At 42.7% G+C, this 143133-nt stretch overlaps 7 protein-coding genes across 31 annotated transcripts in view; 1 reads left to right on the top strand and 6 right to left on the bottom strand.

Annotated features, from left to right (window-relative positions):
* Positions 1 to 938, top strand: part of sox5 (SRY-box transcription factor 5) — a 225593-nt gene extending 224655 nt beyond the window's left edge. For 22 of the 23 annotated variants that reach the window (XM_056424351.1, XM_056424349.1, XM_056424355.1 and 19 more), the window contains one exon: positions 1 to 938. This exon is cut by the window's left edge and continues 42 nt beyond it. In XM_056424351.1, the coding sequence (XP_056280326.1) occupies positions 1 to 271 (271 nt within the window). In that variant the 3' untranslated portion in view covers positions 272 to 938. The other variant, XM_056424363.1, reaches the window with a different exon arrangement.
* Positions 939 to 43700: 42762 nt separating this feature from the next.
* On the bottom strand, positions 43701 to 58417 carry etnk1 (ethanolamine kinase 1). Its single transcript, XM_056424577.1, has 8 exons — positions 58110 to 58417; positions 56307 to 56566; positions 55736 to 55876; positions 52964 to 53106; positions 48542 to 48625; positions 48298 to 48458; positions 47111 to 47184; positions 43701 to 46879 (listed from the first exon to the last, which is right to left on the bottom strand). The coding sequence occupies exons 1-8, from the start codon at positions 58254 to 58256 to the stop codon at positions 46807 to 46809; spliced, it is 1083 nt and encodes a 360-aa protein (XP_056280552.1). The 5' UTR covers positions 58257 to 58417; the 3' UTR covers positions 43701 to 46806.
* Positions 58418 to 60187: 1770 nt separating this feature from the next.
* Positions 60188 to 68112, bottom strand: pyroxd1 (pyridine nucleotide-disulphide oxidoreductase domain 1). Its single transcript, XM_056425395.1, has 13 exons — positions 67815 to 68112; positions 67617 to 67697; positions 67236 to 67355; positions 65485 to 65613; positions 65070 to 65143; positions 64193 to 64389; positions 63980 to 64077; positions 63712 to 63814; positions 63500 to 63615; positions 63065 to 63187; positions 61334 to 61471; positions 61081 to 61170; positions 60188 to 60511 (listed from the first exon to the last, which is right to left on the bottom strand). The coding sequence occupies exons 1-13, from the start codon at positions 67890 to 67892 to the stop codon at positions 60353 to 60355; spliced, it is 1506 nt and encodes a 501-aa protein (XP_056281370.1). The 5' UTR covers positions 67893 to 68112; the 3' UTR covers positions 60188 to 60352.
* Positions 68113 to 76220: 8108 nt separating this feature from the next.
* LOC130200802 (calcitonin gene-related peptide 1) lies at positions 76221 to 78638 on the bottom strand. The gene is made up of 4 exons (XM_056425344.1): positions 78528 to 78638; positions 77363 to 77458; positions 76803 to 76943; positions 76221 to 76646 (listed from the first exon to the last, which is right to left on the bottom strand). The coding sequence occupies exons 2-4, from the start codon at positions 77440 to 77442 to the stop codon at positions 76472 to 76474; spliced, it is 396 nt and encodes a 131-aa protein (XP_056281319.1). The 5' UTR covers positions 77443 to 77458; positions 78528 to 78638; the 3' UTR covers positions 76221 to 76471.
* A 3877-nt stretch (positions 78639 to 82515) lies between these two features.
* On the bottom strand, positions 82516 to 93880 carry LOC130200300 (solute carrier organic anion transporter family member 1C1-like). 3 transcript variants are annotated; one of them, XM_056424459.1, is made up of 16 exons: positions 93346 to 93880; positions 91869 to 92050; positions 90798 to 90939; positions 90541 to 90673; positions 90345 to 90460; positions 88428 to 88574; positions 87590 to 87688; positions 86886 to 87122; positions 86550 to 86714; positions 85461 to 85521; positions 85326 to 85381; positions 85057 to 85211; positions 84237 to 84421; positions 83757 to 83821; positions 83501 to 83618; positions 82516 to 83380 (listed from the first exon to the last, which is right to left on the bottom strand). In XM_056424459.1, exons 2-16 carry the CDS (start codon positions 91968 to 91970, stop codon positions 82879 to 82881), a joined length of 2283 nt encoding a protein of 760 aa, XP_056280434.1. In that variant the 5' UTR covers positions 91971 to 92050; positions 93346 to 93880; the 3' UTR covers positions 82516 to 82878. The 3 variants fall into 3 exon arrangements, with proteins under 3 accessions (XP_056280434.1, XP_056280432.1, XP_056280433.1); XM_056424457.1 differs by having other exon boundaries at positions 85046 to 85211; positions 85326 to 85521; positions 93346 to 93878; XM_056424458.1 differs by having other exon boundaries at positions 85046 to 85211; positions 85326 to 85521; positions 91869 to 92028; positions 93346 to 93878.
* A 3712-nt stretch (positions 93881 to 97592) lies between these two features.
* Positions 97593 to 116794, bottom strand: LOC130200301 (solute carrier organic anion transporter family member 1C1-like). The gene is made up of 15 exons (XM_056424460.1): positions 116579 to 116794; positions 116117 to 116232; positions 113499 to 113640; positions 113121 to 113253; positions 105918 to 106036; positions 105668 to 105814; positions 105341 to 105439; positions 103812 to 104066; positions 102685 to 102849; positions 100262 to 100457; positions 99910 to 100075; positions 99500 to 99684; positions 99259 to 99323; positions 99009 to 99126; positions 97593 to 98354 (listed from the first exon to the last, which is right to left on the bottom strand). The coding sequence occupies exons 2-15, from the start codon at positions 116165 to 116167 to the stop codon at positions 98147 to 98149; spliced, it is 2049 nt and encodes a 682-aa protein (XP_056280435.1). The 5' UTR covers positions 116168 to 116232; positions 116579 to 116794; the 3' UTR covers positions 97593 to 98146.
* A 1012-nt stretch (positions 116795 to 117806) lies between these two features.
* Positions 117807 to 142459, bottom strand: LOC130200789 (mucin-2-like). Its single transcript, XM_056425325.1, has 44 exons — positions 142411 to 142459; positions 141684 to 141728; positions 140847 to 141072; positions 139811 to 139940; positions 139373 to 139436; positions 138921 to 139003; positions 137569 to 137764; positions 137355 to 137480; positions 137149 to 137269; positions 136700 to 136835; positions 135954 to 136031; positions 135766 to 135835; positions 135478 to 135615; positions 134546 to 134695; positions 133643 to 133737; positions 133425 to 133557; positions 132264 to 132507; positions 129118 to 129158; positions 128826 to 128914; positions 128393 to 128547; positions 128175 to 128313; positions 127946 to 128050; positions 127003 to 127197; positions 126570 to 126642; positions 126313 to 126479; positions 125963 to 126119; positions 125063 to 125173; positions 124725 to 124866; positions 124441 to 124469; positions 123110 to 124279; positions 122826 to 123026; positions 122059 to 122300; positions 121756 to 121942; positions 121240 to 121462; positions 120336 to 120502; positions 119924 to 119993; positions 119719 to 119828; positions 119593 to 119624; positions 119357 to 119510; positions 119206 to 119243; positions 118952 to 119059; positions 118724 to 118763; positions 118409 to 118517; positions 117807 to 118155 (listed from the first exon to the last, which is right to left on the bottom strand). The coding sequence occupies exons 1-44, from the start codon at positions 142457 to 142459 to the stop codon at positions 117987 to 117989; spliced, it is 6507 nt and encodes a 2168-aa protein (XP_056281300.1). The 3' UTR covers positions 117807 to 117986.
* Positions 142460 to 143133: the final 674 nt, after the last annotated feature.

Here is a 143133-nt window from a genome sequence, read left to right as displayed (position 1 = left end):
CCCAGGTGCCCTCTCCATGGCCCGAATGCCCTCACCCCAAATGCCCTCAGAGCACTCCAGCATGTCCAGCAGCCCCGAGCCCAACGCCAACCACCACCACCACCACCACCACCAGAACCCCCACATGGCTGGCCTGAAGGGGGAGGAGCCGCGAATCAAGCAGGAGGAGCTGCGGCTGGACGACAGCAACGGCGACGCGTACAACGACTTCGAATACGAGGAAGAGGAAGCGGAGTACGCCAGCGACAACGAGAACAACATCGCCCAATAGGGCGGCGCCGGCAGACGCCTAATTAGAAAAGCCAATCACCGCTGAATACCCCCCCGCACCCCCCCCCCCTCCCCCTTCCCGCACGCCGTCCCGCCGAACCCACCAATCAGGAAGAAAAACCTTTTTATTTTTTTGCCAATCACCTTCCGTCCCGATCTCACAACCCCGACTAACGTGGACTCTTCTAACAGAGCCAAGACCCTCCCACTGGAGTCCTGATACCAGCATCTGATCAATCAACGGAAGCACAGGACCTGTCACTCACACTGACTGTTACACCAACTGGAGTCTGGGTGGACGAGACGACCGAGCCCGCCTCCGGCGCTTGCTGAGGAATATTCAAATACTACTGCGAGATTATTTTTTTTTGGAGTGTAATGCCACGAATGAGGAGAAATCAAAATCACACTCAAAGAGCAAAACCTTGTAGACCCCGTTTGTAGAAATGGAGACATTTAAAAAAAAAAAAAAGACTGATCAGCGGACCTGTCAGAGGCTTAACAGATGACACTTTAAGATGGCGGACCTGTTTATTATCAAGAGACACTTTTTTGTTCTTTGGTTCTATAATATTCTCACTCAGGTACACGGTGCCAATAAGTGGCTTGTGAATGTGATTTGTTGTTTTTTGTGCTACAAGTTTGAATAATAGAAAAAAGAGACTTTCCTTTTTCCCCCCCTTTTTTGTTGTAAAGCACCTGACAGATTATCAGACATGTTTATTTTTAACGGAAACATATCTTCGACCTCTCAGTGTGCTGTCGGCTGTCAGACCCTTTATTATTCTCCGTGTTGTTGTGACCGTCGCCCCCCCCCGACTGGGTCGGTCCAACGTGGGCTGACCAGTGCAGCGTGGACTCTCCCACTTTGAGGAGACGGGGGGGGGGGGGGGGGGGGAGTCTCTGGCGCCCCGGAGAGGAAACGAAAAGCACTCTCGCCGACTCGCTCCGTCCCTCCATCTCGAGAAAACATCAGTGCGACACACTCGAGTGTGTCGGCGTGTGCGTAGATTCTCATTCTCAGTGCGAGAAGAAGGCTCAAAACACAGAGACGGAAAGACAGGCTTACACTGCTGCTGTTTATTAATTATTACAAATACACACACACACACACACACACACACACAAACACACACAGCTGTTGTTCTGTCCCTCAGTGTGGTCCTGCTCCCGCCAATCAACATCTTCTCGCTGCCCCCAGTGGGCGGAGCTACAGCAGCCAGTCAGTGTTTCTGTTCGTATTTTGAATACTGTATTTTATTTTCTCTTCAAACTGCCTCTAGTCTAATAATATTATTAACAATAATTATAAAGATGGTCAGCGGTTCCTAAGTTTAGTAAGTTATGTACAGTATAATTTATATTTTCCTCTTTATTGGGTTTTTATGACCATATGAAACTATGACAGTCAATGAAACATTATTCTATTTAGCTGGTAGGTATTTAGATCTAAACATTGTCATTTTACGTTGCTTTGTTTTGCATTTGTTGGTTCCCTTTTCTTTTCTTTTTTTTCGACGCGTTCGTTTTGTATTAATCCTGCGGACGGCGGGGCGGGCGGGGTCAGGCCAGCGAGCCGGACTGGCTCCGCCCCCTCTGAGCTGAAGACGTAACCCCTTCATGTCCAAACCCATTTCTAAAAAGCACTCAGACTCTGAGAAAAAGAAGAACATGATTTTTTTTTGTGATTATAATTTTATTTGTAACGGTTATTATAATGTACAATGTGAAGTTTCCTCTCATTTTATTTTGCCTTTTTATTTTTTTTTAGTTTTTTTCCCCTTGGAAATCAGTTCTATCACTCTGTCCTCTGTGAACAAAGAGTCCCGTCCCCGTTTACGAGTCCCGGCCGCCTCACCGAGACACAGTGGAACACCTTCGGCTTGGATACACTCACATACATGCACAAACACACACACACACACACAAATGAAGAGATTATCATGACAACCAAACGAATCCTATGCTGACCTTTTTTTCTGTTTTATGAAATCTAGTATTTTAGATTTAAAATCCTGTACAAATGCTTTTTTTTGTTGGTGTTTTCTGTTGTTGTTTTTTTTAAATCATAGGAAAGCAGTGTTTACCGTGATCCACCACGGTGTTCCTCCCTGTGTTGTGTGTGTGAGGCGGCCTGGCGTATATATATACAATATCTTTAAAGTCACTTCTCATCAGGAGCCCTTTGCTTTGTTTGAGTTCCACGCGGCGGGGGCCACGACTGCTGTTCAGGTGTGCCGTCACTCCGGGACCCCCACAATCATTCTCGCTGTAGATGAGCCTCCGGGTCTTTCTGCTGTATCGTCACCCCTGTTATCACGCCATGGTTCAACCCGATGCTGGAGAGAGGAGGAGGGGGTGGGGGGGGGGGGGGGGCCAAGTGGATCAATCCACTCTTTTAGGGTATCAGGTGGGTGGGTGGGTGGGGCATTAAGACGTCAATCATCCCTGCTGGCAAGGTCTGACCCCATATCAGGACAATGAAGATGATGATGATGATGATGATGATGATGATATTATTTAAGACAATCAAAGTCATGAGTGGAGCTCAAAACAAAGTGAGAGTTATTACAAGTAAAAAAATTAAATATCTTACCATCTCAACTTGAAAAAAATCAAGAAAGATAATTATGTAAATATAACATAGAGTTATAGATTTATATTTTGTTCATAACACAGTGTAATATAAGTTGTATATTTCTTTTTTTCTCTCCCTACTGTCTCTTTTATTGATGTTATCCATGCCACAGAAAAGCAGGAGTCGCAGTACTCTCACACACAAAAAAATGAAGAAAAATATCAAAGAAATAAAGAAAAACGGGAAAGGAGAAAAAAAAACAAAAAAAAGCCGTGGGCTGCCACCATGCACCATCTGTTCTAAGTTCACTTTTTTTTCAGTATTACTGCCAGACAAGGCTCTAATAAAGACAGCAATGTGTTCGGTAAAACTTCTGCTGGTCCTGGTCACTTCTTTCCTCCACACATACATTCACACAATGGTTTTACAGTTCCAACATATTCACATAAACATACAAATATACACTGCCACGACCTTATTATGCAGAAACGCTAACGGTGGAGAGGACAACGCGTGCACCCGCTCTCGTTTTCATGATATTAATGAGACGAAGAGAGAAAAGAAAAGAGAAATAGAAGAGTAGATGTTCACTTGATGATTTTACTGAGTTTAACAGTCAAATTAATTTGATTAAAATCATAACAGGAGTGTTATCAAGACATTTCAGGAAAGGTTTAAATCCAATTGTGATGGTTTCCACCTGTTTTTTTTCGTCTTTCATACTTGTCCGCGTGCCGGCGAACAATTCAATCATCTCCATAACAACGTGCTAATTATGCTAAGTCCACCTTCTTGCCCCTCCAATCAGAGGGCCAGCTGGGAGGCGTGGAGCCGAATCACGGGCCGCTAGCGACCTGATAACCTAATTAAGCAACAAGGGACTTGATGGGGGGGGGGGGGGGGGTCAGAGTGATGAAATGTTAGTGTATGCATATGTCCCACAAACAACAAACCAAAAAAAGGAGAGAATTCGGGCTCTGACCGTCTTTAAACCGCGGCGGACGCCTGTGCTGCCGTCGGCCATTTAAAAGCAAATCTTTAATTGATGCTTAAGGATGCTGAGGATGTTCGCGGCTCCACTTTCAAGGGTTAAAAACACAGAACCCCACTCAGCGAGCGCCATTAACACGCCGTCTCCCCATCTGTGTCCATATGCTCATCAGCCCCCACAGCCCCGTCCAACGCGCTGTGCATAAAAACAGTTAAATGCACTCAGAGGAGGTGATTTTACGTGGTTTGCTAATTACCACGGCTTCACACACACACACACACACACACTCCAAAAAGCCCCTTTGATGCATTAAAGAGGCCCGGCTGGGGCAGATCCACAACTCCTCCGGTAAGTGAAGGACTTAGTTGTTCTCTGGGCGTTGTGAATCTTTCAGAGACGCCTGGAGGTAAAACCCTCAGAAAAGGTTTATGTGTGAATACTTGAGGAGCAAGAAAAGAGGGATTCAGGTTTTTCTCTTTCCTGTATTGTCAGCAGAACACGAGATGTTGGAGGAAGCAAACGTTGGCTAGACCCACAGATTAAATCTCTCTCACACACACGCACACACACACACACACACCCTAAGGTGAACTGTAGGAGTCGGCTCAGCTTAAACCACAATCATCCACCGGCTGTTTCCGTCACTATCGCCGAGACAAAAGAGTGAAAACTACGTGTGAATAAATGTCTTTTCGTATATTTTGGCTGAGCATATTGTCATATGATTCAATTTGCCGAAAACTTTTTTGGGGTGTAAATCCTGTAGAGCTCAAGAGACACACGTATATGTCTAAACACACCTTGCTGCACATGCGTCTAGTCGACCGTGTGACTTTGAGGATGTCTCTCTCTCTCTCTCTCTCCCTCTTTCGGTGAAATATTCAGTTTTTCAAACCGTGGGTGTTTGGAAATTGAGTGAAAACGATGTCACATTAATGATTTAAAGTAGGTAATAGGATGTGCTGAGCCGCCAGCTAAAATGAGTTTAAGGCCCCGGCGTTAATGTATTCATGAGGAGGGGGATTACAGAGACAAGAGCAGCCAGAGAGCTGAGTGCACAGAGCAGCCGGGGCCAACGGGGCCCGCCAGATATTATATATATGACTGCATTTACACTGCGGGAGCAAACATCCCACAATGCGCTGAACACACAGAACATCACACACGTACAGAATATTGTGGAGATGCGGAGTGGAATTTAAATGAAAGGATGTGATATTAGAATGAAATCAGACTGTCTTGCAATATTATTGTTATTTGTTGTGTATTAATAAAGAGAAAGCTTTGTAAATGAATTATAAAATGACATTAAGATGCAGATGTAATACACGAGACGATAGAGTTCAAACAAGACCAGCTCGACATTATTAAACCGACATTAATCAACAATCCTGATGTGCAAACAATCCACAGAAAACCAAGTTTGAATAAGGTTTTATTTAAATTCAATCAAATCTTTCGAGCTAAATTCGTCCATTTTGAAAGTACATTATTGTCTGATAACGTAACCCAGTAACAAAAGAATAGAATATAAAAAGAGCTGATAATTTGACATCAATTCAAGCCAAAAAAGCTCATATTATTACGAATGTGTGTTTATCAGGTAGCTCCATCCCGGCAGCGCGGCTAATCTCCCGTCTCTCACGCTAATATATACTCACACTGCAGCATCATTAAAACAGAAAAAAGGTGATCGTAAAAGTCTCATAAAGATGATTTCAGCGCAGTGCTTAAGCCGAACAAATGTTCCAATATTTCATCCTTCGGTCTAAATGACGCTGAACAAAAGTGAGAAGAGGCTCCGTCCCGGGTCCATTATTATGAGGTGGCTGATACATTAAGAGTCCATAAAATAATCCCATATCAGAAAGTGCCTGCACTCAAACCATAAAAAAATAAAGTAACACGATGTTGAGATGCAAAATAAAATTGAGATATGCAAGCATATGGTATATTATATATATATATATATAATTTTTGGCAGATGGCCACCCTGTTACTTTATTTTCCGTGTTTTAAGTGCGAGTAGTTTTACACATTTAGGATTAATGTGTGACAGTTCACATGTAGCACAAACCACGTTCTCACATGACAGCACTGCTCCGTCCTGGTGTCTTAAATACAAACATGGCAGATTACGCCGCTATCTGGCATCTGTTGTTTCCGGAGGGGAGAAGGGTCGACTCCACGCCGCCCTCCACGAGATTGGGCCCAACGACCGAGCAGCCATTCGCCTCGTTCCCGGGTGTGACTCCCGAGACGTCACGCGCTTCCTTCAGTCGCGTTTCAATGGGGAAAGTAATCAGCGCGACACGAGACCGACAATCACAGAGCGCCGTCGGTGTTTGAGCGACGGCCCTAATGTGACACATCTGAGAGCGGCGCCGTGTGTGAGGGACAGGCGTGGCACGCGGCGGGACAGCGAAGGCCCCCCCGGCGGCCTGATCCCGTATCGAGACCGGGGGGGAAACTGGCTCGACTCCCCCCGACACGTCGCCGCTCAGCCGCCGCTCAGCCGCCGCTCCTCACGTGAACCGCTCACCGGCTTCAGCTGGCCTACTTTCACCGCTCTCCACCGGGACGTCTCCGTCTACAATGTAGGCTATGGATTTGTTTATTCCCTTCACGTCTCTGCGCGGCCATGACGGTTCTCTTTACTGTCACTTCCTCTCGATGTGACGCACGCACACTTTCTGCTTTCATCCGGGAGCCCTCTTGTCTGTTTCAGCCCCTTTTGTACATTTTCTTCAACTTTGACCTCAGTCATAATGTTGTTGGCAACGTCACGCAACAATGACATGACTTTACATTATTACATTATACATTTAGCTGAAGCTTTTATCCAAAGAGACTTAAGTTCATCAACAAGGAGTATGAACTCAGAACAACAAGAATCAAGAAAGCAACATTTCTTCAAGAAAGCCAAACTACAAAAATACCACAAGTAATACTAAGAGTAATACCATGAGTAATACCATGAGTAATACCATGAGAAATACCATAAGTAATACCATGAGTAATACCATGAGTAATACCATGAGAAATACCATAAGTAATACCATGAGTAATACCATGAACCATGAGTAATACCATGAGTAATACCATGAACCATGAGTAATACCATAAGTAATACCATGAGTAATACCATGAGTAATACCATGAGAAATATCATGAGAAATACCATGAGAAATACTATGAGTAATACCATGAGTAATACTTAAGTAATACCATGAGTAATACCAGAAGTAATACCATAAGTAATACTATGAGTGATACCATGAGTAAAACAATGAGTAATACTATAAGTAATACTATAAGTAATACCATGAGTAATACCATAAGTAATACCATGAGTAATACTATAAGTAACACCATGAGTAATACCATAAGTAATACCATGAGTAATACTTTGAGTAATACCATAAGTAATACTATAAGTAATACCATGAGTAATACCATAAGTAATACCATGAGTAATACCATAAGTAATACCATGAGTAATACCATGATAAATACAATAAGTAATACCATGAGTAATACCATAAGTAATACTATAAGTAATACCATGAGTGATACCATGAGTAATACTATAAGTAATACTATAAGTAATACCATGAGTAATACCATGAGTAATACTATAAGTAACACCATGAGTAATACCATGAGTAATACTTTGAGTAATACCATAAGTAATACTATAAGTAATACCATGAGTGATACCATGAGTAATACCATAAGTAATACCATGAGTAATACTTTGAGTAATACCATGAGTAATACCATAAGTAATACTATAAGTAACACCATGAGTAATACCATGAGTAATACCATGAGTAATACCATAAGTAATACTATAAGTAATACCATGAGTAATACCATGAGTAATACTATAAGTAACACCATGAGTAATACCATGAGTAATACTTTGAGTAATACCATAAGTAATACTATAAGTAATACCATGAGTGATACCATGAGTAATACCATAAGTAATACCATGAGTAATACTTTGAGTAATACCATGAGTAATACCATAAGTAATACTATAAGTAACACCATGAGTAACACCATGAGTAATACCATGAGTACTCCTCCTCTCTACCTCCATCTGCCTGATGGATCATGGAGGTCTGGATCGTGGTCCATGCCGACTACCAACTATCATTCACTCAGTCATACTCATTGAATGTGTTGTTACTCTGTAATGATTCCTTCTGGTCACATGACGTCTATTGTTCTGTCCATCCTGGAGAGGGGTCCTCCTCTGTTGCTCTCCTGAAGGGTTCTTCACTTTTTTCCCTGTGAAAGGTTTTTTTTCAGGGAGTTTTTCCTGATCCGATGTGAGGTCAAAGGTCAGGGATGTCTATGTCTACAGATTGTAAAGCCCTCTGAGGCAAATTTGTAATTTGTGATAATGAGCGATATAAAATAAACCGAATTGAATTGAATGAGTAAGTACCAATCAAATGCAACTGAAGTGCTAATCTGCATTTGCTAAAACTTGTTGTGATCTGGATAAATGTCTCCGCACAGTTTCCATCCTTAAATATGTTGTAAAAATCAGTAAAGTGGGTAAAAATAAAAAAAGAACGTACACGTATCTCACAGTTGAATCCGGTTAGCTGATCACACGTCAGCGTGTAGGTGGGCCAGTCACTCAAGAGACACACAACTTTGTTCACAGCGAACTCGAGAACACGATGTTGTTGGCTGTATCAAAGCCAGATAAAGAAGCCTGTGGGCGCTGTACCGTCACCCCGCGACAGGAAGAAAGAGGAGAGAAAACCGCAAAAACTGTTATTTTCTCTCCCCATCAACACCATAATGCACACATGCAAATATTATGCTAATGATATGCTAATTGGTGGAATAGCTGCAAAGCAGCCCTGCTGTTCAAATGACTGGTGAGAAAATAGGTGGGGTCAGTCGCAAGCTGTAAAAGCAGCTCCAACACAAATAAACAAAACCCTCGGGGATTAACGGAACAAGGGCCAGTTATAAACGGATGAGAGGAGAGACGGGGAACACAACAGGCTGGAGGAGAGGGGGCCGGGGAATCGGCTCGGGGACTTGGAGAGACGGAGGGGAAGAGGAATAAGAGGGGGAAGAGGGGGAGACACTGGGATTAAAGGGGGAATTGGCAACGACAATAAGAAACAGGACACAGGTAGGACAGATACGTATAGGGGGACGTTAAAGTACAAGGATTTAAATATATAAGGGATCAAGCAATGTGGAAGGAGTATCAGAAGAAAGATAAGAGGACACTGAGCATGTAGAAGGGGAACAAAGTAAAGTGGCTCAAGCAACTTTTCAAGAGTAAAAGGAAAAAAGACATCGTCATCGTAGATAATAAATGTATTTCAGTGGTACGAGCTGCCATGAAGGAGAGCATCGACCTCTGAGGCCTCGAAGGAGGAGCCGGGGGTCGGACTACTACAAGTGTCTCCTGTTTGAAATCTGGGTTTTATGAGTGAAAGTGAACCTGGAAGCCATTCACCGCCACTCTGCCTTTTCCCTTTTTAGGAAGAGTGAGTGGGTGCAGGGCTCGAGGGCCCCGTCTACACCTGGTGTGAACGTGCGATCTGGACCTGGATCAAGTGGCAAAAAAATGACTTTGAGTGGCAGGTGCCCATAAAGTATGTGGTCCTTCATGCTACTGCTAGCCCCGGGCCCCTAAACGCAATACTGGTCCAATTAAAAAGTACACACCAAAAAAAACTCTCTCACATTTAAAGAGCGTAAATAATATAATTAATAAAGTAAATTGGCAACGGGCGAGAGACACATAGCTGCAAGTTCTGCCTCCATCGGTCTGCCGAAATAATTCGGACACGCTAATCTTTTTTTTGGTGTATCCTGAGGCTTCCCAGATGCTGCTTCAGTTGTCTTCCATACGGAGCTGTTCACAGGATAAAAGGATCGTTTGTCGAGCCCGATGTTTATTCCCCCGTCTGTCGGACCATTAGCAGCCGAGATGAGGCCGCGGTACGAATATCGTATCGAGAGAATCCGGTTCTCTCTCGGGAATTATACTCTTATATTCTCCTGTGTTGTACGGACGCCTCGATGAACCAGGCGCCCGATCGTTGCCTTTTGGATCCGTGGCGCCCCCCCTGGTCTTATCCTGTGTGTAGCGCAATGTGTAAGAGCTCAGCGGGCCCTTGGCAGGAAACCGCCGCTATTTGGAAACTGCCAGTGTCCGCTTCATGCCAACCAGCCACGAGATACGCCCCCCCCCCCCCCTCCTGAAAGAAAACATCCCCTCTGGAGCCCCGATGGCTTCCAGTTCCTCCGACGGCCCACCGCTGACCCCTTCAGGCCAGGAAACTGTCGTTCGGCCAAGGAGCCAAAGAGCCCAAGGGCCTCGAAACCCCCACCACCCCCCCTAACGCAGACTCTAAGATGGCTGTGTTGGCTGCTTATTCAAGCACCGAGAAAAAGAAAGGCAGAGAGAGAGAGAGAGAGACATAGAGATAGAGGGAGGAAGGGGGAGAAAGAAAGAGAGCGCTCAAGTTTTCATTTTTAATTCGACGGCCTCGTCACTTTCAAGATTCAAGATTCAAGATGTTTTATTTGTCACATACACACACAGGGTGTGCAGTGAAATGAAAGTGGCAATGCTCAGCAGGAATGTGCAAGGGCAACAAGTACACACTATTTACAAATAAAAAACAACACAATATTTACAGTAAGTGTGTGTGTGTGTGTGTGTGTGCCTAAGAGGGGCAGTTGTGTGGGTCTATTCATTTCGCTCCAAGATTAAAAAGCTCACTTCCTCCTCTCTTTGCTTTGGACTCTTTTTTAATATGATGAGGATTTCCCCGGCATGCGCGCTCTCCAGACGGCACCGCAGAGACCGCGAGCCACGCAGCCGACCGCCGTGTGTCCCGACGGTTGACTTTGAATCAGACGCGGGACTCACTCGATTTCGAGGGCTTTGCTTTTTTCCCCGTTTATTTTTATTCATTTTGGAGTGAAAGACACGCCGCCCCCTCTCTCGGGTTTGTCGTCCCATGCCTGTCCTCCTCTTTCTCTTGTGTCCCCTCGCATCAGAGCCAAATATGACCAGTTGCGCCCCCCCCCCCCCCCCCGGGGGCCCTATGTGGAATTGTTATTGAGGTTTTTTTTGCGATTGGGACAAATCAGGACAATCCAGTGTGGCGAGGAAGAGGAGGAGGAGAAAATAAAACGGGGAGGGATTGTGGGTTTAAAGTTTATTCTCGGGACAGCTGCTGTGTCGTGAGTGCAAGAGGGATTTCCTGGACGGAGGTGTCCTAATGGCTCGGTGTTAATGGGAATTCATAGACGACCCATTAGCGCCCTTCGCTAACCCACCTCCTCCTCCTCTTCCTCTTCTTCCTCCGTAATGGCCCTGGCTCTGGCCGCTAGTCTGCATGTAGCGGATATAGCCTGGATTTATTCTGATGTTCCCAGGGATTACACCCTCAGTGAGCTGTGTATTATGAGTGGATTTAGGCCCATAAATCCTGAAGATAAGGGGGGATTGGGGCGATTGTTTAAACGGCATGTGTTAGCCATCATCGCCGGGACACGAGGCCGGGCCCTGTGTGTGTGTGTGTGTGTGTGTGTGTGTTTGTGTGTGTATATGAGAGAAAGACTCAGGGAAATAAACTATTCGGAGCATCGGTGTTCATTAAAATTCCGATCCGATCTCAGTCGCTATTCTGAGATGCTTTAAATGAATTCAAATGAATCCTTTATGTCACTGAAATGCTTTTTGGATAATGAAAAGCTTTCGGTCGCATTAATCAAAAGGGAAATTCCAACGATTATGCACAATTATGCCGGAATTTATTTTCACATCGTCGGAGAGGAGTTTTGTTTTCCGACCACTTTACAAAAGAGGAAATGATTGCAAAATAATAGGACAATAAAAAAATGGAAATTATGGTTACAAAATAAGCCGTTTGAAGGATTAATAATGCTTTGCAATCCGTGTGTTTGAGTCACAGAGTCCCATCCGGCCGGCCGCAGGAGACGCGTAACGACTGTTTTTGAGCCAGAGACCACAGCAGACCCCAAAGAGAGGCCATCCCGGTGTCCCGTCGGGCCCCCGGACATAAATCTGGAGCCTCGACGGGCTGCTGCTCGACACATGTGTGAGATCTGGTATTGTGGTGGTGGGGGGGCGCAGTGCGGCCCCGCGGTGAGGCTCTTTACAGGGCCTCGGGGACCAGGGAGAGACCACACCGACCACAAAACACAGCTCCGTAAACACTGCCGGAGAGCTGGCCCTCAGCGGAGGACTGGAGGTCTGCGGGATGACTCCAGTGTCAGTGACGGAGCTGTCATTGGTTGAAAATGTTCAACTGCTCTGGGACTCGGTGAGTGCTCTTTAAATGTGTTGAGTTATGGTGTGCGATTGAATGGTTTCACCATTTGTGTTGAGACACGTGTGTGCGGTCTCCTATGAATAAAGTTTTAGTTTGAATATGACATTTTGTATCACTGAACATCAGCTGAGTTTTTGTTTTTGTTTTAAATGATATTCTTAAAGATCTCGTATGTAGGATGTGGCTTTAGCCGTTTAAAGCAATTGAAACGAGTGAATTACATTTATTTACATTTAATTCATTATTATTACAGGATGCAGGGAATCTCTTTAAATGTGGCTTATAAATCCACTTGAACTCAAGGATGAATTGATCAGATTTTGGAGGTCAAAGGTCACAGTGACAGTTTTGACCTTCCGGAAGATCTTCTAAGCATCCAAACCAATCTTACATTAACTGCAAATGGATGAATTGGAGAGACGGGTTTATGGATATGACTGATCCAAAGAAAAAAGGTAAATTGTTGTTATTGTTTTTTTTTAGGTTTTTTCTTAGGTTCCAATAACAACAATTTAATTGTAATTACATGTGGCCAGCCAAAACATGTTATGCATTTATATGGCATGTTTAACGCGAACCAATTTAGTTATATTCTTACGAAATAATCTGAAAACCCCTTGATTGTTAAAAAATGAGAAACACATGACCCTTTTAGCAATGAATTGCTCCTATTTATAATTTGAGATTTGATGCATTATTAGAATATATATATATGACTATATGTTTATATATATATTTATATACATTTGTATATATTTATATATACATATACAAAATATATAAATGTATATATATAAATGTATATATATATATACTTCTATTGAATAACATCAGAATCAGATGGACAGTTTTCTTCCTTGCCAATCACTCAGTCTTGAGATGAAGCAGCGGTCCGCTGAGCTTTTCCCCTCCGTGTTGTGCCAAGCTGTCACTTCACTCACAGAAGTATGCCGACTCCAAAATGTTCCAATAAATAAACATTACTGTGCAAGAGGACAGCTCTTTCTGTGTGTGTGTGTGTGTGTGTGTGTGTGTGTGTGTGTGTCTTGCCAGATCTACAGCCTCCACCCAGAGAGCGACAGATAGACATTATGTAGCTGTGACACAGAGAGAGAGAGAGAGAACGAACATCTCTACTTGTTATTAAGCTTATGGATTATGTTCTGTTTAAATGACATCTCTTCAACTCTGCAAAAACAACTTTTAAAGCCCCCATTTTTAAAATTATTATCATGTAACATATTTCATCAAAGTTATTCCAAAAGTAAACGCGGTCACAATGATCACGCTGCAGAAACTGAGCTGGCAGGAGACCAACCAGGAAGTCGACTCATCCTCTTGAGCCCGAGGTCCGAGGCCGACTTCCTGTTGACGTAGAAAAATGGCGAGTGAAAAGTATCATTGTCTCATCATTTTTTGTTTGTGTTTTCATCTGACAATTGTTTGCTTTCAACTCCCCCCCCCCCCCCTCCGCCGCCTCCATTCGCACACTCACATAGACGCCCCAGACGGGTGTAATTGGTGTGCAGGGGGACGGTTTGCTGCAAATAACTGTAATTACCAGAAACCACTTGTTTCATGAAAACAGTCGCATGTGTCGTTTCCCGTGTGCGTGCGGGGGGGGGGGGGGTCAGGTGTCTGCGCAACTTTGGGTTGCAGCACTTTGCAACTCATTTCTAACACATTTAAAGCTCATTGTTTTCAGCCACGCTGAACTCTTCCCACGCTGGTGTGCAATGAACTTCTGAGTGTTTTTCTATCGCTGCAAAGCTGCTAGAAAGAGGGGTCAGCAGCCCCCCCCCCCCCTCTTGATGATGATTATGCATAACGCACGCCAGCATACGGATAAACATAACGAGCGGGCGGGCGGGCGCGTGGAGGACAACAGGCGTGCGTGCGGAGCACTCGTCAACAGAGGCGCAAACACACAAACACACACACACACACACACACACAGTTACAGTCGTGCCCTTTGAAGTCCTCACATATCATGAAGCATTTACAATCTAATTATGTGCCGTTTCTTCTTCATTTTTTTTCACCACCACTCTTTTATTCCCTCTGTCACCCCCCCCCCCCCCCCCCCCCCCCATAACAGCTGTGAATTGAGATGGAGAGAAAAAACACACACAACAAAAAACAACAGGAAAGAGAGAAGGCATGAAGATGAGACCACATGGAGAGACACAAACAGAGAGGGATGCGCGTTTGTGGGGGGTTGACAGTCGGTATGTCCGCCACTGTTTTCCCCCCCCCTCCCCCTCCCCCTCGCCCTCCCGGGACGTTAATCTACTAGCTGCAGGGGAGCCTGAACCAGGTCCAGGACTCATCCCCCAGACCTAACCCCACCAGGGTGAGAGCTTCTCGGGTAGGCAGGCCTCCGAGCGCCCCTCGGAGCTCCAGGACCGGGGGGCGGTTTCGTCCGTGTTTAATTCAACGATGGGCATTTCTAAAAAAGAAGCCCCGAGGCTTCGAGGCCTCCGCGGCCACGTCTGACTTTTTTCCGCGGTAAACAACCCGACGTCTTCTCACCAAGAGCCATAAAGAAAAATTAAATCAAAGACAAACTCTCACTCGGCGGGAACAAATTAGTAAAAGGCAATCTGGGGAACGAGCTGTAAGTGTTGTGTGTGTGTTAGGACAACTGCTCCTGTGTGTGAACGCGTGTGTCTGCTGTTGCTGCTCAAACAGTTTGAAGTGATACCGTTTTATTTGCGACGGTACGTGTGTGTGTCGGTATAACAAGAACATAATCCATAGGAGGGTGCAAGGTGTGTGTCTGTGTATGTGGGCGGGCGACGGCTTGTGCCTCGAGTTTATGTTTGTGTGTGTTTTTTTCTTCCTTCCTGCAAATGCTAAGAAGGGAAAGAAAAAAAAATTAAGGAATACGTGTGTGTGTGTCGGGAAAAGATCATGCGTCCCCGTTTCTTCCCGGTTTCCACCCTCCGCAAACCTCTGCAGCGGCGGCGGCGTCAGCGGCGACATTCGGGAGCAATGTTTAAGTGCGCCTGCAAAGGTTGTCAAGGAGGGATTAATCTCATCTCACGCTGGGGCGCGGGGAAAAAACAACCTCTTCCTCCAAGAATTAAACACAATTTACCCATCAAGACAAGTCTTTCAGGACGGGAGACAAGCATAAATAATATCTCCGCGGTCCAGATTCGCTAATTTACAAGCTTAGCATCTCCAAATGTTATTAGCGGGGAATGACGAGGTTACCAGAAGGCGCTGTAGGGAATGATTTGTTATCCAGGGCGAGCAGCAGCTGCAGCGAATGGCGCATGTTGAGAGTGCTGGGAGAGAAAGACAGACATACCTGACACCCACACACACACACACACACACACACACACACACACACACACACGCACTGCCACTACGACACTCGGGACTGCACACACACCTCAGGCTGGCAGATAGTGAACTTGGCATCTCTCAAGCTAATGTTCTTTTCCACTCCTCTCATCCTCATTTGCTTTCAGTCTACCCCTTTTCTCTCCCTCTATCGCTCTCTCTCTTATTGCCATTTATTTTCTCTGTTTTCCCCATCGGTTTCTCTCCCCTCTGTATCACTCTTTGTCTCCCACTTGCTCTCGAGGCTTGAAACATCAAATGGAACATTTGGGCAGCAGTTGTCATCTTGGCAAGTGTTGAAGTAGCTCTCTCGTCTGCGAGAACACAAAAAAAGAAAAAGAAGAGAGGAGGAAGTTAGTTTTCTTAATTTATTTTTTAGATATTCAGACGCTCTCAACGTATCAGTCAAAGGGAATACAGATGTCTCTATGCCTCGTCCAAAAATATGTTGGTTTCTTCTGAAGATCTATGCCGCCATCTTTGCTCGGGCGCCGTCAATCACGGGCCCGCCGGAGTTCTCTGGCCAAGTTTAGCAGAATTTTCCGCGATTAACTTTGTAAATAACCAGGTGCCGGCTGAATTTGGAATGCTGCACCTTTTCTAAGCTGACAAGGAGCTAACACCCCAAATCTGACGTTGGCGTTGTGCGAGATGTATCGCTCGCGTGCCTTTGTGCACGCAGGTAGGTGAGCGTGTGTGTGTCTCTGTGTGTGTGTGTGTGTGTGTGTGTGTGTTTAAAGGAGAGTATTTTGATCTGCGCTGGCTGTTTATCTTGCTGAAACAGGAGTCTCCCGTCACTCCAGACCCTTTCTGATCCTGACAGATGAGTTCAACCCCAGCCTGCAGCCTCGGAGGGGAAGAGAGGAGAGGAGAGAAAAGGAAAGGAAAGGAAAGGGGGGGGGGGGGTGTTCAGAGAAAGAAACAGATGCATGTAGGTAACCGAAATAGGAGAGAAAGTGATGAAAGAAAGAAAAACACACATAGAGGATGGAGAAAGAGAAGAAGTCAGACAGAAAGGAGAGAGGACGCGGAGGAGAAGAGAGACGGCGCTTAGCTTCACCTGCCAGTCTGTGTTAGCGGGGATGAGCCAGAGTTCTGCTTCTGGGGGCTTAGTGTCAAAGGTGGGACTGCAGGGCTCTGTCTGACATGCATGTGTGTGTGCGTGTGTGTGTTTGTGTGTGGACATGTGTCTTCGTGCCCAGTAGGAGTTCTCCTGCCACGTTCCCACTTCTCGCCTCTCCTGCCATCACTCGGGCTGTGTGTGTGTGGGGGGGGGGGGAGGCATCTCCTCAGACAACCAGACCCTGATACCCGTCAGGCTAATTGGATGATACATCTGGATCTCACATGATTAATAATTCACCGGGGATTAGTCGTCACTCTCACCAGTCTGGTGCTCAGACGTGTTGCTCATCATCACATGCCACATCCGCAGCTCACATGGTCAACATGATGGAGTTGGTCAGATGTCCAAAGGCATCGTGTTTGTCACGTTGGTTACAAAGAAAAACAGTTATAATGTGACAGAAAATACAGATTTATGTTCAATAAAACAAGAGAATTAAACGTAAAAGGATGAAATATACTAAATCCATTTTAAAATTATTTACACTGCCTTGTCACGGACTACACGGACCTGATCATCTCTAACAGAAAATGTTGTTGAGACGGACTGCAAAGCCCACGCTGGTCTAATATTAGAGAATCTGCCTTTCGAGCCTCATTCGGCCTCCATCAATAAGGCGGAGAAGCCTGCGAGGTGAAACCCGGGTCACAGGAACCCTCACGCCACCGCTGCTCCTCTTCATCCAGCTCGTTGCTCTGAGTGCACCATAATAACTGAAGGACACTCCGAGGAGCAAGTCAACATTTGCATTCACTCAGATCCTCTGTGGTGGACATTAAGAGGACACACTTGAGAGAGAGAGAGAGAGAGAGAGAGAGCCGAGTCAGAGTCAACCTGCAACTACAAAGGGAACATGTGGAAAAAAGGCTTTTGAAAAGTGAAGGGAACGCCCCCTCGCTATTGTTAAAAATACAAAGAAATATTCATTTCGGCTGCTTCCAAGGATTTTCCGGTAAAATCAAGTCCAATTAATAAACCGTTTTTATATTCTATTCTTTTCCCGCTCGGAGACGCGATGAAACGTTTAATCCGTTGTTACCGTGTCCTTCGCTTTTCTCCTCTTCGCTTTTTCCCGCCACTCTCGACTTGCTCCTCCATTTAAGTGTGCGGCGGCGTGAGTCAACCGGTGGGTTTCAACCAGAAAGAGGTTCACCTGGCACTCAACAATGGACCCTGAACATCCAGCTGCTCTTCTATGCAGGCGAGCAGGTTTCCCCCCCCCGAGTCGCCGGCCCATTAGGCTCCACTGAGCTCCGTCTCCTCTGGCTTAAGTTGCAATCTCTTTTATACCTTTTTTAATTACTGTCTTTTCTGCTGGATATTGGAGCCCTATTATTGTCGCCTTATTAGTTGGCCTATTATCCACCACTCCCGCCTCGTGTGCATGTATTCAGTTCACCCAGAAACACCAAATAAATCTCAGTTGGTGGAAGTGAAATGAAGTTCCCTCCTGTTGGTCCCTCCGGTGTTTCAATGTGCTTAGTTCCCTTTTAAACCTTACACCACACAATTTTTAACTTCCTAATTTTTCTAATTTTCTTATAAATCAAATGCCATTCGTGCATCTAGTTGATGAAGAGTTGATCTTCACCCCGTTCAGTTGTCTTCTGTAACTCATCTTCCAACAGATTCACCACCATGTGATCTTTTTTGTTTTTCCTAGCCGTACACGTTGTTTTCTAATTTGTTTTGGTGTCTTATCAAGCATGTGACAATTTTGCATGAACACAAAACATATTAAATAGAAACAGCTTTAAAAACAAAAAAAGTGTTATTCTTTGTGTGATTTGTGTTTTTACTTAATCTGGAAGTCCATTCCCGAACTGATGATTTCTGATTAATAAACGTATTGAGCCCGTAGGTTACAGGTTTACTTCGTTTGAGCCACATGAATAAACCTGAATGTGTTGTGCCTTTGCTTTTGCCTCTCACCCCCATTACACCACTCCCTTACCCTTGCCACAGCTCCCGGACGCGTAACCGAACCACGACACCACCTCCTCCACCCTCACCTGCCCCGCCGACGGGACACCTCCATCACCTCTCCTAATTATTTCGTACCTCTGATGGTTCCCGCCCACGCCGTCCTCATCCTTGCTCGCTTCCCTCTGCCAAGTCACTGGAGGCCGATGCCCAAGGCTCCACTGTGCTCTATCTCCCTCACACACACACACACACACACACACACCCCGGCCTCCGCCGCCACCTCTGCAGCGCCGGGCCATCTGTAGAGTCTCGACATGCTGGTGCGGCTGGACGAGTCACCTTGATGCTGCCGCGCTGCTATACTTTTACAACTTTTCACACGGGCTCCGCATGCACACCTTCAATTGCACCGGCGGCAACAATGTCCGCCTTTGTGCGGAGGCGGGAGGCTTTCTCGCCACATGTGTGTAGGTGTGGAGGTGTGTGCGTTTTCGAAGGGGATATTGTAGAGTGCAAACACAGAGGGGGCCAATGTGATTCCAGCCCGGCTATTGAACTGGTGTAATTGGGAGCACGACCGACAGTGCAGTAACTGGGAGGCTATAGGTCAGAGCGACTGCTTTTACTGGCGTTTCTCCTTCTCTTTCTCCCTCCCTTAACACACACACACACACATGCACTCTCACCTCCCAACCCCCCCTGCATCCACGTGTCTCCCCTGAATGGGAAGCTCATTCTTCTGACAGCCCGACATCTTCGCCGGAGACTCATCCGAGAGGCCTTGGAGGATACGCGTTCGCCCTCTCGCCCCCGACCCCGGAACTGGGACAAACAGCAGGTCTTTGTGACGGCTTGTGAGCGGGATCTGAAGCGTCTCCCACTCGGCGACGCGGAGGAACCTTGACTCTGACCCCTCGTTGTATCCCATAATGGGGAGCCGCGAATGCAGAATACCTTTTTCATTGAAAAGGACGCGGCGGAGGAAGATGTTGATCTTCAAATCGGCCAAATTGTCTGAAAACACCCCTCCTACAAGATGTTTGTTTGCATTCTCACATTCTGTTATTTTATCAGAGTGCTCGCTTTTGTGAAAAGTGCCAATAATGCTACAGGCCTGGAGAAAAAAACGAGACCTTTCGGAGCGGTGGCTCAGCGATGCTTACCACCTAATCCACTTAGATACCCTGCCCCCGAGTCGTTCTCCCTTCTTTCTTTTCTTCTTTCTTGTTTACCTTAAATGCCTCTCTCTCTCTCTCTCTAACTCAAATCTGCCTTCGATTTAAAAAAATAAAAAAAAGATTTCCTCTCTCTCTTTGTGTATCTCTTTCTCTCCGTTCCACGACGGAGAGAGAGAGAGGACCACGGGGGTCGCGGAGCGGGGGCTGTGAAAATCTCACCACACTTTTAATGACTTTTAATGAGATTCATAAAACATGGAAAAACTTGCAGAGAGAGAGGGGGGCGGGGGGGGGGGAGAGAGGGAGAAAGAAAACGGAGGGAGGGACTGGGAGCGAGAGACAGAGGGAGAGGAAGCGGCACCGCCCGCCACCAAGCTGACAGCGAGCAGGCTTGACATTTGGCCTCTCGTAATTAGGGAAGTGCCAGATTCCATCCCACTAAATCTCAGCTCAAAATCATTATTCTCGACGTTGTCGACTCCGCGATGTCCGACCCGCTTAAGCCCCCCTCACTGCTTATTTGTCCCCCCTCCTCCCTCCTATTCGTCCCCCTCCTCCCCGTAAATATTGTAGCCAAAATTACATTACAGTTTTGCGCTTGCCTCCCCCTTAATTGCTTGCCCTCCAAACACAATCTGCTTTGGCAATACATAAGATGGTATGTGAGTTAACAGCGACAGTGAGTTGGCAGCGAGGCGGCTGAGCGGCGGTCTGTGAAGAAAAAAAAGGGAGCACTAAGACGAGGAGGATAAAGTGTGGAGGAGAGCTGGAGAGGAGCTGATCACACACAGACAAGCTGGGGAGCAGCAGACAGATGCCACGAGAGCACGGCTGTCATCCGCACAGCCAGGATGGAGGGAGGAGAGGACGGGGATGGAGAGAGAGAGAGAGTGGAAGGGATGGGAAAAAGGAGTCGAGAAAAGGAGTTTGAAAGCAGCAGCAGAGGAGGAGGCTACTGCGATGGTGCGAAAGGGAGGAAATCTGATGTGGGTTGAGAGAACGTGATGAAGGGAAGGAGAGGAAGGGATGAACAGACGGGAGGAAAGTTGAAGGGGTTTTTTCTTCTTTTTTTAATGTGTGGGGAAGTAACTTTGTCAAAGTGTCTCTTTCTCTCGTCCTCTAATGGAGAGAGAGTGTTGGATGACGCTCTACATTTAAACGTTGTGACACTTTAGACCAGGGCTATTCAACTTCAGTAGCAAGTGGGCCGAATAAGAAAATCACGGGGGGTGTGAGGGCCCGCACAGAATATTGATCAAATCAGCACCCGATGCTCACCTGTGCGAGAAGGATTGTTGACGGGGTGCTAGTGAGAGTCGCGCGAGCCGAGAAGGATTGTTGACGGGGGGACGGGAGGGGGGGGGGGGGGGTTTGGTTGAGGCAACAGTGAAACTCGATGGCTCTGGGTTAGATGTCTCAATGTATAAAAGAGGCGTGTCCGTCAGTTCTATTTTTTCGAACCAAGCTATAGTGATTTGCAGGCAGTCTTGCGGGCCAGAGTTAAACTCAAATGGGCCGCATCCGGCCCGCGGGCCGCTAGTTGAATAGGCCTGCTTTAGACTGACGTGAGATGAAGAAAGGACCAAATAAAGAGAACAGAATCGATTGCGCGGGGGCCAAATATGAGAGAGAAAAGACACGGGGAGTTGGGGGGGGTCACGCTTTTCTGTTTTATGGACTGACCACTTGTTCATATTCATGGTTTCTAGTCATCATTTGAGTCTTTTATGTGGCGGACAAAGTATTAATGAACCTGAAATTTTTTACTAATTACTAATTAATATGTGATAAAAGGCACAAGAGCACAGTGTGTGTCATAACAAATATTAAATATGATATATCCCCCATTCCATATATAGGTTGTTTCCATCAATATTCTCGGGTTGCATTACCTTCTCTGTACATTACAAAGTTATCCAACACAATTAGGGAATTCTGTTATCGTTATTCTAATAGTAGAAGCTAATAAATGCAATACCACGAATCACTAAATAAGATAATAATCAGCACGTGGACATTATTGAGCTGTTTGACATCTGGAGACACTTTGTTCCGGAGCGGAGCGTATAAAACCTGGATTAGATACTGTATAGTCCAGCTGCTGTGGGGAAGAATGTGCTTATCATTTATGTTACTTCTCAAACCATCAGGATCTTCTCTGGGACCGAAGACACACAAAAAAGAAAGACGGTGAATTATTATCGGTGATAATGTTTCATAGAAAGAGGAGCATAGCTCGGCTATAACACTGGTCGTATTTACTCTTTATCTGAACTGTAACTCTTGTATAATATTTTCCAGCCAGCCCATTAATATAAGAAGTTTTTTTTAATTAAGCCTGAGTTGTTACCAACATACACTTCATTTTCAAAATGTTATATATGCATTTGTTTAATTTTCTTTATCCACGTCTTAGCTCACCAGTCAGTGTCATCTTTTTAAAGAGAAGAAAAAAAGTACCGTGATTTGTGTTAAGCCTTTGCAGTCAATCATTGTGTATTAACAAAAATAAAATAATACATAACCATACATTAATACCCCCCCCCCCCCCCACACACACACACACACACAGAGAGAGAGAGAGACCATCACAAAGCGCCGGCTAATCTGGGAGATGGCAGAGAGGGGACACGGGTGTGACAGCGGCTCGCTTACTTCTTAAACCTGCCATTAACATTAATCCGTATGGGTGACGAGCAGAGAGGAGGGGCAGCGGCGAGGAGGGCCGGGGAAGACAGCTCGTAAATATCAATAAGAAATAAGGAGATGTGGTGGTCTCGGCCCCCTCCCCACCGCCACCACAACCTCATCCCAGCCCAGTTTGGCCCCCACGTCCTCGCCCTTTATCTAGCAGGGATTGGGCTGAAGTTAATCTCTCCAGCCGCTATGACAGTCAATTAGCAGAGAAGAATGTAGCTTGACTCGAGATGCTCGACAGAGTGTGTGTGTGTGTGTTTCTGTGTGTGTGTGTCTGTGGAGAGATGTTCCACAATGACAACTATCTCTCTGTCCGCCCCCCTGGAGAGCAGATGGGATATGAGCCTGCCAATGAGACAAGAAGAAAGAGTTGTGTGTGTGTGTGCACGTAAGTGTGTGTGTGTGTGTGTGTGTGTGTGTGTGTGTGTGTGTGTGTGTGTGTGTGTGTGTGCAAGTGTGTGTCAGTCATGCGTATGCACGCACACATGCACAAGGGGCGCTTGTGCGTGGCTGCTTGTCGGTGCCTTCGATGCAACAGTTGCACTGAGTTGACGAGAGTACATTTAGTGGAACGGCTGCCTCGTTATAATTTGACGCCTCTGAACGTGACTCACAGGAACACACATCTAATTCATTGGAAATCATAATAATAATTTAATATATTATATTTCAAAATATACTTTTATTTGCCTCGTTCTGCTTTGACATCAATCCATTCTACTTCTTTTTTTTGATGTTCGGTTCATCGATCAGTTGAGATCAATAGGCCGATGGAGATGGATCAATGCTTTTTATAATCTCATTAAATGCTTAATTATTTAAAGTGCAGGTTCACTTTGGTCATGTTTTATGGAAGGAGTCATGTCTCCATCCACTGGCAGGTAATCTAGCTGACTGCAGCACTCCAGACTCTCTTTAAAAAGTAAAAATGTACTCCTTAAAATGTATTAATTAGTTTTTTAATATTAAAGTTAATAAAAACTAATTTAGCAGTGAATTTAAGATCGGTAGGTTGTAGTTTATCTTTTACATTTTTGAGGTAATATTACGATCAATAGCAGTAGAGTGAACGATCATATGAGTGATTTGGTGTTCTCATTAATTATGTGGACATTTTTTTATATTTTTTTATTTAATATGTATTATTCCTGTATGAAAATGTTCTGTTGAGAGCGAAGCAAATTAATTAAGTCTTGCAACTAACAATATTTGTTATTACCTATTATTCTTCGGATTATTTTCTTTCTATAAGAATCGTTCTTATACAATATCATAAATTAGTGGCACATAATTCTCAAAGATCTACTCATGTTTCGTATTCACTGACCAACAGTCAGAGATTATCATGAATCACAACAAAACTCATATTTAAAAAGCTAAATCCAGATTCTAGAAAAAAACTAAAATGATTTATCAATTATTAAAATAGTTGCAGATACATTTTTCCGTTGATTAAATGAGTTAATTTATTCACTTGTAAACAACCTAACGGCAGCAATTGCTGCACGTCACTCAGCTGAAATAGAGAGAATCACTTGGAGGAGAGAAACATTGACATCTATCAACTTAAATCTCTCATCATCTAAATCAAAATTCATAAAACAACCATATCTGGGAAAAGAGCTGGAAGCTTGTTTATCTTCTTTTTTTCGGATGCTGGGGGAGTTGGGCCTCCACCCAGGTGCCCTGAACCAGAAAGAGAGGCTAAACTGGCCCCTCGGATGCCCCTCCCAGAGCCCAGAGGATCCAGAGGTCCTAAACTGATCCCGGGTCAGCCCAGGGGACCAGGACAATAGCCAAGAATGTGTTCATATCTGGTGATGCAATCAACATCAAACCTATAGAACAGATTCTGTTTTGTTTATTTATAAAGTTATGAAGGCGCATACACCCTCATGCCCATAAACCCTGCTGAACTGTGCGTAAACATTGCCGTACACACCCATATAAGCAGGCTTCGCCACACACACACACACACACACACACACATGATAAACACACACAGGAGCAGCAGCAGAAGCAGCTGCACAAGTCTTTGGGTGAGAGCACATCTGTTAGACTGGCTTAGCGCAGTGAAACTGGCTGACAGCAAATGTTTCACTGAAGCCTCATTGTGAGTTACTGTGTGTGAGGCTGCCGTGCAGGAAAAGGACAAACTCATTCATGCTCTCTCTCTCTCTCTCTGTCACTGTCGTTCTCCGTCTCTCGTGCAAACTCTTCCAGCCTCCCTCGGCATCTCCTTTCATCCGCTGCCCGCTTGAGGCGCACTGGTCAGCAAGTTAAATCAATTATACCTCCTAGCAGTTGATATATTTGCGGCCATTTGAAGTAAATGCTTTGCCCAGGTATCTCTTTTAAAAAAAGACCCTCATTTTCCAGAGGGGGGTGGGGGGGGGGCAGGTCGAGGCCACATAACTCCACACAATCTGTCATCTGCCACCCGGGGCCCGGCCGTAATGGCCTCTCTTCCTCCTCATCTCTGAGTGAATGGTGCGCAGTGATAGAAAGGCATGTTTTTATGTGCCTAAGATGTGGATTGTTGTGATTGTATGATTGATCTGAGACTCGTGTGTTCTTCCCCTCACAGTGTTTGTGTGGAGGCAGCAAATGAAAAAATACCAGCGCGGCGTGATTGGAACAAAACGATCTGACCCTCAACCTCCCGATCTTTATACGCTCCATTCAGAGGCTTTCAATGCGCCGGCATTCAGTGGTGTGATTACTCAGATGCTGCGCGTGTGTTTGTGTGTGTGAGTGTGTGTGTGTGGGGGTGGGGGTGGGTGTGTGGGCATGTATGTGTGTGTGTGTGTGTGTGTAGGTGGGTGTGTGGGCATGTTTGTGGGCATGTACTGTATGTGTGTATGCATGTGTGTTTGCATGTATGTATATGTGTGTGTGTGTGTGTGTGTATAGGTGTATGTGCGTGTGTGTGTTTGCGTGTGTGTGTGTGTGTGCATGTGTATATATATGTGTGTAGGTGTGTGTGCATGTGTGTGTAGGTGTATGTGCGTGTGTGTGCTGATGTAGGTGTGTGCGTGTGTGTGTATGCGTGTGTGTGTGCATGAGTGTGTGTGCGTGTGTGTGCATGTGTGTGTGCATGTGTGTGTGGGCATGTGTGTGTGCGTGTGTGCATTAGTGTGTGTGTGCATGCATGTGTGTATGCGTGTGTGCATGTGCATGTATGTATGTGTGTGTGTATGTGTATGTAGGTGTGTTTGTGTGTATGTGTGCGTGTGTATGCATGAGTGTGTGTGTGTGTGTGTGTGTGCATGTGCATGTATGTATGTGAGGTTGTGGGTGTGTGTGCCTGTGTGTTTGTATGTGTGTGTGCCTCTGTGTCTGCGTGTGTGTGTGTGTAGGTGTGTACGTCTGATGCACGGTTGCGTGTGCTAATCACCTGTCGGCTGCTGGTTGGGGGGTGTTTGTGTTGAGGGCACAAAACAGGCCTTCAGAGTGAGGTTGAGTGAGCAGCAGAGTCACACACACACACACACACACACACGCACACACACACACACACGCACACACACACACACACACACACGCCCACATGGCAGCCAAGTCCAAACCCGAGCCGAGCCAAGACTCTGTGTTTAGAACAAGAAAAACACTTTGTTTACGCTTTAGGCTCCTTCACTCCTCAACCAGCGAAAAAAGGGAAATCAACTCATCCCCGGTTCCCTCGCCACCGCCGCCGCCGCGCCGCCAACAGATGAAGTCAGCAGCACCTCGCACCCAACAGATGGGGCGCAGCGAACAGCAGCCCGCTTCACCAAACAGACTTCTCCTTTTCCCCGTTTGCCCAATCTACCAATCAGCGCTCGTCGTCTGGGAGACGGAGCTGCAGGAAGTCGCTGGGAGAAAAAAAGTGTGTGTGTGTGTGTGTGTGTTAACGCGAGGAAAAACCATAAATAAAAAATCTATCATTTATTGTTCAAAGGGAAAATGTCTTTTCTTGGAACTAATCCTGCGGCGTGGTGGAAGTGCATCTGCTTTAATATCAGATGCTGCTTATTTTAAATTGTCTTGCTGTGGTGAGATCAGAGCATCCGGATGATAAGGACACGCCCACCTGAACGCCCTCAATCAGATGAACAAACAACTCTGGCTCCAGAGGAATAAACACACACACACACACAAACACAATCTATTTATTTATTTTTTATCATTTATCCTTTAAGTCGTCTGGTTTTTTTGTCCGTATAATTCCTTTATTTTTCACACCCAAATCAAGTGCCTCTGTGCGCCGCAGATAAATAGGAATTTCAAACTCCAATGGTTCATTTGTCATGGTGTGAATTCCAAGAGTGGAATCTAGAAATAGCTCGAGTGTTCGAGCGCGCTTGTTGCCTGGGGCTCGGTGGCATGTAGGAGGCTTTAGTGATATTTGCTTTTTGCATATTTTCGACTTGGGGGCTTTTTTTTGGGAAGGCAGATAGATATGCACTTCTCCCATTGCAAACATTGCACAAAAAAATGTAAAAAAACGCAGTGAAAAGATTTTTTGTGTGTGTGTGTGTTCTGAGCTGCACGTTGTCAGAGGCTCTCTGCCCATTATTTTGCTATGACATTACAGTTTTAATTGAATTGAATGCAATTTATTCTTAAGAAAACTTTTAATTAAGTGCCATATGGACAGATTGTGGAGTAGTGGCCTCCGTCGTCTTCCCTCGGGGACACTCGCTGCATAATTAAGAATATGAACTGTAATGACACAGTGAGATTTAATGGAAACTTGCAGTCTAAATAGGCGACGTTAGAAAGCCATTATTACCCAGCCAGAGAGGGCTTAGTCGGGTTCTCGAGGGACGACGGGCTCTCCAGAGTGGAACCCTGGGAATAGAAAAAAAACCCTAGAGAACAAGTCAGAAGGAAAGAAGGAAGGGAGGGAGGAAGTGAGGACATCTTTTTCTCAAGTGTGCTCTTATCTTGAAATTTAAGGATAGTTTTTGACAATAGATGTAACTGGCAGTGGTGTCTATACATGGTCATCAGCTGAGGCTGGTTATGTACAATCCCCCACACACACACACATTTGCGAGTTTGTGCTCAAGACAACTTTTCTCGACTTCGAGTCGCCCGTTCACTCTTAACACGAGTTCAGTTTATTTTGTATAGCTCAATATCACAAATTACGAATTCCTCTCAGCGGGCTTTACAATCTGTACACACAATATCCTTTGACCTTTGACTTCACATCGGATCAGAAAAAAACTCCAAAGAAATAGAAAAAAGTGAAGAAACCTTCAGGAGAGCAACAGAGGAGAATCCCTCTCCAGAATAATAGATGTCATGTGACCAGAAGGAATCATTACAGAGTTACATAAAACACATTCAATGACTACGACAAAGTGTATGAATAGTTGGTAGTAGGCATGGACCACGATTAGTGTTACAAGTAAGTTGTTATGTCTTCCACGTTGACCAAATAAATACATATTTACATTTGTCTTCATATTCATATTTTTAACTTAGAATCGTGGACTAAGAACAACTTGTAGAGCTGAGTCCATCTCAACTGCACTCATTTGTCTTCAATGTATCCTAACCGCCATCACTGGGCCCAACGCGGGCCACGGGCCGATGTCTGACTATTTCCAGGCTTCATCTCTTACCTTGTTTGATTCATGGACTCGTGCAGATTCAATTAAATTCAATTCAGTTTATTTGTTATAGCCCAATTTCACAAATTACAAATTTGTCTCGGAGTGCTTTACAATCTGTACACATAAACATCCCTGTCCCAAAACCTCACATCGGATCAGGAAAAACTCCCAAATAACCCTTCAGGGGAAAAAAAAGGGAAGAAACCTTCAGGAGAGCAACAGAGGAGGATCCCTCTCCAGGATGGACAGATGCAATAGATGTAATGTGTACAGAAGGACAGATTTAGAGTTTAAATACATTCAATGAATATGACAGAGTGTATGAATAGTTGGTAGTAGGCATATTCCAGATGGAGACCTCCATGATCCATCAGGCAGATGGAGGTAGAGAGGAGGAGTGGGCGGAGTCTCAACAGGGCAGTGGCGTGGTCGGTAGCAGGAATTCCACGACCCAGACCTCGATGATCCATCAGGCAGATAGGATCTATGCCGTCTCATAGGGTCCGATGACCCCATGAGACGTGAAGTCAAAAGGACTCCGGGGAGAAAGCAGAGTTAGTAACGTGTGATTGAGAGATGAAAATTCATCCCTAAGGAGAGAAAGAAGAGGAGATAGGTGCTCAGTGCATCCTAAAACGTCCCCCAGTAGCTATAAGCCTATAGCAGCATATCAAGGGGCTGGACCAGGGCAAACCTGATTCAGCCCTAACTATAAGCTCTGTCAAAGGGGAAAGTCTTAAGTCTACTCTTAAACGAGGTGACTGTGTCTGCCTCCCGGACTGAAGGTGGAAGCTGGTTCCATAGAAGAGGAGCTTGATAACTAAAGGCTCTGGCTCCCATTCTACTTTTTAAGACTCTAGGAACTACAAGTAGTCCCGCATTTACTGAGCGCAGCTCTCTAGTGGGGCAATATGGTACTACAAGCTCCTTAAGATATGATGGTGCATCACCAATCAAGGCTTTGTACGTTAAGAGAAGAATTTTAAAAGTGATTCTTGATTTTACGGGGAGCCAGTGCAGAGCAGCTAGTGCAGGAGTGATGTGATCTCTTATCTTAGTTTTAGTGAGAACACGAGCTGCAGCATTCTGGATCAACTGGAGGGACCTAAGAGACTTATTAGAGCAGCCTGATAATAAGGAGTTGCAGTAATCCAGTCTCGAAGTAACGAACGCGTGAACCAAATTTTCTGCATCTTTTTGAGACAAGATGTGCCTGATTTTTGAAATATTACGTAGATGAAAGAATGCAGTCCTTGAGATTTGCTTTACGTGGGAGATAAAGGACAAGTCCCGATCAAAGATAACGCCAAGATTCTTTACAGTGGTGTTGGATGCTAGGGCAATGCCGTCTACAGAAACCACATCACCAGATAATTGATCTCTGAGGTGCTCAGGGCCGAGTAAAATTACTTCGGTTTTATCTGAGTTGAACATCAAGAAGTTGCAGGTCATCCATGTTTTTATGTCTTTAAGACATGCTTGAATTTTACTGAGTTGGTTGTTCTCCTCTGGTTTTATCGATAGGGATGAGTATCATCTGCATAGCAATGAAAGTTTATGGAGTGTTTCCTGATAATATTGCCCAAAGGAAGCATGTATAATGTAAATAAAATTGGTCCAAGCACAGAACCTTGTGGAACTCCGTGACTAACGTTGGTGGTTATCGAGGCTTCATCCTTTACAAATACAAACTGAGATCGATCTGATAAATAGGATTTAAACCAACTTAGTGCCGTGCCTGAAATGCCAATCGACTGCTCCAGTCTCTGAAATAGGATGTTAGATCAATTCAATTTGTACATCTGCACTCTTTGCAACTTGCTCTCCAGAGTTTACTTTATTTATTTGGAGGATTTAAAGAGCTTCGATGCACTGAAGCCGTCACGGAAACACAGCAGTTAGTCTGTAAGTGTAAATGTAAATGTCGTGTTTGGTTTCTCAATACTGAGTATATATGTGTGATGGATCGGCAAAGGAAAGATGATGGAAAAGAGATATTTAAATGCTCGTTGATGTCCTTTTGGACTTCATTCATACCTCAATGGCTCAACTCATCAGTGTCTCATGTAAGTCTTCAATTGTTGTGGAGAATGTCTAAGAGTTGGAAGAGATTACACGAGAATCTCTAGAAAAAAACGATTGTTTGTGGACAACGCATTGCAGAGTGAAGAATTCCTGTGATTTTCTTGTATAGTGAGCAAACAAAACAAAGAAAGGGAACATCGAGGAAAGCAAAGATAAGTTTTAAAAAAGCCCGACGCAACGAGGAATGTGGAACTGAGAGGAAAGGGAGAAAGAAAAGAAGGATCGGAAGGAGGAAAAGTCAAAGAGAGGTCGTCGAGAGAGCCGATGAGAGGGTAAATATGGAGGCCAGACAGTGGGGGGAAACAAAGGCAAAAAAATCACCAAAAAAAGTGTTTGAAAAGTGCAGAGAAATGAAAGGAAAGAAAGACACGGGAGAAGAACAGAACAAACTCATTTACAGAGCAGTGGCAGACTTGAAAACAATTATCCTCCATCTCCGTTGCCTGTGTGGAAGAGGAGCCTGTTTTGTGCGGGCTCTTTGTTTTTCTCAAGGACATATTCATTATTTCAGATGAGACCCATTTGAGTCTAAATAAAGACTTTCTCTGCTCTCTGACAGACTCGCTGGTGCTGTGATGTTGCGTCTGAGGGGATGTGAAAACACGGTTGAAAAGGAGCCTGATGAAAGCACTTCTATGCCACTAATGCATGTTCATTAAGTTCAAATTATCTTTTTTTATTATTTCCACCTCCCTTTTTTTTTTACATTTGAGTCTGGGTGCTAATATTTGTGGGGGGTTTTCAGTTCTGGAGAAAAAAATTAAGAAGAAAATGTCCGATTGAGTCATCGGTGACATCTTATTTTCCTCTCCGCCCACGGCCCAATGGTCCTCAGTCCAAGCGGAGCCTTTTTTTAAAAAGCAGGCCTCGTCTTCTTCGGTGCATGTGTGGATGAGGAAGAAGGCTGGCTCTCATTGCATCCAGACAAAAGACACCTCAGAAACAAGGAGCCAGAAGTCTTTTATGACTCACACAGTTACACACAAAGTGTTATTCCTCTCCGGATGAGAAGATTTTGACATCGCAGGAAAATATTTTAGTGTGTATCTCTCTCTCTCCGTTTCCTCTTCAGGTCACGACGACAAACACAGATGGAATGAAACTGAATAACTGAGCGGGGGGGGGGCTTCCGGGTCACGTCTTACCTGCTCGGGAGGTTGTCTTGTCTTTGCTGAGAGACCTCTGCGTGTGTGGAAATGAAAGAAGGAGGGTATGGAGACAAACAAACACAACACACACACACACACACACGTGCATACAAACATAACACACTTCAAATGTACTTCGAGAGTGCTGCATTCCACATTTAATTGGAAGCGGAGGGAGAAAAAAAAATCCAGCATACAGCACCCTCCAAAGTAAACTTCTCACAGTGGCGAGCCAGCCAATCACACGGGGAGGCCAGGTCTCCGGGGCCCCGCCCTCCAGAAATAGGCACAGATAACCTATTGTTGGACCTCAAACAGTGGTCTCACACGCACACACGCACACACACAGATGACCTCACACATCAAAACACATATTCTATGAGTATATTTGTTCTGAAGACAGCTGCAAACATGTTTTGGGTGTGAGAGAGCAGCGGCGAGTGTTTCCACAAATATTTAATCCCACAAATTGTCCACCCGATGAGAAACTAATGGAAACTAATGGATCAGAGTAGAAAGCAGAGCTCAGGCACGGTGGGCCTTCCAGGCTGTGAGGGGGTACAAATAAAAAGGTGTCCTTGGGTAACTACTTTCACAAATGTAATTTCATATCCACTAAGCTGTATTTTCTCCTCTCACTCACACGTTTAATGTGGGGGGGGGGGATGTTGAGGGATAAATCTGCCTTCTTTAAATCACACGTATTAATGTGACGTCGGAAACGACAGCAGGTCTGTGAGCCCGTGTGGGAAATGTGACGACTTTGATCTCGTATAATTGCAACCCCTGTCGAGACGAGGAGAGGGCAAAGAAATCTCTATTTTTTTTATTTTTCTCACTGGAATTGTTTCAAATGTGTAAACAGATTTTATAATTTCTTTTTTATTTTATTTAAAAGCCGTGCGACATTTAGTGTCCAGAAAGAAATGAATCGAATTAGATGTTGCTGTTTCAATTATTCTCCCATATTCCACATGATTTGGGGCATTTGTTTCTTTTTTCTTTCTTTCTTCTTCTCCTTTTTTTTAATTTAAATGCACGATTTTAAACTCTCACGCTCTGAAATAAATAAATGTGTCTGAATCCAATCTGGATTAAAACATTATAATTGCGAGCATTTATCCCTGAAATTCCACAGCTGAATTTTTAAGAGGATGTGAGCACTAGTTTTTATTTAACACAAACACACACTGGGGTGGGGGACATCTGTGCTGAACGCTGACCAAATCTGCGGCGACTTTACTCACAATACAATTTTGTTGGAAGTGTTAGAATTTGTTTCAAATTGCTGGCACAGCCTCCATTTTGAGTTGACTTTGATATCATTCTGCAAACAGTGAAATGTCTGGATAAGTGTTGCGTTTAGGCCAGCCATCTGTACCATCTCCAACTCCAGAGCACTTCCATGCAGAGCGCCCTGACGCGCGCGCGCGCTCTAAATGGCTCACTGCTGGCATCTAGTGGCCGAACGGAGAAGCTCACCCTCTGCTCCACTTCTCCAAGCGGATGATTAAATCCACAGATGAGGCGGCTCCTCCGATCCCAGCACACATACTGTGAATAACTGACGTTTATATAAATAAATTAAGTTAAATGTATAAATTTATAAGCGAGAGGCACAGTTCTTAATCATAAATAGTTTTCCCAAAAGTGACAGCTTTACTGATGAGTGCTGCCATCAGCAACAATATCAAACAGTGTGAGATGAGTCAGTGTGCATCTCAACTCGTCTCCTGCTCAGTGTAATGTACATAACATCCGTGAGATTTCTGGAGAAAAAAATTCCATCTTTAATTATCTAATCTATCTCAATCTATATCTGATCAACATTTATTTCACACACTGTGGGGTTTGAGTTTCAGGGAAGTTTAAAGTGTTGTTTTTAAATTAGAGATCCATTTATAGGTTATAGGATAACATTTTTGGTTGCAAAATTCCTACTAATTGCACACAAAATTACAGATTACTTTGCACTGGTAATAATAATTATAGAAATCCGCATATTTAAAATAAATTTCTTATGAAATTACCATATTTCACTTTTTTTTCACCTCATTAAATCTAAATTTATTATGATTAGGGAGAATGCATTCGAGATGGAGTGATGATGAAGGATAAATTGGATTGGAAGATAAAAACTAAACATGTGTAACTGGCCAAATGTTTTTTTTATTTTTGGAGTGTAGTACAGTCTCCCAAATTCTCAATATATGTATTTAATAACTCATCGTCCCAGAGATTTAAAATAATGCAAAATATCTGTAAATACCTGCAAAAAATAACTGTAAATACCTGCACATACGTGTGTTTACGGCACTGTGTGTGCCGGTGTGTACCGGTGTGTGCGCACATACTACTTAATGTGTGTTTACCACAGACTGCAGTAAACGCCTCTCGCCTTAGCGTGTGCATGACAGCGTGATGTGATGAAAGTGCAGCAGGGAAAAAAACATCCAGGCTGTAAATAATAACAGGTTTGAACTGTCATGTCGGACAAATAATGTTTTACTGTTCAGAAAAGTCCAAGCGTATAAAAATAGAAAAGTAATTGAGGATTTAAAAAAAAGAAAGTTACATTCCTGACGCAGGAGAGGCATATCAGTGAGGAGAGGAGCGATGGAAAACATCTCTCGTGTGAAGGATAACGGGGATTTAGCCGAGCACAATTCTCATCTAATTCTTGTAATTGTTGCCTCATAATATGACACATTCATATCAGCAAACGCATTCAGCTCCAGCTTGTTTTGGGATTGAGTTAGAGAGTTCATCCATTACAATAAAGAACAAAGCGGCCCCCTATCTGTTTCAGACATTTCTCTCTTCGTGATGCCGAGTACGGCTCGGAGCTCGTCAGAGAATTCGGGGAGAACAATGCATCGCTTTGAGTTGTAGCGAGAGCTCCACAATAAGATCCTGTGTTGTTGATAATTTTTGAAAAGGACGGGAGAGAGAGGGGGGGAAGAGGAGGCGGAGGAGGGGGAGGAGGGGGAGCGGAGGGATAAACTGAGACGGAGACAAACTCCAGACAAAAGGGATTGTCTTGGCTATTTGTCCGTCAGCGATGTCAGGAGCGACGATGGCTCGGAGGATAGCGGTGATTGAGATTAGGCCCCGCTGAGCGAGAGAAAGGAAAAAGAGAGGGAAGAAGAGTGCAGAATAGACGTGACTAGACTAGAAGAGAGAGAGAGCTCTGTGATAACCGGCAACCAACCGCCTGTTTGATCCAGAGGGATGGCAGAGGGATGTAAGGCGTTTGAAGCTGACAATCCCTTTGTGATGATAACACGTTTCTCAGTGTGCGCTGATCCTCCCTCTCCTATTGTATTATGGGCAGCAGGCGGCGGCTACCTTTAGGCCCGGCGCGGCGACGAGCAGCTGTCGGCATTGTGGGGAAGTGCCGCTAATCTGCTTCGGTATCTTTAGCCCCTCGTTTAGCTCTTTGATCCTCTCCCATTATGCCTCCCTTTCCCATTACGCAGCCAGGGAGCGAGCGAGCTCGGTGAAGCTGCGCAGGAATGTCGGGGGAGATAGCGGGGGAAAGGGGGAGGAGGGGATGAAAACGCCGGTCGGATAACGGATGTTTTGCGGTCCGTGTATGTCTCGCCGAGATGTCTTTGCACCTGCCGGTCAGCTGCAGTGAGATGGGCCGAGGTAGAAAGCTGCCACATCAAACCTTCACCTGTTCCCCCAACACACGATCCAGGCCAAGAGGTCAAGGGTCAACTTCGAGGCTCAGTGGGTTACGTCGGCCCGACTTCTGGTGAAGGTCGCGACCTTTGCCGCCTCCTTCAAAGACACCGACCCATGAAGGTTTTCAGATTAAACACCATCTCAAAACATTCAATTCAATTCAGTTTATTTTCTATAGCCCATTCTCACAAATTACACATTTGCCTCAGAGGGCTTTACAATCTGTACATATAGACATCCCTGACCTTTGACCTCACATCGGATCAGGAACAACTCCCAAACAACCCTTTCACTGGGAAAAAAGTGAAGAAACCTTCAGGAGAGCAACAGAGGAGGACTGGCATTTGGTTGATTTGTATATTCTGTTTTCTGCTTTTTATCTTCTCTGTTCATTTTTTTATTTTATTGCCTCATCTTTTACTGTGGATTGTACTTTTGCATTTTAAACTGTTGAAATGTTTCGGCCCCTGTTATTGCCAAATTGTTTTTATCGACTACTGTAACTGCACTTTGTGACACTTTGTCTGTGATAAGTGCAAAATAAATAAACCGTACTTACTTACTTACTTACTTACTTACAGGCAGGCGGACGGCACCAGGGCGTGGTGGGATGCCACGAGCGTGTCATGGTTTCACAGCACGCCCGTCGCCCCGATGAGACATGGGGGAGGAGTTACGGTGCTGATGGGTGTAGTGGAGGCGGGGCTTGATCAGGAGTTATCCCATCGCCTCGTCTTCTGCTCCTTTTACGTTAATTACAACAGGAGAGATACTTCCTGTCTGTGTGCAGGAAGTAGAGAATCGCCACGACGCAGTGCACCTTCAATTAGAGATAAATGTGCTTCCTGTGTGTCTTCTCATTAAATCTAAATTGCTTTATTTAAGGCTTTTTCTTCCCAGCAGGAAACTTCCCAGGGGTTCAAGAAGTGCATAACGTTTCTAACTAACGATACACAATCAGCACCATTGTACTGAAAGAAGTCTTCAGTTCCTGGAAATAAAAGTTTGTTCAAAAATTAGAAGAAGAAAAAAATGATCTATTTTGAAGTCAAAGATATATCAGCCACTGTTTTTCTCCCAAAAAATGAAAATCAAGCCAGAATGTGGAAAATTGGCAGGTAAATTCTCACAACTTCACTGTTTTGAAGACGTTTCCAGCTTCCTCAAAGACTCCCCCGTGCTGCCAGAAGAAATATTCAGTCCAGTGCAAAAAAAAAATGGCAACCAGAGGTGACACACATTTATTTTCTTCTTCTTCTCCTTCTTCTTCTTCTTCTTCTTAAGTTCTCATCTACATCTATCTTGTATTATATGAAGTGTTTGTGAATAATAAAGTGTTTTATATGTCGGGTGTTGAGGCACAAGAAAGGCACAAAAAAAAGCTAATATCGAAAATATTAAAAACCTCCCTGCTTCATTATTGAATATTCACATCCCACGGTGCCTCTCCTTCAACTTCAGTACAGAAACAAGAAACAAAATGTAAGAAAAGGGGTTCCCACCTCCTGCAACGTGAAAATTGTGGACAAGAAAGCCAAAGATAATTGGCTAATTATGACTAAGAAGCAAACGGCGGGCTTTTAGCAGCAGTCGGTCGTAGCAGAGAGCATCATGGGACGGGGCAGGTGTGGCGGAGGTAAGTCTGTTTGTGTGTCATCGCGCGTGTCAAACCAGCCGCAGCGAGCGGAGACGACACAATTAACAGAAACAGAAATATCTGGCTGTGCTTAAGCAAGCCATTAATCAGATGTAAATAGAGCGGAGGAGCCCTTTGTGATTAACGAGGTGAGACTCGCTGCTAATTACTGTTTCCCTCTCCTCTGGTAATTAGGTTGCCGCGTTGAATGGGGGAGAACAAGACTACCCTATAACCCCCCCCCCCAACACACACACACACACACACAACCCGTAATTGTTCTGTTTTTCTGTTCTGCTCTCTCAGCTCCTCTGTGTGTGTGTGTGTGTGTGTGTGTGTGTGTGTGTGTGTGTGTGTGTGTGTGTGTGTGTGTGTGTGTGTGTGTGTGTGTGTGTGTGTGCACCCAGGTGAGACACAGCCCTTCTTCTGCTGATCCGACATCACGTGAGAGGAAGTCCAGCTTTGATATGCAAGCGTCCAATCAGATGGCCCCCATGGCCACCCTCTGGACCCGGCCCTGTTTATAGAACATGGAACTATTTTTATATACTGTAGTTACAAATAAAAACACAGCGTTATCGAGAAGATGGGAACAGAACGCTTCTATAAACACAGGAGGGTTAGGCGTTAGTCAGGGTGCCATGACTAGAAAACTTTAAACAAGAGTTTTTGTAATAATTAACAAATTATTGAAAGCAGAGCTGGTTGAATACAATTTTCATTCTTAGTTGATGTTTGGATTTTATGGACAAATCAGCATTCATTTTAATGCCAGTAGAAGAATTGATTCATCCTTAGAATATAACTGCAGTCCACTCATTGAATCACAATAAATTATTATGTTTGGTATTTGCCTTATTACGATAAAGCTATTAAGTTGGCAAACTATAACCAATTCATCTATAATATTTATTTATTATTTTTCTTTCATGTATTTAACCAGGAAATGTCTCATTGCGATTACAAATCTCCTTTACAAGAGTGTCCTGGCCAAGACAGCAGCAGTAGCACATTACACACAGTTTCAGACAATACAACATAAAACAATGACAAACTTTTTTTATTTTTAAGAAAGATACTTTTTTCTAGATCACAGCAAGAATAAAAACCAAAACTAAGACTCAAGTCATCATAACCCAGTTCACCTATATGAACCTCCGTTTGTATAATTTCAAATACTGTCTGACATTCAATTCATTTAAATTCAGTTTATTTGTATAATTTCACAAATTACAAATTTGTCTCGGAGTGCTTTACAATCTGTACACATAGACATCCCTGCCCCAAAACCTCACATCGGATCAGGAAAAACTCCCAGGGGGAAAAAAGGGAAGAAACCTTCAGGAGAGCAACAGAGGAGGATCCCTCTCCAGGATGGACAGGTGCAATAGATGTAATGTGTACAGAAGGACAGATTTAGAGTTAAAATACATTCAATGAATATGACAGAGTGTATGAATAGTTCGTAGTAGGCATATTCCATATATATAGTATATATAGATATAGTGGCAGAAGTTTGATATACGGCTCATAACATACACATTTGAATAAGATTCCCTTCCTTTCACTTCTTCTATACATGTGTAACCAGGGCACGGTGCGGTGCCACTTGTTTACTGGTTTCATAAGATGATTAAACCCGAAGAGGATCCAGACTCTGAAGCTCTGATTGTTCTGCCTGCAGAGGAATGAGACCGATGAGATGTGTGTTGCTCTGATCCACGGGGACTTTGCCTTATGAGTTTGGTGAAATGGCAACTGTGATGGATGTGCATCACAGCTGTGTCAGCACTTCTCCCGGCCTCAGCCGCTGACTACCAACCGGCTTACTTCTCCCAAAACACACACACACACACACTCTGAGCTCTGGTGATATACAAGTGTAATCCATTACTACACACTTACACCAATTGTCTTCACTTGGAAGGGGCTGCTGTGACCTTCTTTATTTTATTTATAGGAAATGAAAATAAGTGGAGGCGCAGAACAGCCGATATTGGATTCTGCTGTTAATTAATGTGTGTATTATCCGGGTGGATGAAGCCGGCGGGAAGGAAGTTAATTGAATTACAGTCGGCGAGTTGGATAATGCACTGTTGTAATTGTTGGACTGTGTAAGACAGTGCTCACATGAGGGAGACGGGAGGCAGGCCGGATCTGCTTCTGGAGAACAGTAAGAAATGACTTGTTTGGTTTTGGGGGCTGAGGCATGACTGAGTCTCTAATGTAACCCTCGGGATGGAAAACTGCAAACATGTCACTGCTTTTTTACTTACAACACTTTTGCAGCACAAACTTACACACAGTGAACTATCTGCTGCGTATAGTTTTCACAGATTAATAAGCCAAACAAATAATGTCCTGACTGACATCAGGCTTGAGCTCCCGAGAGCGCAGCGCTCACTTTTTAATTCATTCTATGTTGATGTTATTGAGACGACATATTTCTTACATTTGTAAAACCAAATGTGGTTCTCCACGAAGACTGATTTTTATTAGAGTAAATTCTGTATTTTTTAAATTTGTTTTCAATTGAGAGGTTCAATACAAGGCGTATATAAATGAGCTTCCTTTATTTTTACATTTATAAATGTGTTGGTAAGCATTAACATCACAAATGTTGAAAAGCATTTAGGTTCAGTGGCCTGCGCGTACACACATTTCTTTCTACAGCATGTGCTGCCATCTAGGGGCCATCTCTGGTACTTCCACACTCATGCTCTCATCGTCCTGCTGGTTCTGGTGGGATGATTGGAGAGGCCTGGGAATCTCGTTCAATGTGTGTTTTGGGCTCCACCCGTTGGGAGGGGCCCGGGGACCAGGTTGGACTGTTAAGGAATCTCGTTCAATAAATTCGTCACCTTGGCGAGCGCCACCGCTGCCCGAGGGCAGACGACGACACCCACCTCAGCATCGAGGCATTTGTGTCTCTCAAGATACAGAGCGACTTTATAGCAACGTTCTGATGACGTCACATGTTTTGAACTGTCATTTTGCACTCATACCATGTCTAAAACTGGTATGAGATTTTTACTTCAATTCATCTGTAAATCCATATAACTGCAGTCTAGTCTCCAAATAAAAAACAGGATATTAGACGTATGGCTACAGAAAGCTTATAATATTATCATGAAATGATAGTGATGCCTACATCACGTTAATGTTGCGCCTCATTACTAAACTAGATGACCATCTCAGAATGCACCTGTCCTTTATGAACCTGCTTCATTCATCATGCAGGAAACTTACGCATGCACAAAAATATACGACACAATTACGTAAAATCGAGGACAACATTAAACACATTGCATTGTGGGTAGAGCCGCCATGTTTCATCCTAAAATAAGCAACAACCAAACAAATAGAAAGGAAATTAATTGAAAGACTATTTATCAGTGGACTTGTTATTTCCTACGTCAATGTGTACGTGTATGTATGTGTGTGTGCGTGCATGTGTATATGTGTGTATATGTGTGTGTGTCTGTGTGTGTGTGTAAGTGTGTGTGTGTGTGTGTGTGTGTGTGTGTGTGTAAGTGTAGGGGTGTGTTTGTGTCTGTGTGTGTGTGTGTGTTTGTGTGTGTGTCTCTGTCTCTTTCTTTGGGTTTTTTGTGATCGTTCTTTGGGAGTTTCTGGAAAACCACAATTGCATTGTGGGTAGAGCCGCCATGTTTTATCCTAAATTAAGCGACAAAATGAATAGACAGGAAATTAATTGAAAGATAATTTTAGAAGTGAACTTTTTATTTCCTACGTCAATATTGGTTTGAATGCAACTCAAAATGGTGATGACTTTATGTTGTGTTTCATCTCTTTGAACTATGTAATATCAGTGTTGGGCAAGTTACTGAAAATTAGTAATTAGTTATAGTTACTAGTTACTTCTTTTAAAAGTAATTGAATTACTTTACTAGTTACTGTATATCCAAAGTAATTAGTTACTAGGGAAAGTAACTTTTAAGTTACTTTTATGTCTGCTTTTTTAATGTCATGAACAGTCAAACACAATAAACATATGTTGTAGACCTATTTATTGCAATCAACAGGGCAACAGGCCTTCAAATCAAGCAGGAGTACAAAAGTCCCTTTTTTAGTTAACTTAATACAAAATAACTGTCTCAGTGATTTAACAGTGTTTTTTTACCACATTAGGCCCAATGAAATAAAAGTGATTGGCCTACAGTATTAACACTAATTAAGAGAAAACAAAGGTGCCTTGAGGTGCTGCATATAATTGAGGGGGGGTGCTAGTGAGGCGTGTACGTGCTGATCTGGAGTCAGTTTGGTAGGATTTGGGTATAAATAAATTATTTCATTTAAAATATGGATTTTTATTTAAAGATATTCATGTAATTTGCATGCAAAATAGGTCTACCTGAACCAGCGGACACAAAATTCAACCAGCGGCAAAAACCGCGGACCTGGCAACACTGGAAGTGGCTGTCAATCACAGTGTGGCACCGTGCGTGCTGGTCGAGGGGGCGTGCCTGTGATTGGCGGAGTAGAGGGGAGGCGTGCCTGTGATTGGCGGAGTAGAGGGAGGCGGGGTTAACCTGTCGGAAAACGGAAGTTACGGGTGGTTGACGGGAACCGTTGTTGTTGATGTTCGCGCTGCTGAGCTGAGAGGAGCACGCTGTCTGTGTTGGTGAATGCCCAATAAAGGAGGAGTAATAACGTCGTCCCGTCTCCGTGTCATCAGTCCATAACGTCCGAGACGTTACAATATCATTGCGCCACCAAGGTCCTGCGATGTCAGATCAGAAGCAGCTAAAGTAGCCTAGCTTGTCTTCTTGTCTGCAAGTGTTCATTTTTCACAAAAGAGAGTAACGCGAGTAACGAACTCATTTAAATTTCAGTAACTGTAACTGCGTTAGTTGATTTAAAAAAATACTTCGTTACACTCTCGTTACCGCTAAAAGTAGTGGAATTACAGTAACGCGTTACTCCCAACACTGTGTAATATGCAATTCTCCACTTGTGTCTTCTCCTGCTTACCACAGTGCCCCTTGTAGGTAGATACCGCCCCCTAGCGGCAGAGAGTGTGTATAGAGCAGGACCTTGTTCACGTTGGTCTGTAAACACACTTTCCAATGTCAATTCAACTAGAAATATAACGAGACGTTTTATTAAAGTGTATTATTGTCTTGTGACATGCGGCCTCAGAGGATGACCTCCGGCCAGAAGAGGAACGACTACTCCTGTGACTCAGCGGTTGGATAGTTGTCCTCATCACCAGCTGCGTTCTGTTCAAAGTAGTTTGATATTGAAACCATAAAACACACTTTGATTTTAGGCATTAATTATTCAGTGTGATAAGCAAACAGGGAGTGGCAGATAGTGGTGTGCATGGTGGTCCAACACGGTGTCTCAGTGTCCTGGTGCTACAACTCCAATACAACCAATATGACGTTAACCGCTCATCAATCGAGCCAATAAGTCAAAATGTTGACCTGATGCACAAGTCACATCCATCATGGAGCACAAAACAGTCAGTTCAATTCAATTTATTTTGTATAAATGACAAATTTGCCTCCAAGGGTTACAATCTGTACACATATATGACATCCTCTGTCCCGGGACCTCCCATCGGATCAAGGAAAAGTCCCCCGAAAAACAAAGAGAACCTGTTGCTGGGAAAAGAAAGGAAGAAACTTGAACAACGTAACAGATTTACAACACGTTCAATGATCGACTGACATGATAATGAGTCGTAGTCAGTCCCCAGTAAGTCTAAGTGTGTGTGTGTGTATGTGTGTGTATGTATTTGTGTGTATATGTGTGTGTATGTATGTGTTTATGTGTGTGTATGTGTCTGTGTGTTTGTGTCTATGTGTATGTATGTATGTGTGCGTGTACGTGTGTGTGTGTATGTGTGTTTAGGTGTGTGTATATGTGTGTGTATGTGTGTGTTTGTCTGTGAACGTGTGTATGTATGTTTGTATGTGTGTGTGCGTGTGCAAGTGTATGTGTGCATGTGTAGGTGTGCATGTGTAGGTGTGTGTGTATGTATGTTTGTATGTGTTTGTTGTGTGTGTGTGCACGTGTCTCTGTCTCGTTCTTTTGAAGTTTCTGGAAACCCACAGAAGACGTCAGCCGCCTCCATGACGAGAAGATTAATAATTAATAATTATTCAGTTCTGATTCGGTCATTGTGAATCATTGAATTCATTAAAGTGTAATTGCATCACTGCATTAGACGTTTGTAAACACTTTTGTCTTTTGTATACTTCAATTCATCCAAACCTCTGAATTTTGTTTCAATTGTTCCTATATTTAGTTATTTGAGAAAGCCCAATTCAAGGTAATACCGGGAAGTAGTCCATACACACTGTATTATTTCCTTCTTGTTATTACCACGGAGCGGCTATAAGACTGTCATGTGTTGAATCACGTGTGCAGCATTTGAGTCCAAGAAAAATTCCTCTATGGATCCAATTAAATGTATTGTATCTTATATCATAGTATGCCATGAAAATATTTTGAAAAATGTCATATAAACATTTTAAAGTATATCTTAAAGATGTCATAATGAATCCTGATATACGATCATAAAAAGGCCTTCAAAACATCTCAGTATAGTATTATGTTAGAAAAGTCATAGTTTGCTGTCATAAAAAAGAAATATTATGCCATAGTATGTCATAAAAAATCCATAATAATCTCCAACAAATTACATAATACAGCGTGGCAATAAAATGTCAGTGTCAAAACAGTCAAATAAAACCATAGTAAATGTGTCATGTGTCTTATTTGAGTTTATTTCTCCATCTTTATACGATAGACTATACAGTGGTATATATGTTTATGTTGTCATGACTCCTGAACAGCAGCAGGTACATCAGCTCATTGGAAGAAGAGAAAAGATCCCTGATGCAAAATACATTTTTGCTCGAGTTTGAGTGACAGGTGGCTCATCCAATCAGTTAACAATATTTTTTGGTACCGCCCCTTTTGAGCTCAATATCTTCTGTGGACCAAACCATCTAGTTAGTGAAATTGTCCCTCAACCAAAAAAACAACAACCCAGAGTTGTGTTAGTAAATAAAGAATGAAGACACAGATACGGGTAAATAGACTTTATTTTTCAAAGCATGTTTACAGTACTGAAAATGTTTTTCTTAAATCTTTTTATTTCACCTCAGCCCAGGCAACTATTCACTTTAATCCAACTTTTAGAAAATAAAAGAACTCCTATGTACATTCATTAGAATTTGAGAACAAGCAGAGATATTATTACATGTGCTTACTGTACATATAAACATATGCTAAAGTGTCCAATGAAATTAATGAGCATTTTATTTTTTAATACAATGTTAAATAGTAGTGGAGGAAATATTTAAATTTAAATATTTAAACAGTACAATTTTTTAAATACATTTTGAAAAATTCTGATTATGTGGCAGTCAAATTAAAGCGTATTACGTGTAAATGCGGTCCGACATGGGTCCAAGCCAGAAAACAATCCTTCACAGACCAGGGGCGTCTCTAGGATTTTGATACATCTGGGGGCTTAGCCAGTGCAGCTGCTCGCCATGTTGGTGCCCTAAGCATAACTCCTTCATGATGCCCCCGATAGGAAAGTGACCCACGGCGAGCGTTGTCGACGGGGGGGGGGGGCTAGTGAGAGTGTGCTCACCTGTGTGCGGATGTGTCGGCGCGCATAACAGCAGAGCGATGCGACACGAGAAGTGTTAACGGGGGTGCTGAGCGATTAAATATATCTCTTGTTCTATTTTGTGGAGCCCCCTCAGGACTTGGTGCCCTATGGGAGCGGCGGCGCTGGGCTTAGCCCAGAAGAGTAAAGCAGATGAGTGAAGCAGCGACATTTTTAGACATAGAAACACTCTCAGACAGCAGCTTGTTGTTACGTGCGCCTGCTGCCAGCCTGACTCTGCTGTTTTGGGTGAATGACCTCACGTGCGACCTGGAGGTGTTAACCACTTGTGTGCCAAATCGTTTATTTTTATTTTCATTAACATTCGGGGCTAAATAAAAAACATCCGGGGTTTTAGCCTAGGGACGCCACTGTCACAGACCTGTTCCTCGAGATATGAATCAAACCGCTAACTTGTCAAATCTACTCTCAAATACGCATCACGGGCCTTTTCAAATTCATATTAGGCCCGACACAAAACTACTCATTAATCCATCCGTCTTAAAACCACCAGAATGAAAGACGAGCAACACTAAATTAAACACAGACGTGAAGCCAACAGGCGATAACCTTCACTCCAGGACTGCGTGTACAAAAGAGCGTTCACAGGCACACGGCGCTCTCGAGAACAGGGCGGTCTCGTCAGTAATGGCCTCTTCACGGAGCTTTGCAGACGGCCCCAGCGGAGAGTCCTGGCCCAACATGCACCATTTGCAAAACAGCTCTTTCGGAGTAAATATAAAAAACTTGTTTCGCACCACTTTTTTTTTTATACTTATTAATTTCATAAATTACGGTCCATGTGTCCAGGAGTCTTCCGCTGGTCAAACAAGCAAACATCAACAACACTCTCAAAGACCTCGGCCTTCGTATATAAAGTATAAAAAAGAAAAGGAGAGTCGATATAACTGCAACTCCAATTCTTTGTGCTACATGGACGAAAAAAAATGATACAGTGTGCGTTATGTACAAGCACAAAACAGATGTCAGCATTTTAGTGTAGGCCTGTTAAAGGAACCAAGAGATGAACTCATTTCAGTTTTTAAAAGGTCCGCCCTAAAGAGCATTTAAAAAAACACTAACATTGAAACATGAAGTTACTGACAGCTACCATTATTCTTTCCTCCAACAGATGGCGCTCTTGCTCCCCAGGTCCCACAAACAGCTGACATTCATTACATAGTTTAAAAAAAAACTTAACACAGATGTGCTTCACCGAGCGAGTCTACTTAACCTTTTTTTGCCAAAAAACTGCACTTCATAAGGAACCTTCGACATCGGGCTCTTAATGCGATGGAAGAAAACCATCCGACCGTCAGCGAGGGCCAGTCCCACACCTGGTGGACAGGTGTATGAAAACATCTTTACCCCATGAGGACCGGACAGCACGGCTCTGTAATACCAAAAAGGTGATTCTCAAACGTTCACCGACACCGGTTTGCTCTCGCTCAGAACGCCCGACGTCATCGTGAAGAAAGTCCCCGACGACGCCGACTCGGCATGTGACCGACAACCAGACGACCCGTCTGGCATTGTGAACGGGGAATGTTCATATGACAGCGAGGTGCACGCTTGTCCCCAGTTTAGATTTAGACTGAAGAAAAGCAGGGGAAAAAAATAACCTAAAATGACTCAACACTACATAACTTAAGGGCGTAAACTCTCCTCACACAGAAACCTGCTTTCAGCCCAGAAAGTCAAAAAATTGACGCCCTCGTCAAACTACACTGAAATGAGACCGACGCGGCGTTCTTGGTGCACGCCCCCATGCACAGGATGCAGAGGGAAAATAAGGTGAAAACAAGTCACAAGGAAGACCACAAGGTTTTGTTTTTTTTGGTGTGTGTGAGATCATCTCACATAGGATTACGGGACAGAGCTGGTCTTTTCCATGTCGGCATTACTTTTCTTCTTTCATGTGCAGCAAACAAAGCAGGCTCTGTATTTCTTTCACTTCCATTAGAAATTTGGTGCCCCCCCCCCCCAATGAAAGTTTCTCAAGGCAATCAGATTAGTGTTTGGGCCGCCCATCAGTCCGGGCGGTTATTATGTGCTGGTTATGAATAAGGTGGCATTCCTCCGCCATCTTATTCATAGCGAGTTAAACTACAAGAGAAGCAGCTGATAAAATACAATACGCAGATATCTTGTTGATATCCAATCGATATTAGGATAATTGAGAACGACCAAAAAAACAAATTCCGGCCATGTGGTCTCGAGTCTCCACGTCACACCGGCCCACGTTGCTAATGACGCGGGGCCAACGGTTAACAAAGAGGTGTGACGAGCAGAAAAATAAAAAAAGCTTGTGGTCCATTTCATCTCTAGAGAGAAGGACATGTCGAGGGGGCCGTGAGGCCAGGAGCGGGGCCGACTCGGGGGTCTGGCTCTTAGTCTGGCGCTACGTGGACCCCTACAGGGCATTCTGTGCATTCTTCATGTGAGGCTCAGAAGATTGGAAGAGCAAAAAGAAGAGAAGATGAGGTTGTGGAGTGGGGGGGGGGGAGGGGGCATTATTCGGGTAGGTTCAGCGCAGACACCTGCAGCTTCATCTTGAAGTACTGGTTGAAGCGCAGGACTGCATATCTGAGAGAGAGAGAGAGAGAGAGAGAGAGAGAGAGAGGGCGGCGTCAGCGAAAAGATACAAGTGTACTGGACATATGAGCTACATGGAAACCATCTTCCCGTTAACAGTGTGCACTGAGCAAACGCACTTTGTTCTTTAAACATACGACTGAAATCTGCTGAGCGGAGCAAATTGAGAATAGCTGTTGATAAAGTGATCTTCCAGAGTGGATGTCCAACATGGCTACATACCCCAAGAAGTCAAAGTCGATGGTGGAGACCTTGGCCTGGATCAGAGCCCAGAGACCCCAGAAGAAATGAGATGCCTTCACAGGGGGACAGAAGAGAGAGGGCAATGCAGAGAGGATTAGCAGAAGCCCGATGGCAACAACAACAAACAGCCGACACAGAAACACCACCGCCCTCCACGCGGCCCTCTTAATAATAATAATCATCATTTATTTTATATAGCGCTTCTCAAGTCACCCGAAGTCGCTTTACAGAGTCCAGAGTCCAGTAGTCATACACACACACACAGTCATACCGGTGGTGGTAAGCTACATCAGTAACCACAGCTGCCCTGGGGCAGACTGACGGAAGCGTGGCAGCCAATCAGCGCCTACGGCCCCTCCCCCACCACCAACATTCATTCACATCCATACGAACCGGGCTGAGGCTGCGGTGCATGTCTTTATGATGGTGGGGGAAACCGGAGTACCCGGAGTAAACCCACGCAGGCACGAGGAGAACATGCAAACTCCACACAGAAAGGACCTGGAACGACCGGGATTCGAACCCAGGGCCTTCTTGCTGTGAGGCGACAGTGCTAACCACTGAGCCACCGTCTTCTGCTCTTGACATTAAACAAGGCGGCGTGCAGCGCAGCGCCTCAGATGAGGAGCGGGGTGGTGCCGGTCCACGCTGTTTAACCCACATCATACTTTAACGACTTGGAAACGGGCCTGGACATCCTGTGCTCTTCAAATTTGAATTCCTGGACCGTTTTCTTGCCCGTTCAGTAAATGTCAAGACTGATTAACAAATATAACTCAGTTTAATCATTAACTATTTAACTACTGAGAAAATACAGTAGAGATGCCAATTTAAAACTTTTCTTTTCTGTTTTTCATCCGGCCGCTTTGTGAACCGTTTCTCGTCAGCCTCGGGCACATGGAGCACGAGTGTGTCGGCAAACAGAACGTATATGGGTGACCTCGTGCCATAAAAATGACCTTGAGTTGTAGATGCAGCTCAGGTTCACAAATGACAAGATTAGAAAAGAAATAACCAGGATAATCCCCTCACCCATAAGCATACTTGTTCATATAGGCCTCAATGCACCGACTACTCTACCTACTATGAGGAGCTGGAGACAGCCATATGCAGATATGCCCTTCTGCAATAAAATGTGCAAATCATGATTCATGTGCAATACTCACCAGGGCAAATCGGTTGACTTGGACGTAGAGAACCTCCACCTCTCCGTCTGAGACGTCACTGCCTTGGCCTTTGAGCTCCTTATAGGCCTCCAGGTAGGAGCGGAGCCACTGCAGCTGAAAGGCCCGCTGAGGGTAGTGACTATAATCCACCTCATTCAGGCCTGCAGAACACACCAGACCAACACTCAGTGACCACGTCACACGCACATACGTGTGTTACCCGTTAAAGGAGAGTCCCACTCACCGGCAAACTCATTGAAATGGTTCCCAATGTCGTAGGCTTGGTAATTGTACCCAGCGTACTCGTAGTCAATGAACTTTACGTTGCCTGGAGAGAGAAGCAGGTTTGTTTAGACAGGAGACACGGGAGGCAGGCACAAAATGAGTATGTGTGTTCCCTTTTGATAACTCTGAATGTCAAGGCTTTGCATTGCATACTGTCACTTTCTTCCTGTCTGGTGTGGCTGGCTAGTTTGCCGATTGTGGGGCACGGAGTAAGAGCTTGCATTTTGAGGACGGTAGACTGTAGAGGGAGACTTCAGCACAGGGAATGTTATACACAAAAAAACAAAAGGGAATTAAGAAGAGATATTCTTTTTTTTTTTTTTAAAGAACTACAGACGTCTACGCATGCACCATCATGCCTTTTAGGGTAAATAAAATCGTAATGTTAGGAGCTATGGAAGTCAGTCAAGAAATATATTGAGAATAAAAGCTTTTTTTTTTTTTAAAGCCTTTTCGAGATTAGAGGAAGCGAACCGAACACCAACATAGAAAAAGATAGCTTGCACATCCTCGTGGAGGTTGAGAAGTCAATCTCCGATGATGTTAGTGAACCGATTAGTCAGCATTTTTGTTTTTCTGTCGCACAAGACCGCCAAATAGGCAGCCGGGATACATTAGCAGAGATGAAGATGTGTGATGCAACACGTGGAACGCATACAAAAAAAAAAAAATACATCTGGCTTTTCAAAAAAATGTTTGTTTTGGATTCATGCACAGAATAAAAAAAGAAAGGGAGGGAGGCGGGGCAAGTCAAAGTTGTGTTTTGAGGAGATGAGGGAGAAACAGACAAAGAAAGCAGGAGGGACAACGAGAGGAAGATAGTCAAATACAAAGACACTTGAGTGCTCTGTTGAAAAGTAGTGAGCTGCCAAAGCAAATGTACAGCAACACACTGTTTGACACGTGACCTCTGTTGTTGACCTTCAGCAGGCAATGCACTCGCCAGTAAACTGGAGCGATCTTTTAAGAGCGATCTCAAACTATTTTTGTCTCGTGGGCGGGTTGACGGGGATCTTTTACATCTTGGGAGTCAACCCACCGTCAAGAATTGGAGACTAACGGCTTAACAGCCTGAAGCTAATTCTTTGAATCTCGGTGTCTCTGGAACGCACTTTAGAGGATCAAAGAATGTGTTGTTGAAGGCATTTGTTGGCGTTGGTCAACAAAAAAAAGGGAAGCGTTGATCTCAAAATGGCAGTGGTTGATCTCAAAATACAAACCCTTACTTTTATAAGCCCAGTTGTGACAGCAAAATAAGATATTAATTATTAAAAACCACTAAATGTTACTTTAAAAAGGACAGCACGTTAAATCAAGTGCGTCCACTCTACCATAACGTTTTGGGTTTTTGTCTCTTTGGCTTAACATATGGAACATTAGTTTTTGAGGTGGGTTACCAGCCGACGTGTAGGTCCTAGCGGGACACAACTGAACCCCTCCAGGCAGTGGCTATAGCCCCCCTGTGCAGCAGATGAAAAGGTTGGGGCAAACACATCTTCCACACATGCTCACTCTCACACTGACATATTTGTCTTTTTATCCATTCTTGCTCCCACGCACAGTGTCGAGAAACATCAGGCCCTGCTGCCAAACTCCCCTTTCCTTTTTCTTCTTCCCCCCCTCCTCCTCCTCTTCCTCTTAGCACATGCAACCTCACTTCCCCTTCTCACAACACTCCCCTCCAACGCTCCCTTCCCATTGGTCCGCTGTGAACCCAATAGCGTGACACCTCTGCAAATGACAGAATCTTTGATACGCTTCCTGTTGCAGGTTTTGAGGCCCGCGGGTCCCAGTGAAATGTGTGCGCGTCGCTCGTTCTTTGCAAAAAGCGCAGCAAAAAGTTAGCGGGGCAGGGGAACTAGAGCAGCCTGCGTTAGACTGAGAAGACACACAGTAAAGAGAGACAAAAAGACAGAGGTGGGGGAAAAGGGGAGAATAGCACTTGTTGAAAGAGATTTTTTTGAAAATGTTTTATCTTTGGAAAACTGAGAACAAAATTATCAAGCTTCGACCGCTTCCGTTTATCATCGATACAGGATGCGGTGGCTTCTCTGCAGTCGCGTGTTACCAGTCAGCAGCTGTGGCGTGACAGGAAGTGGTGGTCGGTCTCTTCTCGTGCCTACTTTGTTTTTCCAAGTCAATAAAAAAGGCTGAAGGTGCAGAGTAAAAGATGAAGACTGACGTTTGCAACGGCGGTTTAGAAACGATTGCTTAATTCCCTGGCGTCCATTCCATTGTGGTCGTCATGTGGGGGTGTGGTCTAGTTGTGTTTGGCGAGACGTGTTGGTGAAATTCCTTTTGAGTATTAATCAATAAGACTTCCATTACGTTCCGATTAAACCTATACTAGTCATGACTGTAGTACAAGCGTCGCCGTTAACGCCAATTGGACACGTCGAATATGGCAAATATTCCCTTTGAGGGAGTTCCATGCTGGGAGTTGGTCCAATCCCATCAGAACTGCTTGAGTCAGATATGTATTAGATCTGCAGAAGCAGATTCAAATGAGATTCTGCAGATGTGCACGTCTACGTCGGAGAGCTAATGTTGAGCAGGAACTCCGGAGTGCTCGGGCAAAGGGGGTTTCTCTGCACGTCGGCAGGGTTTCAGTTTCAATGGATAAAGCTGATGATTTCTATTTCTGTATGTCAACAAATTCCATTCAAAGACTAAAACCAACAACGCGTTAGTGTGTGACTCAATACTTTGCTACTTCAACAGCCTGTGGCTCTCCGCCCCGGGGCCCATTTAGCCCTTATGAACACAAAGCATTAACACACTTCATACACACTTTCACCGAAGAGAAAAAATTAAACTTTGCAGTTTACTAAAAACAGCTGTGCAGTTATTTGTAAATATGAAACAAACATGAGTAAACAATGAATTTATTGACCACTTGCGATGGGTTATGTGGTACAGACTCAAAATAAACTGGTCAAAATGTCCCCCAGTGAAACGGTGTGGCTCACTGTTGTGTCTTAGTTTGGGGACAACAATGGCGCTTTATAGCCGGAGGAATGCGCTATACATAGGGTTTTAGCAACGCAGATAATACTTGTTAGAATGTTGGTTGGTCTTCTCCATGGGATTTGACGACAATCAGAAAAATACAGAATATCACCAGACATATCCTTTGACTCATTATTGGTGCTACGGAATGGAAATTGCACAGTAAGGAGGATTGACCGAAAGTAGCTTTACACTGTAGGCGTTTGGCTGGTGCTCAGTGACGTAAAGCAAGTGCAAACCATCAAAACAACATGTGTGCAATAACCAGCATCGTAAGTAGCCTCACTACTGTCAAAATGAGGAAAAAAATAACTGGTGAGCGAGTAGCAATGGAGGGTAATAGGTAGGTACAGGGCTCCTACTGCTGCCATGAACTCATCCCGATTAACCCAAGCAGTGGGCAGACTACGCGAGGGCCCTCAAAGCCGACTGTGCGTGAGGTTTGTCTCTCTCCATTGCCTCCCCAGGGCAGGGTGGCGGAGGGCAGCCACAGCCTCGGCTGTCATTCCTAGGGGAGAAAGGCTAGACACAAGGAGCTGTGAGACGGGCCCCGCCCCTCGCCGCAAACCGACGAGGGGGCTGACAGCTCTTTAACACCCCCACCCCATTTCTCTCATTCCTCCTGACGAGTTTAACCCCAAAAATTCCTCTGCTACAAAAAGACAATGATAAGAACAGTTTCACTGACTCGTACGGCGTCAGGCCAGATTAATCAAGTTGCTCAGTGCATAAGCAAGCTGAGCACAGGCTGCCGGAGCGGCATACCGTGAACATAACATTACTAAAAGCACCAAAAACACGTGCTGTCAACAGAACTAAGACTTGGTATGTGGTATGACGAAATGGCATTGTTTGTTCACGCTGACAACAGTGGTTTACATTCTACGTTGTCGGCACAGAATTAGAACGACGGATCGGACAACATGTTGGACGTGAGAATGAAATCCATATCAGAAACGACTTTACCTTTGAAAAAAGGCATGGGAATTTGAAATAGGGAAGATTCAATATATTCTGTGACAGAAAGTTTACTTGAATACAAATCTGCCAAAATAGACCGGAGGCAGACACACATGATGTGTCCCCGCCCTCCAATCCGCACACAACTTTTATTCGCGTTGTGTTTCGTCCCATTTCAAATGAGGATTCCATCAAAGCCGAGCAGCCAAAGAACAGGTTTGTCTTTTTTTCCGACCGTTCTAATCCTTTGCCTGCAGCCTAATGCAAACACCAGCATTGAGTGAAGCATGTGACTAGGTTTGAAAGTGCAGCTAATGCCGTCCTACCTGAGCGCAGAGACCAATGCGGTACACACTACACAGTTCAGTCACACGGTAATGTCTAGGACTACACTTGTGCAGTTAATACTCACCTGCCTCCGCATTAAAAATTATGTTTTTGCAGAGAAGGTCATTGTGGCAGAGAACAACGGGGGAGCCCAGCACAGACAGGCTCTGCTGGAGCCACACCAGCTCTTCTCGGAGGCACCGTGGACTCGGCACCTCCATAGTCAACCTGGATGGGCAGAAACAAGAGGGTGAACACTGTATTGAAAGACGGCGGTATATTGTTAGTATTATTTAAGAAAATAAGGATGACAAGGGAAGTGAGGGAAATGAATACAGATAATTTAAGAAGAAACGGTGTGTGCGTGGGAGTGACTATTTGCAATCACAAAAACCTAAGCTGAGCATTTCTGAAAAATAATAAACTCCATAAAACGAAAAGATGAACTAAAATCCTCCTAATTAGAATAAAAAGCAGCTTGTTTACGACATTTCCTGCCCATTAAATTAGGTTTCATTATTAGTGCAGTGACACACGATGCTACTTTCATACAGCAGTATTACATTTTTTGTCCATTTACATTTACCATCAAATGTATTTATTTCATGCAAATGAGCAAATTGGTTCATTTGTTTTTCTGTCAGACCGTAGCGCTGATCCGGAGACGACAATAAACAAACATTGCTTAACACAATTCCTGAGCCATGTGCCAAGCACTCCACCAAGTTCCTTGTTTTTGCCTTCAATGGTTGAACACCAAAGACGCTGCCGGCGGAGCAGGATTCGAGAAGTTCTCCGCATCTCAGCGTTCAGGCGTCGGTGGCCTTGCCTCAAAGGAAATGTGCAGTCTGAAGAGTCTGTGTTTGTTTTAGGATTCGCTTTAACCCTCCTGTTATGTTCGTTTCTTACATACAGCCGTGATGTTCCCGGGTCAATTTGACCCGGTTAATGTTGAATCATCCAAAAGTGGTCAGAAACCAAAAAATTCTAAGAACTATAGTTTGTACATCATCACCAACAACATTACTAACAATTAAATCAGTTATTAGTGGAATTGAGTTATTTACCCCTCCATAGATCAGAGTTCAATCAGGAGCACTCACTCGTTTTAATGAAAAATACATGTTCAAACTATTTTTTAGGAACATTGAAAGAATCTAAATCTAAATTGCATTAGTCTACCATAACATGTATTTTCTCCTAAATTTTATTTGCATTTTGTACGTTTTCTCTTTTCATGGGATGATGTAGATAAATAGAGATGAGACACCTGTGCTGTTCAGGGTCATAATGACCCGCCCACTAAAAATCAAGCCAAATGAGTCATAAAGGATTTGTATTGAAAGTAAACGTTAGTTATGTTTATTTATAGTGTTAAGATGCATACATTATATGATAAAAGATGACCAAAGGCCAGCACACAGTCATCCTCTTGGTGAAGTCGTATGTATCTGCAGAGTGTAATGTTGTAGGACTGCTCAGCAACCATTTTGTATGTTTGGCCCCTCCCCTGATACGTGTGGGTGGAGTTTTGCCGCAGGGAAAAATAAAGGTTCCCGTCAAAATAGTATCTGTATTTCTCGCACAGGTGGCGTCGTTAGAAAGAGAATGGGTGTGGGTCTGAGATTGTGAGATTGGGATGAGACAGGGTGTGTGTCTCTCCCAGTCAGACAGACAGTATATTAGAAGTACTATACTACATATGTATTAGTTGTGACATGAAAGAAACCCTCACATTAGTGTCCCATGTCCAATAAAGGTGTATTTAGGGGGAAAGTTAGAAGATGATAAACATTGTTTTTTCTGTAAAGTGTGCTTCATGTAGGGTGATGGGCTCACAGCAGGATAGAGATGGTTACCATAACAACCACCTGATTCTTTTGTTTGAAGTTTGAAATGTGTACAACTTTATATATGTGGTTGTGAACGGGGTGTGTGTGTGCTGATATGTGTGTGTGTTGGTGTCTGTGCACGCGTGTGTGTGTGTGTGTTGGTGTGAGTGTGTGTGTGTTGAAACTTGGTGGGAGGGAGTAAGAAAGACTGTCCTACATTTACAAAGAAAGAAATAGTCTAAACGTGACTCTTCTGATGACTTTTAGCCTTCACTTTCACAGCTGGGTCAAATTGACCCGGGAACATCATCTCTGTTATATAAACCTGCAGGGGGGGGTTGCAAACACATGATATTTTTTTACGTTGATTACACTAAATAAGGTAAGCAGAAGAAGTTTTATACTGAAAGAGCACTTAGAAGTATTTTTCCTAGATTTTCAAACTTTGAAACGGGTCAATTTGACCCGCAACATAACAGGAGGGTTAAGTGTCTCCAGACGCAATGGTGTCGTAATTGCAAACGCAAAGTTCAATTAATCTACACTCAGTGGTGCAAAAATGTCAAAATTGGTATGACCCGATTGTGTCGTAATGACGTGTGCTCGGATTGTAATTGACATGTTTGAATTTTTTTTAAATTAATAAGTTATAATAATAAGTTTGTTAATAGAGATGTTTTATGATTGTTTTGAGACCTTGAGCATCCGTAATGCATCAAAGTGGATAGCCATCATGCCCACTCAGACTTTCCCTGTCCAAGTAGATAAATAGCCCAACACAGTGGCGATATATAGTTTTTCCAGGCATCTATATAAATAGTTGATTGTGCCCCATCATTAGGTTAAAAATATTAATAAACCCGTAAATAGCCAAATGTTTGATTTACAGGCTGAGATGTAGTTTGAGACGCTAGTCGGCCGCTGCTAGACAGTTTGACTGAACTGCAGCGGTCTTCAACTCAATTTTGTGTTAGCCACATTTAAGGAGCTGGCAGATTTGAGAACCATCTTCTCTTTGGCCTCACCTGGCGTTGCGCTGTGGGTCCTTGAAGTACTTTGGGATGAGAGCAAAGTACTTGCCCATCTTCAACCACAGGTCAGATTGGGGCACCCAGCCATTGTGGGCATGGATGGCATGGTACTTGGCCAGCTGCCTGGCAATGAGACTGCAAGGTAGAGAAGACAGAGAATAAGAGGGTTTGAATTAGGAGAAGCAAGCAGCAATATGGGAATGGGCTCCAGTCTAGAAATGTAGTTGTGAAGGGAATATATATATATATATTTTAATCAAAGCAAAGCCATTCATTCTTATAAAAAAAATAGATGACGGTTATCATCCGTGTTCAGCCGTCATTTCCACCAAGTGGCAGTTTATGAAAAGTCTCCTTAGCTGGGGCTACAGTTCAGGTGCAGAAATCTTTCAGTCGATAGATATGACTGACTTTACGAGTTCCATCTGAAGGTTGTACATTTGGTAAAGGATCGTGTATACATGGTTTGTGTCATTGTGTATAAGCGAGTCTAGACCGTTCGCCTCCAAGTGGTATGAATATGTGACAAGAATCTTTGTTGCAGAAAAATAAAATATTTTTGTACCTATAGACAGGTAGGCTGCGGATGTGCTCAGGCTCCAGGGCAGTTCCTTGCAGAAATTCATAGCAGAGGCCATTGTTGAAGGTGCAGTACAGGTGCGGGGCACAGCGGTTTTCATGTAGAACTCGAAAACTTTTCACTTCATTTTCCCGGTCAATCAACAATTCAGTTTTGTGGCCATAAATACGGACCAGGACCACATCCTGTACGACAGTACCCACGTAGCAACCCAGCAGCTTGTTGGTGATCCCATCTGTGAAGAACTGCAGAGACAAATGGAGGAAAGAGTGGAGAGCAGGTGAATCAGGCAGTAAATCACAATGTATCCCGGACTTCAGAAATCTAGCTTGACGTCTACGTTCTCCACATTATGCCGTACAAGTACAACTAACCTATTTTGAGCATTACATATGTTCTGAGAGAAAACTGGCAAGCTACACACAACAAAAGGGAGAGAAAAGGAATGAATGTAGCATTTAAAATGAGGGCCTGTCTGGTTTTATCGAAGCTGGACTGAAGCTGGGTACTTTTTGGGGTGTGGGGGAGCGGTGGGGGACATCAACATACCAGCCTTAATTGTTCACTCGATAAAGCATTGACTGAGAAAAACATGTCAGGAATCTGATTTTGGCACGAGGAAGCAATGTCAGGCATTTGCTGAGTTTCCACTTTGCTCTCATTGATGAATATAGACGAGGGTGGCAGGGCATGTGACCAGCTCCAGTGTTTACCAAAAGGAGCCACACCCCCAGCCTGTTACTGGGAAACAAAAATAACTCACTTTCTGGATACACATAAGCACAGCATTTTATGTTGAGCTCATGTCACAAGTTTCCCTTGAAAATGCAATATCGGACATAATGCTCCCACACATTCGTTTTTTTGCTACTTTATTAAGTTATAGGACATAATGTGCCCTCATATTTTTTATTTGTTACCTTATTACAAAATAGGGCATAATATCACCATTTATGTTGCTACTTTGTTACAATACAGGGCATAATGATCCCACATATTTTAGTTTGCTACTTTATTACAATACAGGGCATAATGTTCATTTAGTTTGCTACTTTATTACAACATATTTGACTGAGGCAGATCAAAGAAAGCACTTAAAGGATTACATAGAGACATTACAAGTTGTATATAGTCTATTAGTCAGCATAGTTTTTTGCCCAAGTTAAGAACAAACTATGCACACTCAATCCTAGTCTCATACATTCCAGAAACTATATGGCGCAGCATGATGACCGTGAGTTAAGCTGCGAGGTAGTAACACCTCTCCTCCACCATCTGTAGAACCATCTCCATGCTCACTTTTTTATTTGTAAGACACGAAGTATCGTGTCTTACAAATAAAAAATGCAACAAAGCCCGTTAGGACGAACAGGTTTTTTATTTATTTCGCAGGCTGCGCCTTAAAAGCAAGCAGAGACTCCCCATGTTTCACCCGGTACCTTAAGTGACGCAGACGCTATTTGCAAAAAGAGAAGAAAAAAAAGAGCATTAGCGGAGGAACTGCCGCAGTGGTTATCTTATCTCCCGCTACCGTCCGTGTGTGGACGGCGGCGGCTGCCACTTCAGAGACACACACGTCGTTTCAGCTGCTAGCGGCTCAAATAACAGTTTTTGCGTGTCATTCTCTCCGGGAATAAATTAACTAGTTTCTCACGACACCACGTTGCTAGCTTACACCAATTTTCACAATTGAACTTTAAAAGAAAGGCCGAGCTATGTACGTGGGAGGGGGGATGTGTCTCACCGAACAGACGAAAGATAAAATGTTGAAAATAAAATAAAAAGCACCTTCAGTTTGACCTCGGATGGCTTCCAGCTCGGTCTCAGCTCCTTGATCAGCCTCAGTGCACCAGATCTGTAGTCGCTTTCGTCAACTGTCACGTCTATTTTGGGCACAGCGGGAGCCTCGTCGGGTACGTGAATGTAGTTCGCCATGATACGTCTTTATTTCTTAGAATATCTTGAACTCGGAGGATCAGTGCGCTGTTCGCGGGGGCTAAATGCGCAATGTATGAAGATATGTGACCAGCGGCCGATATATAATGCCGGAGTAGCAGTAGTACGTAGTCGATGTGCGGCAACGCCTCTCAAAAAATCCCACCCACCTGAAAAAAGTTCCCCTGATGCATGCTGGTCCGCAAATGACTCACTGGGAGCGCCTGTTCGTGGCACCGGCGTGCACCGCCGGCGGAGCTTAATCATTACACATATAAATAGACACTTTCGTGTGAATGTAATACTAATACAAACAACACATGAACACTAATTAGACATATACAATCGATGTTAGTGCACAAGAAGGGTTAAATATCAACGGCGGGACTCAAACGGTTCTACTGCGATTGAAGTCGCTCGTCGTCGGGGGATACGCACGAGCGCACACACGGTGCTTCTGACGTCACTTCCGCAATCTACTTGAATGAAATGAGCTCTGTGTCAAGTCTGAGCGTTTTAAATGTCAGAGATGGAAAGGCCTGTCCTATGACACGGGGAGGTTTAGCCCAGTTGAACTCAAAAGTAATCCGGCTTTAGAGTCTTATGCGCAACACGCAGCCAGGTAGGTTACGTGTAACGGAAAAACGAGACCGTGTAAACACAATGTTGGACTCGTACTATAACCAGCTGCATGGAAGATACCCAGATGGTCTTATCTCTCATTACGTTGCACATCAAAATCATATCTTATCTTATCGATAAGAACTGAATGACAGACAGTATATATCACATGTCACTCTATAGACTTGTGTACCCAACGCACCCCCTGAACTCACAACGAGCACACATCTCGGTTGCTGATAGTTTCCTTGTCCTTGAAGGACAAGCTTAGGCTAACCCAGGCCTTGTGTCTCTCTGTTGTGTCTTGTAACCCACAATCACGGCCACAGCTCTACAGTTTTGTTATGCACTGGTGTCTCAAAAACAACTCATCTCAACCAGCCACAGAATGTGGAAATAAGTCAAGGTCTGCCTATGTTACTGTGTCACCCATTAGTGATGGCATCGCACACATTTTCCTGCCCTCCCATTTAATTCAGCTGATTTTGATTTTTTTAATCTCAGCTCATGAGGCAAAGCAGTGCTTTATTTCCCTCACCTTTATTGTCCTTTATGTCGACAGTCTCTTCTTTTGGAAACTTATTCCTTAAGTTGTACATAAGGGGAAATCACTGGAACACGCCCCTATTTCCCCTCACAACTAGAACACTTATCACGCCACTATAGCACACATGGATTTTTACTTATTTTGCACAAGGTACCTTTATCAACCAATGATTCAATCAATGTGGGCGGGGTCCTATCGGTGAACCACTGACCCCAAAACCCACACGTCTCCAGTCTAAATTCCCCTTGTGGGGATTCATCTTTCCATGTTACTTCTGTTTCTTTTCCTTATAACAATTTTTTTTAGGGGGGGGGTTACAAATACCAACATCTCCAAGAAACAATAGACTGCATTATAGGAGCCTGATAATGGCTATTGTTATATAACGCCTGCTGAGGCACAGGAGGAGCCGTCGTTGCTAGACAACATAACAACAACAGGATTCTCTTTCTTTACCGCCCTGTATTGCTGAACATATCGCATTATTGTACCTACAACTATTCCTCACATCATTAATTTTCTTAAATTTAATATGTCCTGCTCTGGTATTTTATTGTATTTTTTATATTATAACCTTGCTTGTTGCTGCTACACACACATTCCCCCCTGGGGATGAATACAGTGTGTGTGTGTGTGTATATATATATAGTTATTATATAGTATGTAAGTTGATGGCTTTGCATTCATGTTACAACTAAATAAGAAAGCCTTTTCTAGACATATCCCTCAAGTGCTTGTGAAGTACTATGTTTAAAAAACAACATTATTTGAAAGACAAAATATATTCTTTAATTGACAAGTGTTAAGAACCAAGATAATTGCTACTTCCTCAGACAGCTTCTTCTCAATGCCAACAAAATAAATAATTGGACACATTTCATCCATTTGAGAAATTCTTCAGGCTCAACACGTGGCTGAATCGAACCCCTCAGTCAAAGTAGTCCTCGATATCAATGTTGGGGTTGAGCAGCTCCTCTCCGTAAGGGGTCAGATCCATCTGGTTGAGGATCAGGTTCTCGAAGGTCTCTTCCAGGTCGGTTTCCCCGATCAGCACCGCTCCCACCATCCTACCTCCACTGAGAACCACCTGGAACAGTCCAGTGGTGGATAAAAATCATTCTGATGACATGATGACATCCACAGACGCTGTCTCTTCACAAGTTGAACAAATAACCAGCTGATCCGGTTTCGCTTCGGGCTCATTTGCGGCAGTAATAGCCACAGAAAAAACAATGGCTGCTTTCAACTAACTGCTACAACTAATTACATTAATTAAAAAATAATTAAAAGGGGCAACTTTTCCAAATGCCTGAATGTCTTACAGCATGCACAACTTTCTTCTTTATTTCACAGATGACAGTGTAGAAAAGGAGGGAGAGAGATAGAGAGAGGGGGAGGGGAGGGAGGGAGGGAGTATGACATGCAAGCCTGGAATCAAAACCAGACCGTTGCGGTTATATGACAAACGCCGCACCCACATTACCAACATGTGACTTTGAGATGGTTACATAACAGGCATTTATTTATGTAAAAAGTAACAGTTTTATTATGTCAGTGGATCACAATTGGTTCATGAGACACGCGTAAATTAGTGTGGCACTGTTTAAAAACAACAACACTGTAAACGGTGAGCGTTGACCTCCTCGTCAGTCTCACCTTGACATACTCCCGACCTTTGGTGCAGCGGAGCAGCAGCTCCTGGTCGGGCCCCAGCCCCTGGCCATTGAACTTGCCCAGCAGGACCACCTGTGGAATGGCGGGCAGAGAGGAAGTCGTCTCAATGCACAGTGTGACTGAGCCGAGAGGTGGAGACACTGAAAATGTCCCTGAAGGGTCTTGAAAGTAACGTGTAATAATAGTGCGCACAGTAGATGATTAACATTTTGTCGAGCAGCAAAATGTCACGCACCTTGTAGTTGAAGAATTTGGTAATGTGCGAGAAGAGTTCGAAGCAGAAGTCCAATTCTATTGGTTCTGCCAAGACGTGTGCCGCCATGCAGCGGCCGGCGTACCAGCCCATCTGACGGGCCTGCGTCCACAAGCGCATCTGTGCACACACACACACACACACAGGATGAGATTCAGATCTAGAGAGCTCTGCTCTTCGGTAGACGCTCCACTGTGGCTCCTCTGCTCACCAGAACCACTGTGCAGTTGACTTTTTTTGTCAAATATACATTGTCATTATATATAATATGGTTGATCCGATGTGAGGTCAAAGGTCAGGGATGTCGTATGTGTACAGACTATAAAGTCCGCAAATTCATAATTTGTGATATTGGGCTATACAAAATAAACTGAATTGAATTGAATGTGTGGCACAATCCTCAAGACGTGCTCTGATGCTAAAGTTAGCTTCCAAGGTCAAAGAGCAAGACCTTCACGGCATTCTTTGGTATCTAGATTGCTCAACACTTGGTATTTTCTGCATATAAATGTGTGTTGCTGATGGAATCCTCCACAATAACACCGGTGGATGCTGCACAAGCAGCTGCCGGTATCGCACCAGGCAGTTTATTTGTTGCTCTTTTTCGGTAAACATATCAGCAGAACATATTTGCGAATCAAACCCCTGAGCAAATGACAATATCTCGCCCTCCGGTAGCTCCACCCACAGCTTTCAGCCCTCCTTCCATAAACACATCCCAAAATGATCAGTGCATCTCCAGCTGCAGCCCGTCAGTAGATGCATATTATGCACGGAATCATATTTGCCCGGCCAGACAAGATAAGCCCAATTAGATACCGGGACTCGTTGTTGTCATTGCACGGCCGGCTGACAACAGCTTCAGCTCAGCGAGACTTTCACAATCAACATCGACTCTCAATTTGATCACGGCAACTTCTCACGTTGTTTTATTTTCTTTTATTTTATTAATTAATTAATTGTATTTATTTTATTCATTTCATTCATTGTATTTATTGTATTTATTTATCCTAGTTAACTCGAAATTATTATAACCCACAAGCCTCAAAAATAAAAAAGGCACTGGTAATGGTACTCCTGGTTTACTGGGATGGGGTTCGATTCCCTGAAGTGTCGGCATAAACATGGTTTAATATTTTCATTGTCACTGTTTCAGAAAATAGTGTTTAACGCTTCCTACATTCACTAATAAGTTACTTTGTCCTCATGCATAAACCTTACTAGATGAACTCTTCTGACAGCCTGATGAAAAGTACTCAACCAGCTCTCCCACCAGTGGCAGGGCACTGAAACAAGCCAGTTTTCTTGATTGTCTACTCTAAACAGACTCCAGGTGGGGATCCTCGCCTCCCTCCCAGTTAGTTGCAAGTGGTGTGTTGAGCAGCACTGAACTCCCCCCTCAGTTGCTTTCCACGCAGCCCCACTGCTCCTTAATAACTAAGGATGGGTTAAATGCAGAGAACTAATTTCCCCTTAGGGATTAATAAAAGTGTATATTCATTCATATTCATTTCAAGACAAACTGGCCTTTTTACAAACTAAAATAAGTCTGAATGTTGGATATTTAAAGGTTTCCATACCTATTTCAGTACAGTCTATGTGTAAAAGACACACTTTGTGAATCATTTGCAATCAGGCACCATCCTATGTACTAAAGCTTCTAAAAAGGCAAAGACTACAGGTTGTCATGCAATGATTTGACACTTAGTCTACCTGCTGCCACAGTGCACTGTGTTCCCAGCATGCAGTGCACACGTCTCCTGCAGCATACACATCTGGCTCTGATGTCATCATGTAGTCGTCTACCTGCAGGCCGCCATCATCTGCCAGCGCAAACTAAATATGCAAAGCCACCAAAAAAAATCTTCATTACGAACAAATCAACACTATATGTTCACAAACGGGTGAAACAAAGTGCGTTGCAGACTTTTTCTGGTAAAACGCATATTAATTTTGAGTGTTGTCACGATTAAAAGAGTTGATGCAATGGCAGATTTAATAGTCAATGCACTAATTTAGTCCCAATTTGCCACTCAATGTTCTTTTCTAACTGTCTAGTCAGGCATGTGAACATGTGATAAATACGAAACAACAGGATGCACTAAATCACCCCGAAGCAAATCTGAATTTTGGGGTGAGCGAACTCACATTGTTGCCATGGAGAAACGGCTCCGTGTTTGGCACGACGCCGGTGGCACTGACGACAAAATCACAGCCAAATGTTTTGCCGTTCGTCAGCTGGATGTAAACCGGCCAGGATCCTTCTGAGAATGAGAGAAAAGCTCAAGGGGTGAAAGACAAAGGGAGCGAGGAAAAGGACGAGTCCCGAGTCCCGTTGGAGCAGCCGGTCTGGTTCTCACCGTTCTCCGCTCCGATTGTTTGCTGAGGGGAATCGAGCAGCTCCGCGGAGGTGAAGATCTTTTCCACCTCACACTGGTATTCCACTGAAACTCTGCGGGAGACCTGAGCCCACGCCAACAGAGAGAAGTGAGCCAGGAGGAGAGGAGGATGGTTTAACACGGTCAAGACAAGCGGTCACATCTACACAAATAGACTTCTCGAGCAGACCTCCATGATTGAAGACGGGCACAGAGGCTCTCAGTCACAACGGCGTACCCGCTATCTCACCTGCTCGGCTCCTCGTAGAACTATCCCCTCGTGCCAGTCTGGACCAAGGGCACTGCCAGCCTCTGGAGGACCAGAGCCGCGCCTTCGAGCGTTCCTATCTGGAAGTTCACACAAAACAAGAGCATGATCATCTTGGTACAGATGCTGATGTAGCAGGGGAGGAAAAAGAGGATATTTGCGTGTAATACATTGAAATCAAACTAATATGAAGACCTGCTGTGAAGGTCTGGGATGCTCCTGGTTCTGGTTCCTCTGTGGTGTAGCGAGTTCTCTTACACGGAGCAGCGAGTTCTGGTTTGTCCACCTGCAGGGATGGAATGAGGAACTGTGCTGCCCCGGCATCAAAGAAGGGGTTTCCTATGGCCTTGTCCTTCACAGCCCAGATCACCTCGCAGCCCTCCACTTCATACCTGAAGGGAAGATGTTCAGAGACACCGAATGAGAGGCCAGTGTGAATGACCTCTGAACACGGGGAGAGCATTTTATGAAAGGCGTTCATGTCGGTTCAACGCTCTTCAGTTGGAAAGAATAACATAGGAACCCAAGAATTACTAAGTCATTACTAACTCTGATCCTCCCCGGAGTCCTTGTGACTACACGTCTCATAGGGTCCATTGGACCTGCCTGGTGAGCCGGTCTCCTGTCATGGCCCTGCTGATGCCCCCCCCCCTTCTGGATCTTGAACTATGCCTACTACAAACTATTCATACACTCTGTCATATTCATTGGATGTGTTTATGTAACTGTAACGCTTCCTTCTGTACACATGACATGTACTGTGGGACTAATAAATGATTATCTTATCTTGTCTTATCTTATTGATTCTGTCCATCTGTTGCTCTCCTGAAGGTTTCTTAACCTTTTTTTCCCGTGAAAGGGTTTTTTCTATCTCTGGGGAGTTTCTCCTGATCCGATGTGATGTCAAAGGTCAGAGATGTCATATGTGTACAGATTGTAAAGCCCTCTGAGGCAAATTATAAATTTGGGATATTGGGCTATATCAAATAAACTGAATTGAATTGAGTCCCACGTGTCCTCAAAAGTAATACATGAAACTTTTGTTTCAGTATTTAGGTTGTAGTTCTCTTACACTAATTCCAGGGCAATCCCACCGTTGCCAACAACAACAATTCTCTTTGCTCTGGATAACTTCTTCTGGAGATCCTGAAACACAAAAACATGGAAAACTACTCAGCATTTTTTACATTTTTCAAATTTGCCCTTTATTTAACTGGATAAGCTAATTGAGAACTAGTTCTCATTTACAATGACTGGATGTTCTTTTCCACACACAGTGCCAAAGCCCAGAGGAATTTACTGTAGTTTATAAGAAGCATCACATTCACAGGAGTAAAGGGAACTAAATATTGCACAAACAAAATATAGATGACATTTTTTTTCTCTTTGAACAAACAACTTTGTGTTACTTATTTGTTTAGTATCTTAATGAATTTCAGACCTGCGTGTCAATAACAATGCAAACACCAAGAGAGATGGGGTTGTACCTGGGCGCTGTCTGTGTCCCGTATCCCCAGGACATGAGGGCTGTCCCAGTTTAGGAGCTTGGGTCTGCCCCCGCCGCAGATACACAGCTTCTCATAACCAAAAACCCGGCCGTCTGCGGTTTCCACAGACTGCATATAGAAAGAAGAAAGGGAGGTAGAGATTTCTTTTCACATCCAGCTTTGACTTGAGCTTCTTTCTTCTCACGTTGGTAAAGGTGTGTTGCTTTTCACACACTAGTGTTGTATTTTGGACACAATACACTTTGTCTCATCACAGTCCTATTATTCTCCTGTACTTTGACGACGTGCTGTAACCGCATGTCCACAAGGGGGCGATAGTCGACAGATAATGGTCACCAAAAAGCCTTTGTTGAGATGTGTTGCAGGAAGTCCGTCTGAATTGTATTGCAATAACAACCAGTGGCGGGCCGTGGGCCTGGGGCCTGGGCCTTCAGTGAGGTCCTACACAGTCCCACCCGAATTAATCCACCTCTTATTACTATCATTATGATGCCATGGCTCTAGACCAGGGCTGTTCAATACGTCGATCGCGGCGTAGTATTGGTAGATCGCATGACATAAAAAAAAATTGGCCCGCCCCCGTCATTTTCTCTATAGCACGTCTTTGTTCATTTATTAAACTAAACAGCCGTCTGATGTTGATCGTATCTCCACAACAGCATGTCATTTCTCTCGGCTCTCCGTCTCGCGCGCTGCAGAATGCGCGCATCGGGACGGAGAAAAAAAAGTCACTTGCACTAGTTTGTTCACTAAACAGGACATTGTCGCACCCAAAGCAGTTTAACCGTAATGATAAAGACACATAACTATTCACTGAAAATAAAAGAAAGAAAACAAATAATTTGCACCATAGGCTATTTGACATTTTATTTTGTGCCAAACATACAGACACATTTAATAAAAAATAGAATGCATTGTATGCCTACTCACCAAAGACTGATTATTTGAACACAAAATCCATCCTTCTTTCTTACCTCAAGAAGACTTCAATGACTCTGTTGTACAGTCTATCAAATTCAGTTTCCTAGTTCTGAGGTTCTGCATTTACCTGCCCATAGGCCCCGCCTCTCAATATTGGTAATCCAATCAAAAGACGTGCAGCACTCCGCCTGCTAGCTGGCTCCTGTGCCGGTTCCGGGGCCTTCTAGAAGGCCTAGAGGAGCCAACTCTAAAGCTGATTGGTTGACACAACATTGTCATTCCCATTCACTTGAAGCTACCAGCGCCGCAATGTTGATTCTGAAGGCCTAAGGGCAGATTTTAGCCCCCTGGCAACACACGATGGCTGAATATGATTGGATAAAAGATCTAACATAAAGACCAGCCCTCCAAATCTCAACCTGGCGCTGGCAGCAGCGCAACCAAGAGGAACGCTATGAAATTAAGAGAATAACTCTTACTCTGGGAAATAATTGAATACATATTTGTGGGAAAATATATTTAGAAAAAAATATATATTCTGATGATGTTTAGGCCAGCAGAGAAGGCCTTGCTGGCCCTGACGGCCCGCCACTGATAACAACATTAGAATAAGTAAACAACTAATACGGAATTACAGAGTGGTTGGTTTATTAAAATAAGTTGTTAGTTAGTACACATATTACTAACATTCCCCATTTCGTATTACATCTAGAATACCAAACACAATTTATCTCAACACATCATTACAAAATGATTATTTGTATGCACACTATCGAGAGCGATCGGTTTTCTATTAAACAGCTACTTACATGTGATTGTGTGCAAAGTGATTTCACAGCAGAGTGGATGATAGTAAGGTCGGGAAACTTCTCCGCCAAAACACTGGATGGTTGCTCCTCAACATCAAACTCCTCCAGAGTCTTGGACACCTTGTCAAGGACAGCACGAGTAAAGGGGACAGAATATTATGTGCAAATGGTGTTGAAGGACAGGTGTGTGACACATTAATACAAACCAGAGTATGTCCATAAAAAACAAAACAATATTATGATCCAATAAACATTCATTCATTGTATTAGAGACTACATGGGAAGCACACCCTGTCAGTTGTTAGTGCACAACATGTGTGTGTGTGTGTGTGTGTGTGTGATGTTTCCCCTGAATTCCATCAACATCATCATCCCCCTGACCTGTTTATAGTTGGTCACTGCCTTGATATGGAGACCTGCTGTAATCAGAGCCACGTCAGCTGACGGAATCTGGGATGACAGCTGTCAATGAAGATTAAGGTTAATGCTTCGCAGCTATAGGACATGTACTACAGAAGAGCCTAACTGCCATGCTAGGTTCATATATGTATTCTCTGTAGACAACAATTCATAATTCACCTGCTCAACACATGTCACCCCCGCGATGCCACCTCCTACGATCACAAACCTAAAGGTCTTCTCTTTTCTAGCTGCCATTCTTTAGATACACAATTGCAATGCTAACGATATCAAGCTAACACGAGCTCTCTTTGCATTTTTAGACAAAATGGTGGTTAAATATACATGTTTCACTCTGCATGGACACGTTGAGAAACATTTAAGACCAAAATGATAGATTGTAAGTCTTTAAATGCTCGAAGAAATTCCCGTGATAGAAAGATGATCACAATTTCCCTTCGCACATGACAACAGAGCACAGAGGGAACGTCACTTCCGTGTTTACAAATAACTACGGCAAGCAGCAGGGAAGTTTCCCAAGTGTAGACACTGAGGGAAGCGCTTTGAGATGCGTTTGTGAGATACTATAAATCTATGGAAGCAAGAATATCTCATACCTCAACATCTCTATTACACTTAAAGACAGACACGTGAATACATACAGGATAACAGGAAAATGTTTGCAATTAAATTATAATGCCTGGATGACATTTAGCTGGTTTAGTTTCAGGATTCTGCTTGAGTATTGTGTGAATGCTACCTTGGTTTACTGGGACACTCAAACTAAAAAATGCCATAAAAATCACATCTGTTACTTTGATCAGTAGACATGTCTTCTGTGTAAAGGGTCTACTAAACTAAGTTAAATCGATTTAAAATGCCATATAAGTGATTTAAAAAAGACTGTATGTTTGTTTCACTTCTTCACCAAAACAGAGCTTATCCCTTCCACGAATGCATCTCATTTCCAGCCAACCCTGATCATTATATTTAATACAACGTTTTTGTTTGTGGGCATACAACATAATTTAATGTATTTGTTTCTCTCACATATCTTTAGTGCATTTCATATTAGGGTCAATAATGTCCCTGTGTAACTACAAAGACCTAAAGTATGCAAGATTAAAAACCCAATTCTTTTTTTGGAGTCATAATTTGCATGTTGTGCATTTGTCAATAGGCCTACTATTTGAACAAATAGGCCAATTTTATTATCACAAATTTGAATTAGAATCCTCTTCAATGGCCAAGTAGGAATAAATCAAATTATGTAACAGTTTTAAGTGCCTCCCATTTACACAGTCATGGGCGAATATAAGGTAGAAGATAAATATACGGAATTAATAAATTACTCCATATACAAAGCAGTATATTCAGTCTTTTATAGAAACATTTGACAAAAAAGGGATATTATTGCTAGAATCAGACAATGTTACCTGATGTTGATTTATTTGTTTTAGTCACTGCAATAAAACACATGTACATCAAGGTTGCAGTGGGAGTAGGTTTTAGTCCTTAGTTTTGAATGGTGAGGGTATAGAAAGGCCCTCTTGTTTATATTTGGATCACAATTGCCTCTGTTATGTCAGACATTAATGTGGTCGTCGTGTCAGAAATCAAATAATGTTCCATCAAAACAGTCATCCACCGCCATTACTGCTGAGATAAACAACTCACCACCGGATAACGATTGAAGTGCGGTGCCATTTGTGATTTTACATGAAGTAATCGACCAATCTTGACACGATCCCTATTCTGTGTCGAGGTGTTTGTTGGATAATGGCTGCATTGTTTTTGGATTCGTCAGCTAAAGCCGGCACTTGTTCTATTTTTGAAAAACCTTTTATGCCGGTGGTAACCATGCATGAGAGTTTTAATGTCACTGTCTGAGATGATTGGGTCACTGGTAATCAAACACAGGTTAATGCTGTGCGTCACACCTCCCCTTTTCATTAGGATACCCTGAATAACCCTGATGGGAGGGCAATACATGTGGAAAACAGTGCTGTGATCACTAATATTTTAGAATTTGGACAAATGGTGTTTGTTTATGCAGCATAAATATATATATATATATATTTATGCTGCATATTTTTATTTATTTATATATTTATATATATGTTTATTTATATATATATATATACATATATATATTTTTGTTTATGATAAAAAATGCTGTGATATTATTGTGGATGCATTTCAAATGTCTGTTCTGGCCCTCAAGCATATTATTGAAAGCATTCTGCTTTGGAAACTAATAAAGCAACTTTTCCTTTACTTTAACCTCTTCTCTCTCTCGATTCTCTTTTTCCTTTTTAGACACTCGGTGAGAGAGAGCCATCGGAAAGAAAATGGCGAAAATCTTATTATGCAGACGATCAGCTAGCCTATCAATCTCTTCTCTCCTTTTTCTCTGCCTCTATCTCTGCAGTCAAAAGCTCTTTCAACAATACTAAAATTCAATCTTTTTTCTCTAACCCCAAAAAACTCTTCTCTTTTCCAACCTCCTGTCCCCCTCCTCCTTCCACCCTTCTACCAAGCCACTTTGTCGACTACTTTACAAACAAGATAGATGACATACGCTCCTCCTTTACGAATGCATCTTCTCTCACTACACTTCCATCAACTTCTTCTTCATCCCCCTCTCTTTCTTCTTTCACCCCCCGGTCTCCTAATTAAGTTCTTAGCTTGGTGACCTCCGCCCGCCCGACCACCTGCCCCCTTGACTCCATCCCATCTCACATTCTCCAGGCTATTGCTCCTGACCTTCTGACCTTTCTCACCCATCTTATCAGCAGCTCCCTCTCAACTGGCTGTTTCCCTAACTCTCTGAATGAGGCGAGAGTTAACCCTCTCCTGAAGAAACCCACCCTCGACCCGTCTGAACTACAGACCTGTCTCTCTTCTTCCTTTTCTTTCCAAAACTCTCGAGTGAGCTATCTTTAACCAAGAGTCCTCCTTTCTCCACAGTAAAAAACATCTTGACCCTCACCAATCAGGATTCAAGGCCGGCCACTCAACAGAGACTGTCCTCCTTGTTGTCTCTGAGCAACTTCACACTGCTAAAGCAGCATATCTGCGGCTGCCCTTATCCTTCTTGACCTTTCTGCAGCATTTGACACACTGAACCACCAGATCCTTATTTCCTCCCTCCAGGACCTAGGTATCTCAGGCATTGCTCTCTCCCTCTTCTCTTCCTACCTCAATTAACGCACTTACCGGGGAACTTGGAGAGGATCTGTGTCTGGACCTTGTCTTCTCACGATTGGGGTCCCTCAAGGCTCCGTCCTGGGTCCCCTCCTCTTGGTATGGTATGGTATGGTATTCGGTTTTATTGTCATTGACTAGAGTACAGGTACAAAAGCAACGAAATTGCAAAGAAAGGGTGGATGGAAGATTACAGCATAACATGAGGGAAGAGAGGCGAGAAAAAAACAACCCCCCGACTATGCCCCTAAAGGGGTACAGTGTGGGAGCAGGAAAAAACACCTTATCACATAAGCACATACATCTTAAACATGACTTGCAACGAGTAGGAAGGGGGGAGGGGAGGTAAGCCAAAGACTGGGTGATCTAAGCCCAGCCATTGGAGGCAGAAGGTGACCAGCACCGACAAGCAGCCAGCCCGGTCCGTCAGCCATTACAGCGCCAGCCACAGACCCCGTCCTGTCACACTGGGGGGACGAAGCAGACGAAGGCGTGGGATGGGGGTAGTGAATGCAAATCAGTGTGTTGAACGTTCGTGTGTGAGTGGCCTGGTATGTCGTCCTCCCCCAGGCCACAACAGACAGAGTTCTCAGACCGCAAGATGGTCGTTGCCATGGAGATAGCCTTGAAGGGTCCTGGGGAGAAAACAACCACAGGTGTCTGTGGATCGGGGGAAGGGAATGAGAGAGGTTCTCGCTTCAGTGATCTTCGGGGGAGTTGTTGTTCCAGTAACGGCCTTGGCCAAGGCCCGTCCTGGTAGAGGGAGCCGAAAGCAGATAAGATTGGGATTGTTTGGTCTTCCAGTAGCTGCATTAGAATTTGCGCAAGTACTATTCCTCCATTTTCCTCCCGTTTGCCAATAGGATTTCAAATCGATCCAATTTCATTTGCAGAGCCGTCAGCTTCTCCACGATGTTGTCATTCTGGCGGTTTAATGCCACAGTCTGAGTGCCAACAACTCTGCCCAACGCGTCAATCATGTCGGGCAGCCTTAGGGGGCTTTTAACAGCTGTCACCGTTTCCTTAATTTTCCGATAAGCCAGGACAGCGCCAAATCCAAACAGCAGAAATCCTGTAATCATAGTTCCGAATAGGTAGATGTCTTCTACGTCCTCCATGGAAAGGGCTGCTAGGCACACGACACGCCACTTCCCCACGCGTCCATCGTGTAACCAGCACACACGTCCCGGCAGGACAGGCAGGTTCCCCCGAACCCGAGCTTCTCGTCGAGAAGACGGTGTCAATTGCGTTAAGAGACCAGTTGATCAGGTCCATGGTTTTTAGTTCGAAGAGCGATGCTGAGAGAGTCTCTCAAGTATAAAACAAGACAAGACATGACGATAGGAGCCAAGCAGGGAAGGGAAGGTCATGGGGAGGAGAGGGAAGAAAAATGCGACCGCCTTCGAAGAGAGCCAATTCTCTCAGCACTGTCATTCAATTGCATGACTTTTTCTTCTATGGCTATGCTGATGACACCCAACTGATCCTCTCGTTTCCCCAAACGGAAATACATGTAGCTCCACGAATATCTGCCTGTTTGACTGACATCCCTCAGCACATCACCTGAAAATTAACACTGCCAAGACTGAACTACTTTTCCTTACAGGAAAGGGCTCTCTCACCCACGACCTGACGATTATCAGGCTCCGTCTACATCCAGGACATGGTCTAGACATGGTCTAGCCTCACACCCCAGCCCTCTCACTCCGCTCGGCATCTACCAATCGACTTCTGACTCCGTCACTGCGAGGTCAACAATCAACAGAATCCAGATTGTTTGCTGTCCTGCCTCCTCAGTGGTGAAACGAGCTCCCCACTGACATCAGGATAGCAGGAAGTCTCTAAATCTTCCGCCGGAAACTAAAAAAAAAAAATTCTGACTAAATATTGAATAAAAACAGATTAGCACTTCAGTGGCACTTGAATGGCATTTACTTATAGTATTACTGATGGTATTACTTATAGTACTACTCATGATATTTTTGTAGTTTGGCTTTTTTTGAAGAAACGTTACTTTCTTGATTCTTGTTGTTCTGAGTATGTACTCATGGTTGAATGCACCTACTGTAAGTCACTTTGGATAAAAGCATCAGCTAAATGAAGTAATATAACCAGGGGTGCACATAACTTTTTCAGTGAGTTACTCAGGTGAGTACCGGGAGATGGTGTTTGGTACTCACTCCATATGTCGCGTCAGCTTTTGTGACGTCCACCTACGGGGGGGGGGGGGGGGAGGGGTGCAAGTGACTTTTTTTCATCCCGGCATCGGAGCTCGGAAATGACATGCTGCTGGTTAGAGACGATCAACATCAGATCGGTCAAATATGCAAAGGCGCGAAGTAACACAAGTGGTGTTAGAAAACACCACAGCACAGACAGCACTGGTGAAAATTACAAATGACCTCTTAATGGCAGCAGATAAAGGACTCATCTCTGTACTGGTCTTGTTAGACCTTAGTGCTGCATTCGACACCATTGACCATGACATCCTATTACAGAGACTGGAGCAGTCGATTGGCATTTCAGGCACGGCACTAAGTTGGTTTAAATCCTATTCATCAGATCGATCTCAATTTGTATTTGTAAACGATGACGCCTCGATAACCACCAACGTTAGTCACGGAGTTCCACAAGGTTCTGTGCTTGGACCAATTTTATTTACCTTATACATGCTTCCTTTGGGCAATATTATCAGGAAACACTCCATAAACTTTCATTGTTATGCAGATGATACTCAACTATATCTATCAATCAAACCAGAGGAGACCAACCAACTCAGTAAAATTCAAGCATGTCTGTAGCAGCACCCGTGGGTTTCCCCCAAAAGCACCAAGGATCAGCCACGCAAAACAAGGTTCCGTTGGATAACATATTTTATTGTGTTCCCCACAACACCGAGCAGACCACAAGACTGCGCCTCTGTTCACTCCTTCCTCCCCTCCACTCTCAACTGAGAGCCTTTATGAGGGCGGCCTCGGCTGCTGACTGATTGCCAATCACCAGCAGTCGAGGCCAAATTGGAGACAGCTGCCACAATGTCTTAAAGACATAAAAACATGGATGACCTGCAACTTCTTGTTAAACTCAGACAACACCGAAGTAATTTTACTCGGCCCTGAGCACCTCAGAGATCAATTATCTGGTGATGTGGTTTCTGGAGACGGCATTGCTCTAGCATCCAACACCAGTGTAAAGAATCTCGGCGTTATCTTTGATCGGGACTTGTCCTTTAACTCCCACGTAAAGCAAATCTCAAGGACTGCATTCTTTCATCTACGTAATGAATAAAAAAATTAGGAACACCTTGTCTCAAAAAGATGCAGGAAATTTGGTTCACGCATTCGTTACTTCGAGACTGGATTACTGCAACTCCTTATTATCAGGCTGCTCTAATAAGTCTCTTAGGTCCCTCCAGTTGATCCAGAATGCTGCAGCTCGTGTTCTCACTAAAACTAAGAAAAGAGATCACATCACTCCTGCACTAGCTGCTCTGCACTGGCTCCCAGTAAAATCAAGAATCACTTTTTAAATTCTTCTCTTAACGTACAAAGCCTTGATTGGTGATGCACCATCATATCTTAAGGAGCTTGTAGTACCATATTGCCCCACTAGAGAGCTGCGCTCACTAAATGCGGGACTACTTATAGTTCCTAGAGTCTTAAAAAGTAGAATGGGAGCCAGAGCCTTTAGTTATCAAGCTCCTCTTTTATGGAACCAGCTTCCACCTTCAGTCCTGGAGGCAGACACAGTCACCTCGTTTAAGAGTCGACTTAAGACTTTCCTCTTTGACAGAGCTTATAGTTAGGGCTGAATCAGGTTCACCTGCTCCAGCTCCTTGATATGCTGCTATAGGCTTATAGGCTACTGGAGGACGTTTGAGGATACTCTGAGCACCTCTCTCCTCTTTTCTCTCTCCTTATGGATGAATTTTCATCTCTCAATCATACATTACTAACGTTGCTTTCTCCCCGGAGTCCTTTTGACTTCACGTCTCATAGGGTCATCGGACCCTAGATCCTATCTGCCTGATGGATCATCGAGGTCTGGATCGTGGAATGCCTACTACCAACTACGCCACTGCCCTGTTGAGACTCTGCCCACTGTTGAGACTCCGCCCACTCCTCCTCTCTACCTCCATCTGCCTGATGGATCGTGGAGGTCTCCATCGTGGAATATGCCTACTATGAACTATTCATACACTGTCATATTCATTGAATGTATTTTAACTCTAAATCTGTCCTTCTGTACACATTACATCTATTGCACCTGTCCATCCTGGAGAGGGATCCTCCTCTGTTGCTCTCCTGAAGGTTTCTTCCCTTTTTTCCCCCTGAAGGATTATTTGGGATTTTTTCCTGATCCGATGTGAGGTTTTGGGACAGGGATGTTTATGTGTATAGATTGTAAAGCACTCCGAGACAAATTTGTAATTTGTGAAATTGAGCTATACAAATAAACTGAATTGAATTGAATTGAATCTGTTGGAGCTTTTTTTGGTTCGGACCCGAGACTTTTTAGCTCTCTCTTTCCCATTCAGTCCTCATCCCAAACTGAGCTGAAGGGGCCCTGGTGCCAGCTGCATATTTACTTTGCTGACACGTTAGTGCAATCTTCTCAGCAAGGAAGCAAATAAGTCCATTATTTTTAAATGTTGAACAATTTCTTAGAAATATTGTGCTGACAGATGATATAAGGTTGCATAAAAACAGAGGTTGAAATAATACCAAGACAAACAATTGGATTCATTCAGTTTAGTCTAATTTACCTAAACTGAACTAATCTCAACTTTATTCATATATATATATTTAATATATTTTTAATTATTGCACTGTGTTTATTTATTTGTTGTTTATTGTTGTTAATGTCATTTTCTATTGTTGCACCACCCGCAATGACACTTTCCTTGTATATATAAATATACATGGCAATAAAAAAGTTGCTGATTCTGAATACGTAGGTCATAGGCTATTACATATTTGACATAGATCTATGAAATTTGGCCTTTTAAGGCCTAACAGGCATTTCACGTATACTCTCCCAGGCGTCACCAGGCAATGACTCAGAGATGCCATAGCCCATAGGTCTACATTATATATACGTATATGTATTAAGGCATTCCTCTAGGTTGCCTGTGGCAACTCCCAGAACATGACTCTATAATATCTTGTTAATAGCAAATCTGATGTGATTTATTGGATGTCTTCTGTGTCTTACTTACAGAGAAACATGATGAAGCAAGTCAGGAGCTGGTTACCAAAATGTAATACAGGCGGAGTGCTATCAGCTCAAAGCTTCTGCATCTACCTTAATATGTAATGTTGTGGCTTGAAACGCACACAGATTAAAACAATTTCATTATCAAAATCAACATTTATTTCATATGGCTTTACATCTATTTTCTTCTATTTATTGTTTTGTTATTCTCCTTCATGTATCTTTATATAATCACATCATGCCAGCGTGGAACAGCATTAACACGACACGCACACAGTCAGGAAAGAAAGAACACGCATTCACTTTGACGTTTTAAATTAAAAGGCACTCTTTCCAAAGTCACCATTAGTCACGTCATTCTCACAATCACTGTTACATAAGATGTGCGGTTACATCATCAGAGCGCTCAGCGGGCTCTAGAGAGGCAGGAATCTGCGAGGCTGCAGGAGGTCCCTCTTGCCGTAGGTGCCCGATCCCACGTTGGTGGGTGCGTAGATGGTGCCGATGGTGTTACTGGAGCGGACCAGGAAGTCCGCTAGCCTTTGGGTGACGCAGGTGGCCGTGTTGCATTTTCTTTTCTCTCTGTGGTGGCTGGGGATAAGAGAAAAGGTAAAGAGAGAGAGATAATGAGTGAAACACTTCACCCTGTTATCAAAGAAAAGTGGTTACATTAAGTAACCTAATGTTTCTTTCCTGTAACGGAGGTTTGAATTAACACGGCTGCTGGTTTTCTGTAAATGCCGTTACCTGTTCATCGCTCTGAGCCCCCTCTGCGGTCGCGTACCAAGGAGGCCGAGGAAAGAGTTGGAGATTAGCCCCGGAGCTAACCAGCCGCCACCATCTGGGAGGCCACTTTCCCGCTCGCTGGATGAGCTGGGACTGAAGTACCTGTGTCAGAAATGGAAAAGGTCCAAAGCGTTTTACACTGATAGCTGATTATAGCCTCTTCAAAACATCCACTAGTCCCGAGAGCAAGAAGACAAAGTGGCCACTTAGCGGCACACGAGTTGCACAATGCAGCACTTTGCCTCACAAAAAGCCCAATTGGCTTTCTAGCTCCAGACCTATCAATGCCCCGCTGCTCCTCATGCAGAACATTACCGTCCTACTCGTGAGACAATTTCCCTGATATTCCGCTGCTTGTTTGCCGACCTCGGATCTGGTTTACGATCCACATTTCAGAAAATTGAAAACCTGCACAGTTGAATTGCTTGCCGCTGTTTGAACTCTGACCCCACAATGTTAGACGAGTGGTGGCACCGCCACACCAAAGGGTGTGTGACTGTGCTCGTGGTGTGTTCACCCACCTGTCGCTCGGGGCTGCGGCGACGCAGCGCAGCAACACGAGCAGCATGAGGAGAAGCACAGGCACCCTCAGGTGATACATAGTGGAGGGAGATTACCTGGATCAACAGGGATACAACGACGTTTGATTTATTCTAACAGATGATTAAAGGGCAATCCAGAATGCAATCTTTTTAATTCACCTTTATTTCACTTCAAAGACCTTCATTCATATCATCAGTCCATAAGGTTTTAAGATACATTAAATTGTCATTTCTATAGAGTCACTATTATAAGAAAAAAATTATTATTATCATTATCAGGAAAGTATAATTTGTTGTAATTCTATACGATCAATAATTCACATACGGTCTAATTTAAAGCTGCGCTCAGTAACAATATGACAGCGGCGCCTACCGAGCACGAACCACTTCAACATGTTATGAATAATCTTTTTTCTTTTTGTGTATCATATTGATTTGCATCCAGCAACTGACAATCTATCTGCCAATTGTTTGTTTAATTATTTGACAACAATTATTTATAAAATGGCAGTAATTAGAAACAAATTCCCTTCACAATTTCTCAAAAGTCTTAAAAAAATACTTTGCATTGTCGGAACCTGCAGTCTAAAAAACAAAGACATTAAAAATATTATCACATAAGAAAAAGAAAAGCAAATTGCAAATCCGCACGACTGAGAAGATGGAACCAGATAATATTTAGGATATTCGCTTAAAAAATTATAATGATTTTATTTATCATAATTAGTAACAAGTAAAAGTAGTTTCCATTTATATATATTATATATTATATATATATATGCACAAGTTGTTGCGCTTTTTATATGTTGTAAAACATGTATATATAACATGTATATATATCAAAAGACATCATATATATATATATATATGATGTCTTTTGATATATCCTTACATTAAAATAGAAAATCCCTTTTTTTTTCCAAAATCATTTTGCGCACACTTAATGCAACAAGACTTGATTGGTTTCTTACCACGAAATCAGTTCTTGACCTTGAATTAAAAACATACAGAAGTGATTTAGCAAAATGATCTTACAAGAAAACTATTGTTCATTTCATTGCAACACCCCATTTGTATACACAATATTTAGACTCAGCCACAGGTCCTAAAAGACGAACTGTAAGTCTTAAATCAGAGTACTCACTTTCTGTCGCGTCAGCCAGCAGATCCCAGCTTGTCACTGGAGCACTCCAGCGTTTGTCAGACTGTCACACAAACCGACTCCAACTGTTATAGGCTCTTCGCGCAAACCACTTGTGACATCAGCTCTGTCCAAATATAGACTTGCATTTTCATTTACACAGGATGGGGATGGGGAGGACAAGGGGGGGGGGGGGCACGGGGGTGTCGAGATCCAACAGGGGTCTTGTATACGCCCCACGCACACTCAGCTGTATACCTTAATGTACACTAAACCTGTAAACATGCCACAAATGCTAATGTTCATAACACACACACACGCACACACATATCTTTGCACGTCACCATCCTCATCATCACCCTCGTCATCAGCCTCCGTGATGGGACTGACTCGCCATAAACCCACACCAGGGGACGGGAAAGTTGTCTTCCCATTTTCATCTTGAGATGTGTAATGAAGTTTTCGGGGTCACCAAACTCTGGCCCGGCCTCTGCCTCCCGATGGGCTTCATCCACGATGAATTATAAATGAGCGGATGAATTATCGTGAATAATGTATGACGTCTCATTATTTTGACGGGACACGTCACAAACATCTGAGGGAGAACCAATTAAGGATTGCGATGCTAAAACCTGTGTGTGTTGCACTTGACGCACGTGACCTGGAAATCAGACTAGTAGCCATTACATCATTAACCATCTGTCTTTGCATTAGTTTCCCCGAAAACTTAGTTTGAAAGAATACCTTTTTTTCTTGTGAATGTGTCATGTGAATGGTGTTTCTCCTACCTTGGATAATTAATCCAGTTTCTCTCAGCTCTGTGTTGTGTTTTAGCATCTTTAGCATCGTTAAATGTTTGGGTTTAAACGGTCCTCACCTTCACTCTTTTTGCTGACTCGGCGCTCTCATCTTTTTTGGCGAGAAAGCTTCTAAAACTGACTTGGGTTAAAAACTAACTGGTGAACTTGAAAGCCTTTGAAAAAACACAGATATTTCCCTCAGGAGTCGACAGTTATCATAGATAGAGCTAAAGGAGAGTGAATATTAGATAATATTACAATTGTCAGTCGACTCCAGATGAATGATAATGTTGCTCTGCATCTTTGGGATGTCTAAATAACCGTCTGCTAACAAGTTAGCCACACTAACCCAAAAGGTGACAGAGTTTGTGTTTACAGCCGGTCACCGCTGCCCCCATGTGGTCGGAAGAAATTGCAGGTGAAATATCTGATATAAAAATATATCTACGACTTACGTCCGTCCGCCTTACGCCAAATAACTTTGTACCTTCAGAGACAAATTTCCAATATCGGAATAAAATTAGGAGAGTTTTTCAATAGTTGTGGCCTCAGAAGTTTGACATAAAGTGGTAATAAAAGTATTTTTCTTATCTTGACATTCCATTAAGGTCGAACATGTTTAATATAACGTATATATATAGTAAGTAAAGTTGTTATTCTCAGTTCACACTGACATGTGACCCCTACCTCTTCAGACCTTTCCAAGAATGTAAAGGTGAGTTTTATTTAATCCCCCAGTGAACGGCGTCCACACCGACTGACTTCATGAGGAGGAGGAGGAGGATGAGGAGGAGGAGGAGGGACCCTGAGCCAGTCAATGCAGTTACTCTGAGCAGCATGCATGGGAAAGTTCATATATTTAATTATATTTCTTACTATTTCTCTGATGTGTTGCTGATCACAGTTTAGATCCAAAGTTGCAAAGAGGGTTTGAAAAAACCTATAGAGAGTCGACATGGTGGGGGCTGATGTGCTAACTGAAACAATTGGCTTCGTTCGGATTAAATCATTATTTATTTTTTACGACTGATAGTCTTCAAGCAGTCGTAAATGTGCAATTATCAGAGAATGCAACAACATTACATTCACATGGAATACCGTTCCTGACGTTCATGCCACAGCCTCGGTGAGGAGATGCCACCACAGGCTGCTGGTAAGTGATGGGTTCTCTACCGCACCGCGGAGAGAGAGATGTAGTGGAGTCCTAATGGACATCTAACACCCCCAAACCCACCGAGGTCCAATGAACACCTCCTTGTGTTTCCCATAACCTGCAGTAACACAAACGCAAACACACACACACACACACACACACACACACACACACACACACACACACACACACACACACACACACACACAGAGAGAGAGGGAGAGACAGGATATTGTATCCAGATGTCTCTACTTTTGCTTATATTGTTTGCATGTAAGTGATGGTAAAGTTAAATCTTGAATTATTCAACTCATACTTGTTATTTCCACGCATATTTCAAATCATGTAACTACTTTAGGATGATATTAGTGGTAGAAATAATATGCTGTGTACTGTACAACCCATTTATATGAATGCAATTGTATCGTGTCATTGGCAAATGGTTGATGATTAAATAATTATAATTTGATTTAATATATAAATAACCAATTAAATATTGATCTACTCTCGTGGATATGAGCCGGGTGTTTAGAAAGGTTAATGTACCCAATCTTCAAAGAAAGGACGGGATGGCGGGAAAGATGGAAGACAGGAGTAACAGAGAAAAAGAGAGATTGAAGAAAGTGGCTGTTATGTAGGATTTGAATTTGTCTATTTATGAAAAGTAGTCTGGAGAAACAAGTCTTTTGTGTCGTGCTGCTTTCTTATTCCTCGGATTACTTATTCTGAGGAGCGGCGGCTCAATCGCCTGCTTCCGTCGCAGAGAAAAAAGCCTCAACTGACCCTCAGTGTGCAGAACGGTGATGGATCTTTAAACCATCGCACATTCTTCGTCAATTCTTATTTCCTCGATAGAGGAAGCTTTGTTCCCATTACAGTGCAGAGATTCGAGCTCGGAAGGTTTAACACACACGGCTTTATTAGTATTCCTCCAGCGGTGGAGAGGAGGATCAGGAGTCACGGGGGAATGGTGAGTCGTTAAGTGACAGTACAGGTAATGTTAAGTAAAGGTAACGTTAAGTAAAGGTAACGTCCCTGATGAACCACACCTTCCACCCCATGCATGACACTCTCGCAGCTCTGCACAGCTCCTTCAGCCACCGGCTGATTCCTCCCCGGTGTCTGAGGGAGAGGAACCACAAGTCCTTCCTTCCTGCTGCTGTCAGGCTGCACAACACACTGCAGTAGATTGCTGGAGATCCTGGCAAACTCAGCACTATACTCAGCACTTTACTTTACTGTATTTCCCCCCTGTATATTTAGTATTAGTATTAAGTTTTTTAGAATTGTGTTTTGTGTTTTATATTTATTTTCATGTGCATGTGCATGTTTATGTGCTTGTGTATGTGCATGTGAATGTGGATGTGCATGTGGATGTGCATGTGCAGTACCTTTAAACCCTTATTCACACATATTTTGTTGAAAAATCAGCCTAAATGTTTAGCAAGGAGAGCAGACCTAATACGCATGTCACCAGTGAGAGAGAGAGTGTGTGTGTGTGTGTGTGTGGTCTCTTTCTGACCCATGATGCATATAGATACTCAAATATGCGGTTAACGTCATTGACACCTACCTGTACAGGGAAAACAAATGAATGACTCCTTGGTCAGAAATGTGAGTGGTTTGTTGTTTTGTCTGATTTATATTGTTGATACTTTTCCTCCAGCCTAATTATACCACTGAGGTCTCCTTTGATATTAATGCACTCTGAGTTTTCTGAATTGCAGTTCAGTAAAACAACATCAGCGGTTGAAACTAAAGACAGCATTCAAAGGTAGAGAAAGAGAAATGAAAGAGATATTTAATGGTGTGAACACTTTAGTGCAACTGATGAGACACAAACACATCCTGACTGTGTGATCCCGTTTCCCAGGGGCCAAGAACACGACTCCAAATGCTGTCTTCTATGTTTGCCCTTCAACTCTATGAGGTGAATATAATAATAATAATAATAATCATTTATTTTATATAGCGCTTCTCAAGACACCCAAAGACACTTTACAGTCCAGAGTCCAGTAGTCATACATACAAACAGTCATACCGTTCAGGTATGTCAGTATTTTATTTACAGCTTGTTCCGTTGCCCCCTAGTGGCCCAAAAAAATCAATTACTGCAAGTTTAATTAACAATGACATCAGTTTGCACTTTTAGCACATCACCAAGGAGGAATAAACATAATTTAAACATTGTTTGTGTCCACAGTATGACTTTGTGTGTTATTGACAATAATATCACAAATCTCGGGATTTATTCATTTACATTAATTTTGGCCCAAATCTTTATGCCATTGATCGATTTTCAACCTCGCCTTGCAAGGACGATATGCATATCATCTGCACACAAGTCAATATGTGCAGATGTGCACACGAGGTCTTGTTTGAGAACACATTGGTGGACATCTTAGTTGTGTATGCCGTCAATTTGTGTTGTTTCTGTCTCTCCCACGTTAGCATCTGTGAGATCGTCCTCTTTTTCCACCTGTGTGTCCGTCTCCTCGCAAACCTTGCCTTTTCCCTCTTTCTCCTCCGTCTTTGCTTCCTCACTTGGAGGAGTGAACTCTACAGCGGTCTCCGTCAGGGATTTGAGCTGTTGAGTCTCCCCGGTGATATTTGAGGAACTGAGTCGGCCAATCTGTGAGAGCTGCACTATTCTGTGAACCTCCCCTCCCTCCTCCAGTTCTGTTGCGAACCGTATACAAACTTTGGGAGGTTTAGGGTTGCCGGGATCGTCCTCGGTGGGTTTTGATGCGGTTCGAAGGTCAATTCCTTCTGAAGCTTTGCTATTCTGCGTTTGTGTCTCTCTCTGCGGCTCACGAAACTGTCGTCTGAGGAGGACGATGACGGCAATGATGAAGAAATACGAGGATCCACTGAGACTAGTGATCAGACCCAGGAAGATGATCCTGAAAGTAGAGACAATGGAGGGCAACACAGGGAAGAGATCCTTATTGCTCTGGTGTCTAACGTGATGGAGAAACACTTTTAGCACATTTACATTTTCACATTTGCAGCCTGAGGCGTACCTGTACATATTAGAGTCATAAATGCGACATGCCCCCATTCCCCCGCACTTCTTGATTGACCACTTCAGGCAAGTTGAATCAATCAGGGCTCCGAAATACACGGGTGCAGGAAGTCCACCTACAGACAAGGCATCACATATCCATTAATCAATCTAATTTTGGGACCTATCAGAAACTTTTCCGATTGGAAGAGGGTTAAGCATGAAGTCCATAGCAAAAACAAAATGCAGTTGAAACTGGAGATAATGAAGCTTACCAAGAGTCCGAGTTACTAAGGCCTGGATACCTAGCGCAAGGGATTTGAGATCTGGTGAGATGCATCTGTAATGACAAATCAACACTGCGTCGTTCGTATCGATCTTTTTCGAAGAGAGTTGCTACCACAGGCGGTGACTTTAAATAAGTTGCTAAGCGTTAGATTAGAAGATAGATAGACCACTTCCATGTCGCCATAATGAAGCTAAATACGTAGCTTCCTATTTATCGTACAGACATGAGAGGGATGTCAATGTTCTCACCTAACTCTGGGAAAGAGAACAAATAAGCACGTTCAGAATGTTTTAACAATTGGTTTATAATGCATATGACTGACTGGTGACATTAGGTATTTAATTTGATTTACCGTATGAAAATGATTTTCACCCCAGGCTCGCCTGGACTCAGATCATAAGAATGATAAGCATCATACGGGGCAAATATTCCCAGTTATCACAAGTTCCTTCTCGAGTGCACAGACCGTATGATGACCATGTAGCCAGGTGTAGCTCCCAGAGAGTTGATGAAGGAGCTGAGAACAGACACAGCCATGTAGGCGGTGAAACTGCGGCCGCAGTCTGCGGCGTGAGGACACTGGCCCAGCCTCACGGACCGGCTGCTGCCTGCTGGGAGGGAGGCGGACACACAGCTGCAGTTGTTGAAGACCTGGGAAAGAGATAAAAACTGCAATGTAGATCACGCTTCAAGCCAGGGGCGTCTTTAGGCCCATTTTAGGGGGGTCTAACTACTATCTGTTACCTGCTTACAATTAGGTTTACTTTTTCCATTGAATGGTATATTTGACACTGAACTAGTCACTAGTCACTTTATCTCAGTGATAGTGTCCAAATGAGCATAAAATATCACTATGACCCTGACATTCTGTCTCTTGTGTTATCATATACTGAATGAAGCAAAACTACAGAGCAAAATCTCACTCTTTCTGATTGAACCAATCTATGAACTGTCGGAAACAATGGATATACGGGCCCCCAAACGCCCCTGCTTCAAGCTATGCATTTGTTGAAAAATGTGATGACATGCATCATTCTGATTTGTGGCACCTGATTATTGTAGATTTCTATTCTATTCTAATTTAAATATATGTTCTGTGTGTTTCTTTGGAATGAAGGTTTAAGGGTTACATAGTATTTCTGATGAAAAGATGTCTAATCTAACATCTCAAAGGATTTTTAACGTTGATGATTTGGAAATTATTTCCAAGAATTCCTAAAGAGGTCCTACGTCTGTCATCGGTGTGTGTTTGTGCATCCACGTGTGCAGTTCTACCGTGTTCTTGCCATATCCACTGGAGCTGAAGCAGCCAGCCATACACGGAGAGATGTAGGTGATGCCGCTGTCGGAGCACACGGGGTCCCACTCCTCCGCTGAACACGAGCAGTCTCTGTTACACTCTGAGAAGAGCATATCGCTGTCGGATGATGCACTCTGCGTCCTGCAGGGTTACAGAGGGTTTGCATTGTGTACAAAGCTGCAGGTTATTGTATTCTCAGGCTGTGAGAAGAGTTTATCTGGTCGGTGTGTTAAACGCAACACCCTCAGCACTGACCCGTTGTATGAGACGGTGAGCCCGGCCATGGGGATGTTATCACACTTGGTTCCAAACTGCAGCAGCAGAAGGAGGTACGCCATAAAGGACGTGGCAAAAGAGAGCTGAGCTCCTGACACTAAGCTCAGCTTATACCTCTTCATCAGCAGCCCTCCCAGGAAGATGCCCACCGCCACCGCTGGCAGGTTCAACATACCTGGAAGGAAAAACACCAGGGGGTCTGGACACTGGGAGGCCCTGTTACGGGACGTTTCTCATTATCAGAACCCAAACTACATTTCACGTGTTAGTATTTTGAAAAAGAAAATAATGAAATTGGAGAAATACACTCATTGTAATACTTTCTTGCTGATGGCTGCATGGGAAGAATGATACCGCTCTAATGTCTGTATGCTAAAAGCCTCAGGGCAGTTAGCTTGTGTCAATATCAAGACTGAAAGCAGCAAGCCTTCCAAAGGTAAATACAAATGCCCACAGCACCTCTGAAGCTCACTGGTTAACATGTTGTTGATGCTAAAATGTTCATGCAAAAAAAGACAAGGGGGGGGGGGGGGGTAGTAGTAGTCAGTGTGTCCTTCATGATGCCCCCCCTGAGATAGGAAAGGGACCCACGGCGAGCGGCCCTCGGGGCTGAGCGATTAAACATCTCTCTTGTTCTGTCTGTTTTGTGATATACATGCCTAAAAGCCAAGGTGCCTAATATTTCTAGACTGAAATAATATCGGCATTATAATTATTATAACTATGAGGATTTTTTTTGTTGCCTATTTTGTGGTGCCCCCTCAGGACTTGGTGCCCTACGCACAGCGCGTAGTGCGCGAGCGGCAGCGCTGGTAGTAGTGTACAGCATGCCGCACAAACAACAATGCAACTAGTGGAGGCGGCGAGGTGCTCAGTGTTGCCAGATTGGAAATGGTGAAGTATCGTACCAAAGGCTCAAAATGGTTGTATTTGGAGGATAATTATTGTGTATCTTGCAACACGCGCAAGAAGGTGGAACGTAAGGGAGATACCATTTCCAAAACTTGTAGGCTAAGGGGTAAATACTAGTTTGTGAAAGACCCAGAGAAACACAAATATCCGACGAAGCAAAATCCCGGACGTTTTTGGAATCCCTGCCGGACGCATTTTTTAGGTCTCAAAAAGAGGACATGTCCGGGGAAAAGAGGACGTCTGGTCACCCTACTATTTCCTCTATAAGCTAATAGCTCATGGACATTTTACCGATGAGGAAGTTCGCTCTGGATGCGGACTGTCCAAACTGTTGTTCCATGTATTTGGCTTTAAAGGTGAACAGGCCAATGAAAGAGTTGAACTTCAGGATGCTCCCACAAAGGAGCAGGAAGTAGGAAGGAGTTCCCAACAGGCGCTTCAGTGAGGGAACAAAACCTGTGGAAGGACAGCCAGTAAACATCTGCAATGCCAATATATCTTAATACATTAATACATGCTGTAATTTATTAAAGAACAAAATCAGTACTAAATATGTCAATTCATCAAGAAATGCAATGCTGTGTCATCAATGTTCTGTTATGGGAGCAGGAAGAGGATCGGCTCAACCTTTAGAGATGTCAGTCAGCTTGAGGTTGTGATTGTTGTTGTTGGGAACGTCCTCCGCCCCATCGAGGGTGTCACAGCCAGGAGTCAGTTTGCCCTTAACTTCCTCCTGATTTGGCAGCGAGCGGGGCAGGAACCAGAAGGGAATGCTGGAGAGGAGGAGGAGGACGGAGGACACCATGAAGCCCATCCACCAGGCGCCCACCCAGCGGGCATCTTTCGGAGTGATGCTCACACTTTCTTGATGCCGGAAAAGAGCATTGGAGTGAGAAGCAGGAAGCTGATGCGTGTTTAATTTTTTCCCTTTTATTTTGGATTTCAAACGGTCACTTCTTTAATGTGTAGGCTACATCGGATTTCAATTTTTGAAGGAATTAAACACTCTTTTGGACACTTTTTTACACTGCAACACTTAGGTGGACTGATTGAGTTGTGGGGCGACACATATATTCGTGATTTTACTTTTTCTACACGTGAGACACTCAGAAGAGACTATATAGCGTGACCGACTTTTGCACCATGAGCAGCAGGCTAATCAAAACCAATCTGAACCAAAGCTCGAGCCAGTCACCATGTCTCCTCTGTCAAAAACATGACATTGCAGCAGAAACACGCTCATAGGTTTCGCTCACAGAGGGCGTTTCAGTTTTATTGTTCTCTTCAGAGCAAAGACTAACCTTAACTGATATATCTTGTATTACACTTACCAATATCAACATATCCAATGTCAACATATAGTTTGGCACAATAGGAGCCCAGGAGGAAACCAAACATGGGGCCCAGGAGAGTGATAGTCTGGAGACATGCTGCAAATCACAAACCAATCAGTAGACATTTTGTACGATGTGGTCTAGAAAAAAAGGTATTTAACTCCAACTCCATTGGGACTAGATATGGTAAGAGTTAAAAATACCAGGAGAAACTTGACAAGACAATACCGTCATTCTATGAGTACGTTTTAAGGAATGTGTCAACCTCCGGGTCTTAAAAGTGAGGCCAAAGAAACCTGCATTCTTTGTAATGGCCATTAGGGGGCGACTCCTCTGGTTGCAAATACATGTTTGATTGTATGGAAGTCTATGAGAAAATTCCTCTGCTTCTCACTTGATTCATTACCACAGTGAACATTGTAAACATTACTTTATGGTCTCAGTTTGTCTCAAGTCTTTGTCAATATAGCATGATGTTGTTTTCAGAAATTATGGTTGTATTTATAGTTGTTTGAGGGCGTGGCTACCTTGTGATTGACAGGAGTTGTTTTGTGTGTTTGTCTTACAACTCTCTCACAGTGGGTTTTCAGCAAATACAAGTTCATAAAAGTCACTTTTGTCACTTTAAGTCACTTTTTTTTGCAAAAAATTCAAATGAAGACCGACCAAAACGAAGATGGGGATTGCCAAAATGTAGAACTGAAGGGTTCAAAAACATAGTCCACAAACCAATGGGTAGAGTCAAAGTAACTATGGGTAGTGTCACAGTAACTTTGGGTAGTGTCACAGTAACTACGGCCATTTGAACCCTTTAGAATGAGCAAAGGTATCTTACCGATGTAGAAGGGTGAATTTTCCGCTCTCGCAAAGTCGTCGATGTAAGAAATGCCCAGAGGCGTGACCGGGGTTTCTCCGATCCCTCGCAGAGCGTTGCCCAGGAAAACATAGATCCACATGTTGGAACCGGACTCCCTCTCACATGCTCCATAAAGACATAATAAGGAAGCATGGTATTGATTTAGTTGCATAGGTCATTTTCATGGACACAGCTATCTCTGATGTATTGTTAAACATTATAATTATGATATTTAACAAGGTTTAAAATCATAGTTCAAACCACCACATGTATGTGCATGTTTGTCTGTGTGTGTGTGTGTGTCTGTGTGTGATCATTTAGTTTCTAAAAGAAGACTTTGGTGCATGTGTATCAAGAGCTCCCTCCTATTCACAAGTAAATGAGAAAAGAGAAAATAAAGTCTCATTCAATGTCGATGTGATAGGATGCGGCATGAAGCTTGCGTACCACTGCATTGTATGTTACTTCCACATTGTGTATTTTTGTAAATACATCCCATCACAGTGGCTGGTTGCGATCAAAACATTACATTTTGTCAGTCTATGACATGTTATTGTGAGAGAAGAACATGAATGACACCGTGCTTAACAAGGACTGGCGGATACTTAAGCAGATATGTGACCAAGATGAGTTTATTAGCATTAATATTACAGATATCTGCCTTGTTGGTGATGCTGTAAGCTCTCGTTTTTCTTCTATCTCTTTTCTCTTTCTGTTTTCCGGTTTTCAACTCCTGTTGGCTTGCTCTGCGGCCGACATACAGACCCACTTTATGACTTCAGCTGCTACAGTCAGGGATGGATTAACGAACGGGCCTACCGGGCCCAGGGGCCCATGAGCTCAGGGGGCCCCAAAGCCAGAGCCTCCGCGCGTGACGTCGCTGTTATTAACATTGTATTGATATGAATATGATGATATGACACGATGCGCCGTAGCCGGTATATGCTGGGCTTAAGTCATTCATGTCAGTAACAAGGCCCCAATAGTCCTACTGAGGGATGGATTACCGAATGAGCCTACCGGCACCAGGGGCCCATGAGCTCAGGGGGCCCCTAAGCCAGAGCCTTTGCGTGAAGTCTCTGTTATTAACTTTGTATTGATATGATACGATGCGCCGTATGCCGGTATATGCTTAAGTCATTCAAGTCAGTAACAGGGCCCCAATAGTCCTACTCAGGGATGTTATTCCTGGTTATTCGTTTAATTCATATAACCGAAGTCCCTGCTATCATATAATTCGCGTTATGTTGTCTGCTCAGCTCCGGTATCGTTGTTCCATACGGACTGTTTTGTTTGCGATGTTTCTTTTCTTTTTTTGCGGGGGGGGGGGGGGGGGCCTTGACACGTCCAGGCCCAGGGGCCCGTGGTTTCTTAATCCGTCCATGGCTACAGTGTGTGTAGCTTGTAGACAGCACGGGAGGTGAGCGGCTTTGAAGGTCGGACCAGGATCAGTGCATTCCAGGAATGGTTGAAAGAGAGCCAGGGCTTTTGAACCAGGTTTCATGTTAAGTCTCTCTGTATGAGCTATGGGTGAGGTTGACTTTGTGTAGTGGACATTATATAGTTAGGTATAGTCAGATATTTAGGGTCCGAGCGACTGACGAAGTCAGTCTGAGAGGACCCTATTGAAATTGCTCGGATTTTTATTATTATAGCTTCTTATTTTAAAACATTGGGGGGATATTGGGGGTACGTGTCATTCACACCCCAAAACTCAGCAAATTTGGCATGCTTGTCAGGCTTGGGGAAAATAGACGGATGAAATGGACCTCAAAATTCGTGCTTTCGTGCACTTTCCAGGCGAGGCGTAGCTGACCAGGAAAGAGTCTATTGTTTACTCACACCTCAGTGTACCTGTAAGCCCATTTCCCCCCTGGGTCTCGCCCACAGTCTTACTTGCATTGTCTTCCACAGAGGGCTCGATCTGAATTTCCAGTACTTCTGTTTTTCGACAGGCGGCGATGTTCATGCTTTCATTCTGGAAAACTTGAATGATCGTGTTGTACTTGTAGCTGTGAAAAAGCACAATGAGACATTAAAGAAAGACATTTTGGAGCACTTCTAAAATGTCGGACGCAATGTCGGCATTTACCGTCCCATGAAGAAATGCGTCAGGCCGGTGAGGAAGGACCCGACCGCCATGAGGAAACAGCCCACAGCAATGAGTCTGGGCCGATGTAGCTTGGCCCCGAAATGGCTGACCACAGCAAGAAACAACAAGTTGCCTACCTCCAAAAAAGAGAAACCAAGGGAGCAGAGGAAAAACGACATTTAGAGAATTATTAGCTGTAAAGTCAAAGAGAAGAAGTGGAAGTAGGATGGAGGTCAAATCCAGACGATAGACGGTACCCATCTCAAAGCTGCCATCAATGAGTCCGACGTGCGTGCTGGAGAGGTCGAATCGCCTCTCAATCTGAGTGATGGAGCTCTTCATGTAGGTTCCTGCCAGAGCCTTTGAGAAGCAGGCGAAGGACAGCGCCATGATAAACAACTAGAAAACAACAAAAATACAAGTCATCGAAAAGCCAAACTGTATAGTTTGGATTAACGGTTTTCTGGTATTAGCTGATGAATATCTGATACTTCATGCTTTATCAACTATGATTAAATACAGAGGAAAACTATTAACGACGTGCAACAGCAGCAACATGATTAAACTTTCCATTTCATACATTAAATACAGATTATAGGCACTTTAATACTAATCTTCCAACTAACAAAAGCTTAACTCTTTCTGCCTCCACAGCCTTTGGTTTTAACTCTGTGTGTGGGGCCCCCTGGAGCCCCATTGTTTCTGAATTAATTCCCATCTGACATAACTACAATTATCCTCTTCTGCCATGTACCACAAAAAAACCAAGTAATCTGAAAATATTAGGCTGTTTTTTTTGCAGACGTTTTAATTTTCGTGCTCTAGATTCTCTTGAAATATTTAATATGAGCTAAAAATAAAAAAGGACATAGCTGGAAAGGGAAAGGGGAGGGGGGGGGGGGTGTAATGGGTATTGGACAAGATTGTAGAATAGATGTGTTTTGGGGAAATTGCTCCATTACCTTTGCACATGCTGATGTTGTGCTGCAATCAGACTGAGCTGTGGTCTGATACTGAAGTGTTAAGTAGAGATGTAAATGCCAAGCTTTAAACAAGAAACATATAAGCAGCTCTTGGCTCGACTTTGGGGGAAATCAAAAGTTCAGTGGACCAAGAACTGAAATTTGTGCGACTCACAATTTAAGCATCTGTCCATCTATCCTTTATCTACACGATCTTATTGAACTTTGACCCCTTGCTGTGGAGGGGCAGTGCTAACACTGAGCTGCTTTTTGGGCCTTTTTAACTGAATGTCTTCATCGACTGCATCAACAGGGTAGAATTACAAGGAACAAGCCGAGGAGTGTGATTACGGATGGCTTCAGTACTTTGAGAGTGGAGATGCCGGGGCGTTTTATGCTCCCCTGATCTGGGTCACACAGAGCCTGCTGGCTGGTCATCTTGTCTCCGTCCTCTGCTGCTTCCGCCATCTTACACTCAACGTGTGTGTGTGCGTGTGTGCCGGTCAGTCTACCTGCCCTTAGTCCACTGCAAGAAAAGCAGACATACACTGTGGATAGACAATAAAGGAAGGAAGGTCAGGCTAAAGATAATGACGACGTGTTTTGACTGAATTTATTACTTAATACTGTAACTGAGCATTCTGGGTTTGTGATGTGCACTTACAACATGTTAACAAACGGCGTCGGGACATCAGACGTACATCAGACATGTTGTTCAGCCCACGGCTTCACTCTTTACTTATTTGTTCCCCCCAAGTCCAGTTACCTTTTCTCTCTACGGCAACCCCGAAGGGACATATCATCTCCAATACCAAAACCCATAAGATAGTCTGTTAATATAAATAAGTAATAAGTCATTACATTTGTACATTTTTTATATATATATATATTATCTGTGACATGGCAAGTGAATTATACAGAGTTCAAAGGATTTAGAATTCAACATTTATTTTTGGAAATTGTTCTATTTATGCTGGAGAAAAGCCTTATAAGGCTTAGCTAGTTAGTTAGAAGAAGCAGCTAAAACAGCCTGCAGCCCTCAAACTCCAAAATTCCAACTTTTCTTCTTTTTTCTTTATTCCTTTCTAAGCTATATGCTATTAAGCTAAGCAGAGCTAATAGCATAAAATTAAAATGCGTAAATTATAATAATCCTGAATGAGTCAGTGGGTTTATCCGACTGACGACGACTTGACGACTGACAAAAATCTAAGAAAAATGCCTGATATCAACAGTTTTAAAAAAAAAGTTTAAAAATATGATGTATATATTTTTTATTATTTGTGTGTGTGTTTCATTTCATTCAGTCGGTCATAGATTAACTCAGCACACACAGCACACACAACCATTCACTCTCATTTTCACACACCTATGGGCATGGCAATTTAGACATCACTGACTGCTGTCTTGTGACTGTGCAGGGAAGCGGGAGAACCGGAGGGAACCCACGCCGCACCAGGGGAGAGAACATGCTCCACACAGAAAGGACGCCGACCGGGAATTGAACCCACGACCCTCTTGCTGTAAGGTGACAGTGCTAGCCACTACACCACCGTACAGCACCTTTTAAATATGTTATTTATAATTGTATTAATATTATTTGTAATTGTATTAATATTATTATTATTATTAGTTAACTGGCAGGATCGAACCCCTCCAAGCTTTCTGACATGTACTGGAATGCAGTCGACTCTGGGGTGACGTCCTAGCCCCACCTCCCAATTGTGAGTCACAGCACATTACTTTTACATTCTGTATATTTAGATGCATTAATAGTATCCATCATATTTAATGGCATCAAACAAAAGTTCAAAAAGAGAAAACAGAGCAACTTTGTGGGTACCTGCATGTGTAAACTCCACCGACGAGGCTTCCACACAATCCTCTCAGCTCAGTTACCGTTGGGGGCTGCAGGTGGAATCCATGTCCTCTATACTCGTTGACCTGACAGGAAGTCAACACACTCAACCAGTCTGACTGTTTTCACTTCTTAACTCAAATAAATCTTCCTCAGGTTTAGCCTAGTTTAAAACTCCAACTTCAGGTTTGATCCACCGGTCGCAAGATTACTTCTTTAAGGCAACTGAGGAAGTTCACTGGAATACCGAGTGCATCTCCAGATCTCTCTTCTTCTTCTTCTTCTTCTTCTTCTTCTTCTTCTTCTTCTTCTTCTTCTTCTTCTCCTCTTTATTTAGTAGTAGCCATGTGTCGATCCTCCCACTGAGAGGAGGGAAGCCTGCTCTCCCCAAGCTCCTCTTCTCCTGTGCAGTTACTTGGAAAAGGCCTCACACACATTTGTACTGAACACACAAGCCAGCTAGTCCGGGAGGGGTCGCCGCAACAAGAGGACAGGAGGGTGGGGGGTAGAGGAGAGACAGATTGGTAAATCTAAACCAAGCCGCTTGGATTATTTTTTTCTCACAAGGCAAAGTATCAGATGAGTGGAATCTTAAAAAAGAGGTGTATGAAAATTCAGGTTGCCTTTTTTCCAAGTAATTTCATATATTTTCTGATGACACACACGCGTAGCATCAGGACACCTCCATTTAAAATCACCGACACAAAACGTGTTGGTTAGAATTTGCTGGATGACTTTGATAAAGACCTATCATATATGAAACAGTGTGTGCCTCGGGGTGTAAACATGGCTGAGGGGTGCGGTGTGAGTTTGTGTGTGTATGTGTGTGTGTGTGGGGGGGGGGGGGGGCCCTCACAAATTCCAAAGATTAAGAGCCTTGACATTCCTACACAGCAACAGCGAAGAAATGTGTTTGCCACTTTTCTTTTCTGAAAAAGTATAATTGGCTCTATAGAATTGTGGGCAAGTGATATATATCTTTTGTTTCTCCCCTTTTCACTGCATCTAGTTACAGGTGCAGTCAGCCAGGAATGCAGTGTGTTACTGCGTTAGATCATCACAGCTGAAACATATTAGAACAAAACAATTTTAGAACATTAATGATGTAATTCTGCATGACAGATTCCCGTCTGACTGTCTTTATAGTTCGTACTAATAGAAGCAGTGGCCTTGCAGAGAGTATTTCGTTGTAAAGAGCGCAGCCTGCTGGTGAAACCAGGCGCTGCACACAGGAGCCACAAGACATGTGAGGAAAAACAAAATGCAGTGGATAAATACGATTAAGGCTTTTGAATGCAGAAGAGATTAGATAACTTACTTTTTTTTAAAAATGTGGCTACTTTTTAAATTTAGTACAGCATTTTTTTTGTATTGGGATAATAATACAATTATAATGGTCATGCAACATTGAACAGTTAAAATATTTCATTTAACACGGGGAAGGCCAAAATGAGAAAAAAAACATATTTGGTGAGAAACACAGAGCTTACATAATAATAACCTTCAATCAAAAGTAATCCAGACTGATGTGTCGATGCATGTGTGCTTTAACATGAGTTACCTGAATAATCACATGACTGAAATCAAAATGTTTCCCTTTTGGAGGACTGCAACAAAAAATATTTTCTTTTCTTTAAAAACAAATTGTCACCCAAAGTCTGTCATGTTAGCAGAAGCAGCTCAACTGGAGCCTGGACTGCCCTTTTTAAGATGAATGATGACCCTCGTGTTGTTGGTACCTTTTACCTTTCTCATGCTCTTATCTATAGCTACTGTATTTGTTCCCTTTGTTTATTCTGGGGATGCCATATTAAGGCATGGGGTTTCTTTGTTTCCCACGCCCACACACAGCATGGCTAAATGTTGCTTTATGTTTGGGTGCAGTGTGTTATTGAGGCCTTGACACTGAAAACAGCTGCAGACGGAGGCCAAAGCTTCGCTCTGAGAGCAGTGAGACTGAAGCAATAAAGTAAAGCTGCGGGCAAAAAGATACTCAGGTAACTCTGTCAATTGAAGGGAAAAAACATTTGTTGAGTATATAACAAAAAGCCTTTTTTCAGACATAGTTGGTTTGCTTAACCCTTGTGTTGCCTTCGGGTCATTTTGACCCGAATCAATATTACACCCTCCCCCCGCCTATGGGTCATTTTGACCCGATTCAATGTTTCACTCTCCTGTTACCTTTATATTTACTAACATATTTTACCCTTTGGGTTCAATTTGACGCCAGCAATTAAAACCTCCAGAAAATTATTAGAATTAATATTGTTTTCCAAGTTTAAGTGTGAGGCACTTTATGTTTGTTTGTTGACAACCGAAAGAACACCGACATTAAACATTGAATGGGGTCAAATTAATCCAAAGGCGGGGGGAGGGTGTAATATTGATTCGGGTCAAAATGACTCGAAGGCAACACAAGGGTTAAAAGAACATTATTAATACTTAGGGTTTAAATATATTGAGAAAACATGTCTTTAATGCTTACAGATTCAAGGAAAATCAACACACTGTAAGAGCACAACATATATCGAATATAAAAATGTATCTACATACGGCCGATGATACATTTCCATTGACGACTACAGTGTATAACAGAGTAAAACAAAGTTCCACCTACTTTTAGTCCACTATCCAAACTATAGTGAACTTTCTCAGAAATGAGTGAGTCAGATGATTATATAAACGTCCATGACCTTGAGGACTTAATGATGTGATGTAACAACAGGTGTGTCTACAGTCAGAGATGGGAGATATCCAAGCATGTCAAATGTCGCTGCCCCTCTACTGCTCGTTTCTCTGCAATGATTCAAAAATGTCTTAAAGCCACAATTCCACACTTTAGAAAATACATATATGGCAAGATGAAACAATCGATACCATTCTTTATATTTAAAGCTACTAGAAAGGTAGCCGACCACAAAGACGGGCAACAAAGAACAAAGTCTGCTTATCACCGAATCTCAAGCTTATCAATTCACACATTATATCCCAGTTGTTTTTTCCATCATCTTTTCTGGTTGCGAGCACATTTGCCAACATGCTGATCTATACCTTTAAGTTACTCATATTTATCTTTAAAGCAAGCAGGTTTGTTCAGAGATGCAAACTACCAGAGAAATTAATTTGCACCTGACAAAAATGTCACTGTGCTCGGGTGTCCACATCCAACTGATTTGCATTCGCATGTACAGGACTGTCTCAGAAAATTAGAATATTGTGATAAAGTTCTTTATTTTCTGTAATGCAATTAAAAAAACAAAAATGTCATGCATTCTGGATTCATTACAAATCAACTGAAATATTGCAAGCCTTTTATTCTTTTAATATTGCTGATTATGGCTTACAGCTTAAGAAAACTCTAAAATCCTATCTCATAAAATTTGAATATTTCCTCAGACCAAGTAAAAAAAAAGATTTATAACAGCAAAACAAAATCAAACATTTGAAAATGTGTTTCCAGGTGTTTCGAGTTAATTAGACGATTCAAGTGATTTGTTTAATACCCTACTTCTAGTATACTTTTTCATGATATTCTAATATTTAGAGATAGGATATTTGAGTTTTCTTAAGCTGTAAGCCATAATCAGCAATATTAAAAGAATAAAAGGCTTGCAATATTTCAGTTGATTTGTAATGAATCCAGAATGCATGACATTTTTGTTTTTTTAATTGCATTACAGAAAATAAAGAACTTTATCACAATATTCTAATTTTCTGAGACAGTCCTGTATATAGTGCTCGAAGACACTGGCGACCAATAAGTAGTATTGGTTTGGCCACTTTAATATCATCGACAACTCCTTTTATCTTTCTCAGACCGCTCGTGCTGCTTTCAGTCACAGTCCCAGGCATCCAGTGGGTACCAGCTATCTCACCATTTGCTGTTGGGGCTTTTCTTGCAACCAAAATGGTCAAAATCTGTAACAGTCCTAATTATAGCAGCTATAGACAGAATGCACTTAAATCCTGATCCGAGTCACTATTCTTGTCATAAAGTTGGTTAATTTACTGGGTCAGTTGAAGCTCTACACTTGCTCACTTGTTAACTAAACACCCCCCGAATTAAAACCTGCGTCTTTCCCCGCCGTCCTCATCACAATACTGTTCGACAAAGACGCTGAGTCAGGCGTTATGATGTCTCCAACTCTCACTGAAGAACATGGGAGACCACACGTTCAACACTGAAAGAACTCAAACGATGCGTCATGTGACGAACGTTTTAGGCCGCAAACGCTAGTTGAATTTTTACTCGTGTTTAAAACATTGCTGCACACACACTCTATTGTACATTCACTGTACACATACATCACTTTGAATGTTAAGTGGTGGAACTCGACTTTCATGACGCACGGACACAAAAAAGCCAAACGTTCTCCAGATATTTGACGTATTTTGTGCTTCGGTTCCTCAGACATCACACTGAAATGTTTCCCCGGGGAACATCTTGAGAAGTGAGCGCCGCGTGTTCCCATTTTGTTTACCCGACTGTCTCGAAGCCTCTAAAATGTCCCGTCTCGGTGTATATGTGGAACGATGTGATTGTTGCTCTTATTAAAAACTGAGCAAAGAGTCTTTGACCGTTGAAGTGAACAAACTGCAGCTGATGTTTACAGCACGATATTGTGGTAAAAAGAAGAAGAAGAAAGGTGTACTACTTGAAGGCCAAAGAGTGCTGACACTGTACCATTACCGCATCAGGTCCACTATGGATGCAGCAGTACTTAGGCAATGGAAAATCTGTTTGGTTCGCTTGCATCGTCCAATGGTGTCTCCATCCTCGGACACCTTAAATAGTGCTCTCGTTGCCTGCATCGTCTTTCTTTATGACAATGTGTGCGTGTCCGTTGCCCACCGAGTCGCCCTCCACTCCGTTTTCTTTGGCCTGATCCCTCAGCGCTAACTTCTTGTGTCTCTTGACAATTATGAAATAGAGGCCTCCCCAGAGCAGGTTGGATAGGAAGTAGAGTCCCGTGATCAAGCCCAAGAATGTCATTCTGCAAAGTGAAACACATTGGAACAGGGGAGGTTAAGTAAATGTAAGTGTTTTCATTTGGAAGTTCTTGACAGAGTTCTAACCAAAATAAATAATATTCTACTTAATGGCAAGTGTGTAAAAGTGTAGAAATCCAGAGAAAATGTTTTGAAATACAAATAAAAAAACTTTAATTGACCCAGAAGTAGAGGTGAGATACTGACTCCTTTTTGTTAGGCCCACGTGATGATGTTACACATTGCACCTTTAAACTGTGACTTTAAATGATTAATTCCAATGGTACAGCTGATGGTTGAATGTCTCTTAAAAATCAAAGTCATCTTTATTGTCAATTCTTCCATTTGTGCAAACATACAGAAGATCTGAAAGTACCGTTCTCTCTTTGTCCAAAATAAAGTGTATTGTAGTAATAATAAAAAATAATAATAGTAATAAAGTAATAAAGTGCAGAACAGCAAACAACAACAACAACAAAGAACATTTAGACAACACATAAATTAAGAAATATAAAAAACTATAAAAAATGTAAGTCTGTATTATAGCAGCATTCAGACTTAAACTAGATTCAAACTTTTAGAGATATATTAGCAAACATCGTCATCACAGGAATGTTACGGATAGAGTATTCCATCAATAAAACACCATAAAACTGTACCTGAACTTATCAGCATCATAGAAGCGGCATGCTCCCCGGCCTCCACACTGCTTGGTGCCCCACTTCAAGCAGGTTCGGTCAATCAGTGCTCCGAAATATATTGGAGGAGGTATCCCACCTGAAAACACAGAGAGTCACATTTTCTTACACATATCAAGAGCTAATAATACAATATGAGCCTGGTTCTTGAATTTGGAAAATACCTTGAATATGATGATTTTACACACAAATCAGTATTTCAGATACGTACCCAAAGTTCTCACTATTAGTGTCTGCATACCCAAAGCCAGTGACTTCAGGTCTTTCTGTATGGACCTGGAAGATAAACCCAAATACTATCACATCAGAACTCAAAATCAGCATTTTAGTTGTGAGAATATAAACAAGATGCAATATTACCCGCAACAATGTTATAGAGGCAGTACACACAAAATTGGTACAGAAATCAATAAAACAATGCAAGGCATAACCATAAAAGATGTTTCGCTGACCTGAGCAGTACGATGTATCCCGGCGTACCCCCACAGGCAGAAATGAAAGACCCCAAAACGGACAAAGCCATGTAGATTTTGAATATGTTTTCACAGTTGTTCCCCCTGGGGCACTGGCCCAGCTCTGCAGACATGTTGATGGCCGGAGTCATCGTCTCTCCAACGCAGGTACAGTTATGAAACATCTAAAGAACCAGAAGAAAGAGATATGTACAACTACCTTTGACTGTGGGATTTATGTGTACGTCAAGACTTTTTTGACAATTGCCAATGAACCAGAGGAATGATAAAAAAAGAAACTTCTCTCGATTTTCTTGATATGCGAGAGGAGTTGTTGTGTGCCTCTAGCTCTCATCTTTAATCTAGCAGTCCTATCTATTTTTAGGAGAACAGATCAGCGGCAGTCTTACCATGTCCTTGCCGATGCCGGTGGAGGTTTGGCAGCCAGCCAGGCAAGGCGAGGCGTACGTTACCCCGTTGTGGGCGCACACTGGGTCCCAATGCTTCACTGAGCAGGAGCAGCCCATGTTGCACTGGGACAGCAAGGTCTGCTGGCTGTAGGACACCTGAGAATCCCTGGTGCACACAGACGGGTACAGAGAAGCGTGAGTCGGGGGGTTTGTTCCAGGGAGGAATGAATGAGTTTCCTTGGAGATTATTCTTTATTATTCGAAACACTTAAATATATAAAATATAAATATTTTTTTTAAAGTATAAAAATCATTTAAAAAGTGATGGGAAATGGGTTTGTATGCCACTCACCCTTGATAGGACACAGTCAGACCTGCCACCTCGGCCATATCACAAGAGATGAAGATCTGGATGAAGAGCAGACACAAGGACCCGACGGAGGCGGCGATTGACACCCTGGCTGCTCCGATGACACCCAGCTTGAAGCGCTTCAGGATGAGGCCTCCGGTGATGATTCCCAAAGCTACTGCTGGCAGGTTCAGTATGCCTGGATGGACGAATGAATTGATCAATGAATGGATGGATGAATAATATATGCTGGGGAAAGTATAAAGTCCTACTAATCACAGGGTTTTTTTTGCCATAAAGTGATAAAAACAATGTGTCAAAGACATTGGGTAACAAATAAACGTGTTAAAGACGACACATAGAGAGCAAAGGAATGATGATTCCTAATGTCAAGGGACTACATATGTGTCAAGGGTCTACATATATGTAAAGGACTAGAGATATGTCAAGGACTAGAGATTTGTCAAGGGACTACAGATGTGTCATGGGACTACAGATGTGTCATGGGACTGACTACAGATGTGTCAAGGCACTACAGATGTGTCAAAGGACTAGAGATGCGTCAAGGGACTACAGATGTGTCAAAGGACTACAGATGTGTCAAGGACTACAGATGTGTCAAGGGACAACAGATGCAAATTAGCTGTGTAGCTACAATATGTTACAGTGAATCAAATGGTGACATTTATGTTTTAACTGTACATGGTCCCTTTTAAATAAAGATAATAATAATTAAATATTGAGCTATTCTAGCTTCCCGTCCACAGCCCTGAACCAGCTCCACCTGTCATGTTACAAATGTGTTCATTTTAATTTATTGTAACTATTTAGATTAGATTACATTATAAACATGTATTAATTCCCTGTGGGGAAACTTATTTGTCACCAACAAGTCATTCTGACGAAAAATAGACACAACAGACAAGAAACACACGAAAAGGAACAAACAAAACCAGAAGATGCTCCATAAAACATGACCAACAGAAAGATGCTAAATCCAAAAAATAAATAAAGCTGTTCATTAAGACTGAAAAAAAAAAAAATAAGCTACTATAACCTGTGCATTTTTTCTCTCTCTCTAATAATTTTTTTTTTTTTTTTGTACCCTGTCCTAAAATTAAAAATAAAAATAAATTAAAAAACCGAACCGCTGCTGGAATGGAAGACCTTCTCAGTCGCTCAATGGAACACCGAGGCATCTTAACCCTTGTGTTGCCTTCGGGTCAATTTGACCCGATTCAATGTTTAACCCTCCTGTTACCTTTATATTTACTAACATATTTTACCCTTGAGGTCAATATGACCCCAGCTATTAAAATCTCCAGAAAATTATTAGAATTAATATTGTTTTCCAAGTTTAAGTGTGAGGTACTTTATGTTTGTTTGTTGACTCCCGAAAGAACACCGACATTAAACATTGAATCGGGTCAAATTGACCCGAAGGCGACAGGAGGGTTAAGTCGCTCACTGAATGAACTTCGGACATTCTTAAAAACACGGTGTCCCACATGTTTAGCTTGGCCCTTGTCCTCTTTTGTATGGTGACCTCCAGTGAGTCAGGGGGAAGGCCAATCACCGAACCAGCCTTTTGCCTTTTTGAACCATTGCCACCGTTTTATCCTCTGCAGTAGTTTAATATTTGACACTGTTAAATAAATGAATGTGGATCCTGTTACAATTTCTTTTCTTCATACAATTGAACTGTCTCTGTCGACGTGAGTTTCTTCAACATGGCATTCATACTACGATTGACAGGAGCTGTACATTTTAGCCATTGATCCATTACTTTTAGTCGACTGTTTTATTTGTTCAATAATGATCCAATATTTTAAAATAGTTTATTAATTACTCCTAGCTATCTTTTTAAACCATTTTAATTTTTTTGATTTTAACTGTTTGAAACATTGATCCAATAGTTTTAACTCGTTTAACCATTTACGCACTACATTTAATTCGCTGTTTGAGCTATTTATACAGTTTAAAACTTAACAGAACTGTTTGTCAATATTTCCAAATAGTGTTACTGTGTATTCATTACTCCTGGCTATCCCGTTTAACCATTTCCACAATACTTTTAGCTTTGAGCTGATACATCCATTCATTTGCTAACCCTTTCACTCTCGATCTTCAGGTCTTACGGCTGACCCAATAACATTTAAAACATATATAATTAACTGTTCCAACATCGTTCTGCGTACAGAACAATGCAAAAGTAACACCATCATCTGGCCGTGCTGGTACTCAGTCATAAAATGCTTATCTTAGTTTGGGGGGCTACTTTACAGACACAGAAGGAGAGACCCCAGTGGGCTACTCCGCGCTTACGCTTCAAGTCAACTTTATCTCTCAAAATCACACTTCCCTTCAATAACATCATTGTTTAAGTTGCAGTAAAGACTGAACAGGGCTCAGTTATCGCTCTGTACCTATGAGTAAAATGGCCCTGGAGGCCGATTGGCCGAAGGCTTGCTCCATGTACTTTGGCTTGAAGGTGATCATGCCAATGAAGCCGTTGACGGAAACCAGGTACGTGAGGACCATCATCGTGAAGATGCTGTTCTTGAAGAGCCTCCTCAGGGACGGCACAAAATCTGGTGGGGAACAAAGAGAAATGGTTGGAATAAAACTAAAGTAGTTTCATTGAGAAACACGATGGCTTCCTTGTTGTTGCCGGAGTGAATTGTTAAAATATACAGTATAAAAAGTCAAATTCATTTGGTGTCCTTAAGTCTTTGCATACAAAATAGCAGCCGTTTTGAGAATGGCATACATTTATATTTGAAGTGGAAATGTTTTTTTCATAATTATAAAAATAATGTGATTATTTAAGGGACTACATATGCAAATTAGTTGTATAGCTTCAATCTGGTACAGTGCATCAAATGGTGACATTTAGGTTTTAACTGTGCATGGTCCCTTTTAAAAATTATATTATAATAATAGTAATAATAATAATATGTCTATTCACAAACACAATGCAAATGAGAATACACACATATTTAGTGTGGCATAATTTGTTGTCATTTTACAGACATTAAAGAGCTTTCTTTACGCAGCTTGTCTTTGTTCTTTGGTCTCTTTATCGTCTATTTGTGTAATCTTTTTGTATTCGTTGATTCATTTTATAATATCCCTTTCAAATAATTATGTGATGTTATGTCATGTTGTAATGAACTCTGGCGTGACTGTCCCTATGGTTAGATAACTGTTTCCATATGTTTTTCTGCACTGAAGTGTCATTCAACTCAGATTGCGCCGGAGTTAGTTGCTGCATTTCCAGTGTTAAGGGTCACGGATCACAGGCTGTGAATTTGCTGGGCTTCACCTGGTAAATGATTGAAAACCTCCACCCTGAAAACTATTTTTGTATTGACACATCTCTTGGTGTTTTAAATCGTATATAAGTAGTTTAGGGCATGCATTGCTCTTCATAGATAAAACGGGAATAAGTCAAGTAATATGAGATGACCTGTGCTATAAATTACAGCTGGAAAAACAAACAAAGCACTCTGCTTCATAGCATTTTAAACTGATGCAAAAGTGGGGGTGGTACCTTTAGCCAGCTCCTTTAAGGAAACTGGCTTCTCCTCCTGATCCTGGTTTTCGTCTCCGAGGAAATTCTCCTGCTCCGCTGTTGTGGCGAGCTCGGTGCCCGTACTGTGGCTCTGCTCTTGCCCCTGTTTGGGCAAAGACTTGGGCAAGAACCAGAACGGGATACTGGCCAGCAGGATCACGGTGCCAGTCACTATGAAGCCCAGCCACCAGGCCCCCACCCAGCGGGAGTCCTTATAGTTGATGGTGATGCTGTCTGGGAGCAGAAGCCGAGCAAAGACGTCGGGTTAGGAAGTGTTTGAAGGACTGTTTTGCAATCACTTTATGACACACTTGGAGGAAGGGATTATTGTTGTGCTGAAGGTCACTTTAATGCTAGATTTTGTGTAATAAGTAGGGCTGTCAATCGATTAAAAAAAATTAACTAATTAATCGCACATTGTGAAATTGCGATTAATTACAAACTTTTAATCGCGATTAATCGCGATTAATCGCAATTGAAAGTTTGTTCCTTCTTTTTAAAGACAAAACTGCTTCTCTGACTGACAGGCTGCTATAGAGCCTCACATGTGTGGTGGGAGGTCCTTGTGATTTACTGAGTGATCATTGGTTGTTTTTTTCGCAAAATGTTGACAGACAAACGGATTGACCAATCACATTGAAGGTTTCATGTGACGAGTTCTTTCCGCGCCGCGTCACCCGACACGTCGCCCTCCGTTCCTCTGTGTATCAGAGGGGGAGACGGAAGGAAGGAGGAGCAGGAGGAAACCCGACTGATTCATCCACGAGTTAAACTCATTTATGATCCTTATTTTTGCGGAGAAATAATTGTTTTAAAAACGGAAACAGTGTCAAACCGTACTGCCGCGGTTTGACACTCAGAGGAATGTAACAACTTCAACGAACACCGGAAGCAAGTCGAAGTGTCCTTGAGCAAGGCACTGAACCCCCAGTTGCTTCCCGGGCGCATCACTGCAGCCCACTGCTCCTTAATAACTAAGGATGGGTTAAATGCAGAGAACTAATTTCCCCTTGTGGATTAATAAAGTATATTAAAAATAAAAAAATAAAAAATAAAGAATCTATAAAAAAAATAACAATAATAAGGTCTGCACACAGCCAATATTTTCCTTATCAATCAAAAGAAACTGACTTAATGGGTGAGAACTACCAATTTGTGTCACATTAACACACATTGAACACATCTCATGGATCATGGAGGTCTGGATCGTGGTCCATACACTCTGTCATACTCATTGAATTTGTTGTAACTCGCTAATGATTCCTTCTGTAAACGTGACATATATTGCTTCTGTCCATCCTGGAGAGGGATCCTCCTCTGTTGCTCTCCTGAAGGTTTCTGAAAAGTTTTTTTCTATTTTTTGGGAGTTTTTCCTGGTTCGATGTGAGGTCAAAGGTCAAGGATGTCGTATGTGTACAGATTGTAAAGCCCGCTGAGGCAAATTTGTAATTTGTGATATTGGGCTATATACAACAAACTGAATTGAATTGAACACATAGGTCCCATACCTAAATCCACAGACCCGATGTCCACGTAGACCTTGGCCAGGTAGGACCCGAGCATGAACCCAAACATAGGGCCTAAAATTCCCACTGTATGGATGCAGGCTAGGGAACGGAGAACGAGAGAAAGACATGAGATGTAGCAATCAAGTATTATCCAACATATATAGGACAGGCACACAGAAGAGCAACAAAGCACTGACTAAGTGGGCTAATAGAGTAAACAGAGAGTAACATCCTTTCAAGTGAAATAAAGTAGATACAACTGCAGTGACATATCTGTAGTGCAGTGGGAAATGTCCCGATGAGGTCCGGAGGTAAAGAGTAACTCACCCAAATAGAAAGGAGTGTTCTCTTCTTTGGAGAAGTCGTCGAGGTAGGACACACCCAGAGGCATGATGGGAGTCTCTCCAATGCCACGCAGCATGTTTCCCAAGAAGACGTAGATCCACAGAGACGAGCCGGACGCCTTTTCACAAGCTGAGGGAGGAATGAAATGAAACGGGGACATGATATTGACAACTCTGTTTTGTGCTTCTATGAGTGACTTGATGTGGTATCTCCTCTGTGTGTGTGTTGTTACCCGTTATGGCCTCTAAATCAGGCGTCTCATCTGCCAGGCTGTGGTTGGACAGGCAGGGCAGGAGGCTCTCAGTGCTGTTGGTATTTGTGGCGTGAGACACGCTGGTCTCATACTTGTACCTGTGGGAAACCAATTGAGAATAGTTACAACGCCGTCTATTTCAAAAAGATTATCTGAAAATTACAAAGGCTATTAATAATTCGGACTTCTATAGCGCTTTTCTAAATACCCAAAGACGCTTTACAGGGAACAAGAGACAGACAGAACAAAACAAAAAGTTAGCAGACAAGACGAACAAACAGGAACAGTAACGTGAAGAAAGGAAAACAAACGGGGTGACAAACTGGAGAAGCTGTATGAGTCGTATCGGGGTAAGGGATTAGCAGGTGAACGCGATTTGGAAGAGGTGTGTTTTGAGGGCTTGCTCAAATAATGGTAGGGTGGGAGCCTGACGGATGTGGATGGGGAGAGCGTTCCAGAGGGGGGGGGGGGGGTGCAGCTGCCGAGAAGGCCCGGTCACCCCAGGTCCGACGCTTGGTCCTGATGATCTTCCGAGTGTTTGTGCCGGCGGACCTGAGGCAACGGGTTGGAGCGTGGAGGGGGAGGAGGTCTGAAAGATAGGGAGGGGCCATGTTGTTTCGGGCTTTGTAGGTGATCAGTAGAAGCTTGAAGTCTATCCTGTACTTGACCGGGAGCCAGTGGAGGTGGTGTAGGACCGGGGTGATGTGTTCAAAGCGTCTGGTGGAGGTGAGCAGACGGGCGGCAGAGTTCTGGACACATTGAAGTTTATTGATGATTTTGTTGGGGGAGCCGTAGAGGATGCTCTTGCAGTAATCAAGTCTTGATGTTATGAGGGCGTGGATGAGGATTTCAATGGTGGCAGGGGACAGGGAGGGCCGGAGTCGTGCGATGTTCCTGAGATGAAAGAAGGCTGTTTTGGTGACGTGGTTGGCATGGGGGAGGAAAGAGAGGGTGGGGTCAAGGATGATGCCGAGGTTGCGGACCTTGGTAGAGGGGGTGACGATGGAGCCATCGATATTGAGAGAGATGGTCTGGGCGGAGCGGGTGAGGGAGTTAGGGCCAATTATGAGTATTTCAGATTTGTTGCAGTTGAGTTTGAGAAAGTTCTGTTGCATCCATGATTTTATTTCGGTTAGACAGGTGGTGAGAGTGGTGTGGGTGACTGAGGTGATGGTCTTGGATGATAGGTAGAGTTGGGTGTCGTCGGCGTAGCAGTGGAAGTTGAGACCATGACGACGGATGATTTGTCCAAGGGGAAGGATGTAGATGATGAAGAGGAGGGGACCGAGCACGGACCCTTGAGGGACACCGTGAGAGACAGGGGAGGTGGAGGAGTTACAGTTGTTTATGGCAATGAATTGATGTCGATCTGAGAGATATGAGGTAAACCAGGAGAGGGCGGGGCCAGTTATGCCAACGGAGTGATGGAGACGTGAGAGGAGGATGGAGTGGTTGATGGTGTCAAAGGCGGCACTGAGGTCTAGGAGGATGAGGATGGTGAGGAAGCCAGAGTCAGCAGAGAGAAGTATGCCATTTGTGATTTTTAGTCGGGCAGTTTCAGTGCTGTGTTTTGAGCGGAAGCCGGATTGGAAAGGTTCGTAGAGATTATGGCGATTGAGGTGGGATTTAAATTGAGATGCAACATGTCTTTCAAGGATTTGGAAAGGTAGGGGAGGTTGGAGATTGGACGGAAGTTGTTGGGGTCAAGACTAGGTTTTTTCAGCACGGGGGTGACAGCAGCGAGCTTAAGTGTGTGTGTGTGGGGGGGGGGGGGGGGATATAAAACCAGAGGAGAGTGAGGAGTTGATGATGTTTGTGATGAGAAGGGAGAGTGAGGGGAGGCAGGCCTTGACTAAGGAAGAGGGGATGGGGTCGAGGGCACAGGTGGAGGTCTTCATGCTGGAGACAATGGTGAAGAGGTAGGTTTTATTGATTGGACTGAAGGAAGAGAGTGAGTGGATTGAAGGTGGGGGAGGGTCATGTAGAGGGCTGGGGGAGAGGTAGTGGAGGAGGCAGCCAGCTGGTTGTGTATTTGGATGATTTTGTTGTTGAAGAAGGATAGAAATGAGTTGCATTTGCTGGTGGTGAAGGAGGTGGTGATGGTGTCTATGGGTTTGAGGAGTTTGTTGATGGTGGAAAACAGCATTTTGGGGTTGTTGGAGCCGGATTGGATGATAGAAGAGTAATGAGAGGAGCGAGCGGCGTTGAGGGCATCTTTGTATTGTTGTTGGTGGAGTTTGAAGGCATCCAGGTAAACAGTGAGTCCAGTTTTTTTTTAAAGTCGTTCTAGTCGACGGCCCTGTTTTTTTAAATGGCGGAGTTGGTCAGTGTACCAGGGGGCAGAATGGTTGAAGGAGACAAGCTTGGTTTTTTTGGGGGCAATAAGGTCAAGACAGGTGGAGAGTGCATGATTATAGTCATTGACCAGGGCAGTGGGGGAGGCGGTCGGAATAGGAGCAGAGGCAGAGACGATAGCAGACAAGGAGGAGGAGAGTGAGGGGAGGTTGATGGATTTAATGTTCCGGAATGTAATGGTGGCACTCTGCTTCACATGGGGGATGGGGATGTCAATGTCCAGGGTGATAGCCAGGTGGTCGGAGATGGTGAGGTCAATGCTGGTGAGATTGGAGATGGTAATGCCGGAGGTGCAGACCAGGTCAAGTGTATGTCCTTTTTTATGGGTGTGAAAGTCGACATGTTGGGTGATGTTGAAATAGTTGAAGATGTCCAGGAGTTCTTTGGTGCTTGTGGAGTCAGGAGAGTCGACGTGTATGTTGAAGTCACCGAGTAGCAGGATGGATGGAGAGATGGCGCAGAGTTCTGTGAGGAATTCAGATAGTTCAGAGGGGAAAGCCGGGTTAGGGGATCGATAAATGGTTGCAGTAATCAGGGGTTTGGGACCAGACAGTTTCAAAATAAGGTGTTCGAACGAGGATGGAGCCGGGATGGTTATTGCAGTTGTGTTAATGTCATTTCGTATAATTGTGGCTATTCCAACACCACGCCCATGGAGGCGTCAATGTATGAATATCCAGGGGGAGTGGTTTGATTTAATGAGAAGTAGTCATGTGGGGTTTGCCAGGTTTCAGTTAAACAGAGAAGTCCAGATTATTGTCCGTGATGAATTCGTTGAGTTAGAGGCCTTGTTGTTGATGGAACGGGGGTTGAACAGAGCAACCTTGAGGTGTGGGTGAATTTTGACATGCTGGGATGCTTTGGAAAGTGGGTGGAGCCAGGCAGCGCACTCATTCAGGTTGTTGTGGAGGGGACGTGCAGTAGTTGCGGCGATGCGATGTGCGGACCAGAGGGAGGGGATGAAATGAGTGAAGCGATCAGGCAGGGAGTAAATAAACTTTCTACGGGAGGCTCTGTGGATGTAACGGCGACGGCGGAGGAGTCCAAGTGCTGTGATGGCTGCAATGAACGGAGTAGCAGAGCAGTTGTTTAGTTTGAGGAGTTGTGAGGAGGAGTATTGTAGAGTCATGGCAGCCGGGGTGGTTGAAGTGGACGTGGTAGGTGAGAGGTTTCTCTTCAGCACTGTAGCCAGGCTGACAGAGAGTCACAGCTCTGTGGAGCCGAGTATTCCTATAGACCTCAGTGGTAATGACTTCATGAACTTCTTTAATGAAAATATTTTAACTATTAGGGACAAGATTAATAATCTCTTGCCCTTAACCAGTGCCAATCTGTCCTCAAGTGGAATGGCCTTGGAAACCGCTGTATGCCCTGGTGTATATTTGGAGGGCTTTTCTCCCATCAACCGTGACCAATTATCTTCAACGGTTTCTACTTCTAACACGTCTACCTGTCTCTTGGACCCCATCCTGACGAGGCTGCTTAAAGACGTTTTGCCTTTAATTGGCAGCTCTCTATTAGATATTATCAATGTGTCTCTGCTAACAGGCCACGTACCACATTCCTTCAAAGTGGCTGTTATTAAACCTCTCCTGAAGAAGCCCACTCTGGATCCAGAGGTGTTGGCTAACTACAGACCGATCTCTAACCTCCCTTTCCTCTCCAAGATCCTTGAGAAAGTGGTCGCAAATCAGTTGTGCGACTTTCTACATCATAATAGTTTATTTGAGAAATTTCAATCAGGATTTAGAAAACACCACAGCACCGAGACGGCACTGGTGAAAATTACAAATGACCTCTTAATGGCAGCAGATAAAGGACTCCACTCTGTACTGGTCTTGTTAGACCTTAGTGCTGCATTCGACACCATTGACCATGACATCCTATTACAGAGACTGGAGCAGTCGATTGGCATTTCAGGCACGGCACTAATTTGGTTTAAATCCTATTTATCAGATCGATCTCAGTTTGTATTTGTAAACGATGACGCCTCGATAACCACCAACGTTAATCACGGAGTTCCACAAGGTTCTGTGCTTGGACCAATTTTATTTACCTTATACATGCTTCCTTTGGGCAATATTATCAGGAAACATTCCATAAACTTTCATTGTTATGCAGATGATACTCAACTATATCTATCGATAAAATCAGAGGAGAGCAACCAACTCGGTAAAATTCAAGCATGTCTTAAAGACATAAAAACATGGATGACCTGCAACTTCTTGATGTTAAACTCAGACAAAACCGAAGTAATTTTAATCGGCCCTTTCTGTAGACGGCATTGCCCTGGCATCCAACACCACTATAAAGAATCTTGGCGTTATCTTTGATCGGGACTTGTCCTTTAACTCCCACGTAAAGCAAATCTCAAGGACTGCATTCTTTCATCTATGTAATATTTCAAAAATCAGGCACATCTTGTCTCAAAAAGATGCAGAAAAATTGGTTCACGCGTTCGTTTCTTCGAGACTGGATTACTGCAACTCCTTATTATCAGGCTGCTCTAATAAGTCTCTTAGGTCCCTCCAGTTGATCCAGAATGCTGCAGCTCGTGTTCTCACTAAAACTAAGAAAAGAGATCACATCACTCCTGCACTAGCTGCTCTGCACTGGCTCCCAGTAAAATCAAGAATCACTTTTAAAATTCTTCTCTTAACCTACAAAGCCTTGATTGGTGATGCACCATCATATCTTAAGGAGCTTGTAGTACCATATTGCCTCACTAGAGAGCTACGCTCACTAAATGCGGGACTACTTGTAGTTCCTAGAGTCTTAAAAGTAGAATGGGAGCCAGAGCCTTTAGTTATCAAGCTCCTCTTTTATGGAACCAGCTTCCACCTTCAGTCCGGGAGGCAGACACAGTCACCTCGTTTAAGAGTCGACTTAAGACTTTCCTCTTTGACAGAGCTTATAGTTAGGGCTGAATCAGGTTCACCTGGTCCAGCCCCTTGATATGCTGCTATAGGCTTATAGCTGCCGGGGGACGTTTAGGATGCACTGAGTACCTATCTCCTCTTTTTTCTCTCCTTAAGGATGAATTTTCATCTCTCAATCACACGTTACTAACTCTGCTTTCTCCCCGGAGTCCTTTTGACTTCACGTCTCATTGGGTCATTGGACCCTATGAGAGGACATAGATCCTATCTGCCTGATGGATCATTGAGGTCTGGGTCGTGGAATTCCTGCTCCTGACTACGCCACTGTCCTGTTGAGACTCCGCCCACTGTTGAGACTCCGCCCACTCCTGCTCCCCACCGCCATCTGCCTGATGGATCGTGGAGGTCTCCATCGTGGAATATGCCTACTATGAACTATTCATACACTCTGTCACATTCATTGAATGTATTTAAACTCTAAATCTGTCCTTCTGGTCACATTACATCTATTGCATCTGTCCATCCTGGAGAGGGATCCTCCTCTGTTGCTCTCCTGAAGGTTTCTTCCCTTTTTTTCCCCCTGAAGGGTTATTTGGGAGTTTTTCCTGGTCCGATGTGAGGTTTTGGGGCAGGGATGTCTATGTGTACAGATTGTAAAGCACTCTGAGACAAATTTGTAATTTGTGAAATTGGGCTATACAAATAAACTGAATTAGTAGCCGGCGGCTAGCGGGAGACCGGCGGCCAGCCGGCTAGTTGTCCAGGGAGGAGGTATGAGGTGGAGAGCAGGAGAAGTGGCCGGCACGATCCGCAGCAGGCAGGCCGTCGGAGCTGAACCGCTGGGACCGAGGGCAGGAGGTTGGAAGCCGGTAGGTTCGCGGGTAGCTGTCAGCTAGCGGGAGACAGCTAGCTAGCTAGCAAGCCAGCTGTTCGTGGCAGTGGAGAGCAGGTGCGACAGGTAGCAAACAAAACAAAAAACAAAAACAACAAACAAAACAAAAAGAAATAGCGTGGGTGTGAATTTGGGAGAAGGTAAAACAAAAAACGGACCAGACGGAGCGGCGTTAAATTCGCCAGCGTCCCCCTCTGTAGACCGGAAGGGAAAAAAGCTCCGTATTACGAGATTAGATGTAATCTAATCATTTATTAGATGTAAATGTAATGCTCAATATGCGTGAAATCATTTGTGTTTATGCAGCATGAAAACACTGTGTAGGCTACATGTCTTTAAAATCGTAATATCTCCCTTACAACCATGGCTGGATTACTAAATCCCCCAAAACCCCTTCAACTTCCTGTGTGACTTCTGATTCATGAGACTTTAATCAACTGCAAGTCTATGAAGCACAAGATTAACCCTTTATTTTGGGCGAGGAACCAACTATGGTAACTTCATTGATGTTGATTTTCTACCTATAAACAATATATTTGTTGTAACAGTAAAACAGTATTGTTATGTCCTCCAATAGCACTGTAATGTTGACATTTAGAATTTCAAAGTATTTCAATGAGTTCCCTCTAAAGGGTTAAGCAAACCAGGTTATGTATTATTTCTTAATATTCTGACTGTGTTTTGTAGACACTATAATCGTATGAACTAATGTACACACACAATCCTTGCCCTGGTAGTCTGACTTTCTCATAAAGCTCTTTATAGTCTGCTGTGTGCACTAATGTTGGAAACGACCAGCCAAATACAAAGGTTATGAGCCTCGTTATATGACAGACCAAACCGGTCAATAGATATAATTAGCTGTTATTTTCCGATATTATATTCATTCCTCTGTGCATATTGAATCCTGAATAACAGTAGTTCGTTAACTCTTCCCTTTGTGGTTAAATTAAACGCTAAGATTCCACAGCAGCTCTGCTGTGATTCTAATTAAATGATGTGTATCATTAACAACATTTGATTCATAAGAAGATTAAGGAAACCGTGTATACTAACAGTCCCTGGAAGAAGTGAGGCAGGGCCATGAGGTAAGATCCAGCAGCCATGATCACACAGCCGATAGCAATCAGCCGGGGACGGTGGAGCTTAGCGCCGAAGTAGCTCACGAAGGCGATCACCAAGAGGTTACCTGGGGGGGAGAAGAATTACAATAACTGAATGAATAATTCACACTTCTGAAGATATGCATACGGTCCTTACGTGATTAGATCAAGAGCGCTCTCATGTCTATATGCTAATTGAGAAGCTATAGTCAGCAGGCGGCCAGCATAGCTTAGCAGGACAAGGGGACACATTTAGCCTCTGAAGCCCACCAATTAATTAAAAAAACATCTATATCCCTAATATTTTTGTTTTAAAGTAAGCTGCACATACCCATTTCGAAGCTGCCATCAATGACCCCAATGAGGGAGCTGGGGATGTCAAAGCGTCTCTCGATCTGGGTGATGGAGCTCTTCATGTAGGCTCCACCAAAGGCTTTGGCGAAGTATACAGATGCCAATGAGGCCAGGAAGAGCTGGAAACACAACACACACAACCAGCATGTTGGGTGAAACTGCTCTTCTCTACAACAAGAACAGTTTGATTTGATTCGTTGAGGTTCAGTGATAATCCCCCCTTCAAGAATTCCCAGTGAGAGGATTCATCTACATTGTTTGGAAGGTTTTTGAATGAGGCGATTGCATTTCAAAGGGTAAAAGGATGTGATTGTACCTCGCACAGATGATAAGGTCAATGTCTGTATCAACACATGATGGATAAGGCTCACGCACAACACCAAGCACACGTTTAAAGATCTTCACTTCTGTTTTATCTCTGATTGGATTTACATTCACTCTGATTAGTTTAATCTTGTGTGTACGGACAAATAAACAGGACATTGCAGTCACGCTATTCAAGTTGTCGTCCTCGTCAAATTAAAGGGACACAATGTTTTTTTTGTGTGTACTGGAGATTTCAATGTTTAGTGAAATCCTAAATCTTTAGAAACTCATTTGAGTCCTTTTAGGATCGCCTTGCTTGACAACGTGCTGTAGGTCGTAGACGATTGTGTAAATATGTGGATAGAACAGATAAAGCTTCACAAACAAACACATTTCTTCCAGTTCACTGTGCAATAAATCAATATTAACAACTAATATTAACTACTAGCGTTCAGATAATGTCCAATTTTCTTATATGATCATTCTGAAGTATCTAATTAACTGTGCAGCCACATTGATAAAGTGAATCAATAACAAACAGCTTGCACATGCAATTCACACAGGTCACTGCAATGATGTCCTGACTTTGAGCTCGATCTCTGTGCCGATCTAACACGAGAGATTGACAAGAGAAAAGACACTTTTTATGGATTCAAAGTCTAATTTGGTGTCAAAGTCTTAGATTGTATCTAGTCAAGAGGATTATTATGATTTATTTTCTTCTTTTTGGTTAATGCTTTGCTTTTAACTGCCTCTCTAGGGTTAAGCAGTGGTCAGAAACAGAGGATTGTGACACGGCAATGACATGCCAAGATAAACACGTAGAGATAAGGTAAAAGGCAAGCTGTTTTTACAATGATATTTAAAAACGTTAGCATGGTCACTGATCCATTTGTGAGAACAACAATGCATATAAATTAGGGCTGTGAAACGATTAAAGTTTTTAATCGGATTAATCACAGGTTTTTGTGGATTAATCATGATTAATCACATATTACCGATATTCTCGGTATATTTTGTGAGAACATAGAGATTTATGACAAAAGACGGATATATACATTTATACATTCTACTATACAATGGTGCTGCAACTCAGCAGTTATTTAGCAGTTTTCTTCCATATGGAACATTAATACATCTTCATCATAAACAGAATGTTTAACCCTCCTGTTACCTTTCGGGTCAATTTGACCCCATTCAATGTTTAATGTCGGTGTTCTTTGGGGTCAATTTGACCCCAGGCTGTTTTTCACTGTGTCAAACATATAAGAAATATCAACTTTTTTATTTATTCAAAGGGATATTTAGGTAGTCAACAAACAAACATAAAGTACCTCACACTTAAACTTGGGAAGCAATATTAATTCTAATAATTTTCTGGAGGTTTTAATTGCTGGGGTCAAATTGACCCCGAGGGTAAAATATGTTAGTAAATGTAAAGGTAACAGGAGGGTTAAACAGAACATTTTTCTCTTGTTTGTCAACCATTAACTCCACCATGATACAATCTAAAGGCCTCTAGTCTTCCTCTAGCAGCTGCTGAGGCAAACTGACTGTGTGGGTTTTCTTCATGAACTGGGCCGTGATGAAAGGGACGGCGGGGACACCGCTGCAAAGCTGAAACCTCACCGGCCCGGACAGGTGGACAGATTGACAAGTGACTTTTTTTGCTCGGTCCCGATGCGCGCGCACGGAGCTCTGTGGCGCGCCAGACGGAGATCGATAAGTGTTAACGCAACGCGTAGAGACAGAAATGACATGCTGCTGTGGAGATACGATCAACAACAGACGTTTAGTTTAATAAAAGAACAAAGACGTGCTATAGAGAACATGTCAGGGGGCGGGCCAACCTTTTAATGTCATGCGATCTACCAACACTACGCCGCGATCGACTGGCAGGTCGCGATCGACGTGTTGAGACCCTGATCTACAGGAAGTAAAAGTCGTAACAAGGTTTCCGTAGGTGAACCTGCGGAAGGATCATTACCGATGAACAGCACGACCGTCTGCATGAGAGCGGACAGAGTTCAGATTGAAGTGGTGTATTGGAAGCTCATTTTGCAAGTGACTTTTTTTTCGTCCCGACGACCAACAACAGACAGATTGGAAGCTCATTCTGCGCATGCGTTAAATGCGTTAAAAAAAAAAAACTAGTTAAACCTGTAATTGAATTAACTGAGTTAACGCGTTATTTTTCACAGCACTAATATAAATACAATTATTATGGCCCTTCATGAAGCAGCGAGCTATGTTCCCCGACACTTTGTGCAAAGGGAACACATTACTGACCTTGAGGTTGGAGCAGAACGCTGCACGTGTTTTTTGGGCCTCTATGCTCATGATGCTGCTGTGTGCTCAACAGATGCCAAGAAAGCAGAAAAAAGACACACACACTGCACCGGCACCTGCAAAGAGACACCACGTTCAGGAGTTTGGGGCCAATTATGTGATTTCATCTGATTTAATCAAATAGATTTTCTTCAAAATAGCACAAATTTAAATATAATTAGTCACATCAATGACTTCTGAAAGACTTTATATCATCTTATCAGACAATCGATTGCCCCAAACCGTCAAACATACTGGTATTTTATAAAAATTCACGATGTTCATCTTTCTGATCACATTACAGACAATTTACCAGTAGTTCACACTTAAACACCAGTAAATAGTCAAATATGTTGTCAGTGCGTCTTCCAGAAAGCCGTAGTGCAGAATTAGAGGAAGGGAAAAAACATGAAAAGTATTTACCTGAGAGGCAGCAGCGGTCCTCTGAGGGATGGGGTGGATGTGGTAAAGCAGCTGACGACTCCAGGTACTCGGCAGGACTTTGTGCTTAAAGCCTTATCTCAACCAAACTATAACATCGCATGTAATCAGTAACCCAACCACTTGCTGATCATGTCAATAAAAAACTCTCCAACCTCTCGCACACACAGACACACAGGCACACAACACAAACCCTCAAAACGTGACTCCCCCTGCTGATTAAGTTCCAGTGGGATGTGAGTCTGATCAGCACCGGAAGGTTCAGGGGTTCACCCAATGCAAACACACACACACACACACACATACACACACACACACACACTCACGATCTGCGCACACATCCTTCTCTGTGAACATCACACGTCTTCCAAGTATCCATCCTTTGGTGCGCACAACAAACAGCAGCAGCGTGAAGCGGCCCGAAGCTTATTTTACAAGCCCGCTGCTTCTGTTGCTTTGCTGTTTTTCAAAGACCGAAATGCTTTTCCTCTCCTGGAGAATTTCAGCTTTTGTAAGGCTGGGTGTTTCCTCGGCCTGATCAAAGTCTTCCTGTCCTATTGATAGACCCTAACAATGGCATTCTCCAGGTGTCCTAATGGCTGAGTGTTGCACATCACATCACTTGATTAGATTTATTGGATAGGGTAAGAGACAATCAAGGATTACCCTCACATGTTTAAAATCCAACACGCCCGAGAACATTGAAATCAGCTTTCAGTAATGAGATATTAGAATGAGAAAACGTACAGTTAAATCTGAGAGGGTAAGGTCACCTAAACTACAGAAAGCACATACCTCTTTGGGTAACATCCATACAGAGAGTTGGGTTTATAACATCAAATCAACAGTGTGTTGTTAATATCTTCATAGGGACTTTTCTGCCATGTAATTTGTTGAATATAATTATTGGATTATTTAGAGAAACAATGGTGTTGATTCTTAAATCTGTGTTTTTAGTACATTTCCTCGACCTACATTGTGTTCACAGACCCAGATATGTATCGCAAAGTATCTCAAAATACAACTTATCTGCATGGCTTGATACCACGATTGAGAAGCAATGTTTCTGTTTAATTTGCGAAAAAATAACCCTTTGCTTTCTGGAACACTGGAGAAATCGGAGTGATCGAAACCTCATTATAGTTACTGAGGTTGAGAAATAGAAGAAATTTGAGTTTAATACTGCACCGAAAGAAGATACAAACCTTGGCAAGTTGTCAATGGTTAAGTTTATTTGATTTGAAGTAGATTAAAGAATCGCTTTAGATGAAAAAATACAGTGAGAGATTTTATTTAAGAATCCATATCCATAGAATCCCGCTTTTGATCTGTAAATCAAGAAGGCAACGTGGCCATGAAGCTTATTTCCGGTCTGCGGTGCCGAGATGTTTCAGGGCAGCGGGTCGCAGGCTTTGCAGTCGCAGCCGGTGACGTGCTGGTAGCTGAAGCTCCTGGCCGTGAGGTCCGAGCACTGCAGGGTCACCCGTTTGTTCACGGAGCTCCGCGTCCGACAGCAATTGTTCTTCTGCGTCACGAGCAGGTCACCGCGTAACACAACGCTGTTGCAGTTAGCCAAGGCACCGCAGCAAGTGGGGGAGGGAGGGAAGGAAGGAAGGAAAGAGGGAAAGAGGGACGATGGAGTGCAGAGAGGCATTGACACACACACAGAGGGAGGGAGAGAGATGTGTTATTGTATCCTTAACCAGGTAAAACAGTCAGAAAAATCTCAAGAATTCACACAGGACTGAAGTAAAAGCATAAAAACTCAAAATGTGTGTCACTGTTGGTATTGATCGGAGTATTTTTTCTCACCTGGGCTCAGACTCACAGTGGCCCTGACACATTGGCACCTGCATGAGGGCGGTACAGTTGCTGATTGTGACGTTGATAGCAGTTACCCTCGGGACACAGCTCTGGTTACCTAAAGGCAACGAGTGAGGGAGGCAGTCTGAAGCAAAGCATCTGCAAGATGTGAAGACCTTTTCGTCTTCATCGAGTTTTGAATGCAGGAAAAGCCCCACATTGTTTACATGTGCAATGGTTACATTTGCTGGAACTGAAAAGTCATACTTCTAAAATTTGAAATTGTAAATAACGTCAGCGTTGTATTGATTTCCACTAACTCACATGTGAAGCAACAGTGTTGGTCGTCCCAAATTCTGTCCTCCTGGTGAATACATCGTAAGAGCGAAGGTGAAATCTTCCCTTTTCTAATTATTAATAAATATCCCATTTGGCTCCAGTAGTTTCAGCTTTTAAAGTTTAAACTTTAGGAATAAATAATTTATTTCCAATGGAAATTGCAATAAAAACCCGAGTCATGATTGTAGAATCAGGCAGAGGGGGGAGGGGTACCTCAGGACACTTGTCCTCGGGACAGACTCGAGTCTCAGTGTGAATCCCCTCTTTGATGCAATGGAATGACATGCAGGGATGGTCGGCGTCCTTCCACCGGTCTCCTACCTACACACACACACACACAGACTGATATCGCAACGAAACACTATACACGGGAACATTATTCATTTAATTTAAATCTAAAAAGCATGTTTCCAAAACACTTTCCTTTGCCACGGGGAGATGCCGGTAAAAGATTAGACACAACGTACCTGGTACGTCTGCTCATTATGACTGCACGTCTTCTCAACTGAAATAAATAAGTAATAATGTGTGATTAGTAGTTGTCGTGGGATAGAGAAACTACCAAGAGAGTACTTCTTAAAGCAGGATTTTTAAACATTATGACTTGCGAGGGCTTACCACAAATCTGTTTCTTGCAGCACGGGGTGTTTACCAGTACGGCACTGGGGCCGCATTGCAGAACTGGCTCAAGAGGTCTGGGAACACACTCCTCTGAGCGAGTCTGGTTGTTACATGTGCACACGTGACAGTTGGAGTGCCACTCCTCCCCAGGCTGAAGGACACAAACACTTAAAACAACAATCTAGAATCTAATCCAGAGGATAATTATAGTGCACTGAAATAAAGATACTCACCAGTTTGGGCTCACCGAGTGGTCCTTTACAATCTTATGGACAAGACACAAACTCTGCATTTACACCAGTGATGGCGACACGTCTCTCGGTGTGAGGGTCAGTGTTTTAGGCGTTTATGTTACTCACAGGCACATTTCAGCACGCAGATGTTCGAGTGGTTTCCGGACTTGATTTGGCCGCTGGGACAAAAACAGCCTCCTCTGCCTTTCTCCAGGGCGGCTCCTGGATGAACCGTTCTGTACGGCCACACCAGAAGAGAGATTGTGACATTTATTTTATTTAATAAAGTGAGAAATAAATGAAACAAGAGTGAGTCAGTGTGTTTACAAACCCTCCGTAGCAGAAGTCGTCCAGCTTGTCGTGACATTCTCTGAAAACCAATCCGCGTGGACACGTCACAGCTGGAGCACGAACAAGGACAATGAGGTGACGATGTGAGTATCACTTTCTTTTTTAACACTTTCTCTTTTGTCTTTTCACCACAGATGAAAACATACTGTATATACAGAAATGAGAAGAGAAAAAATAACAACAGGAAGAAAAAAAAGGTCTGGTTTGCTCTGTGAGAAACATTCAAGTGTTGTTATCTTGTGTCGTAAGTACCACTTTCAAGAGGAATGTACAGTATCATTGGCATTTTTTATTCAAAACATCATTACAGTCAAGGCCAAAAACAGGAAGTCCCTGGTCTGTCTTGCTTTGCATGACAGAGAATAATAAAACATGATAAAAGGTATACGTACGGCAGCTCCGAGGAGCCAGTGCTCTCCAGTCAACACAGGAACCAGCATTCATGCACTCCATGGCAGCTTGCTCCAGCGAGGAGCAGGGGCCATTCCTGCACGAGTCGTACTCACAGTTCTGCTTTTTGAGCTTCAAATTCACGAACTCGCTGCAATTAGAAAAAGCTCTGCGGGAACCAAGACAGACAGACAGATAGCCATTGTTATACATCTTTGAAATTAGTATGTGGTTGCCAGTTTGCTATGTCCCTTCCAGGTGGTGGTTGCTTGAGTGTTATTCAGGGGTTACAGGTGACTGCTAGGGTATTAGTAGCTATGGGAGTTACAGGTGACTCTGGGTGGTTGCTACTGCATGTCTGCATTAGTCACAAAGGTAGCTCTTAAGTTAGCAAGTAAGGTTTATTTATATTGCACTTATCACAGACTAAGGGTCCGGAAGTGCAGTACAGTAGTCGATTAAAAGAAGTTGGCAATAACAGGGGCCGAAACATGTCAACAGTTAGAAGAGCAAAGTACAATACACAGTAAAAGATGGGGCAATAAAAAACACAATAAAAAAAATAAGAACAATAAATAAAGATTAAAAGCATGCCATATAATATGTCATTTAACTAGATGCCAGTGTAAACAGGTGATTTGAGAAGGTGTTTAAATGATTCTATTGAATCTGATAACCTTAGGGGTGCAGGCAGAGCGTTCCACAGCTTTAGTGCTGCTGTCTGTAAATTAAACACAGCAAAGCATTGTGCCTCGAGCGTATGTCATAAAGATTCTAAAATAACCCACCAATTCCCAGAGGAGGTGTGTGTGTGTGTGTGTGTGTGTGTGTGTGTGTGTGTGTGTGTGTGTGTGTGTGTGTGTGTGTGTGTGTGTGTGTGTGTGCGTGCTAGTGTGTGGAGCTTACGGGTGGTCCAGCAGCTCACACAGAGAGCTCCCAGGGCAGGAGCTGACAGTGGTCGTTGGAGGGGATACTGTTGTGGGGGAGAGACACGGTACGCTCCTCGATGGAGAAGCACAGGCTGGTATCAGCGGGTTCTCGGACACCCAGCCGTACGCCGTCTTATCACAGCAGCTGTCGTCCTCCATCTGCCCTCCTTTACGGATACATGATCCAACGCCACATACACCTGGAGGACAGACAGAGCAACTTGAAGTCTAATATACACATATACAATTGAATTGATTTAAACACCCTATGTTCGGCTTTCAGCGACTTTTAGCACATCTAAAAAAAGTACAGTACATTTCAGTACAGTACTGTAAAATATGAGCGAGCAAATGTAAAAAGTTAACAGGCACGATTAAGCTAATGAAATGTGCAAAGATTTTGTTTGCATGACCGGAAAACCTCCTCCACTCACAACTAACCACTGTTAACAGACACTTAACCACACCGGTGTCTTTCGATTCCATTACCCACCACATTGTCCCTGGGTCTTGTTGAAGAAGTGCTCCATGGCCAAATTGACCACCAGGATATAGGACGAACTGAGGGAGACAAAAGAGCGGATCTCTGGGAGGTAGAGTGAAACCGTGTACGTCGTGGTCTCAAACCTAAACCCATACTCCTCGTATGGCGGCTCGATGGTCACGTTGTTCAGAGTGGCCTAGGGCAGATGAGATCAGTAAAAGGATTATTAGCATCCTTAAAGCCAAAGAGCCAATATATCATATAGGGAAGGCATTGCAAACTATAAATAAATAGAGTAGTGTTGTATCCTACCTGTACGCTCTGCAAAGTTGGCAGGATACTGAGTGTAGCTGTGTTGTTATGATATGTCAAGATGACAGTTTTAACACAGGATCCTCGGAGGCCTTCTACACAGTTTTCGTTTTCCACAGCAATAGTCAGATTATGGTGCGGTGACCGCTCCTCCACCAGGATGTTGGTGCATTCGAGCATGAAATCAAAGCTTACACCTTGGAAGGAGATGTAGTGGGGGTCCCCGTATAGCTCACAGCGACCTAGGAAGGATAAGAGGGGATTTTACTCAATATGGTCACAAAACACAAAGGTTTTTGAAAAAAAAGTAATTAATTATCCTGACTATATCTGAACAACTATTGGCCAAATTGCCCTGAAATGTACTACATACATTCACAGTCTGCACAGGATTGATTAATACGTGTAGTCATCCCTGAACTGTGCTAAGTTCCTGCAAAACATTCCCATCAGCCTTAACTGTGTTTTGTGTTTGGTGCTGATATGCAAAAGTTAGCACTCAAAACACAGATGGTGGCCATATTAAACCAGCTGCAAAATGTCAGCTGGCATTTGTATTTTGGTCAAAGCGCCAATGTCTTCAGAGCATGGCACGATATGAACAGATGCGCTGATGGAATTGGAAGCTTGATGCTCGTCTAAAGAGGAGTACTTTAGACTCTAGTATACAATACCTTGCCTAACACACAATAAACAGGCACAAATAGATATGTCGAGGCAAATATAAAACAAAAATGGATAAATGAGACAGACAATGATACACTTACAGTCACACTTCCATGTTTCACAGCATCCATCCAAGACTTTTGTGGACTGGTTTCTGGGGCAGTTGGGAATCACAAGCTTTGGACAAACCACCGAAGTCAACTCTATCTTCCCATCGGCACAGGTCTTATGGAAGCAGTCCTCTGTCCACGTCTCACCGCAATCCCAGCGTTTTTTCCTCTTTAGGTCTTTACACTCGCACACTGGTGTTTTGATAAACACAAAACAGTTGAAGACAAAAAATGCTAAAACATAGTTACGGTAATGTGCAAAACATGGCACGCACCAGTGGTTGAGGAGCTTGAAACCTCAGTGGTATAGGTTGTTGGTGGCATTGTCGTAAATGTAGACGTTGCTTCTGAGGCGGTGGTACTGGGTTGCGTGGTTACATTCATATAGTGGTTCAATGAGTCAGTGTGAGGTTCTGTGATGGTTACTACAGTCGGACCTGAGGTTTCAGCATTGGTTGCAAAGGTGGTTGATCGAAGTTGTGTTGCTGTTGGCTCACGATGCGTTGTCGTTGATTGTGTTGGGATGGTTTCTGTTGGCATAACTGTCTCAGTGGGCTGTGGTTCTGTTCGCCCTGTTGTTGAAGCATCAGTGGATAAAGTACGATGAGATGTGTATGATGTGGTAAGCACTGTGCTCAATGGTTCAGATGTAGGGAACTCTGTTGAGGTCATCTGTACTGTGGTAGATTTGGTGCTATCTGTCATCATTGTAATCTGTGTTGAGGCAGCCATTGTTAGTGAAGGAGTTGTGTGGATTGTAGTTATATCTGGTGAGCTAGTAGTGACTTCTGATGTGGTTCTAGTTGTTGGTGTAGACATGGTGTAAAGCTCAGTTGACCAATTCTCCATTGTAGTTGAGGTATTGGGACTTGTTGTCATTGGTGTAGAGGTGGTGGTGGTGGGGTGCTTTGTTGACTGTGTTTCGGCCATAGTGAAGGAAGTCGTAGTTATTGATGTAGACGTGGTGGAAAGCTCAGTTGACCAAAGCTCAGTTGACCAATTCTCAGTAGTAGATGAGATATTGGGAATGGTTGTCATTTGTGTAGAGGTGGTGGTGGTTGGGTGCGTTGTTGACTGTGTTTCAGCCGTAGTCAAGGGAGTTGTAGTTGTCGGTATAGACGTGGTGGAAAGCTCAGTTGGCCAATTCTCCATTGTAGTTGAGATATTGGGAATGGTTGTCATTGGTGTAGAGGTGGTGGTGGGTGGGTGCTTTATTGACCTTGTTTCAGTCGTAGTGAAGGAAGTCGTAGTTGTTGGTGTAGACGTGGTGGAAAGCTCAGTTGACCAATGCTCAGTAGTAGTTGAGATATTGGGAATGGTGGTCATTGGTGTAGAGCTGGTGGTGGTGGGGTGCGTTGTTGACTGTGTTTCAGCCGTAGTTGAGCTAGCTGTAGTGGGAGTGCTGGATGTAGGATTGGTGGTAGCTGTGGTGGTGGGTGGAGGTGCTGTGGGAGTAGAGCTGGAATTAAGGTCTGGTATTTTGAAAGCAGGTTCTGTGACTTATATACTTATATAAAAGCTTAGTGCCAAACAAAACTATGTCATAGTGTTGTGTCACTGGTACTATACATGAATGTAGTGGCGGACGGATATAATTGATACTTACGGCAGTTAATTTGTCCATTTTCACAACGACTGAAAAGTTTTACAAAGAAGAATCAGAAATATCCAGTTTTTAATATATTGAATAATTACATTAATTTTGTGGTTATCATGTACATTTAAATATTTAGACACAGTGTATATATAAATATATATATATAAATATATATATATATATATATTTGTTTATGGGTTGAAGAAGTTATTCTAAAATGTCTTCATTCTGTGAACAAAACATATTCATCAACCAGATAAATAAATATAGATATTAAGAATGGCCCAACTTACCATTCAAAGTCTTGCATCATTACCGCTGCCCAAGGTTGAATGATGGTGCCATTAAAATAACAAGTGCAGTTTCTTAATTTAGTGCATTCACCAGTATTTTCATCATAGTATGGCTCCTCCTTTGGACATCTGGGGTAGCAGCCTTTTCCAAAAATAAAAATAAAGTTTATTTCATGGATGAAAATGGTTTTATATGCATTGACAAGGGGAACATTTTAACTAGATTGTGAGGATGTTTTTATAAAACCTGGTTTGTTTGCAATACTGCCACAAACTAAGCAACAATACGACAATATTTAAGCTGATATTTGTGGCTACAAGTGAGAAAGGCTGCTTACCTTCCAGCTTGTGAGTGATGTAGTCGTCTTTGCCGCAGCTCAACATCTCACCACAGGCCTCATAGTGCCAGCTGCACTGCCCCTGCTCGTTGTAGTAGTCACAGTAGACCGCTATGGTTTAAATGATCACAGATACATTTTTACAGAATTATACTCTTATAGGCTATGTTTATGCTAGGCTATACTTTATTTATGTCTTACACCGCGTCAGTCCTCTGCATATTGATTAAGAAATATTAAAGTATTGATAACAGATCTTTTAGAACAAATTAATAAAATATTAAAATAAAGTAGTAAATTAAAACTTAACACTTATGGTACTTTTGAACTGTCTGTAATACCAAATGTGTCATTATTTAACTCTATCAAGAAACTATGAGCTTTTATTATGACCCAATAAGAAAGTGAGAACTGACTAGTGCTTATGTTATTTATACAGTGCGTACTGAAAGTATTCTGACCCCTTTAAAATGTTCACTCTTTGTTTCATTGCAGCCATTTGCTAAAATCCAAAACGTTAATTTTATTTCTCATCAGCACCTCATCTTGAGAGAAAAAAACAGAAATGTAGAAATTTTGCAAATCTATTAAAAAAGAAAAACTGAAATATCACATGGTTTAAAGGAGTCTGAATGCTTTCCATCCATATGTAATTTTATATATATATATATATATATATATATATATATATATATATTTGTTTATGGGTTGAAGAAGTTATTCTAAAATGTCTTCATCCTGTGAACAAAACATATTCATCAACCAGATAAATAAATGAAAAGTAAACACACAAAGGGGACGTTCAGCAGGTGCTATATCAAACAAGTCAGGAACATTTTCAGGAAAATAAAAAAGCTGTCTTTTAGAGTACAGTTCAAGTAAAAAAGGGCGTTAACTTACGACACAAATCCGGTGTCCTCCATTTCACACACGCGTCCTGGTCGCTGCAGGCCTCGGCGTAGGCGGCCACCGCCGTGCAGAAGCCAAGGAACTTCCCTTCAAACTCACAGGAGCAGGACTCCTGCACACAGGCATGGTAGTAGGGCTCTGGATCCACCTGGGGATTGTGAAGAAGAAGAAAAAAGAATCGATGGAGGGGTCTCTTTTTGAGGGTCTTTTTTACTTTCAAATAGTTTGCATGGTTTTATATTGCAAAAGAATTGGATGCGGAAATGGACAAAGACCTGGACAAGAGTCTAACCTTTGACCTTGGTGTTTGTGCCAATGCTAAATATGTAATGTGCGTATACTTTTAAGTGGCAGTCCTTGAATGTGTCTCCTGTGAGGATCATGCAGCGCCGCTGGGCCCAGGCCGAGCAGTACGAGTTGCGTTCGCATGGAAATATGTCAGTGGTCACATCAGAGCAAGGAGGAGTGGCGGCTCTCCAGCTGTTGCCAAATGCCAAGGGACTGGACACTAGTACAAAAACATTTCAGTACGGTGTTAGTTTGAACACCTTGACAAAAGTAAAAAGTCCTTCATCAAACAAAGAGAAAATCAATTTACCTGCTGAGCCACCTATCAGGAGGTCATTCATCTCATTGGAGTCAAAATTCCCACACAGGCCGCACACTCGGTTCTGTAGGAGAGATGGTTCAAAAGGTCAGTTTGAAATATGTAATAAAAAGGTTCTGAAAATAAACAAAAAATGTAAGTAAGTGCGGACTCGTTGGGAGGATGTAGCTATTAGTTATGGTGAATGCTCGAGTCTTTTCGGATACTACCAAAGTATATGTATGTATATATATATATACATAGTGGTTTGACCTGACTGGTTGAATAAATAAATCAGTACAACATTTTAGAAATAAAGCAAGAAGACATCAAGTGATTGTTCACTTACGTTTAGAAGCGTCTCACGTTTTTTAAATGTAGTTTTGAGAATTGAAGTGACAAGTGATGTATAAACGACTAGATTTCAAAGACCCTCATCACTCACCCTCCAGTGCTCGTGCAGCTCGACGGTGAGCCGGGTGTGTTTGTCCCAGATGAGAGTGATCCCTCTGCTCGGCACTGAGATCACGATGTAGAGTCCCAACGTGTGTGTGGAGTAAAGGGAACCTTCCTGCACGGTCCAGCCGTCGTGGAGGCGCCGGGTCACCTTCATGTCGCTCAGTGTCAGGGTGACTTTGCCCTTTGGGTAAGGTCAGGTCAGGATGTTCATTGTCATCGTGAAAACATACAACCAAATCAAGTTGGTACGGCAGGTAAAAACATTTATAAAAATATTAAAACAAGACATTTAAAAATAAATACGAACAAATAAAACATTAAAAAAACAAGCATCAATGGCTTAAAAGTGAACAAGTGTCATGTAAATGTGTATATTGGTCCCCCCGCTGCACTGTTTGGTGCTAGCTGGGTGGGGTGCTGGGAGTGGGGGTGATGGAGGAAACCGCTCAGGGGAAATTAGTCCAGGTTTTAATTTAAAAAACTTTTTTAAATATGTGATTTTGTGCTCTACGTTCTTATTGCTTTTATCGATCATTTTCTTTGTAATTTTAGTAATATTCATTGTATAGCTCCTAGGATGTTTTAATTATGTGATGTAAAGTATCATTGAGTACTTCGAAAAGCGCTATAAGAATGTAATGCATCATTATCATTATTATTATCATTATTTTTATCATTATTATTAGTCCTGAGTCTTCCTCCTGATGGCGGTGGAGCAAACAGAGAGCGCTCCGGGGGTGTGATGTCTTCGTCGATGCTGCTGGCTTTCTTCTGGAGGCGGACCAGCATACACCGTGTCAACACTCGTGTTGACCTTTGAGGTCAAATCGTGGTTTGAGAATAGCTTTAAATGTCGATGACCGCGTTGCTCGACTTTTACCGACCGGCATTTAATCCGTACAATTCATTTAGAGAAACAGCCATCCAACCTGCAGGTCCAGGATGATGGAGCGAGAGCAGGTGAGCGCCTCATCGCAGCAGGGCACGCTCTCCACTCTGACGGAGAAGCTGCCGTTTCTGTTCCCACAGTCATCCTAAAGCAAGGAGAGTTTAAAAAAAATAACAAAACATGGCAATCTCTAGTCTGTATTTAGTATTTGGATGATGTACTGAGTTCTTTGAAGGTAATGCATGTTACTTTTCTGGTTTGGGGCTCACCTCCACGAGTGTGTACTGACACTGTCCAGCGAAGCGGTACCATTTGGAGTCAAAGGTCCGGTAGTGGCCGCTTCCGTAAACTTGACACTGCCCCGGGCAAGGCTGGTCCCGGCAGAGCCACTGACCCTGTCCACAGACACTGAAACACAGGGTCAAGCTTTTAGTCGGCTTCACGGCGTGATGGGAGGGACCTTTTGGCGAACAGTAGCGGACGTTACCATGTTTTACAGTTGGTTCTGACTTGCTGTCCCGCGCTGAAGACTTTGCCACTGTACACACAGGTGCAGTTGGACACGGAAACGCAGTTTCCATGGTGATCCTCATACTGGTCGTCTGGGCAGTAACAGCCACTCTCACAGGTTTGACTGGCACCCTGGAGATCACAGAGAAATAAAGTCTCGTAGCATTGGGACATCTTTTAGGCATCACCAGGGCGAAGGGTTGATGTCAAATTGAAATGTCAAATTTGAAGACAAGCATCACATTACGTCAAAAGAAAATCACATTATATGTCTCCCCAATGCATAGCAACGAGCCGTTTTCTTCATCAGTTTTAACGGGTAATTAGTCAGCTGGTGTTTCAGTTGTAGGATGAATATGAATAAATGAATACGCAAGACATGAATATCAACGTATGATCGGTTGACCTACCGTCGGTCTGCTGATGTCATCACAGGTTTTCTGAGCCGTGTTCATCGGCTTCTCAGAGCAATGGACACAAACCTTCCCATTTGTGCAGCCTGTATTTTATATATTTCAGACAGTTTAAAACAGTGTCACGTTTGACTTTTCTCCTCTTGCTTTTTATGAAGACGATACTTTTTTATTGGTAACAATTGGGGTGAATTTCCACTTTTAACAAATGACTAAAAGTTGAAATAAGGGAACAAAGAGACCACAGGATGAGTATCGGTATGAGTATGAGTGAAGAATACATATTTACCACAATCCTGAGCACAGTGCAGTTCTCCATCCTCGCAGACACTACAATTGACACAATATTTGCTGAGGCATGCACATGAACAATGGAGACACTAACAGCATTGGGAAGACTCGGTTAAGGAAGGTAAGGTTATGACATACTGTATTTGGGGAAATTCAAAACGATGCCTGATACCCTCTAGCAGTATTTCTTAGTGTAGTCACTAAATCATGAGGCACACAATAGATATCATCATCAATTTGAATGTTAGATAAGCAATGATTTGGCCACTCTGGTTTCTGCCTACTGGTCAATCCTATTGTCATTTAATTTCTGGATATATTTTACTTGTGTGATGTCATGACTGGGTATTTACTCTGTAGAGTGATGCAGGTGTGTCTACATACAGATGTGTGTGTGTGTGTGTGTGTGTGTGTGTGTGTTGTGTTTAGGTACATGTGTGTCTACACATGTACCGAAACACACACACACACATCTGCAGCCACGTCTGGCTCGGTGAAATGAGGTAACCTCTTTTTATTCATGAGTTAACCTCTTAACCCTCCTGTTACCTTTTGGGTCAATTTGACCCCATTCAATGTTTAATGTCGGTGTTCTATCGGGTCAATTTGACCCCAGGCTGTTTTTCACTGTGTCAAACAGATAAGAAATATCAACTTTTTTATATATTTAAAGGGCGATTTAGCTAGTCAACAAACAAACACAAAGTACCTCACACTTAAACTTGGAAAATAATATTAATTCTAATAATTTTCTGGAGGTTTTAATTGCTGGGGTCAAATTGACCCCAAGGGTAAAATATGTCAGAACATATAAAGGTAACAGGAGGGTTAAACATTGAATGGGGTCAAATTGACCCTAAGGTAACAGGAGGGTTAAAAAAAACAAGAAAAAAAAACATTAAAGCCTCTTTGACACCAACACTGAAACCAGAACTAGAGAACTGAAACCAGAACTAGAGAACTGAAACTAGAACTAGAGAACTGAAACCAGAACTAGAGAACTGAAACCAGAACTAGAGAACTGAAACCAGAACGAGAGAACTGAAACTAGAACTAGAGAACTGAAACCAGAACTAGAGAACTGAAACCAGAACTAGATAACTGAAACCAGAACTAGAGAACTGAAACTAGAAACTGAAACTAGAACTAGATAACTGAAACCAGAACTAGAGAACTGAAACCAGAACTCGAGAACTGAAACTAGAACTAGATAACTGAAACCAGAACTAGAGAACTGAAACCAGAACTAGAGAACTGAAACTAGAACTAGAGAACTGAAACCAGAACTTGATAACTGAAACTAGAACTAGATAACTGAAACCAGAACTAGAGAACTGAAACCAGAACTAGATAACTGAAACTAGAACTAGAGAACTGAAACCAGAACTAGAGAACTGAAACTAGAACTAGATAACTGAAACCAGAACTCGAGAACTGAAACCAGAACTAGATAACTGAAACTAGAACTAGAGAACTGAAACCAGAACTAGATAACTGAAACCAGAACTAGAGAACTGAAACCAGAACTAGAGAACTGAAACTAGAACTAGAGAACTGAAACCAGAACTAGAGAACTGAAACCAGAACTAGATAACTGAAACCAGAACTAGAGAACTGAAACCAGAACTAGATAACTGAAACTAGAACTAGAGAACTGAAACCAGAACTAGATAACTGAAACCAGAACTAGAGAACTGAAACTAGAACTAGATAACTGAAACCAGAACTAGAGAACTGAAACTAGAACTAGATAACTGAAACCAGAACTAGAGAACTGAAACCAGAACTAGAGAACTGAAACTAGAACTAGAGAACTGAAACCAGAACTAGATAACTGAAACCAGAACTAGAGAACTGAAACTAGAACTAGAGAACTGAAACCAGAACTAGATAACTGAAACTAGAACTAGATAACTGAAACCAGAACTCAAGAACTGAAACTAGAACTAGATAACTGAAACCAGAACTAGAGAACTGAAACCAGAACTAGAGAACTGAAACCAGAACTAGAGAACTGAAACCAGAACTAGAGAACTGAAACTAGAACTAGATAACTGAAACCAGAACTAGATAACTGAAACCAGAACTAGAGAACTGAAACCAGAACTAGATAACTGAAACCAGAACTAGAGAACTGAAACTAGAACTAGATAACTGAAACCAGAACTAGAGAACTGAAACTAGAACTAGATAACTGAAACCAGAACTAGAGAACTGAAACCAGAACTAGATAACTAAAACCAGAACTAGAGAACTAAAACTAGAACTAGATAATTGAAACTAGAACTAGATAACTGAAACCAGAACTAGAGAACTGAAACCAGAACTAGATAACTGAAACTAGAACTAGATAACTGAAACCAGAACTAGAGAACTGAAACCAGAACTAGAGAACTGAAACTAGAACTAGATAACTGAAACCAGAACTAGAGAACTGAAACCAGAACTAGAGAACTGAAACTAGAACTAGATAACTGAAACCAGAACTAGAGAACTGAAACCAGAACTAGATAACTGAAACTAGAACTAGATAACTGAAACCAGAACTCAAGAACTGAAACTAGAACTAGATAACTGAAACCAGAACTAGATAACTGAAACCAGAACTAGAGAACTGAAACTAGAACTAGATAACTGAAACCAGAACTAGAGAACTGAAACTAGAACTAGAGAACTGAAACCAGAACTAGATAACTGAAACCAGAACTAGAGAACTGAAACCAGAACTAGAGAACTGAAACTAGAACTAGAGAACTGAAACCAGAACTAGAGAGCTGAAACCAGAACTAGAGAACTGAAACCAGAACTAGAGAGCTGAAACTAGAACTAGAGAACTGAAACCAGAACTAGAGAACTGAAACTAGAACTAGATAACTGAAACCAGAACTAGATAACTAGGCACACATACAAACAAATAACAATTTCAAAAACAGTTGCAAACTTCTATTTCTCACTAATGAAGGCTCACAACACACTATAAAAAATCAAAAAATAAAAATGTACACTAAAAGAAAAGATAAAAAAGTACATTAAAAAATACACTAAAAAAACACATTTAAAAATACATTTAAAAAAAGGAAGGCAGCGTGACAGCCTCAACCATAAATGATATCAGCATTTTAAATCCTCGGATGATGAGCTCACCACTTCCTCCCGTCAATGATAACGGGCCCCGGGGCCGCCGCCCCGTCGTGGTGGTAACACGGACACTCGGCCTTGGGGGTGCAGCTCTGCCCGTTGTTCAGGTGAGTTCCCTCCGGGCAGCCGCAGCCCTCCACGGGGGCGCCACCCGGCCCACAGCGGGGGTCAGCGCCGGACAGAGAGCGGCAGGTGTGGTTGCAGGTTCGCATGTTGTAGGAGAACTCGAGGTTCTTCTGACACGTCACAGCTGGGACACAACAGCCACATCGTTTGAGCTAATCGTTTGATATTTTGTTTATTACTATAGTGTAATCATTTTGGTTGTTTGATTCAGGTTTGATGTTTTGATATATTAAAATAGCTTGTTCTTGTGATAGTTTTTAGTTTAGTTGTTGTTGTTGTTGTCTTTATATATTTAGTCTTTTAATTGTTGATTTGTTCGTTAATTGGGTAACACTGTGGACACCTGGAGTTATATGAAGGAGTAGGCAGGTAGAGGACCAACATGCACCTGGGGTTATATTTAGGAGTAGGCAGGTAGAGGACCAGCATGCACCTGGGTAGGCCTATGGTTTTTTTTACCAGCGCAGGAGAGGCAGCGTTAACAGGAACTGTTCTTTTGTTTGTTTGCTTGTTTTGTTTAAGTTAAATAAATGATCAGAATAACGGAATCCTGGATAGACAACGTTTTCTTTTGGCTGCGTGAAACAGAACCCCCCCCCCCCCCCCCCCACACACACACACACACACACACGGTGCGTCAGTGGCAATTTATTATTTTTTAAATTTCTTTATTTATTGGACAAATGGCCTCGACAAAAATGTTCCACTGATTTTTTTTGTATACAACATCTACTAAGATATGACATTATCCTCCACATACATGTATACTCTTGGCGGTTGTAACACAGTAGTTAATTCAACTATAATCTGTATAAAGCCTTTATATTTACTGATGTAAACATCAGGGGTCTGAAAGGTTTTTCATTACCACCAAAAGACAACAACGATCAACAGAATTGATTTGATAGCGCCTCGTTGTTTTGCAACCGGTTGTTTTGTTGAACTTCACTGCATGGGCTCTTTTCAAAAAGGGACTTTGAACATTAAAGTGGGAGGACGGAGACAGAATATGTTTTATATTAATATCAGAAGTGAACTTACTGCAGTTGGTGGCTTTCCTCCAGTCACCGACCACAACACCCAGAGCGGCGCAGGCCTTGGCGTAGCTGCCCAGAGCCGCACACAAGCACTGAGTCACACTGCGGCCACAGTTACATGTCCTTTGGACGCAGGCCTGGAAATAATAAAATCAGCAATATGTAAGTCGCTGATCATTTCAAATGTATTGAGGATTTAGTTTGGGGCCAAAGTCGTGTTACCGTGTGGTAGTGATCCGTTGGCATGTGGCCGTGGCACTCGGCAAATATCCCGGTTGGGTTGTTCAACACGGAACATTTATCATCAGCATACATCTCTGCACAAACGCATACCAACAAATCACGATTTAAAAAACAGTTGCAAACTTTGATTTCTCACTAATTGAGGCACACAACACACTATGAAAAATAAAAACAAAAAATCATCAAACAATCAACAAAAAGAAATAAAACAAAAAAATCTTTGAAAAAATAGGATCAATTTTAAAAAGTATTAAAACTTAATCAGAAAAACTAAAGAAATGTTTAAAAATAAACTTTAAATACAAAATGTAAAAAAAACATGAGGGTGGAAAATTGAAATGGATACAAAATAAACTGAATTTAATTATTTATTTGAATGTATTTATTTTCCTGTACCAGTGGGAGAGGTGGGTTTGTTGTCTGTCTGCATATATGTTAACAAAAAGATGAAAAACAGTGGAAATATCAGTTAAAGTGCATGTTTACTGCATCTATTGCATCATATCAAAGTGAAGCAAGTGAGCTAGTAGCACATTAAAGTGTTTTAATAAATAAATAAAGTGATACCTTTTTTCTATAAATAATAATGATGGATTCCATTTGTAAATAACATCTTATCCCTGATCGGCAGACCAATACAATATTGAGTAAGAATGTATGCACACTAGTGCAGTGCCTTTTAATAACGGGCCCATTAAGAACGGGCCTATTGGGCCTCTGGTATTGCTGCATGCAACTATCTCAAGAATGCTCATCAAAAAACCGTCGACACTGCGCTTCCTCACACTACACGCTCTGTATTCTGGATTCTGGAGAAGATCGAAGCACAGACATGAAGACACTATTTCCAACATGTTCTGAAGCCCATTCATGAGTTGGTACCGGCGTCAGTGTTGCTGCAGCTGCTGAGTATGTCCACGCCACAGGGGCCCACGCTCCAGGACCGGCTGAACGGCTGAGCCGAGTTCTCGATGATCCCGCTGCTGGTGGTGAAGTCGTCTGTGGTGTCGTCGTTGTTATTGCCACAAAGACCTGAAAGACACGCTCGCTATGATTAATTAAGAATGATCTTTTCTTATTATTATTTTAGCATTGAGAGCTCATTAAAAGAAGTCAGGAAGCTGAAAGGGAGGAAGGAAGACACGCTTTACACTCTTGTTCATTCATAATCTCAGTCTCTAGTACTCCATCAGCTGATGGGGGGGGGGGGGCGTGCACTTTAAATTAACCAATCAGATTCCGTGCAGTTTCTGTAAGACACTCACATCGTTTGTGTCAAACTTTTAATGATGGGCGACTGCTGGTCAGCGGTTAGCTGTTCCGTCTTTCAATCAGGGGGTTGAAGTGTCCTTGAGCAAGACGCTTAACCCTGAGTTGCTCCCTGTGGCCGTGTCTGCGGTGTGTGAATGTAACTTGACTGTAAGTCGCTCTGGATAAAAGCTCCAGCGACATGAAATTTAATATAATGTCATTTGCCTCTTCTCTGCTGCCAGTTTCATTTCAGCTCTGACAGATGTGCCCCCCCCCCCCCCCCCCAGGCTCCTCCAATCAGCATCAGTCATGCTCCTCATTCATCATCGAGTTACAGCAACTTCCTCCTTCACCACCACCAGTGTCTCGACTCCATGGGGGCATTCTGCCTTCATCATCATCACTACCCCTTGCTTGCTTATCCTAATTCAGGATGGAGACCAATCCCCAAAAACGTTGCACTATTCAACTCTTACGCAATTGTTATATATTTGTAAGTCTCTGCTGATTAAAAATAATAAAAGTGACTATATCTCGGCATATTTGTAGATTGAGATTCTTACCTGAGAGCAGGCCAGTGTGGTTTCTGGTCGCGCTGACGTACAGCTGGATTTCTGGGGACATTTGGACTTGGAAGTTCATCCCGAAGGACGTGTGGACCTGGACGTACATGGAGGACTGCCAGAAAACCAGAGCGTGATCTGACAGGAGGAGCGTTTGGTAAGTTACTGGGCGGATGAGCAAATGAGGCGATACGGATGGATTACGAGGCTACTTGACGTATCAGGGATTCAACTTAAGGTCCAGTCAACTGAGTCAATGGACAACTTTTCTTCCTGTTTGTTTTTTACCAGACTGATGAAGTTCAGTGATCTCCTCCCCTCCGAATGTGACCGTATTCTTTGCGAATGTATATGTGTCCTGCAAAATTCATAACAAAAGGTTTATTTATATTCTATGAATCACACACTACTGTTACATGACATGTATTTGATAGATTGTGGATGTTTTAAATTCAACCCTCAAAGACAGTGTGTACCTTAAAAAGCTGAAGAATAACTGCCTTCAGGGAGGGTGACTTTTCAGAATACTCGATGGTCAAGGCCCAGTTTTGACACTTCAAAATAAAAGAGCAGTTTGTGTCATATGAAGACTCCAGATTGACTCCACACTACAGACGAAGCTCTTTCACCCCTTGGGCAGAAACAGGAGGCGATGAGTTCAATTAAATTAATTTATTATGTTGGTTTTAAGGTTTTTTAAATGTTATTGCCAAAATTCTCTTTTCCTTTCCCAATGTCTGGAATATTATCCTTTCGATAATCAAGTTAGATCTTAAGTTTAAAATCTAATAACTATCCCTTCAATATTAAAAAAAACGAAGTAAATACTTTTTTTGTATTCATGCATCAGTACTGTTAAGTTCAAAAAAAGATCTTCTATGTTTTCATAATACATTTCTTCATAATATCCTTTAGTGGTTATCCTAGATTTCTTATGTATTAATTTAAAACCATAGACTTTCTGTCTTTCGTGTGCAAGTATATATAAAAACCAAAAAATCAATAATCCAACTTTTATTTTAAGTCTATAAAAAAAACTATTCAAATCATGTTTATTTACCAGATACACAATTATACACAGGGCAACCTGCAGTGTAATTAGTTTTTTACCTAGCTGCAACTGGTAAAAGTATCCTAAAATAATTTCATAAAAGGAACAGTAAAACAATATATCAGTATGTTTCAGGTACTTTTCATGTTAGAGGTAGTGGGAAATATTTACCTGTGCAGCCACATAACTACATTTGCCGGGGATGACATATTGTTTGCCATCAAATGTTGTCACAAACTGGCCTTCGATGACACATCCAGCGGGGCAGAGGTTCTCTGAGCATCGCCATTTCCCACCTTCACACATACTGCGTGAAGGTCAAAACAAAACAATTAAAAAACGTAAGAATAGTTCATTTCATTGATCCCAAAAAGAAATATCAAAAACTGTTTTTCAGTGCAGTTGTAAACCTGAAATACATTTTTATTGTTAAAGTAAAAGTACTCTTTATTGTCAATTTTCCATTTGTTGAATATAAAGAAAGTATGTTTGTCTCTTTTGTCCCACATAAAGTGAGTGATAATAAAAGTAATAAAAAGTGATAAAGTAAAAAAAAGTGAAAACAGTTAACAACAACAAAGAACATTTAAACAACATATAATTTATAACTATTGTGTTACCATGACTGACACTTGGTGCTTCGAATGTCCCCGTTTATGAAGCTCCGTCCAGCAAACACACAGGAGCAGTCGGACAACGGGACACAGTGAAATCCATCAGCGCGATCACTCAGGACTTCATCTACAAGGCAAATATGGATTCCTTTTAATATCAGGTCCATGAAGGCAAAACAAGAAAAGTGACATCATAAAAACAGATCTTTCACCCTCTGGGCAGACACAGGAGCTGATGAGCTCCTGGTTGGAGGGCGTGGGGTTCGGGTTGGAGCAGCTGGGCAGAAAGGCTTGACCCTCGTCTGTATAGACAAGACTTCCTGGACAGCTCGGTTCCTCTGCATTGAATCACAGAAACCAGGCGCTTCACATCCAGTCTCCATCAATTTTTTTGGGTTTTAAATCTCGTTTTAAGGGTCCACCTACCACATTTGGTTAAAGATCTCCAATGGTGCCAGATGAAGCGTTCCTTGCCACACAGTCGGACTATTTCTTTGAAGAAGGCACAGCCGATGTATTCGCTTCCTTCGTAGCGGTAAATGTTTTCTTCACAGAGTCGAATGTAGCGAGGCGTCTGGGCTTGCAGACAATCCAAAGTGTAGGAGAGGAACGTTCTGCATTCCTAAAGTCATCAGAGAAACCACCTGAACATCTGGAACCACGACATAGTGTAGGAGCGAGCGTACTCTGCTTTCTGAGTATGTGCCTTGAACTTTTAGGAGAGGAGAATGGAGATGATGCTGCTGCTGTGACATTTCTTGTATAAAATGTGCTATACAAATAAAGTGTGTATTTATTACCTTCGCATTGAAAATGCCGGAAGGTTATGTTTTGATCGCCGTGTATTTATTTATTTATTTATTTGTATGCGTGTTATTCGCAAAACTCAAAAAGTATTGAACCGAATCGCATGAAATTTGGTGGGATGATTGTTTATTATCCGGGGACCAGTTGATTAGATTTTGGGATCGATCGGGTCAAAGGTCAAGGTCAAAGGTCATGAACAGGTCAAAATCTTTCGCAGAACTCAAAAAGTATTGAACCGAATCCCATGAAATTTGGTGGGATGATTGTTTATTATCCGGGGACCAGTTGATTAGATTTTGGGATCGATCGGGTCAAAGGTCAAGGGTCATGAACAGGTCAAAATGTTCTTGAATCGCATGAAATTTGGTGGGATGATTGGTTATTATCCGGGGACCATTTGATTAGATTTTGGGATCAATCGGGTCAAAGGTCAAGGTCAAGGTCATGGAAAGGTCAAACTCTTTTTTTACCATAGCACGATACATTTTTGTCCAATTGGCATGCAACTAATGCCAAAATGTTCATAATTCAATGCCCAATCTTGTGATATGCGAAGGTATGCGCTCTACCGAGTGCCCATTCTAGTTTGTATTACTATCATCATTAAAATCGTTAATACACTATACATAATTTAATGTTTAAGCAAAGCTAAAATATTTGCCTCCCAAAGATGTAAATTAACAACAAAACAAATAGCAGCTTTATATTTCTGACTCAATATTTTAATGCCATGAAGTCACTTTTTACTTTATTACGACCAAAAAGAGAGAAATACTTGTATTGTCCTATTATAGTTCTATACATATATGAAATGTGTTCTCTGCAATGAACCCCACCTTAGTTATTAAGTGCAAAAAAAAAAGGTGCAGAAAGCAGAGCATGGCCCGTATCAGATTGACATCTAGTGTCATCACAACATCAACCGGGTTATGATTGAATCTTAACATAATACTCCACAACCCTGAACTCACTTTGTTCTCTTTGGAGACCGGATCCCGGGTTCGACACGCGTCCTCAGGTATCACACTCTCTGTGATCAGCTGCTGCTGGTCTTCTGATGTCATGAGAACGCAAACAAATTATAAAAGTATATGTTATTACAACCACAATGTGTACCACCTGTACTACCACCAACACTATAATTGCTGCTGCTAATAAAAATAATGCTGTAAATGTAATTACTACTGCTATTATTAGATTAGATTAGATAATCCTTTATTAGTCCCACAGTGGGGAAATTGCAGGATCACATAAGAGCGTTAATACAAGATACAAATAAAACACAAAACACAATAACAATACTAAAATACTAAATATACAGAGGTTATAAAATACATACACAAGGCAGTGACCAATGTGAATTTTCAGCAGGTTCATTATTACAACAATCGTGCTATCAATGGCCGTCATGTCAGCATCATACCTGTGACGGTGTGTTTTCCACACAGTCCAGACGTGTCGGTGCTCAGCTTCTGCTCCAGCTCCACCTTGAAAACAAGTTGAAAACAAATAATATGATATATACTTAAGATCTTGATTATGCACATGAAATTGTGTGACTGTGATTATACACTTAAGTGTGCCGTGTCTACTTTTAATTCAATTCAATTCAGTTTATTTTATGTAGCCTAATATCACAAATCACAAATGTTTGTCTCAGAGGGCTTTACAATCTGTACACATACAACATCCCTGGCCTTTGACCTCACATCGGATCAGGAAAAACTCCCAAGAAATAGAAAAAAACACTGTCACAGGGAAAAAAGGGAAGAAACCTTCAGGAGAGCAACAGAGGAGAGCCATAGATGTCATGTGACCAGAAGGAGTCATTACAGAGTGACACTGCACTGAGTCGAGTCACCTGCACAGCGTCTATTCCTCCAGGTACACTGCGCCAGGTGACGGACAGAGGGAGCAGCGAGCTCCTCAGCCTGGTGTAGATGCCGTAGTGGAAGATGTGCTGGTAGGTGTGGTCGTATGGCAGTGAGATGCTGTCGGCACATAAACGGTGTCATGATCATGAACAGTTGGACAGGAAGCCCCGATGCCACCGGGTATACTTCACTTACTGTTCAGACCCTTTACTTATGTAAGAGGACCACACTGGAAAAAAACACTCTGTTAAAAGTCCCACAGTGAAAATGTCACTTAAATAAATGTATATGAGTACAATCAGTGAAATGTAATTAAAGTCGTAAAGGTAACCAATGCAGGAAGATGTAATCAATCCAGAAAATCCCTGTCAGCTTTAGGACCGTGGAATGTTTTTGCATTTTGCAGCTGCACTTGTACATTTTCATACGTTCTATCACTAAAGTTTTTTAATAATTGTTGTTGTGTATAAAGTACAATATTCCCCTCTGACGTGGCGTGGAGAATAAGTGTGAAGTGGTCCAATACTTGAGTAAACGTACTTAATCAATACAGATACAGAGAAAATGGATTTTAACGTCAAATCCCCAAACATTATTTCAATAAATCTTTGCATTACATTTCCTCTTTTTGGGACAACATTGTTTTGACATTCTGACTCGAGGTCTTCTCACGTCCTCAACTTTGATTTGAAAATAATGATAAAACTGGTTAAGTATTTCAGTTTCCACCTCCCCGAAATCAGTCAATAAGTGAACTTGAAAGATGTAATAACGGAGTCTTCACTCTGTATGTCTTCATTTCCCAAACCATTGATAATGCCGTGTCCCGGACTTCAAGCTAATAATCAACTAACATTGGTGGCATTAGGAAAAACAAATAAAAAAACCTGATTGTGTGGCTGAGGATGAAACACTCAGGGGAATTATGATGAGAGTGAATCTGATGTCATTGCTTAGCGTTGTGTGTTGCTGCAGTTTTCTGTAATGAAACGGTACGAGGGCGTGTTCGGGTGGGACTCGAACCTTTTCTCCTCCACCATGACGCTTCCGTTCTGCACCACGGTCCTGACTTTGTTGATGATGATGTCCAGTTGGACTAACAGCCCGTTGTCACCTCGCCGTACGGTGATGTCACACCCAACCCGGTTGTTGGTGAAGCGCGTGAGTGTGAACGGGCAGTTGGACCGAATGTAGAAATTTGAACCGTTGAACGGTTCGAAGACCCCGCTGCCATATGTCCTGCAAGTGACTGATCACAGTTTATTGATTAATGCTAGACGATCAATGAATACATGAAGAAATAAATCAATTCAAGTCATTTATTATGTTGGTTTTAAGGTTTTCAAATGTTATTATCAAAATTCTGTTTTCCTTTCCCAATGTCAGGAATGCTATCCTTTCAATAATCAAGTTAGATCTTAAGTTTTAAATCTAATACCTATCCCTTCAATCATTAACAAAACTAAGTGAATACTTTTTTTGTAAGAGTACCATTTTTAAATCAATAAGCCAAATGCTCAACTTTGATTTTAAGTCTGTAAAAAATCTAAACATATCATGTTTATTTACCAGATACACAATTATATAGAGAGCAATGTGCAGTGGAATGTGTTTGTACCTGTAACTAAAGAAAGCAAATATTAGAAATATCCTCAAATAAACCTTTTTTTGACAAAAGGAACAGTAAAATAACATATCAGTATGTTTCAGGTAAATTAACTGGAACAGCAAAACAATGAAACAGCATATGTTTCAGAAAATGTGAAGACAATATAACCCTTATGACATTCACAATTATGCTAAAAAGTCAACTTTATAATGAACTGATCAATATCCAGCATTCATTGATTTTTTACTCACATTTCTGAGTATCTGTTGTTGTGATCGACTCCCCTATGTTAAAAACTAGGAGAGAAATACAGTTACATATGAATAACGACACCAATACTTACTGATAGGGTTAGTATTGTTATACCAGATACAGTATTTTGATATGTGAGGCACAGATCATTCAAATCAGTGGTAGTACAAGTAGAAATAGCAATAGTGCAATATTAAATTCCTAAAAGTATTTTTAAAATAATTTTTAGCTATTTCTACTTTAGAGGACCAAAATTAAAGTCCTAATTTGGAGCAATTGCTCCTGTCAGTGTTAACTAATTGGCTAATTATTTTATTGGTCTGTTGGTGGTACTGACTGATTTAATCTAGAACATTGTATAATATATTTTTTGAGCCTATCAAAGTTTTTGGACATATATATTATACATTTTAAATTGGTAAAGTAACTATGAAAGCGCACAAATAAATGTAATGGAATAAATAAATAAAATTGATAGTAAAGTAGAAATATAAAGTAGGATGCAATTTAAATACTTAACTACACATAAAGCGTCATAAAAAACAACAAAGTATTCTCAAGAAAGGAAAGTTAAAAATCTAAAAATGTTCTTCCCATTTAGCTGTTTATCCATTGTCAGTTTTAGTCATAATGTAGTAATTACATTGTGATATCCTTGTCCCTGGTCTTTTTTTCTGAAGAATGCATTAATATCCAATAATTAAATGAACAATCGCATCATGGTACCTGAGGCCAGTAAAAAGCAGAATGCCAGCATCCATCGCTGTGAGGTCATGCTGCCTGAAGCTGCAGGGAAGCAGGTGAAAGCAAGAAGAACTGCACACAAAGCCCACCACATGGCTTATATGTGCAGTATTGGTACCACCCCCAGCCCTTACTCACGCACACAATATACCAGGAAACTAGAAATAGAAAAATAAATCCGATTAACCGTTAAACTAATTAGTAGTTTACGGGAAAGCATATCCTGCTTATTATATTGCATTCACAGTTGAACAAATCTATTCCACCGTATAACAACAAAACCTCTGATACTTACTACCGTGGGAAATTTAGACTGAGATTGTGAAAAATAGATCCTGATTCGAAAGAGGTCAGGTTGGATGCACAAACACAGTGTGGATGACTGAACATCAACTGCTGAAGAGAGTTTGAAACTGGAGCCGATTCTTTTGTAACTTTAAAACTCAATGTTTCCTCCGAGAAATAGCAACGCCGTGTTTATATTTGATTCACCAACCTCAACCACAAGTGTATTGTGGAAAAAGTGGAAGACCTTTTCTTGGAACTAGTAAAGTAGACAATACTTTAACCGAGGACAAATAGATCGATGTCAAACTGATAAATGAGGCTTTGGTAAATGACCAGGGTGCATGAACCAGGATGTAGTTAGATATTTTTTTACTTCAGAGCTGAGGGAGAGTTCCACATGACATTTAAAGACATGTT

The sequence above is a fragment of the Pseudoliparis swirei genome, chromosome 10, assembly GCF_029220125.1.
Source record: "Pseudoliparis swirei isolate HS2019 ecotype Mariana Trench chromosome 10, NWPU_hadal_v1, whole genome shotgun sequence".
Lineage (NCBI taxonomy): Eukaryota > Metazoa > Chordata > Actinopteri > Perciformes > Liparidae > Pseudoliparis > Pseudoliparis swirei.
This window is presented reverse-complemented; position numbering and strand designations above follow the sequence as displayed.

Bases quoted from the DNA above. Each gene is read 5' to 3' on its own strand.
- LOC130200802 (XM_056425344.1), bottom strand. From the start codon at position 77,442: ATGTATCACCTGAGGGTGCCTGTGCTTCTCCTCATGCTGCTCGTGTTG. The intron at 76,944-77,362 runs GTGGGTGAACAC...TTTCTGACACAG, and splicing joins GCCGCAGCCCCGAGCGACAG to GTACTTCAGTCCCAGCTCAT. The intron at 76,647-76,802 runs GTAACGGCATTT...TCTTATCCCCAG, and splicing joins GGGCTCAGAGCGATGAACAG to CCACCACAGAGAGAAAAGAA.
- pyroxd1 (XM_056425395.1), bottom strand. From the start codon at position 67,892: ATGGCAGCTAGAAAAGAGAAGACCTTTAGGTTTGTGATCGTAGGAGGT. The intron at 65,614-67,235 runs GTAAGTAGCTGT...TTCTATATGCAG, and splicing joins CACTTTGCACACAATCACAT to TCTGTGGAAACCGCAGACGG. The intron at 61,171-61,333 runs GTGCGTGACATT...GCCATTCCACAG, and splicing joins CCAAATTCTTCAACTACAAG to GTGGTCCTGCTGGGCAAGTT.
- LOC130200300 (XM_056424457.1), bottom strand. From the start codon at position 91,970: ATGGCGGAAGCAGCAGAGGACGGAGACAAGATGACCAGCCAGCAGGCT. The intron at 88,575-90,344 runs GTAAGACTGTGG...GTCTTTATGGAG, and splicing joins CTCTGTGGAAGACAATGCAA to CATGTGAGAGGGAGTCCGGT. The intron at 84,422-85,045 runs GTAGAACTGCAC...TCTCTTTCCCAG, and splicing joins GTGGATATGGCAAGAACACG to GTCTTCAACAACTGCAGCTG.
- etnk1 (XM_056424577.1), bottom strand. From the start codon at position 58,256: ATGGCGAACTACATTCACGTACCCGACGAGGCTCCCGCTGTGCCCAAA. The intron at 48,626-52,963 runs GTGAGTATTAAC...TTCTCTCTCCAG, and splicing joins AATTTTTAATGCGGAGGCAG to GCAACGTAAAGTTCATTGAC. The intron at 47,185-48,297 runs GTGAGTATTGCA...CCCCCTGTGAAG, and splicing joins AAGTCAACCGATTTGCCCTG to GCATCTCATTTCTTCTGGGG.
- LOC130200789 (XM_056425325.1), bottom strand. From the start codon at position 142,459: ATGACCTCACAGCGATGGATGCTGGCATTCTGCTTTTTACTGGCCTCA. The intron at 126,480-126,569 runs GTAAATTGATTT...TTTTTGTACTAG, and splicing joins CCTGATAGGTGGCTCAGCAG to TGTCCAGTCCCTTGGCATTT. The intron at 119,994-120,335 runs GTACGTATACCT...TTCGTGCTCCAG, and splicing joins ACTGGCTCCTCGGAGCTGCC to CTGTGACGTGTCCACGCGGA.
- LOC130200301 (XM_056424460.1), bottom strand. From the start codon at position 116,167: ATGAGCATAGAGGCCCAAAAAACACGTGCAGCGTTCTGCTCCAACCTC. The intron at 113,641-116,116 runs GTCAGTAATGTG...TTGTGTTTCCAG, and splicing joins CGTTCTGCTCCAACCTCAAG to CTCTTCCTGGCCTCATTGGC. The intron at 100,076-100,261 runs GTGAGTGGCATA...TGTGTGCACCAG, and splicing joins CTGACTGTGTCCTATCAAGG to GGATTCTCAGGTGTCCTACA.